Source organism: Hippopotamus amphibius, chromosome 10 (assembly GCF_030028045.1).
Source record: "Hippopotamus amphibius kiboko isolate mHipAmp2 chromosome 10, mHipAmp2.hap2, whole genome shotgun sequence".
NCBI lineage: Eukaryota > Metazoa > Chordata > Mammalia > Artiodactyla > Hippopotamidae > Hippopotamus > Hippopotamus amphibius.
In genome coordinates this window covers 59,186,217-59,306,376 of record NC_080195.1, presented here as the reverse complement: position 1 = coordinate 59,306,376, position 120,160 = coordinate 59,186,217, and the positions used below count along the sequence as shown (strand labels likewise).

Here is a 120,160-nt window from a genome sequence, read left to right as displayed (position 1 = left end):
ATTGGCCTCTTTACCACTTGTCCCAACATACCTGGACCCAAAAGAGTTAAAACAATGAGAAAGTGGCTTGGATTTCAAGGTAAATCCTTCCTGGGTGGACTTGAGCAAGGGTGATTTGAGAAATCCCTGTGGTACCCATGCCTGGGAGTCTTATTCTGTCTTAGATCTCTAGGTGGTAGGGTTAGAGGTCAGGATCTTAAAATGAAGGTATAAAAGCTTTTTGTTTTCAAGTTACTTTTTATTTTATTTATTTATTTATTTTATATTGCAGTATAATTAATTAACAATGTTGTGTTAGTTTCAGGTGGCCTGTAAAACTGACTCAGTTATACTATACATGCGTCTATTCTTTTTCAAATTCTTTTCCCATTTAGTTATTGCACAGTAATGAGCAGAGTTCCCTGTGCTATACAGGAGGTCCTTGTTGTTGCTATTTTAAATATAACAGTGTGTACATGTCAAGTTACTTTTTAAAAGGCCAAATTCGGTCAGCATAGTTTGAGCTCACCTTGATGTGGAATGTGCAAAACTTTCCATGGTGATGGTTACAGGTCCCCAACAGGACCAAAACACCCATCTCTCAGCTTCACACATCTGCTGCCTCAACCCAGGAACCAAAATCAAGTTTCCTCATGATCACAGAAACAAAAAGATTTGCTAAAAGCCATTGACATCTGTAGGCATGTCATCAACAGAGTTGTACCAGGCTGCAGTGTGAATGCAGGTTGCATTTCTGGTTCTCCGATAGGTCAAACAACAGAAAGATGATTTCAGAAAATGTCTAACTCCAGGGACTTCCCTGTTGGTGCAGTGGTTAAGAATCCTCCTGCCAATGCAGGAGGTCCAGGAAGATCCCACATGCCAAGGAGCAACTAAGCCTGTGCGCCACAACTATTGAAGCCCGCGTGCCTAGAGCCTGTGCTCGCAACAAGAGAAGCCACTGCAATGAGAAGCCCACACACCACAACAAAGAGTAGCCCTTGCTCGCCACAAGTAGAGAAAGCCCGCGCACAGCAGTGAACACCCAACACAGCCAATAAATAGATAAATAATAAATAAATAAATAAATTTATTAGAAAAAAAAAGAAAAAAAATGTCTAACTCTAGGCAGACAGACTAGGCTGGAGTTCTCTACTTTTTATATCATCCCTCCCACCGAGAACTGTGACTAAAGCTGCGTCTTCTGTTAATGGAAACACAAAGCTCACTTTTCATAAGGTCTTGTTTTTTGCTTCCAGGCAGGCTGCCATTTTAGTTCACATTTACAGAAAGCTTTAATGACATAATAGGTTGCAGCACTATTGCCGGTAGTAAATTTAATTGCTCTGGTCCCAAATTAGCTTAACTGCTGATTTCATTGTCATTGAAATTGACATAATCCTGTTGACTGTGGATCTTTCACTGCTATGGTAACTGTAAAGCACAAAGATTAAAATGTAAATTGTTGTGTTATTGGCAGAAATGAGCACACTGTTCCTTCAAGTTGTTTTGTAAACCTAGTTCCCTTGAACATTTTGAAGGCGAAATTTCTCCATTTAAATAGCCCAGCTCCTTGAATGGATTCAGGGCCATCTTTCACATGGGCTTGGTAATAGCCTCATGTTGTGCAGATGGTAAGCTTAAGGCTACCACGTGCCCTGAGTAAGATAAGAGTCTCTGCTCCCAAGCAGTGTTCTACCCATTTCAGCTCCATAAAATAATCTAATGGTTTGATTGGATCCAGAGTATGGTCAAGTCCATTTTTTAAAAAGCACAAACTTTTGGGGACTTCCCTGGCAGTCCCTCTGCGCTTCCACTGCAGGGGCACAGTGAGATCCCTGCTCAGGGAACTAAGACCCTGCATGTCACGTGAACGAAAAAAGAAAAAAAGAAAAAGAAAAAAAAAAAAAGAGCAACCTTTCTTCTCTCTCAAATTATAGATCTACTTAGAACGCTATGATTCTTTCTAATTATAAGCAGTGGTGATTTAGGCAGAATAAACTCTAAATGGTCATTATGCAAACCCCGTGTCACCTCAGAACACTGTTGTGCCATTAAAACCACTGGTTAGGGGGCCAGCTGAGTAGTTTTCTTCTAGCCCGCTGGTACTTAATTTTTCTCCATGTGATGTGATATGCTGTAAATTGTCAAAATGGGAATTTCCATGTCAAATAAGTTCTTTGCCATCATGTGCCCCCAACAAAGAAAAGAAAGATAGTTGATTATTTTCTAACATTAATCCTTTCTGAAATACGTGATTAAGTCAAAGTTACCTGGTGTTGCCAGTTGTTATGAATAAGCCATAGTGGATGAGTCTCTGAGGCCATACTCCTTGGAAGCACTCCGTGATTTGAGATGTTGGTTTATAGTTATTTTATTTTCTTGCTGCTGCTTTATTAATAACACAGATCTCAGTTAATGTTCAGCATACTTAATTTACTATCACTCTAGCTTCAAAGTATTTGTGCATTGGGCCAACATAATAATTTTTCTTTTTTAAATTTCAAAGTGGGGGGCTTCCCTAGGGGTGCAGTGGTTTAGAGTCCACCTGCCAATGGAGGGGACACGGGTTTGAGCCCTGGTCCGGGAAGATCCCACATGCTGCAGAGCAGCTAGGTCTGTGCATCATGGCTGCTGAGCCTGCGCTCTGGAGCCCTCGAGCCACAACTACTGAGCCCACATGCCACAACTTCCTAGAGCCTGTGCTCTGCAACAAGAGAGGCCACCACAATGAGAAGCCTGAGCCCCACAATGAAAAGTGGCCCCCACTCGTGGCAACTAGAGGAAGCCCGTGCACAGCAACAAAGACCCAATTCAGCCAAAACAAATAAAATAAAATTTAAAGAAAAATTCAAAATGAATATTTTCCCCTCTTGATAAAACTTTGTAAAATATCTGAGCAATTCAGGGAACATGAACGACAGTCTTTCAGCCCATCATCCAGGATAACCACTGTCCACAATTTAGTGCACATAATCATAGAATATTAAAATACATATGTAACCAGCATAACATTTTTAGAATGTCTCCATCTTCATTATCCTCCATCTTCATTTGCAGGAAACTAGTTCCTCTTGGGTACAATCTGTTCACAGTTAAAGCTTCATAGAAAGGGGAGGGCAGATATCGTTTCAAGAAACAAGAGGATGTGATTCAGGGAGATGTCCCAATAAGATAGGAAGAGGAAGTAATACTTTCTACATTGAAAGCGCTTCTGCATGGAAATGAGCGAATACTTTACCATTTGAAAATCCATTGAATGGATATACCACAATTCACTTAATTGATACTTTATTGTTAAATTTTAGAATGTTTCCAAACTTCACCATTAAAATTGATACTATAAAAATTTTTTAGAGGTGTATCTTTATGATAATTTCCTTAGGATAATTTCCTAGATGCTAAATATCCATTTTTGATTAATATGGTCAAATTATATCCAGAGTACCAGTTTGTACTTACCTGTAATGGATAAATGAGGCCATTTCTCTACACTCCCATCAGCATTACCACTTTAAAAATCTAGTTGTGAATATTCTGAAAGACATCATCTGCCTACCAGGATATTGGTGGAACTTGATGTTCTTCCTCAGCAGCTGCAAAGGAGTTTTATGATTGCTGGGTCCTTGCTCCAAATCCCAGCATTTTTCATTTCTGCCAAAGAGCACATTAAATCCATGAGCTGTTCATGCTTGTTAATGACTCTGAAGTAGACACGGTTGGTAAAAACAGAAGCATCAACTGGAAAAAAAATATTCCAAAATATGGGACCAGAACAGAAATGATTGTTTCCAGAATTCAACTTGAATGTCTTAGGCAGAAGAATTAAAGCAAAATGTGGTTAATTGATTTGTCATTCAGCAAAATTAAAGTTCTGATGTGGCAATGAGCCTATTAAATAGTCTCAAAATAAATATGTCAACTTTCATGGCCCTGAGCTGAGAATGTAAAGCATTTTGAAGGGCAAGGATACAACTCACTATGGTTCACACGTGTTTAGGGTGAATATTGCCCTACTGACTTTTATTTAACGAAACGGATATTGAAGTGGCCTTCTGTTGGATAAAGTTAAAGGGCAATTCTGGTTCCACATTCTTGGAACAATAATTCTTTGGGAGAACAGTGCATTGCTCTTGTGATCGGATGAGCTTGGCTCACATATATTGTAAAATGAGAAATTCCGCCAGAGAAGAAATCCTGCTTCAGAACAATTGAAAGGAAAGATAATGACCCAGGGGAATTTCACTTGAAAGATATTTAGTGAGCACCTACTAAATAGTGGGTAATCTATATAATTCATCTCCTCTAGCGTGTATAAGGATCCTGCAAGGTGCGAATTGACATAATTTTCCAGATCAGGAAAGTAAGGATTAGAGAGGTTAAAGGAGGTCAAAAAATTGTAAAAGAGGAAACTAGAATTTGAACTCTGAACGTTATGGTTCCAAAGCTTTATGAATTCCATCAATATGCTTTCTCTATCCTAAACACACTGCTAGGTTCTAAGGGATACATGAGTGAAGAAGTGGTCCCCATACTCAACTACCACTTCATCTTCCCCCAGTGGGAACTCACAGTGAAGAGCTCACCTGTTTGTAATTCAGGAAAGCACAGATATGGGTGATCGTCTAGATTCTGCTCAAGACGTGCTTAATTCCTTCTTGAATTTGGAGCACCCTTGTGTATACAAGTAACCAACACCTAAGGTAGCTTGTTTTACATATGAAACTTTTTAACCTATGATTTTTCTTTAACCTATGATTCTTGATCAGAATTATTCCTGCAAAGCTGTGTAAATATTATGAAATCTTTCTTTTTCTTTGGAATCTTTTTTAAAGAAATAAATAAATTTATTTATTTATTTATCTATTTATTTATTTATTTACTTATGGCTGTGTTGGGTCTTCTCTTGATGCACATGGGCTTTCTCTAGTTGTGGTGAGTGGGGGCTACTCTTTGTTGTGGTGCACGGGCTTCTCATTGCAGCGGCTTATCTTGCTGTGGAGCATGGGCTCTAGGTGATGGGCTTCAGTAGTTGGGGTGCTCAGGCTTAGTTGCTCCACAGCTTGTAGCATCTTCCTGGACCACAGATCGAACCTGTGTCCCCTGCACTGGCAGGCAGATTCTTAACCACTGTGCCACCAGGGAAGTCCCTGGAATCCTTTAATTAGGGCCAGGATTAAGGTAAGGTGAAAGAGGCATTCTCTTTGGGCACAAAAATTAATTTTGAGAAGCAAACCAGTCTATAATACTCCCCTCTGTGGTAAAAGGAATAAAGATAGAGAAACTAGGTCTTTGGCAATGTTGTATTCATTAATTCATATAAGTTGGTAGACGTTATTAATTAATACGTAATTACTATGTTAGCCAAGATTTACTGAGCACCTGCTATATGTCAGGTCCCGTGCCAACCTCAAGATGTTTGTAAGGAACAGAGACTCCCCCAGCTGATGCGGGTTTATCCTGAGGAGCGTCGGGAAGCAGAGACCCCTACCCGCGTGTTCCTGCCTCATGGCTCTGGATGACTGTGGAGAGAGATGACTTTCCCAGGGTGATACCAGCCCGGTGGAGAGACTCCATCCTTTACTGGTTTGCTAAGATACTCAGGCATTCAATCAGTGAGGCTGAAGAGCCTGAATCCTGAGAAAGGAGATTCAGCAGCTGTGGGTAATTGTCAATTGGTGCTATCAAGGACTTCTAGTGACATTCCACTTGTGAAAGAAGTGCAAAAATACCATTTAAGATAAAATCCTTTCCAGTCCATTGCCGCAAATTGATGCACTGAGTGATCCCTTAGCAGAGACATCCACTTACATGCCCTTCATGCTTGACGAGAAAGTGGGAGGAGGCAGGAACATCTCAATAAGTCAGAAGCACTTAGCCTGTTGGGAAAGGCTATAAAGTCCCCCTGGAGGCTCCTGAGTCCTGATGAACACTGTAGAATCCTCAGATGAGATCAAAAACAATGTGACAGGCAGGAGACATCCTGGCAAATAAACATCTGCCTGATACCCTGAGGTTTTAGGTAGGTCGGCTTAATCAAACTGAGAAAAAAATTGGAATAAAAAATAATTTAGGAGCAATGCTACAGAAACCACACACAGGCATGGTATGTGCTGGCTGGAGCAAAACCTGAACCTACAGTTTGTAATTGAAAAAAAGGAAAACAACAACAACAGCAGCAAAAACAACAACAACAACAACAAAACAAAAAACCCTGCTGTAACACTGTATAACTTCCCTCAGTTAGGGTAGAAAATGTTGGCAAGCCAAACCATTTTTTTGGGAGAACGTGTCTAACTCAATTCAGAAATATTTCTCCCTTGAGGGTGGAAGGGTGGGAAAGGTAGGGTTTTTGTTTTACCACACCACTGATGTTTTCATGTGGATTTTAGCTGTGCTCCCAAGTATCTGATCTTTGACAGAAATAACAAGAATATAAAATGAGGGATTTCTCATTTGCCATTTGTAAATTACGTCAAGGCCATTGGGATCTGAATTGCAAATGACTTAGGACAATGAGCGAATATTTGAACAGTATTTATTTCAGATTTCAGGATATGCGCACAGCCTATGGGGAAGTTGGAATGACAAGGGGCTAAAATCCACAGAAGCTTGGAGCATCGAACAGCATGAGAGAGATGAAACTGGTGGAGAAGCTAACTCTGCAGAAAGCAGTGTAGGACTTGGCTCTGCTAAGAAGGGGGATGCTCTCCAGGCCAACAGAAGCCATAGAATACACATTTAAAATGAGTTAATTGCTCCTGTCCCTTTGTTTTCTTCTCCCTTTGCTTTTATTCCTCCCTTTCCTCCATTCTGCCCTGTGCCACACCCCTTTTTGATCCATCTGTTTTATTTCATTCTTTCTACCCTAATGGTTCTCATTTTTCATCATTCTGTCATTTCCCCAATCTTATCCTTTCAATTTGATTCATCTCATTTTTAAAGTTGGCTTTAAAAAGTATTCCTTTGTATTCTACTGACCTTTGCATCATTTCCAAAATCAATACTTTTTAGTGCAGCTGATTCATTCCTTCATCAAACATTAAGTCAATTCAGAGCCTATAGTGAGCCAGAGCTTTGCCAGCTCTATATGTTCATAGCTTTCTGTGACAGTGCTGTTTACCAGCTGGGGCCAATCTGGCCCTCTAGGGTTTGTCTCATAAGGGATGTATTGTAGAACAACTTCTGGACTAGTTTACCCAAGTGCCCCTTAGCCCAACCACAAGTTTTTACTGAATTGAGGACTCTTTACACTATGCACTTAAAAAGCAAAAGGTCTTTTTAATGTGTCCATTGAACCAGAAAGAAAAGATGCAATAGCCATCCACCCCCTTATGCTTCCATTACTGGTCCAGTGTAAGACCATCTCATCTGAACACTGGTCCCTTGGTGTTGATGTGGCTGATCATGGATGATGTACTGATGGCTCCTCCTAGACCATGACTCAGTCATACTGCACCATCCTTGCCCCTCCTCATCTTTCCTCAGGGAAAAGAAGTCAGAAGAGCATGGTGAGGTTTCAGGATAACATCTAGATAATACAGATAGAAAGCCACCTGCGGCTGCCCCAGACAATGACCAGGCGCTAGAACTTTTGCAATACTGTCCATTTAAAGCGAGTTTACTGTGTTGAGAGTGACTGCCCTCCACGACTCCCTCCCTCTCCTACAGACTTTGCAGGATGTTACAGACTTGTGTCATTTATTCCAGAAGACAAGTTGAAGTTTAAACTCCCACTACCTCAGAACATGACCTTATTTGGAAATAGGGTCGTTGCAGATGTAACTGATTAATATGAGGTAAAAGAGCTTGGAGATAGAGTATACAGATAACAAGCTAAATAACCAACAAGATAACATGAGAGATGCTACAAAGTAGGCTTTGATGGATTTTATAACATTATTTAAGTCTCAAGTACTGGTATGTACAATGATTTTGAGTTGGGGGAAGAAGAGAGTGCCATGGGCTTGGGTGGAAAAGTTGGCAGGAAAGTAGGCTATTGAAAGTGGTTAGGACCTAAATAAGGTGATGTGGATTGGGGGACACAAGATTCAGAGGAGAGGGCTGCTAATATCAGCCTCCTCTATGATTCTATGGCATTTTGTTGACACCTCTTTGATAGCACTTATTTCATAAGGTGGTAATCAGTGGTTTGCCTGTCTGCCCCCTCTGCTGAGAGCTTTTTAAGAGATACTGTTTATTCACTTAAAAAATATTTAGTGTCTGTCTCACAGTAGGCGTGCAATAAGTATTGAGTAAACAGAAGGAAGGGTGAATAAATGGATGAATATAGATTGAAACCGCATGATTTGACAGAGCAGGTTTAGCAGATTGATGGAAGGACACAGAAAGGTAGCCTGGTACCACACTGAGGAAGACCTTGAATTCAGGCTAGGTGGCTAAACAAAAGGAGACTGGGCTGCCATTGTCAAGAATGGAGGTGACACTGGAGAGTTATTTTAGGAAGATGTATTTAGCAGTGATGTGCACATGGGTGGGATGAGCCTAGAGGAGGATAACCTGTTAAGGGGATATGACAACAGTCCAGATCTGGGGGTGCTCTAAGATGTTCCACGTCATTTCATTTTTTGAAAAGATCCATGTGATGTGATGTAAAGGATTAGGATCAAGCTCCCTGTGAGTCAGAAGGAAAAGAGAAGCTAGGATCACTGTCATGTCATTTTATCACAGGACTCTGAGGGTGATAGTGTTAAGTGGCTGGCTGGCTTCCCAGGCTCCTGTGCAACCTTATGTTTCCTCAGATTCACTCCCCTCTGCAGAGAGCTCGGTGGTGAGCGGTGACCAGATGGCGACTTTGCACATGGCTATTGGTCATAACAGAGAGAAGGGGATGGTAAGTAGCGGAAGTGAACTGTATCAGACGCGGGAGAGCTGGCCTCTCTTCTGGTTAGGCAAGGACAAAAGTGTCACCCCTCTCCGCCCCCACCCCCTCTCTTGCTAGGTGCCTTCTGTGCCAGGAACTCTGAACCTTGCTCACGTTAGATGGGTGACTTGGCCCTACCTCCAGGCCTTCAGGTAGGCTGAGCTCATCTTTGGGGCAGAAGGTGGAAGCATGTTAAATATTTTCATGTGAGAGTTGATGTATTGGCTAGGTTACGTGCTCTCAGCCATCACCGCCGGATCCAATGGGGAGATATTTCTCCTCCAATCCAGGTCACTGCACATTATCTGCTCACCAGCCAGTGGGCAGACACTTGCTTCCCTTCCGTCAGCAAGAGCCTTTGTTCCTGGGCAAGGAATAGAAACCTCTTTACTTTCTTTCAAGCTGTTTCTGATGGGAAACACCAACCTACATCTGGCCATTGTGATTGTCTTTGGCCAAGTGTTCTGGGAACTGAGGGGATATTTGCGCCAGAATTTCCATGCCAGTAAAAGCAAAACAAGATGAATGCAAGCTCATTCACTAAGACTTTTTCCTGTACCCCAAGCTGCCTTTGCTATTGCCTCTCAAAACCAGAGGCTTATCTAGAGTTTTGACTCCTGGAGGTGATAATTTTCTCTCTAACATTCTATCAAGAAAAATGTCAAACATATATTTGAAAGAATTCTATAGTGTAAATGCATATATCCACACCTAGATTCCACCACTAACATTTGCTATACTTGCTTTATCATATATCTATCCATCTGCAGGGGATCATTTTTTTAAAAAAATATTTATTTATTTGGCTGCAGGTCTTAGTTGCAGCACATGGGATCTTTGTTGCCACCTGCGGAATCTTTGTTGTGTTGCAACATGTGGGATCTTTAGTTGCAGCATGTGGGATCTTTTAGTTGCAGCACATGGGCTCTTAGTTGTGGCATGCAGGATCTAGTTCCCTGACCAGGGATGGAACCCGGGCCCCTTGTATTGGGAGCTCAGCGTCCTAACCGCTGGACCACCAGGGACGTCCTGGAGGGGATCATTTTTAAATAACCCTGTCTTGATACAATGAACACATTTTCAGTAATAATCATGAAGTAAAATGGATAACAATAATGTCTAGAAAAAACACAGTGAAAAATTTTAGTCGACTTTGTTTGCATAATTTTGCTAGCAAAAATAAAATTAACAAAATAAATATTGCATACAAATATGATATATGAAATATTATACCTTGCAGTTCACATTCTGTATACTTGCTTTACATGTTAAATATTAGTTAATTTAGAATGGTCACATGAAGTAACAGATATGAAATAATTGCCGTTTCATTTCTTCATCTTTACAATTATAGTACAATTATTGCTTATGTTCAATATTCTGTTTAAGTGCAGGAAGGATTCTGCCCCAAGTAAACTCAAATGACCTCAAACTGTTAGAAACTTACTCTCAAAATGAGCATGTGTCATAGAGTCCTCCTGTGTTTGAGACCAAGTGTACGAATGGGAGTTCTTCAAATTAACTTCTATATAATATTTCTCATTTATTAAATGATGAGTAATAAAAATGTGCTCATTTGAGGGTTATGTGTATATTATTAAAACTCAATTGTAATGGCAGCGATTGTTTAGAACTTATACCAAAGATTTTTTTTCAGAGAGGAGTATTTTATCACTGAAATTATTTAGAATTGCTGGCAAATGGAGATTTTAAACAATTAGCCTATAGTTGGTTTTATGATTGTTTTAAAATTTTGAATGTGTAGTTCAGCCTCCTATGATGGGCTGCCCCTTTCCCATTCTTGGGATCGAAGAGAAAGAGATACACACTAGTGAAAGGTTGTAAAGACAAGATTTTGTTCAGTACTAGGGTAATAGGGGAAAGAGTTTTCAGAATAGAACTTAGCTTAATTCCAAATACAGTAAAGACAGCTGGTTATTTATGGCAAATGAGCAGAGTGAGGGGGTCAGTGGATGGGAGATTATGAAGAGGAAACACCAAGTGTAGGGGGGGTTCTTGCTAAAGGCAGGCCAAGGGTTTATACATCAAGGATGCAGAATGAAGAACTTAACCAGATATCAAGGGTAGTCAGATATCACGGTGGGGGGATTCTCATTAAGCTTGAGAGCAAGATTCTTACTACAATTGGGTGGGCAGATGCTGTCAGGACCCTGCTCATAAAGAGGGCTCAGAGGAGCCTGTCTAAAGTTTGACTCTCAAGGAGAGAGTCTTTTCGCCACTGCCCAGGACATATATTTTACTTATATTGGTGAAATGAGTAATTCTAGAAATAAGGGAAATAATACAAAAAGGATGGGCAATTACAGAAATTTTTAAATTTCCCAATCTTATCATTATAAAGCCTAAAGCATTATTAGTCATTTCACTGCCATTATTGATAAATAACAAAGCCAGGAAGCAAATTTGTACAACATGACATAATTTGTTTGTCAGGCTTTCCTTAGTAACTTTCCACCACTTTCAGCAGTCAGTTTCTCACTTGCTTCTTTATGACTGTCCCCTGAATGACGCAGAGTTTGTGTCCAAATCAGCAGAGCAGCTCTTCCCCTTTAAAGGACAATTGATCAGCTTTCCACGGATGCCTGGTGCCCAGAGGGAAGCGTGTCTGTGTTACAGGGACAAGGGGTGCAGTGTGTGAGCCGTGTTCCACCCCTCTGTGCTGGGAAAACCCTGACAGTGCACCTCACGGTTCCTCTCTGCTTCCTCCCACTGAACCTAATCCAGGTTGACGTCGGGAAGAATGGGAGAGATGGAACAGAGGATTTTCACCAGGAAGGGCCTGGGTTTCCTGAGGACTGCAAGAGGAGGGGGAGGAAAAAGGGGGGAAGGAAACACAACCTCTTGGATAGGAATTTTCAGAGAGTGTAGTTGGAAAGCTGAGAGCAGAATGGGAGAGTGAGGCTTCTAGAGTGGGCTTGAGATGCCAGCAACAGAAATGGGTGTGTATGTGTGGGGATTTCGTTTCTTTTTTCCTATTGAGGTAAAACTGGTATGAAACGTTATATAATTTCAGGTATATAACATTATAAATGGATATTTATATACACGACAAGGTGATCGTTACCCTAAGTCTAATCACCGTCCATCACCATAGAGTTTGACCCCTTCACCCATGTCACCCTCCCCGGGGCAGTGTGGGGATTTCTAAGAAGCAATGCTGAGGGTTATACAGTAGACCTCATAATATACTTTAGTAGATGCAGGCAAAAATATAAACGACTTATAAATGTTTGGAGATTGTTTGCATCCTTGCGAGGCAAACTTACCTTGAGGCTGGGCTCTGAGAGGCCTGACTCATATTAGAGTAACATTAAAAAAACCCTTTAGTTTGGCTCTCTGCTTTAGTTTAGCAAGGCTCTCTGCTAGGTCCCTTTAACATTTGCTATATAGCCATGAGGCAGCTTCAGTTTCTGAACTGCACCCGGTGGAGGTAAGTTGATTCCTTTCCTCTGAAAGCTAGCTTGGATGTGGTGACCAGTTCTTCTCAAGCGGGAATGTAAGGGGCTGAAAACTGGCTTTGAGGTACCTTTGGATGTTCACACATGCAGAATACCTGAACATGGACGAAGAAAACAGTGGTATTTCATGCAAACCTGCTGATGTGAATGTAAGTACATTGAGAGAAGCCTTCCCTGTTACTCAAATGCCATTTGTTGTTGGCCCTGTTAGTAAAATGAGACTGAGCTTCTTTACAAAAATAAAGGAAACTAATAAAATACTTAACCTTCCTTTGGAACTTAATGGATTTTTATAAATATGAGCTTGTTTTAAAATGCTGTATTTGGCAATCGATTTGCAGCTGTTTTTCTAAAACTCCAGGGAAATTGTACTGATCTCTACACAAATTCCATTTTAAAATTTAATAAGGGCTAACTGAGACTGCCTATAATGCGTTCGTGCACTTAAAGACCCAACCTTGGCCTTGTCAGTTCTACATGGACTAGTCTTTCTGAGTGTTTTCCTTTTTTACTTCTTGGGGGGAATATTTGAAAGTAGCTTGACACCATAGTCAACTCTTTCAACAATAGAATGTTTTTCTCTTTAGAAACGCCATCCTCAATCCTGCAGGACATCACATTAGATGAGGTCTGGTCTAGCTCAATTTCAACAGGAGGCATATAAGCTACATTTCACTCCAGGGGTTGACAAGAGTGTTTGGCAAAAAGAATGGGAGAGCCATGAATAATTTAGAATGTTCTTGGCCACATATTAATCCATTAATTGGTAGGATTAAAGACCAGAAGACATGTACTTTGTAGGGAACAGTGAGAGAGAGTAAGAGCAAACTCGAGAGCCATCTTAGAGGAGAGCTTGAAAGAGAGATTATTTCTTTGGAATTGGTGTTCCATATTCTTGCCTTTAAAAGAATGTGTGGTTAAAAGTTATTTCGTCACTGAAGTTTAGTTACCCTGACATGTATAAATCTCTCCTTCAAAGAAGCTAAACTCTCACTTACATTATTAAAGAATTCACAGCATCAAATGACAGATGGTAGAGGAGAAAAAAAAAAAGAGGAGGGGAAAGAGTTAAATAGTGTATGTTTTTTCCTGTTGCACATAACACTTTGCACTAAAACCGGTAATTTTCTAATCTGAGTCTGCTATTTCATTCCTTGTTTTTTAATCATTCTTTCATTTGTAATTGAGAAACTGAGTCACTAACCAGTTCAGTGGCTGGCTTCTAAGTGCATGCTTGTGAAGCAATGGTAAAACAAGCTCTTTGATCCCTGTGCCTCATCCCTACACAAACGAGAGCGTCATCCCTCAACTTTTTATTCTTACTGAAGTCAAATCCGGCCTCTGTACTCCAACACTGAATTAATTTTCAGAGACAGAGTTTTGGGTGAAGTAGAAAAGAATAGCTTTATTGCTTTGCCAGGCAAAGAGGGCCATTGCACGCTAATGCCCTCAGAACTGTGTGTCCTCACCTGGAGGCGGTAGTTAGGATTTTTATAGTAATGGTTCAAAGAGGGCGTGGTCAGCTCATGGACCGTCTTCTGATTGGTTGATGGTGAGGTAAATGGGAGTCAGCATCATCAACCTTCTGGTTCAACCTGTCTAGGGTCTACATGCTTATGGGCAGAATGCTGTCAATTTCTCCTGCCTCGTGGGGGTTTCACTATCTGCAAAACAGCTCAAAGATATTGTTATGTATATCCCTTGATGGGAAACCGGGACCTTGCCCCAAGGCTGCCATATTGTTCTTTTGACTGTTCCTCCATCCCCTCCCTTCCCTAATTAGCGACTGTTTGAACCTGCTTGTTGGAACTCAGGGAAGGTCATGGAAGCTGAATGAAGCCTATTTCCTATAATCAAGAAATGGGGGACACAGAAAGGCTTTTATGCCCAGGAGCCCCACAGGGTCCTGCTTGGTGTCATTACCACCAGGTCATGAAGCCATAATTAGGAAATCAATTCATTTCTCTGAGGAACTCACTTCTATTCTTACTTTCAATCCTGCCTCAGCCCAGAAGATACTGATTGTGGGAGAAAAGCTACATAATCCAAACACACCCATGCCCAGAGCTGTGGACAGATGAATAGACCCACATAGAATCCTGTCTGAGCTTCAGGTCCCCTAGTCTACACTCCATAAAATTTAGGCCTATTCTCTGTAATGTCTGTTTAGAGGAGTTGGAGAGATGAGCAGAGGAACTGGGAACCATTTCACTAGAGTTCATATACTATCTGTTTTTTTCTGATTGGTCCTAATTGCATGATTCATTGCAAATTAATGCTTCTGTAAATAATTTGACTTATTTAGGCCTTTCAGCACAAAGAGTCTCCTGACTGGGTGGTTGCATTTAAGCTCTAGACTACTTCTAATTGTTAACATATCTTTCATTCTTTTGAAGATATCCAATATCTCAGTTCAGGTGGTCAGCGTCCAAGCGAATCTGCCAGGGAGACAACCACTGAGAAAACCCATCGGCAAAGCCAAACCCAAGAAGCAACTCAAGAAGAAAGCTCCCTTTTGGAATGTCCAAAACAAAATCATTCTCTTCACCGTATTTTTGTTCATCCTAGCGGTTGTAGCCTGGACACTGCTGTGGCTCTACATCAGTGAGTTGAAATCTGTGTACCTTGGGGGTTAGGGCTAGCCCTGTGGGTTCTACATCAGGAATGCAGGCCTGATCTGCCCCTGGGGGTTTCCGAGAGAATTTTCTTCTTTCTCGGACTGATAGCCATTTTCAAAACTGTTGAGGTCTTAAAGAAGAAGAAGCCAGAATTGTCTTTCCCATTTCTTCTTTTACCACCACTGCTTTCTTTTCAGAGAAGTAGAGGCAAGGGATAGGATGAGAAGAGCTGAGGAGAATTCTCAAGAGCTTTTGACTAGTTCAGAAATGTAATGCATTTTTTTAGCTTTGAAAAATGAATGGAACGCTAGGATGTTTTATTTCCTCATCCACCCACTGCCTGTTTCTAGGCAACCTTATATTTCCAGCTCCCTGAGCTTCATTTTACTTACATGCCTTTCTCTCCTCTGTTATTATATTTTTGTTTATCCAATTGATAATGTTTTTGTCAATCCTATTGATCCTTTTGGATTGGAGTCAGAGCTAAGTTCTTCCTTAGAGTACTTACCCAAGCTGCTAAGTAACTATAGCATTTATTGATTTATGTTGGATTTCCCACCCTACGCATCTTAATATACTTGATACAAAATATGTGTACTCTCAAGGATATTAAATTTTGGTTGGAGAGCCAGATTTAAAGGCAAAGAATTAATGAATATTGTCTTGAATAGTTCAGCTCACTTACATATATAAATTGATCACCTGTGATTTGTGTGGCACCATGTAAGACAGCAGGCACACCAAGATACATCTCCTACCTTCAAGAAGCTCACAGATGCATTTTCTACTTTCAAAAAAACCCTTACAGTTCAGTGCTGGAGAAGGAGTGTGAGTTGATTGCTTTTTTTTTTTTTTTTCTTAAGCAATTATTTTGCAATCACAGAAGGGAGACATCCAACCTGCTCAGGGTTAGAGTCTAGCTAAGGCTTCATGAACTGGTTCCTGAAAATTCCTTTGACACATGTTGGGAGGGCCCACTATTAGCTGGGCCCTGTGATAGGCATCAGACAGAGTGGTAGACAAGAAAGAATCTGTCTTTACAGACGAGTGGGGACAGTCAAGTCAATGAGAAATTAAACACAAAAGACACACAGCCCCAACCCAGAGCAAACCAGTTTATTTCCTTTCAGTTCTCTGCCAGCCCTGAGCTGATATATTTGCATTGCCCTGGCATTTACATATAAAGTTTAGGGACATCATTGTGAAGAGGTAAATTGTTGGTTGTGTGACAATCAGAGAAGGGCATTTCAGAAAGACAGACCAGTAAGAGCAAAGGAAGACTGTTTAAATGATTAGACGAGAATTGTTCAACAAACAACAGAGGTTAGTTTTGATATGTGAAATTTGGGCATGGAGCATGGCCTTGAGAAATGTTAAAAAAACAAAAATCCAACCAAGTAAATCTGATGATCTAATTGGCTTTATTCAATGGCTCATAAATAGAGCAGCATCCCATCTAATAAATAAAAGGGCACCGGGATGGGGTAGGGAGAAAATGGAAGGTTTTTGTAGGCAGAAGGAGGGTGGGGCAAGGAAGCTATTAGCAAAAGAAAAGAAAGGATTGTTTCAGGCCAGGCCATTGAATTTTGGGGGAAAGGAGCAGCAGGGGTCTTTATCATGTAGATTGCCTCACTAGTGTTGATCAGGAAATTTCAGATTGTCTGTTTAAAGGTCACATTCCTGAGAGAGTGAAACTGCAATTAAGTCTTGGTTTGCAGTCATGGAGGCAACAGACTCCATTTGGGGCCTGTGATCCACCCCTCCCCCAACCACCCCACCGCCCCTCTACCGCCTGCATCTTGCACCTTGTGGGATTTTATTTCCTCAACCAGGGACCGAAGCTGGGCCCTCAGCATGAGAGCATGGAGTCCTAACCACTGGACCACCAGGGAATTCCCATGTGGTTTTTTTTTTAACAAAAATGAGGTGGACAGCTCATCAGGAAGACCATTTGTGACTGAACACAAGTTTGTGTGCTCCATGCACAGTGAGACCAGACAAACAAAAACCTCAGAGGTTGGAGCAGAGAAAGGTTTATTGCAGGGCCAAGCAAGGAGAATGGGTGACTTGTACTCAAAAAAACCCTGATCTCCCTGATGGTTTGTGGGAGAAGTTTTTATAGGCAAAATTTGGGGTGAGGACTGTAGGGCGTGTGACTTTCCTCTGGCCGGTTGGTGGTGAGGTCGCAGGATAATGTTCCAAGAATCTTGTGCTCAGCCTGAAGTTACCATCCTCCACCTGTGTGGGGCCTTAGTTCCTGCAGAAGAACTCAAAGATATTGCTATGTATATTCCTTGAGGAGGAACCAGGGTCCTGGACTATAGTTTCTTGTTTGTCCCTTTGTTTCTGCATTTCCTTACTTCCCTGATTAGCAGCTGTTTGAACCTGTTCCTTGATATTCAGGAAGGCCTAAGAGACAGAGGCTTTCTTTCTTCTTTTTTTCCAAATAGGAAAACAGGCAACTCAGAAAGGCTTTATGCCTGGGAAGGCCCCACAGGGTACTGCTCAGTTTTACCTGCAGGGCTTGTATGTTGGGCTGAGCTCAAGAGTTAGACAAACGTAATCTGGTTGAAGGCTAAATTGAGCTCTCTTGCACTGTTTATCCCTTGAGTACTTACTGACAGAAGAAGGATGTGTGAGCTTCTAGGTAGTAGTCATAGCTTTCATTCAAATTTTAAAGAATCTGCAACAGAAAAAAAATCTAAGAAGGACTTTCTTGGTAAAATCAGAGACAAAAACAACTTGCTTTATACAAGAGGCCTAATAAGGCAAGGTGATTTGTCCAAGGTTGCATAACGGTTGCTAACCCAAATTCATGTGCCCGACACACAGAGATACCAAACAAATCGGAAAGTTGAAGTTTGGAACAGAGAATGTTTTATTTTAAGGGCCAAGCAAGAAGAATGGGCAGTTTGTGCTCAAAAGACCCTAACTCCCTGATGGTCTTCATGTTACCGAATCCAAGCTCGGTCTGCTTGCTGCACGACAGGCCGATAAACGGGAGACAAGTTGTTGAGGCAAGGAATAGTCACTGTATTTGGAAAGTGTCTGAGAAGATGGCAGACTAGCATCCCAGGATACCATCTTATGGAGGTCTGGATGCCAGTTTCTTTTATAGAGCAGAGAGGGGGAGGAGGTGAGAAAGTAAAGTAAAAAGGCCATTAATCTTGCAAAATACCTCCTGGCTTGGCCTGTGTTGGGGAGGGGATGTTTTAATTTCTTCTTCTCTCCAGCCATTCACAGGTGGGCGGGGTCAGAATGTGTTCCTGTGAGCTGAACAAAGGCACTTTAGTTTAACATTCAGGCAGAGGGGCCGGGCTCCCTGAAGCAGGCCATTATGTATGCTTACAGTGATAGAGAGCATCCTCTGGTGACTGTAGCAACAAAAGCATTGGAAAGCAAAGGTTAAATAAAAGAAACAGCTCCAACAAGGAGTCGGGTTTTGCTCTTCCCTGCTACATTTAAGGAAGAATTTTTAAAGGCAAATTTTGTGGGGGAGGGCTCTGGGGCATGTATCTTTCTTCTGATGGTTGGTGTTGAGGTAACAGGATGGTAGTTCAGGAATCTCAACCATCAGCCTTCTGGTTCCAACCAGTCTGGAGTCTATGTGTTTGTGCTCAGCCTGAAGTCATCATCTTTCACATGAATGGGGGTCTTAGGTCCTAAAGAAGAACTCAAAGATATGTATCCCATTGTGATGTATATCCCTTGAGGAGGAACTAGGACTCTCCTTGATGGCTCTGCTATTGTTTCTTTTATTTTTTTTTCATTATTTTTTATTTTTTAAATTTATTTTCTGCTATTGTATCTTGACTGCCTTTCCTTCATTTCCACATTTCCTCACTTTTAATCAGTAACTGTTTGAATCTGCCTTTTGGAAGTCAGGGAAGGTCTGGGAAGCTGAAGCCTTTTTCCTACAAACAAGAAGTGGGGAAAACAGCAAGGCTTTTGTACCCAGGAGGGCCCTGCAGGGTCCTCTTCTATTTCAATCCCCTCTTTTCTTTGATACTTCTTCAATCTTGAGGTGAACAAGTGTGGGACAAGAAAGTGAATAAAGTTTTGGACAGAGAGGTTAGTCATAAACTTGGCAGAGAAACTCAGTTTTAGGGGGTTCAATTTCATAAGTTGAAAGAACAAATCTAAGATGGGCACTCAGGCCTGCGGCCCCTTTCCCACCGTCCACAACCTCGTACCCTGCAGGGCTAAGGTGACCCTGGGTCTGTCACCCTGGGAGGCTGCTTCCTGTCCTTCCTTTAGGTTGTAGCTTCTTTTTAATTCAGCCATCACTTACTTAGCACTTCCACACACTGGGCATTGTATTAAGAGAGACTATTCTCTCCTTCTCTTCCTTTCTCCCTTCTTTCCCACAAACATTTATTGAGGTTGAAAGCTAAGTCAGGCACTCGTTACCCTATCTTAGGGGCTGAAGGACAAAAAGAATTTACTGTTCATCTAGGAAGACAGACATGTGGACAAAAGTTCTGACACCATGGGCATGTGTCACAGTAAAGAAATGTACCCCGGCCACAGGAGCCTGGGGTGATGCCTCATAGCAGTAAGACCTTGTACCAAAAAGGGAAGGCTGAAGGGAGAGTCCCGCATCTCCCTAGGCTGTTCTCAGGAGCCTGAAGGCAGCTCAGACACAGCAGTGTCTTTGTCTGTCTTGGCAGCAGTTTCTGGCCTGCCTGATGCCCAGTCCCATGATCCTTCCTGGGCAGAGTATTTGAGCAGCAGTGACCTGACACGGGGCTGAGGACCACACTGGATAAATTCTCCACGCACTGCCCAGAGCTGAAGACTGGCCCAGCACCCTGGGCCAGCCATGCGAGTCAGAAAGGGGCTGAGAGTCCTGGGGCTCGGTGAGGGTCAGCTGGGCTGCTCTTCCGTCTTCTGCCACTATGCTTATGTCACCCCAGAGCCTGGCCGTGCACACTTCTTACCTCCTTACCTTCCACAGACTCGAGATCCGTGAACATTGTCTATGCTCTTTTTGGCCCCTCAGTGACTCTAGGACATGTATAAAGTCAAAGAGGTCTATCTTTTACCTTTTAATCTTGTTCTTAAGTATTTGCCAGAAGGTGATAGAAAGAATAGAGTATAAAGGGATACGGCGATTACTGCTGAAGGAAGAGATGTTATTAACTACATTTAGAGCTTCACAGGCTGTGACCAGTAAAATACAAAGCTGTCTAAAATAAAATCATTTTGGGGGGAGGGATTGACATATACACACTACTATGTATAAAATAAATGACTAATAAAAACCTGCTATATAGCACAGGGAAGTCTATTTAATGCTCTGTAATGACCTACTGATATATGGGAATAGAATCTAAAAAAGAGCGGATATATGTATATGTATAACTGATTCACTTTGCTGTACACCTGAAACTAACACAACATTGTAAATCAACGATATTCCAATAAAAAAAAAAAAAGAAAAGAAAATCATTTTAAGAGCCTGACACTGACATAGATCTGACAATGTCTCACTGCCGCACAGGTGGGAAAGCCTCCTAACCACCCTCTCTCCTGTCTTACAGGTAAGACAGAAAGCAGAGATGCTTTTTACTTTGCTGGGATGTTTCGCATCACCAACATTGAGTTTCTTCCTGAATACCGACAGAAGGAGTCCAGGGAATTTCTCTCAGTGGCCAGGACCGTGCAGCAAGTGGTGAGGTGGTGGGGGGAGCTAGAAAGGCTGGGGAAGGTGAGGTCAGGGGGTAAGGGATGGGGGCTGAGGTTACAGTGTCACAGGTGAGCAGGGTGGACGAAGGAAGAACTCAGAGAAACATGGGAATTAACTCATCATGGTTGTAAGATAAAATTGCTTATTTGATAGAATTGTTTATTTTTTTCTGCTGAAAGTAAAAGGAAATTGCTCTATGATCTTCATTTTTACTTATCTATAAAATAAAGGAATTGAATCAGGTGATCTTTAAAATGCCTTCTAGTACAGATATTACATGCATATTGATTCATTCTGTGACCCATACACATTTATTTCCACCTTCCACTGGCATCTCTTCACTTAAAAACAAAAACAAACAAACAAAAAACCCTTTCCTACTGTAGAACTAATACATATTTATTGTAAAAATTTATAAAATTTAGACAAGTATTTAAAAAATAAAATCTGCTTGACTATCATTTCCAGAGATAGAACCCCTTTTGATTCTGGATCACATAGACATAGCACATAATGCAATACTGGAGTATTAGTAGGTATTCCATTTTATGATCTGACTTTTTCCTTTTAACATTAGGTTGCATGTCTCTATGCAAGTACATATTCTTTAAAAAGCATAAATTTTGATAGCTTCAAAGTTGGCAAGTCCCTTTTTATTGGATATTTGTTTCCAATTTTTGCTATTACAGATAATGCTCTGGGTAACGTGTGTGTATCTCTGATTACTTCCTTAGGTGGGTGATTGCCTAAAAGTGTAATTGGTCAAACAGAAAAATATCTATCATGGCTCTTGGTACCTATTACCAAGAGAAAGTTTCTGCCAGTTTGCATCTGCACAGTAATGGGGAGGGTGGCCTAGCAGTGGCGACTCTCCCGCAATGACAGGAACGCTGCGGTGTAAAATGAAGAAGGGCTGAGAGAGAGAGAGAGAGAGAGAGAGTGAGAGCTCAAAGACGGTAGCCAGCATAGCGACTCTTACTGATTGAAGGCTTCCTTTATACTGGGTAAATTGCAACCCCCTTTACCTTTCCTGCATATCAATCACCCCTCAAATTAGCCCAAAGAGGTAGGCATTCTTTTTAAATTTCCTTACCCTTTTTTCCAATCCCAGGCAGTATTCCTCCTTCCCCACCCAAAGCCATTTCTCTCTTCTCCTGAAATGATTCTTCAAAAATAAAATTTCTCCTTCAGCTTAAGAATAAAATACTGATTCCAGAGTGGGTTCCACGGGTTTAGAGTCGGGAGGTCAAGCCCCTCGGGTTTTGCGGCTTTCCTGCACACGCCTGACTTGCTGCCCTCCTGAGCAGGGGACCCCAGGGTGTGGCTGCCCTGTCTGTACCTAGCTCGGGTCCCAGACAATCAACAAATACAGAAGAAAAAGGATGAAAATGTCCAAGGATAGAGCCCCAGGAAGCAGTAAGTTTAAAAGGCAGTGGCAGATGAATGGAAGCCCACAAAGTCTGAGCAACAATGGCCACAGAGATAAAAGAACTAGGCTATGTGAATTACATAACTGGATGTTTTCTCCTTTCACTCTGACTGCCAAGAAACTCTGAGAAATTTGTGCCTCAGCATTAGTAACTGGAAGGACCCCTGGCCTGCATATCTGTATTCTGTTGGTTTGAAAATTTTCAAAATAAAAAGCTGGGGGAAAATAAAAAAAATAATTTTAAATTAAAAAACAAAAAACAAAACTGATTCCTAAGAATGGCAGGTGAGCACTTTTCTAAATCTGTCATCTGATGGTCCCAGTCTCATTTCTTACCACTTTCTCCCAACAGAAACCTTGTGCTCTAAGGCAGTCATTACTTGTGTTATGAATAATCGGTGCATGTCTGGTGGCCCTGGTTTCTAGTGCTATTCAATCTGGACCTAAGCCTTCTGTCCAATCTCTATGGAGTGAAATTCCATCCACCATTCATAACCCATCCCAAAAGGCTCCTTCTCTGTGAAATCCTCCCTGGCCTCCTGCAGAGTCAGTTCTAGCTTTGTGTAGATCCTGTTTGTACAGTTAGTATTGGTGTCAATGCATTCGATTGTAGTTATTTAATATCCTACCCAAAGAGACAGGCATTTTGATCACCACTTTACCAACTTAAAAAAAGAGAGAGAAAGAAAGGGGAAAAAAGGAAGCTTAGCAGGCCTAGGTAATGTGTTCTGTGTTGCACGGTGAATTTAAACTCCGTGGCCCATATTTTCCACAATGCTATATTATTTCTAAGGTTTTTTGTTTGTTTTTTCTCCTGGGTAATTAGGTAGGTGATTTTGCTGCTATGTAGGAAGGGGAATACAGAAGATTTGACAGAAGAAATTGGTTTTAGAAATGTTAAGTAAGGGCAGTCAGAGTCAATTGAATGAAATATCTCTCTTTTGAGGTGCATTTATGGTGTTTTAAAAGAACTGAGTGCCTCCCTGGAAACTGCAGGATTCTGAAGGGGATGAAAGACCAGACGGTGGGCACCACCTGCCCTCTAGTGGCTAATATAAGAATGTGTCCTCGGGAATATGCATTTTCCATGGTGTGCATTGGTAGAAAAGAGGTCGGGGCAAATACCTTGAAAATGTGCTTAAAGGAGCTTCACTTATTCATTGTGGAGAAAATTAACTTCTGGAGTAGACAGAATGAAGCAGTTAAGCTTGGTTAACTTATTCATAATAAATGAATAAAGGTAGCTGATTAATCTTCACAGACAGCAGAATGACAGTAAGTAACCCTGAGACAGGAATTAGGAATTTATTTGAATTCAAGGACTAATGTCTGGGATTGGCATTAGAGGCCTTTAGTTTGATCTTCGCTTTTCTCCTTGCTGTCAGAGCTTGCACCTACATCACACTGGGTATCAGAGAGGAAGCCAAGTTTGCAGGACTTCAAACACCTTGGTTCTTCTTTTGCAGGTAAACCTGGTTTATACAACATCTGCCTTCTCCAAATTTTACAAGCAGTCTATCGTTGCAGATGTCAGGTAATGAATGTCCCTTGCTTTGGGGCTGCTACGTTCACAAAGGCTGTGGAAGGGCTGAATCGCCCCATTCTCGAGTATCTTCTTGGGGGCGGTTGTGGGTTAATACCCTCTTAGCACAATAGTGACCCAACTCTGTCACATTAGCATGCTGAGTTTTTTTCTTCATTTACCAAAGCCTGCCCTCTCCCCAGAACTGGGACCCTGGACCTCTGTATTAATGCTGCTGGGCAAAATGGCCATAACCATGTCCGCTATGCTGGGTGAGGGCAAAAATAAAACACTGACCAGTCAGTGCCTCTCGAAACATGTTCAGTAAAAAACTGGTCACTAGAGCTCTTTGGAGAAAAAAAAGGATCCCATGGTCAAATAATTTTTAGGAAAATTTGTGTGCTGTGTACTGTATCCCACCCCCCACCCCCCCCCCCCCCAGTACATCCGCAGAGATCCACAATCCGTTTTGGCAGATTGAAGGCACTGAGAAGTCTTGGAGCAAAGAAATTTGTTTCCTTTCCTTCACCTTCCATTTCCCAAATTATGTGCAATCAAACACTATCTTACGTTTCTTTTTCATAAAATATGATACTGTTTGTGCAGTTAAGAACTCCTGCTCCAGGGTCAGACTAAAAACTAAATTAGGCTTGATTCCTGATTTGCTACTCAGTAGCTGTGTGACTTTGAGATGTAGATGACCTTTATTTCCTCATCTGTAAAACTGGAAGCATAACAGGACCTTCCTCAAAACATTAAATGGGATAAAGCAGACTTAGTACTGTGTCTGGACATGGTGAGGTGTCAAACATTCTACCTGTTGTTATTTGTAATAGCAGTGAATACTGGTTGACATCCATAGAAACAGTATATTCTCCATGGAGATGCAAAATATACTAACGGTTCTAGACTTGAACCCAGCACAAGAATACACATACCATGATGCCTTCCTTTCTAAATTCCCATAATAGGAGTCTATGGCTTCCTAAAGAAGGAAGTTATGTTCAGTTAAAGGATGTGCTTGTTGACCTCACCTTGAATTTAACAGCTGGGTCACTGGCTCCTTATGAAAGTCTACTTCCTAAGAGGTATCCCTGAACTTCTTTCCATTCTCACTACAGCAGTAACAACAAAGGTGGCCTCCTTGTCCACTTCTGGCTTGTGTTTGTCATGCCACATGCCAAGGGCCACATCTTCTGTGAGGACTGTGTGGCTGCCATCTTGAAGGACTCCATCCAGACGAGCATCGTAAACCGGACCTCCGTGGGGAGCCTGCAGGGTCTGGCTGTGGACCTGGACTCTGTGGTGCTAAATGGTGATTGTTGGGTAGTTCTCCTTCAAGTCCTCCTTCCTGCAGCACTCCTGATGCTGCAGTTATCGTAGTCAGTGTTGCCATGAAGTACAGTCTTCCCTCTGTATCCATGGACTCAACATTTATGAATTCAGCCAACCATGGATAGAAAATATTCAGGAAAAAAATTCCAGAAAGTTCCAAAAGCCAAAACTTGAAATTGCTACAGGCTGGCAACTATTTACACAGCATTTACACTGTATTAGTATTGAAAGAAATCTAGAGATGATTTGAAGCATACAGGAGGATGTGCATAGGTTTAATGCAAATACTACGTCATTTTACATAAAGGACTTGAGTATTCATGAATTTTGGTATCCTTGGGGTCCTGGATCCGACCCCACGTGGATACTGAGGAATGACTGTATTCTCTTCCACAGTCTCAGTTTAACAGGATTAGCTGAAGACATTGCAGCTACGTTGATAAAGAAAGTTGCTAAATGTTATATACAGTGATTAAGCAATAGAATTGCGGTCAGAATACATGTGAAAATGAATTTATTAAAGTGTACCCTTTTCTCTATTTAATTTGGCTTCATGCATCTTCAAACTAAGGCTGCAAGGAACAAAGTCATGGAGAAGGAAAGTTTTGCAGAGGTTTACCTTCCTTGTTTCTTCCCTTGTTCAAACAGAACTGCACCGATGCTCTGTCGTGTATTCCAGTGCTCCAAAGTGGCCTGCACATAGCACAGTCACAATGCAAATCCCATCATTTGTCTTGACAGTAAAGTGGTTTAATTATTGTTTAACCCCAAATTTATGCAGTTTTCTATTTTGATTTAAATTTTATATATATAGCATATAGTAGGTAGTTCATAAGTATTTGTAATAAGTAATGAATGAAGGAAAAAAATCTCTAGTGGAAAATTCTGTACCACATAACCTATTTCAGATATAGAAGGAATTATTATCATGTTTAGTTGCTTTTTTACCTTTAAAAAATGTTTAAAAGTTGTTACTACAGATAATTTCCAGCATGAAAGTAAAGAGAATAGCTTAATGAACTCTTACACCCTTTACTCAGCTTCAACAACTATCAACTCATAACTGTCCTGTTTGATCTCTAAATACCTAAACAATCTCCTTTACCCTCACAGGATTATTTTAACGCAAACCCCAGATATGTTGGATTGCTTTTAAATGACTGCACGTATTTTTACTAAGCAAAATTCTAACAAAATGAAATGCTTGGACTTATAGTTTTGTTTTTGTTTTTGTTTTTCTATGTGCTTTTCCAATGCAGCTGGGCTTCGGTCAGATTACTCTTCAACCATAGGATCTGGTAAGTTATGTCTGTGGTTTCGTCCTTGCCCTCCAAGCCCTCGTCCCCAAATGATGGGTTTGTTAGTGTTCTTTCAGTTGCAAGTGACAGATATATAGTAAAACTAGCTTAAGCACAAAAGAAACTTGATTGACTCATATAACTGGGATCTACATGGAGTATGGTGGCTGCAGGCATGGTTGGGTCCAGGTTCTAAGATAAAATATGGTCAGGACTCTGCACTTTTATTTTCTTCTGTTGAGACTTCATCAAGTAGGTTCTTCCAATGTGGTGGCATAAATGGCCACCAGCGGATCCAAGCTTATAATTTGTCAGTTTAGCATTCATGGTGAAAAAAAACTCACCTATATTTGGTGACAGATCCTACAGAAGTCCTTGGGTGGAGTCTCATTGTCTCAAATTGGTTGACATGCCCACTCCTGAACCAGCTTCTTTGGCTCTGATTGGTCAGTCTGGGTTGTGTGCCCACCTCTGGCCCTAGGGGTGAGTTTAACCCCAACCAAACCACGTAGACAGGGTAGGAATAGTTTCTCAAAGTGAAATCTAGGTGCTGTTATCAGAAGAGATGAGAGTGGATCCCAGGCTAGCAAAGACAGCGACATTCTCCGTGTGAGCTCTTCTGCTCTTTACTCTTCTGTAAGGATTTCTAGAAAAATCATTCCCGAAACAAAACAAAGCAAAATAAAGTGCTGTCTCCACAGACAAAGGCTGCTCTCAGTACTTCTACGCAGATCACCTGTCTCTCCGCTACCCTCTGGAGATTTCGGCCACCTCAGGGAGGCTGAAGTGCCACTTCAAGCTGGTGGCCATAGTGGGCAATCTGATCCGTCTCTCGATAGAGTCCATCCAGATTGAAGCTGACAACTGCGTCACCGACTCCCTGACCATTTACGACTCCCTCTTGCCAATCCGGAGCACCGTCTTGTACAGGTAATATGCAGGCACGCTGGTTGGCACGTGAAAAGAATTTTTACCATGTCTCTCTTTTGAGGTATCTGGGTTGCCCTTGGATTTTTTTAACCATTTTCGTGTATACTCATGAGGTCAAAGATTGACCCCTGCCCTATTTAGTGTCCCCTGTATTAGCCAGAGCCTATCAGACACACTGTTGCTTTTCATTTGTAGCATAAGTGCGTCAAAATCAGTATACCGGGAACTTCAGTCAATAGTTCTGATATATAACAGATTTTTTTGGGGGGGTCTGATTTTACTTCCATTGCAATCACGATGAAGGCTATCATTTCAACAGAATGTGAGGATAAATATCCTATTATGATTGCATAGGGTTAGTAAAACAAATTTTTTTCCTTATTGTGAGGATAACACAGTGTTCTTTGTGAAAGTGAGGTCAATCAGAGAAAACAATGTCAATTATTTTACATTCCCATTACCCAGAATAAATAAATGTTTGTTACATTTTTGCATACATTCTTTCACTCATACATATACAATTACACCCATGTATACATGTACATATCCTAGTATTTCTTACTTACTAGTGGACATCTTTTTATGAGTACTTAAAATTTTGATAACCTAGTAATGTCAGTTAGGCTTTATTAAGAATTTGCTGTTTTTACTCATTGTGCTAAAAAGCATATGAATTGTCATTTTTAATAGTGTTTATATATGTATATAATAGTATTTTATGTAAGTATTACTTATTTATATTTTGGTGGTGCATGAACATATTAAAAATTCAAATAGTGTCTAAAGATTTGTAGTGAAAAGTAAGTTAAGTTTGTGACTGACTGTCATCCCTCCATCATTGTTATTGGTTTCTTTTCACTATTCCCAGTCATATATAGTTATTATCGCATTTAATCCTCACCACAATGCTATGAGGAGTATACTATTATTATTACCACCATTTCAGAGTTGGGAAACTGGCATTTATGAAGTTACTGATTCACAGAAACTGTGCAGATAGCCCAAGAAATGTGTGGAATTAGTGATGGGTGGAGGTGCAATCCTCAATAACCTTTTATTTCTGTGCTTTTGCTTTGTTATCTGGTTTCAGAATTTGTGAGCCCACAAGAACATTAATGTCATTTGTTTCCACAAATAATCTCATGTTGGTGACATTTAAGTCCCCTCAGATATGGAGGCTATCAGGAATCCGGGCATATTTTGAGGTCATTCCGGAACAAAGTAAGTCTCCCCAGAAAAAAAGTCATGAGAAATACTTATTATGATAGATACTCCAGTCTTATTTCTCCTGAGGCTGTGTTGTAATCCTAGTTGCATTACTCAGGACCCTGAGTCTGGGTCTGGTTGGAAGAGGGAGATCATGTTAGTTATTCTAACAGAGGGAATTTAATGTAAAGAACTGTTAACTCGGTTTAGAGCTATTAAGTGGATAACTCAAAAAGAAAAACAAAAACAAACACAAACAACCAAAACAAACAAACAAACAAAGCCCCCACAAAAACACAAAACAAGGGAACAAAAAACCTGTAAGGTATCATGGATATAACATGTGTAGCAAGCAGCTACCGCTGGTAGGTCTGGAGGAACAAAGAAACGCGATTGAAATTTGCAGTTTAGGACTCGCAGGAAGGGGTCGGTGGAATGAAACTCAGGCCTCTGAGGAGTGGTGTTGCCCGGCTTGTGTTGGTGTCTGGGAATTTGGAGGCAGGTGTTCCTGAAATTTGGATCCCAGACCTTTGAGGAGAGGGTGCCAGACAGCTGAGGTGGCATCTTTGAGGGAGATACGATAAAAAGGAAGTTGGAAAAACTACTAACAGGATTCAACTCTGTTACAGGAAGGACGAGTAGCTGTGAGGGTGGAGCAGCATTGCTGGGGTGGCACTCCCAGGAATAAGAAACAGAAATCCCGTTCTTCCCCCTCCAGGCTTCTAGTCTCCCTTTAGCACCCCCTACTGGCGGAGCCTATCAGATGGTAAAGGTCAGAAGTGGTTTGCAGGGTCCCAACCCGGCCTCGCACAACAGAGTAGAGAGGGGTGGGCTTGGAGCTGAGGACAATAGCTCAGTAACTAGCACACTGGACTGTCTTTTGTGAATTCTCATTTACAGCAATGCCCGTGAGTGCCACCCAAGAAGATGCTTGTGATACAAAACCCAGAGAGTTTAATAGGTTTTTCTAGTGATCAAAAAAGTGACTTTTCTCTTCATTCTCCTCTTTTTGACTTGGGTTGATACAATCGAACAAAACAGAATGAAAAGGGCCTTCACTGAAACTCCTGTGTTTTTGTAATATTTGCTGTCTTGGAAACTGATCAGATCTTACAGGTCATGTCTTGGTAACTTCTCTATGAGCATCAACAAAGCTAAAGGAAGCAGAATGGGAGGTGGGGATTAGGAGGGAAGAGAATTTGGCTTAAGTAGATGATGAGAGCTCCAGGTTCATCAATATTTTAGGGCAGTGTCTCATTTTGATAGGTTTTTTTCTGTCAAATTATTACAAAATCAAATGTAAAATTGATTTGTTGAACTAGATATTTGAGATTGTGGTGGTTTGAAAATTGTCTATAACTCCAAAGGTTAAAAATAGAATTATAACAGAAATATTGTAGTGGAATTTGTCTATTCACTCAATAAATATTTATTGAACATCTGTTGTATGCCAGAAATGGCTCTATGTGTTAGGGAAATAGTAAACAAAATAGACAAAAAAAATCAGTGCTCTTGGGCAGCTTACATTCTAGCAGAAGGATGACCATATCAGTAAGAATAGACATTTAGGATGTCTTATTTAAACAGTATAACATGTTATGAAAACTGGACATCTCTTGAACAACAAATACACACTGATATGAACAAAATTAACTCAGAAGCTTTAAAAATACATATTTGCAATGCTGTATGTCAAAATATATATACAGTGTTAATATGTTAATTATATCTCAATAAAACTGGAAGGAAAAATATATTTAACCTGTGTTTTTTAAAGAAAGGAATAGCATCCTATAGATCTGTAATCAAAATAAGTGATTTGAAAAAAGTATAGACTTTGAACAGTATAATAGCTATATATCCGTAGAGTACTATTTTTTAAAAAAAATAGTTTAAATTTAAAAAAATATGTAAGCTTATTGACCAAGAAAATGTGCATCTGTAGTTAAAAAAAATATGCTGTCTATTTCCTATAATCTCACAACTACAAATCATTGTGTGTTACTGGATATTTTTTTCAGAATGTGAAAACACAGTGTTGGTTAAAGAAATCACTGGCTTTGAAGGGAAAATTTCAAGTCCGTATTACCCAAGCTACTATCCACCAAAATGCAAGTGCACCTGGAAATTTCAGGTAGCCTACTTTTACCACTATTTTAGAAAAATATTGCTATCCTATTTTTAGTAGCAATTTATTTTTGAATTTAATTATACTTTTTTAAGTTACAAAAAGAATGTTAATTTTATAATATTTAAACCTTAATAAAATATATTATCTAGAACATGGAAATTTGTTGTAATTTCAATTGGCTGCCCACAAATTAACTGCTTTTTGCAGACTGGGGCTTATTTGTCTAATTTCTTACTTTGTATTAAAAAATGCAAAGACATTGCTACAGGATCAAACAATTTATTTCATTATGGTCGAGCTCATTTATTAATTTTTACTTGCTTCATCAGCATTATAACAAGAATTATAAAGAAATAATAAATTGAATTAGGCAACATATATTTCAGTTGTATAAGCAAATCGAAGTGTAAATTTATGTGAAATACATACATCCCCCTTTGGTGTTAGGGAGTTCTTGGTTCTTGTTTGTTTTTCAAAATCTCAACCTACAACCTATTTTTCATTTTCCAACTGTAATATTCATGTGAAGGGAGATACAGCAAAGTGTCACCTTTGCACTTTCAGCATAGATGCGTGAAATCATTTTTGTGAGACATAGCAATTAGACATAAGCAGCAAGCAGTATCTAGTTTGTATTCATTCGCACGTTGTTGTTAAATGCCTGCTAGGTGTCAGGCAGCATTGTGAACCTGGGAGCCATGAGATCTGACACACACATGTACAAAACTCTGCTCTCATGGAGTTTCCTATAAAGTGGGGGAGACAGGAGACAAACAAATAAACAAGTGGAACGTATACAGCGTGCTCCACGATGGTACAGTGCTGTGGAGAAGAATGAAGCTAGAGAGGGGCTCTGTAGATGAGTGGGGGCTGTGAAAGGTAGGAAGTCAGGGATTTGTCCTCTCAAACAGGATGGTCAAGGAGGGTCTCACTGACATGGGGCCATTTGCGCAAAGCACTGCGACATGAGGAAACTAACCTGGTGCTTGCCAAGGATAACAGTGTTGCTGGCAAAGGGAACAGCTGAGGCAAAGGCCCTGAGGTAGGAGCATGCTTGCTGTACGTGGGGTTTATGCAGTCATAACAGTTAAATATTGAAATAATCTTATTATACCCACATCTGTACTTGGTGTCAATGCTCTGCTGGCATGCATCCTTCAATTATTTTTTATTATTGTCACAAACATTTAAAATATAAGACATAAAGGTGCTGGACTCTTGTTCACTGCCAGACTCTTGGTGCCTCAGGGCAGCAGAAGCTCAGAGCCTCAGGTGACTGGCAAGTCTGAAGGTGGGGGACGGGGGAGAGGGAAAGAGAAGATGAGAAGGGTTGGGTAAGAGGAGGGAAAGACCTCAAACCTCTGTCTCTTCAATCTCTGCAATGAGCAGGGTTATCTTCTTTATAATATCTAGAACAAGAAAGACCCCATTTCCAGAAGCTCCATCAAATGTTTGAAATTCCTTTCAGACAAAACAAATGCTGATACCACGGTAAGACTTAAAAGGAAAATTCCTAAACGTTGCTGTGATTAAGTTTTAGTCAGGGTATAAATAAAAGAGCAGATCACTTTCTGTTTCACTGGGACGAGGGTTAGAAATGCTGAACACAAGGAAATCTTTATAAGGCAAAGAGCATGGGAGGTGGGGGATGGGAAAGGGGAGACAGGAAACACTGGGGACAGACTTGTGGGATGACACCATTTCCCGGAGGTCAAGGTCGGCTGTTGTCAGTGAGGAAGTTAAATAAAGCTGTTCCTTCATTGGAAGTCTTGGAACAGCCACCAAGAGCTGTGTGAGAGCATGTTTCTGAATGGAAATCATATAAAAAATAATTCATGACCTGTAAAATAGCTTTGCATTGAATAAAAATGACTAAGAACTGGATGCCTTCAGTAACAAAAATATTGACTCAAGTCATGATAAAATCTTTATTACACAAGAGTTGATTCTGTCATCCTCAGTCCTTCTTAGTGCCTGGTTTGATTTCCAAATCTACCGAAGAGCGATCCATTCCCACTGCAGACTCACTTTCAGCTGAATTTTTAAGGCCTATTTCTCTGAGAAGCATCAACTCTTGCTCCAACTTAAAGCCCATCTGATTCTTCTCCCAAGCTCTTCTGTCTATCCAACGAATGTTTGTTGAATGTCTGCTACATGTCCGTCACTGTACAGGGATGCCTAGCAGCAAGGTTAACCAAAGTCCTTGCCCTCACAGAGGTTACAGACCACAGGGGAAAGAGGAGATATTAGACCAGTAAAACCAGAAAAGGACGTTGAGGTTCTAATAGGTTGTCTACATTTGTTTAGTACTGTAGTGTTTTCAATACACATACTTTTATTTGCTCTTCAAAACATACCTCTGATGTAGGAGAGATACTCTAGTCACGTTTTATAGATAAGGAAATAGAAATGGGGGCAAATCATTTGCCAGAAGCCACTCCAATAACAAGTGACCCAGGTAGGATTAAAAGGGTCCATGCCTCCCTCCATAAATAAACTCAACAGCTTCTTCTCTGGGCTCCTAAAGATGTTCAGCTTCCCTGTGTGTCACAACAATCACTTATCTGAACATTCACCTGCCTCTCTCTTCCTCCCTTTTGTTTTCCAAATAACCAGTTTTGTTTTAGAGTCTTAGAAGAAAAAAGGAAAGCAGTCCCTTGAGTTGTTTTATCACAGATGGCATCAGCCCAGCACCATCCAATTAGGTCCTCCAGGTATAAGCAGGGATCACCGTGGGCCATGTGAGTTCACCTCCTCATATGACACAAGACATAGATGGGACTCCCCAGAAGGGAGCCTCTCTTCCATGCTTCTGTGGCAAGCATCTTTGCATCAGAAATTTTCAGTGCTCATCCAAGGTGGGTTCTTGAGTTGTGTGTACACAACCACTGGCAAGTTAGGGGTGACTAAAAGTAAGGCATGTCCTGCATTCTGTCACCATCATTGACTAGAGAAGTATTTAAATATAGCAGGTCCAGATCAGAAGAATTCCTCTCCTTGCTTGGTTAAAGTTCCCAAAGCAAAGGCAGGGGTTGGGCAGTGGGAACAGAGTATGGAACGTAGAAGGAAATAGCATACTAAGGAGTGTCACATTTCTCGTTCATTTGTCGAAATAGCCTGTGATAGTTTGTGAAACTGCACCTCATGCCTCCATTTATCAAGCACGGTAACATCAGTAGTGCCTCTTGGCCAGTCTGAGTGCGAAAGTAGAATGTGTGCAATTTGATGTCCGTGGAATCAGTGTGCGAGGGGACATGTTTCCTTTCACTGTGGAGAAGCTTTGTGCTTGGGGTGCATATAAATCCATTTCGTTTTGGGGCTACGGAACTCAGCGAACGTGCCTAAGCAAGCTTCTTGGTGGACGATTGCACTGGAATATGTTCTGATGTTATAATATTTAATTGATTCCTTAAAGATATTTACTGTCTCTCAGTTTGCATCTATTTTTTTTTTTTACTGTGAAGAAATAACCAGATGACAAGAGTGGAAAAAATATGATGTGTTCTCATGAGCCTTATGAATCTTGCGGTGAATGAAAGACAATCCTGTTCCTCTGGAGTTCCCAGCATGGGTCTCTAGGCAGCGCTGAGAAAAGGGGGGGCTTCAGAGAAATGCAGGACTGGACTGAGTCTGTGGTCTGTGTTTCCTAACCTTGGGAAATTTGCTTGTCTTTGGTTAGTCTAGCTTTCTTCTTCTATAAGATGGGAATCATACTACCTGCCTAACCATGTTGTTACATTTAAATCAGAGTCATGAAGTGCCCAATCCACTCCCTCTCGAAGGTAGGCTAAGTGGGGAGGGCTGCTTTGTTTATTTATTTATTTATTTATTGGCTGCATTGGGTCTTTGCAGCTGCACACGGGCTTTCTCTAGTTGCAGCGAGAGGGGGCTACTCTTCATTGTGGTGCTTGGGCTTCTCACAGCAGTGGCCTCTCCTGCCGCAGAGCATGGGCTCTAGGTGCACAGGCCTCAGTAGCTGTGGCACACAGGCTCAATAGTTGTGGCCCACAGGCTCTAGCGCGCAGGCTCAATAGTTGTGGCACACGGGCTTATGTGCTCCAAGGCATGTGGGATCTTCCTGGAGCAGGGATAGATCCCCTGTCCCCTGCATTGGCAGGTGGATTCCTAACCACCACTGCGCCACCTAGGAAGTTGCCAGGGCTACTATATTTAAACGCACTTTAGAAAGAAGCACAACACACAGCAAAGAAAGTATAACATAAAATATGATGACATGACTGAAAAACCAAATGTCTGTCAGAGCAATAAATGTCAATGGACAGGGCTTCCTAGGTGGTGCAGTGGTAAAGAATCCGCCTAACAATGCAGGGGACATGGGTCCGAGCCCTGCTCCAGGAAGATGCCACATGCCGTGGAGCAGCTAAGCCCATGTGCCACAATTATTGAGCCTGCGCTTTAGAGCCTGTGAGCCACAACTATTGAGCCCATGTGCCGCAACTGTTGAAGCCCACGCAACTGTTGAAGCCCACGCACCTAGAACTCATAGCAATGAGGAGCCTGTGCACCACAACAAAGAGTAGCTCCGACTTGCTGCAACTAGAGAAAGCCTGCATGCAGCAACAAAGACCCAACACAGCCAATAAAAATAAATAAATAAAATAAAAATAAAATAAGTTTTTTTAAAAAAAAGTCAATGGATAAAATTCACCTATTAAAGGAATAAGACAGTGGGACTGAATCGCAAAGTATCACCTAAAACAACTGTATGTTGTTTTTAAAAGACACAATGAATTCAAAAAGTGATTTAATAAAGCCAAAAATAAAAGGATGGGCAACGTTATACCAGACAAAGGTAAACAGTAAGAAAGCAGAGGTCACAACCTTAACACCAGGCAGTGCTGAAATCAGGGCATTCAGTGAGAAGAGGAAGGCAACCTACAGTGATAAAGGGGGTGAAGCACGTAAGGCTCTAATTACTGCAATTATTTATGCACCGAAGGACATAGCGTAATACTCGTAAAACCTGTAGGAAGTACAAAGAGAAACAGAGCCCACTCCAGTAAGAGGTTTTCCTTTCTCTTGGCTCATGACAGAGACAGTGGAGGACAATAAATAAGGCTAGGAAGAGGATCCAATCACACAAAGAATAAGTTTGGTTATATATATATACATATATATATATATATATATACACACATATAAACGGAAATTACCCTTTTTAAAAAATGACCTTGGAGCCTTCATAAATTTGATCACAACAAAATTCTTAGTGAATTAAAAAAAATTAAAAGCTGTACTGCAATAAATCATCTCTTATCTAACTCTGATAGAATGCAAAAACTTGAAAATAGGGAAGCCAACATTTTACTCCCTGGGAATATAAGAACTCTCTCTTAAATAATTCCTGGGCCAAAGTGAAAATTAAAACAGAATCTGTGGCATATCCCTGGTGATGTGTGTGCGTGTCATACAATGGCACAACAAGGTCAGTTGCACTGTGTGTGTTTGTGTGAGTGTGTGTGTGCTCACTTGTGCCTGTACCAAATAGGCAGCTGCTTCTCTTGTTTGATTTCTTCAGAGAAGATGTAGGGATGACCCAGTGACTTCCAAAATACCAAGGTCTAATTTGAAGAGGATGCTGATTCATTCCTCCTTTATCTAAAGAGTCAGAATAGTGCCTTAAATAAACCATGTCATTATGGTCATCTAAGGAGGAAAGTGTCTACACTCGCTAACAAGTGGGTGTTTTCAAAGTGAAGCTCATTTACTAGGAGGAAGCTGAAACCTAGAGGTGATCTAATGCACCTGTCTCATGTCACCTGGCTCACCACACGGGGGCCTCACAGCTGCTCCCTGAGCACCGGGAGGCTCACGTCCCTCTCTGTCATGTTCTCCTCCACAGGTTGGTTTGTTCAGGGGAACTGTTCTATCCCACCAAGGCCCGCAGGGCACAGAGAATAAAATGCCCTTAAAACAGCAAGCCCAGGGAATGAGTTCTGAGTAACAAAACCTTAGTCTGAAACATATTCTTCAATTGAATCTTTTTTCTGACTTATGCTTGTTTTTCATAGACTCCCCTATCAACTCTCGGCATAGCACTGAAATTCCATAACTACTCAATAACCAAGAAGAGTATGAAAGGCTGTGACCATGGATGGTGGGAAATTAATGAACACATGTAAGTGGTTTCCATATGTGAAGAATCTAATGAAAAGCCTTGCCCAGAAGTTCAAAGCCTGAGACTCCTTCCCTCCCAAAGAATTTGCACTTCACTCTTGATAGACTGGGGAACTGAGGTACAGAGGAGTTAAATAACTTGCTCGAGGTGACTCAGCTCCTGAGAGATTAAGCCAGATTCAAGTCCTATGGCTCCCAAGTCCCTGCTTCCATCACTGCTCCGTGCTGCTGGGTTATGGATGTACAGGCTCCACACTTTACAAAAATAATGGGCACATAAACCATTGCAGCCATAGAGGAAAACAGTAAATAGAAGTCCTGGTGATTGCAAAAGCTAGAAACCATTAGCCAATTTTGTGCCGTAGGAGAAAGAAGCTGAGAGAAATCTAGGTGCCTGAGCTTCCTGAACTGACCTAGTAGGTCTTCACTCTCCCCCGTAATTCATCCTTTTGTTATTCTTCTTGTTTATTTGCTTCTAAAGTTATAATAGGTCTTGTATTTAAAAAAAAATACAGACTGCCTGTCTTTGCCAAATAGCTTCTCAATTTACTTGAGATCCCTGTGAGGTTAGCCTGAGGGATTTGTCTGCTAATTCTTTGCTCACTGCTATTCTGTGAATGAAACTTTCCCTTTCTAAATGATTTTCCTAAACAACCTTCTTTGATTTCATTCAGAATCTTAGATGACTTGCTAAATAGTCATTGATCTTATTGGAATAGATTTTACCTGATGTAAAGACTTTCTTGGATCCATCATTAACATGTGACCTGTACTCCTTTTGGGAGTATTTTTGCGTCAAGGGTCTGTTACATAGGAGGCAAAAGACCTAGTTCAAACCGCAGCCCTGTTATTTAGTAGCTACATTAACTAGGACAAATTATTTAATAGCTTTGATAGTCTACAAAATAAGGTAATAAGGTGGAGTTTTTTGGTAAGCATTCAATGAAATGATGCTTACCACATACCAAAATATAATAGCTACAATTAACATGATGAATAAGATTGCTAAGAAAATAACATTGGATGCGTAAACACGTGCCCCAAGGCTTTAAAGATACTGCATTTTGGTATTTAATTAGAGGTCCAGAAAACAAATCTTTACAAATCTTTTGTAAGCTTGTATGCTTAAAATAAAGTAGTGCTTTGAAAATGAGATACTTTGTTCCGCCTAAGTAAGAACCCCTACCACCCACGATGTACTGCAGCCACACTATGAGCAGTTTCTTCCCACAAATACCCGGAAAGCTCTCTGCCCTACATACTTTCTCTGAAGGGCCAGCTCTTCCCTTTGTCTTGCTGGTTGGTTGAAATTCTATCAGCTTCCTTTGATATGAGTTGTACCCATGGAATTTAAAACACCAGCCCTTCCCCTGATCAGTCCTTTTCATCAGATAGACTCTAACTGAACTAATTCCTGGCATCTTGCTGATAAGTTAGCCTAAAGGCTTTGGGTCTGTAATGCAGATGGAAGAAAAAGTAATGCGGACACCGGGAAGCCTAGTGATCCTGAATTGAGAGAACGTGGGGGGTGGAGTGTGAGTGCTCAGGGTAACTAGAGTGCAGTACACAAACCTGAAGACATGAACAGCCTTCCCACAGAGTTTTTGTCCAGCAAAGTTCCTGAGGGGAAGGCTGTTGCTGTGTTAGGAAAAGCTAGGGTTTCGTATTTGGTGAAATGTGTTCTCATCCTGCCTCTACTTACTTGCTATTTGAACTTTAACAAATTACTTCACCTCTTAAGTCTCAGTTTTCTTACCTGTCACATGTCTGTCCATGTAAACTAACACTTGCTGGGTTTCTCCAGTCTCTCACTTTATTTTACTTTCATTCCATAAACCGCCACTACGCCCCATGACATACTGTCCCCCTGTAGACTCCAGCCCAAGCATGGCTTCAAAGACCCCTTTCCTCTTGACGCCTCCTTAACATCCAAGTGAGGCTCATCTTTGCAAGAAAACTTTAATAAATATTAATGGACACCTCGAAAAAAATCACTATGAGCTACAGACAACAATCCCCGTGATTTTAGAATGCAGGATTCTGATCCCAAGACGACCAGCTAAAGTAGACTCTAGCCCCAAAAGCTTGACTCGGCTTTCAGATGCCTCTCAGATGCTGGCTCGCACTGAGCCAGGTGGCCACCTGCCGCTGCTGTCTCTTCCTCGTATCCCAGAAGCTGGGCTATCCGCCCATCAGCTCCTGAACTTTACTCAACGGCAGAAGATTCTTCCTGGAACATACGTGAATGCTTTGAACCGTAAAATGAGAGGTTACCCCCATGCTCTTCCTACTGAAAGCCAACACCTGATCCATGGAACATGTGTGGTTCCCAAATGCTTTGGGGACCTGGAGTGATTGGCATTCACAGATTCCAGTGGAGGATGTGCCCCCTCAAACCTAGTGTCTATTGTTTCCCTTTGAGAACTTGCATGTTTCACCTGGGAAAGTCTTGCTCACACAGGGCAGAAGCCTATCTTACCATGGGCCCCCAGTGTAACTACACTTCATGTTCCACTAACCACAGTGCTCATGTAAGAATTACTAATAAGAGGGACATTGCCTCCTAGATGATGAGAAGAAAAATCGAGGTAGGGGAATATTGCAGATAGACATCACTATTTTAAAATTTTGCCAAGGACAAGCCCTGAAGTGCACATCAGAGTTCAATCTAGATTGAAATATTGTTGTCTTTTGTTTCAAGTGGTGTTGGCATTCTTTGCATGTTTTCAACCTGAGTTCATGGATTCTACTCTGCCCCGTAGAGAGGTTTGTGGCCAAAGTAGGCAATTCTTTTTTGTTAGGCAGTTATTTATGTTGAAAGAAGTGAAAGGACTAGGAACATTAAACCCGTATTTCTCCTGATTATAAGTCTTGGTGAGGAAAACAACAGGTAACAGTTGATAGTACTGCTATTGTTTTATTTAGCAGAGGAGAAAATTGAGAGGACAGGTGACTCAGTCACAGTCACCTAGCATAGGGTGGACAATGACCATCAGCTCCCCCACAAGCACCTCTGCTCATGAAGCTCAAATGAATGTGCTGTCGACAGGCATGCAGTTGACAGACCCTCATGCTGTGTGTCCCCGACCCTTGCGCGCAGGTACTGCGGCTCCTACATGGATCACCAGACGATTTTCCGAGTGCCCAGCCCCCTGGTCCATGTTCAGCTTCAGTGCAGTTCAAGCCTTTCGGACAAGCCGCTTTTGGTGGAATATGGCAGTTATAACATCAGTCAACGTAAGCTGGGGATCAGCTCCTTAGAAAACTGCAATGAAGGGTTAAACAGAGGCTGACGCTTTATGATTGTAAACTTTGAGAATTTAAGCAATGAAAACTGCTTCTTTACTTTTGCTATTGACTAGTATATTTTTATAATATACATATAATATAATGTAAATTATACATAATATGTAATATATTAATATATGTATTTTATAATATTGTATAATATGTATGTTAATATATAAAATAAAATAATATATATTATACATAATATTATATATTATATAATAATAATATAATATACATATAGTATGATAATGCATTGAATTATGAATTTATTCTGCTGAAGTTTAAATTAACGAAGAAATAATATAGTTGTTTGTTACAATTAAAAATATTTTCTTACATTACTCCTGAAATATAGGACAATTTCTTGATGCGTGGTTCTTTTTGCTAGCCATAGTTTTTTTGTAAGTATGAGGTTTCCGCCAGCGTTTGGTGGATTGGAAGGCAACAGTTGCAACTCACTGTGGCCTCTGGTGCACAGGCAGAGCTGGTTGTTCAAGCAAAGTCCAAATATCAGCCCTGAGAATGTTGAACTTCACATTGAGAACCACTGGAACAGTGGCCAGGAAGCGGTCAGCAGGAAAGGCAACGTCTGAGGGAAGTCATCAGTGCTGGAGAAAGTAGATACTGACTCAGGAAATTCTCAACCCATTTTAAAAGGGGGAAAGTAAGGGTTAACCACTTAGGAATCCATGAGGTTAAGCTCTGAGAGATGGCTCAGTTAGATCCGTTCTTCTTTGCCAGTACTAATATACCTGCTTCTGGATTCAGAATATTACACTTCTGAATATCAGAATATTATAATTGCCAGTGAGGATACAGGTAAATAGTAATCTATCTTATTTTTAACTCTTTTTTCAAGCCACAAGTATTTCCTAGGAGCTCATGCTGTCCATCGTGTACCATTGAGATAGTGGTTGACCTGACCATGCCCTCTCCCTATTCAATTGCACAAAGCTTAGGCTAGGTAGCTTATTAAGAACAGGAATTTATTTCTCACAGTCCCAGAGGCTGGAAGTCCAAGATCAGGCACCAGCATGGTCGAGTGAGGGGCATCTTCTGGTCTCAGACTTCTTGCTGTGTCCTCACGTGGCAGAAGGGGTGAGGGTACTCTGTGGGGCCTCTTTTATGAAGACACTCATCCCATTCATGAGACCCTGCCTCAATCATTTATCACCTCCAGAAGGCTCCACTTCCTCCTGCCATCACCATGGGCAGTAGGATTTCAACATATGAATTTGGGGGTGGCAGAGAGAAAGGACTTATTATTTCTATCATGGTTAGCTATAAGCCCAGGTTTAAAGATTCTGGGCCAGGCAGAGAATGGATCTTTGATGAGCAGCCTGGTTGAGGTGCCCTAGGAGTCCCAAGTTTTGAGGTGTGTCATTAATCTCTCTAGGTCCAGCTTTCTAATATCAGTGGTTAATAATGCATTTTGCAATAGAGATCACTTGAAAATGTAATTAAAGACATGGACTCCTCAGACTAATGCATCTGATCATAGGCGATTCAGAAACACCAGGAGGCCATTTAAATTCCCTGGGAGTCTAAAGACTGGACACTGAGCATACTGGACTCGAAGGCATCTTCTGGCTTTCTCTTTCTTTGAGTGTGTGATAAAGCCAGGCTGCTGAGTCAAGGATGGAGGTGTAGGAGTTTGACTGTACATGTGACCTGGATGCAATGTCGACTCAGAGCTTTGGGTGGATTCGTTTGCTTTCTTCTCTTAAATTCTTTTTTGCCTTTCAATTTCCAGCTATAGCTTTGCTTTGATGGAGAAATTGTGTAATTACTACTGCTACGTTGCCACTCAGCCACTTAACAATTCATATTTCTTTGTTAATGTGATCTGCTGACTTTTAGAGACCCATACAAGATTTCCTATTTTTTTTTATTGGCTCTAGCCTGTCCTGTTGGATCTTTTAGATGCTCCTCTGGTTTGTGTGTCCCCCAGGCCCAGCGCTGTGATGGAGTAAATGACTGCTTTGATGAAAGTGATGAGCTCTTCTGTGGTGGGTATTCAAGCTTTTGCTATGCCTTTCTTAGGAATAAATAGCTTGTCAGGATCATTGTTGCTGCTGAAGCACATCCTGGGTCTTTGTAGCAGTTATCTATTGCTGCATAACAAACTAGCCCCAAACTCAGTGGCTTACCACAATAACTTGTTCTGGATCATCCATCTGTGGGTTGTCTGAGATATGACCCATCTAGGCTGGGCTCAGCTGGGTGGCACTGCTTTAAGCTGTGGATCCTCCTGAGCTTGGTTCTTCTCAGGTTGGGGCTGGGTCTACTTCTTATGGTTCTTTTCCTTATTGAGCTAGTGGCCTGGCCATGGCAGTGGTAGAAGCAGAGGAGGGGTGACCAAAAATACAAGATTCCTCTTAAGTCCTGGGCTTGGAGCTAGCACGCCATCACTTGTGTCATAGTCCATCAGTCAAGGAGCCGAGGCCATAGTCAAGGGGCAGGGAAGTTTACTCTGCACACTTTGGGACCATGGCAAAGGTGGGGGTGCATAATACTGTCATAGGGAGTGAGGATCTGTGGCTAATAATTCAATCAATCACAATCTTAAACATAATCCTATTTTAAAGCACAGATCTTTCCTCGGGAAAGAAGCGCAGAATCTGCAGAGAAGTAAACTCTTTTAGCATGTTTGTTTATGGAGCACAGATACTGAGAATAAAAGAATTGTTTTTGTTGCCTGTATAGTTTGCATCAACATCACACTGGTAATGACTAAGCAGTGGGGTACTGAATATTTCTATTTTGGGCAGAGAGTCTCTGTTTTGGTTTTTCATTATTATTTGCACATCATTCCTGAATCTGTCTCCAGTTTGAGGGAACAATATGGGGAGAATAGTTCACCAGACCATATGACACCACTGGTAACACTTTCTCCTAAAGATCCAGAGTTTAATTCCAATATACTTGCAATGGTGAAGCTATTTAATCTTTTTCATATTTTTGGAGAAATATTACAGTTAACATAATTAACTGAAAATTATATTCATGAAAAATAATCTGTGACTCTACACTCGTTTTTTTAATTAACAAAACAAAGTAAAACCCTCTTAACGTAGGCTTCATTGACCATTTAGATCTATAGGGTCTTCTGTTTCTTAAGAAAATAAACACAATTATATAGTGATTGAGGTTGCTTTTGTTTTTTATGTTACTGTTTTTCCCTACTATTATGCTCCAAATGAAAGTGATTATTGTTACTTTGTAACAAGGATTGTTTTTTTTTAGTAACTATCATATCTCATCATGCCATGTTGGGAGCTATTCTCTAGGAGTTGACTAGGTTCTAGGTACTCTCAGAGTAAATAAACAAACTATTTCAGGGCAGCAATGCCCTCCTGCCTGCCCCTTAGAAGACATACCTCTGAAAAAACAGGAGCAGATAACAAAAATAATAACTTTTCAAAAAACCAGAAATATCTAAGGAATTATACCTTCTATGAGTGCTTGCTAATATGTTGTGCCTGTCACTGGTCTAAAGGCAATTCCTGAAATTATTCCAAAGAAGAAAAATTGTAATAGATTTACACTGGTATTTCCTAATTCAGGAAATGAATGTCTCAGGGTAAAATAATTTTAAAGAGAGTTTTCCTTACCAATAGACTACAAGTCTGTTGTTCTGTTAGATCTCACATTCATTAATCTACTCAACAAATTTTAGTGAGCACCTACTATTTGATCAGGTGCTTTGAAGTACAGAAATGAGTAAGACAAAATCCCCAATCTCAGAACATTCCAGTTTGTTCAGGAAGGTAGACAAGATCAACTTAGATAACAGCTTATGATTTTTATTTTCCTTAAAAGCTTATCATGCATTTAATCTTAGTTAAATAAACAAACTGCCCAAGTTTACTGTATTTACCCACAAGAGAAAGTCAGATCTGACAGACTCAAAGTGTTAGGAATTACCCCAAAGTCTGAACATCTGCTTTTCCTCATGGACATGCCAGTTTTGAGAAAACACTCCTTTTGTTTTATTTAAGTCGTATCAACCATTCGTACCTTTCGAGGGGCACTGCTGGTCATCAGGGAGTCCTGATGATGTCTCAGGCTCATGAGCTTTCTGCCTGTTCTCCTTCCAGTGACTCTCAAACCTGCCTGCAATGCCAGCTCCTTCAGGCAGCACGGGCCTCTGGTCTGCGACGGCTTCAGGGACTGTGAGGATGGCTGGGATGAGCAGAACTGCACTCAAAGTGAGGAGGAGCCCTCTGCACTCTGCTGTTCTTCCTATCAGACTCTGCTAAGCCAAAATTGAAATATTTCTGTTGGGTTAGGGCAATTGACTTGTCCAGTTTTCCCATTGAAAATCCTAGGTCCCAGGAATCCTCTTGGGCCCAGACAAAACGGAAGAGTTGAGTCCTCTAATGGGTGGAGTGTGTGTGTATGTGTGTGTGTGTGTGTGTGTGTGTGTGTACTGGGAGATTTTCCTTGCTGACTTGCTTTTAATGCTGTTCATGACTAAAGGATACTGAGGACCTGATATAGAGGGATTTGCCAGATACCGTGACGGGGTGCCTTCTCTTCTAGCCCCTGCAAAAACACACACTGACAGAGTTGTGAACAAATGTGCTGTAATTCACAAAGTCTGTCCATTCCTCCCCACACTCATGGTGTAAAAAGACTGAGTATGGTGTTGATTTTTGCTCAAAAATTTTCTTGGAGGACAAGACAAAGTAATGACAAAGAGGTCATGGCTTAAGCCACTGATATGGCCAACTGCGTGGCATCTCCCCTACAGCACAAGAAACGAGAGGCTGTTGGATTGATTCTCAACAGGTGCGCCTGCTTTTCTGCCTTTCAGTGGCTCTGCTGAGATGCAGGGATGGGGCAGTGTGGGGTTGCGTCATTTCCCTCTGCCGTGCTTCCCAGAACACCGAATACTGATCCCTGTGCCTAAGCCCTCCTTTGTGGACGGATTTCAGTGTCATTCACTCAAATCTGTCTCTGAGTAGGAAAACTTCTTCCTTCTTTTGTTCATTTTTAGGTATTCCGTGCAACAACAGAACTTTTAAGTGTGGCAATGACATTTGCGTTAGGAAACAAAATGCAAAATGCGATGGCACCGTGGATTGCCCAGAGGGAAGCGATGAGGAAGGCTGCAGTGAGTAGAAACATGCTCCTTCTTGTCCTCTGTATTTCTTCCTCAGTCGACGTGTTTTTCATTTTTATTCCCTTCTTGGTGTAATCCCCCGGCAGAAGTTGCCACAGGCCAGGGAAGGATAGTAAACATTGGTGAACTGAATATATAATGGTTTCTCAGAATGAAAATTTCTAGAGTAGACTCTGTCTTCTTTCTTGATAACAAGCATTCATGTACTAGATGTTTATACTGAGAACTTTCACTTTCTAATGACTCTTATCAAGGGGTAAATTCTTAAACAAAAATTCTTGAGAAAAGGAATAAGTCCTGGAATACCGTGGATGACTTTGTTAATTGTGCCTTGTGTTGCGATCAATGTCAAGTGCTGGTTCTTTCTTCAGCTATGACCTGAGAACTGTAATCTGCCATCTGTTATTATTAGTTGTGTGCTCTCTAACTGACCATGTGCCAACATGTTAATTATATATCTTTATCAATACTATTTACACTGGAAAATAATTGCTCTGATAACTAGTTTTTCTTGACTAGGTTTTCATTTGTTTTGGACTTACAAATTCTCTCCCAAATCAGCACAACTTCAAGGACACTCTCAATTCTGTTGCATTTGGAATTAATCTTTTTCTCTACCTAACAACCTGAACTCCGCAACTGCTGTTCTTATCAGGACAGCTGTTACTAATAGGTCCCCACATCCCCTCATGTGTGTTGTTGTACAGAGACTCTGTGTTGAGGCCTGTTTTCAGGAGGGAGGTAGTGGTTTGTTGGTGCTGGTTTCAGACAGACCCCCATATTGCCTCTCTCGATAAGCAGGGGATGACAAATTGCTTACCTGGCTAGTCGGTTCCCACCCCAGCTCAAACCTTGACTGAATTTCCAGTTCTTCTTCCAAGTCTGCCTTTAACTCACATGACCCTTCCTCCCCTAAAGGCTGCAGCAGGAGTTCCTCTACCCTCCACCGCATCATCGGGGGCACCGACAGCCAGGAAGGGGGTTGGCCGTGGCAAGTCAGCCTCCACTTTGTTGGATCTGCCTACTGCGGAGCCTCAGTCATCTCCAGGGAGTGGCTTCTCTCTGCTGCCCACTGTTTCCATGGAAACAGGTGGGGCATCTCAATTCTAACTCTGAAGTGACCACAGACCATACACCTGCCCCCACGTTATGGGAAGAAGCTCCCACACATTCAGTCAATTCAGTTGGTAGTTTTTTAATTTTTTTTGTTCTTGTGACACCAATTGTATGCCAAACATTCTTTTTAGGTATTATTGATATAAAGAGAAGAACACAAAATAATATCAAAAATGAATAGGCTTTTACAAGGCGGAAAAAATAGGATAGGGCTTTCAAGTCAGAAGGAATTCTGTGGGAATATGTGCAGACTGTGTAGTATGGGGACGTGTGGAGAATGGGCACTAAAGGATGACTGGAGTACAGGGAGCCCTTTTTAAAGCATGAGAGTAACGATTCTGCATCCAATTTCCAATGTGTGGTGGGGAGGGTTCCCACATTCCAGAGCAATTCTCTGACACCAGCTGAGTGTTCTATAATGCAACTCAACTCTGACCTTGTCTACCCAGATAGACAGTCAGATTAAACCGTTTAGGGGCTTAGTCCTACAAAACTACCCCTCCCCCCTAATTCAGACACCAATCCAAAATCTAGGTTGTCACCTGAGCTTCTGACTGACCAGCTATAGAGTGGAGGTTCTAATGACCTCCTCCTTGAATTTTATTAATTTGCCAGAGCAGTGCACAGAACTCAGAGAAACATTTCACTTTCTGGCTTACTGGTTTATTATAATAAGATATAACTCAGAAACAGTCCAGTGGAAGGCATGCGTAGGGCAAGGTAGGAGAAAGGATGCAGAATTTTTGCTGCATTCACAGAGTGCATCACTTTCTCTGAATCTCCACATAGTCACCAACCTGGAAGCTCTTCACACCCCATCCTTTTGAGCTTTTATGGAGGCTTTGTTACGTAGGCATGATTAATTAAATCACTGGTCATTGGCTGTGGATTGGACCTCTAGTCCCTCCTTCCTCCCTGGAGGTCAGGGGGTGGAACTGAAAGTTCTAATTAATCACAGACTTAGTTCGCCAGGTGACCAGTCCCCAGCCTTAGTTGTAGGCCCCAAGTAACCTCATTAACATAACAAAAGACACAATTGTCCCTCTCATCACTTAGGAAATTCCAGGAGTCTTAGGAGCTCTGTGCCAGAAATGGAAGGAAGACCAAATATATATTTTTTTATTATAAATCACAATATCACAGAGGGGGATCATGAAAAAGTCCATTAAGGTTGTCTTTGGAAGGGCTCTGTCTGCCTTTACCAATGGGATTATTATGCGGCAGACACTCTCCCAGCTAAGGGTGAAAGAAAAGCTCAGAAAACAACTTCACTCACAAAGTAACCTTATTTGGAATCTATTGGCTCTTAAGTAAAAAAATATATCATTCACTTCTCATTCAGAATTTTTTATAGGGGAGTATTTCAATGAATTTATAGAATTAGAATATTTGTTTCTCCTGGAAATTACAGGATTCATGTTAATAACTAAAATGGCTACACTTCTGTTCCACCATTAGTCTTTTATGCTCTGAAACTGCTCTAAGTAATACGAGACCCTTAATACTCCCCTGGGTCCCCAGTACTGCCCGTGAGATGTCAGCTAAGCAGATAAGGGGCCACACTCTTTGGGATCTGTCCTTATTTTTCTTCCAAAGCGTCCACATTTTCTTCGCCCCACCAGAGCAGGGCTGCTGCACCAGGTGGAGACAGAAATCTCAGGTGGAGATTACAAGACCCTAGGTGACTTCATGCCAGGCCACCAGGGTCAGGATTAGAATTCTTGGAGAGCTCATAGGGAGTGGGGCCCTGTGAATAGTCAACTTGAGCAGTTACGGCAGTGACCTTTAAGGTTCCTGGTAGTTTGCAAGAAGGAATTTCCTTAAATTCCTGCTTGGAACACTTTGATTTCCAATCTCTTCTGGTACTCATATCATTTGAATTTGGTAAAAGGATCCCCAGCCCACTGTCTTATTGGCTCTGTCTGTCTCCATCGAATACCATTGTCAGCATGAAAGGTGAGAAGGTAACAGATGAATTCCAGTCACTAGCAATCTTGACCTGTGTGTGGTTCATGAAATACCGGTGGCAAGAAAATTTCCAGCATGTCTTTAGAATGTCAGTGAGGAAATTTTCTGGAACCTAGCTATCATTTGCCAGCCCTACTCTACCTCACTTCATCTCTGGTTTTACTAAGGAAACAAGGGAGGTTCAGAGAAGTTGTGCTTCTTGCCATGTCCACGGACAGAGGCAGGAACTAGGATAGGGACGGAAAGTCAGACCTCCCTTCCCACAGCCCTCCTCTTTCTGTGGCGTGCTCTTTTCCAAACCATGTATGGTTCTTCAAGCCTCTGACTTCGTGCTTCCTTCCTTTTGTACCAGGCTGTCTGACCCCACGCCATGGACTGCTCACCTTGGCATGTACGTGCAGGGGAATGCCAAGTTCATCTCCCCAGTGAGAAGAATTGTGGTCCACGAGTACTATAACAGCCACACCTTTGACTATGATATTGCCTTGCTACAGCTCAGTGTCGCCTGGCCTGAGACCCTGAAGCAGCTCATTCAGCCAATATGCATCCCTCCTGCTGGCCAGCGAGTGCGCAGTGGAGAGAAGTGCTGGGTGACCGGCTGGGGGCGAAGGCACGAAGCAGGTGTGTGTGTCAGTGAATGCCATGCTCTCCCCTCCAGATCACAATAACAAGTGTTGATGTAGTGCTTTGGGGTTCATGGAGAGGGTTTTTGTATATGATCTCATCGAGTCTTCTAACAACTGTTTTATATATATATATATATATATATATATCTTTATTGGAACATAATTGTTCCATAGTATTGTGTCAGTTTCCACTGTACAACAAAGCGAAAGAGCCACATGTATACATATATCCCCATATCCCCTCCCTCCTGAGCCTCCCCGCTAACCTTCCCGTCCCACCCCTCCAAGTCCTCACAAAGCATCAAGCTGGTCTCCCTGCGGTCTATAGTAGCTTCTCACTAGCCATCTATTTTACATTTGGTAGTGTGTATATGTCGATGCTACTCTCTCACTACGTCCCAGCTTCCCCTTCTCCCAGTGTCCTCAAGTCCGTTCTTTACGTCTGCATCTCTATTCCTACCCTGCCACTAGGTTCATCAGTACCATTTTTCTAGATTCCGTAAATATGTGTTAGCATAAGGTATTTGTTTTTCTCTTTCTGGCTTACTTTACTCTGTATGACAGACTCTAGGTCCATCCACCTCACTACGAATAGCTCAATTTCATCCCTTTTTATGGCTGAGTAGTATTCCATCGCATATATATGCCACATCTTCTTTATCCATTCATCTGTTGATGGACATTTAGGCTGCGTCCATGTCCTAGCTATTGTAAATAGTGCTGCAATGAACATTGTGGTACATGTATCTCTTTGAATTGTGGTTTTCTTATGATGTTCTCCCTTTGCCTCTCAAAGAAGCAGGACCCACTTCTTAAGGGAAGGTGTCTGAGCAAGGCAGATTGGATAGATAGTACAGGCCCTTTTCAAACTCTGAGGGGTTTGCTAGGTTTTCCATTATAGAAGAGCATTTCCTCCTTGGTTTTAGGTTCCCTTTCATCCAAAAAAATGGACTCATTTTCATAAAGAAAAGAAGGATACTCACACACACACACACACACACACACACACACACCCCCCTTACTAGTCAACTCATAGACAGTTGTTGGGAGGATTATGTGAGTATGTCCTTCACAAGGGCAACTGGCCAACTGAATGAGAGAGAGTGAGGGCTGAAATCCAGCCTGCCCTCCCTCTCATTCAGTTGGGACTGCAGATTCAGGCCTAGGGGGTTACATCAGCCTAGAATTGATCCACCCAGAGGGGATGCCTTTTTACAATCCCTGCACCCAGAAGGGCATCTTTTTCATATTCACAAAGGTCAGACTTTATGGTAGGGAAGTCCCTACATCTGTCCTGCTAAGGTTTTTATGGTCTAGGATTCTAAATACACAGTAAGGAGAAGCATCCAAAACTTTGTGAACATCTCCCCAAAGGTTGGAGCTTATGCTTTCCCTTGATCTCCCAGTCATCTTGGATCCCCCTGCAATCATTTCCAAGTGCTTAGGGCAGATACATGTTCTGTAAAGCTTGAAACTTATCTTGGCCTTGCTTTGACACTCTTTGAAGATTCAGTATAGGCAGCTTCTATAGTGTTAACTGCCTACATTTATTTATTTATTTATTTATTTATTTGGCTGTGTTGGGTCTTCGTTGCGCACGGGCTTTCTCTAGTTGCAGAGAGCGGGGCTACTCTTTGTTGCTGTGCGTGGGCTTCTCTGTGGTGGCTTCTCTTGTTGAGGAGCACAGGCTCTAGGCACGCGGGCTTCAGTAGTTGTGGCAAGGGGCTCAGTGGTTGTGGCACACGGGCTTAGTTGCCCTGCGGCATGTGGGATCCTCCCGGACCAGGGCTCGAACCCATGTGCCCTGCATTGGCAGGCAGATTCTCAACCACTGTGCCACCAGGGAAGTCCCTACATTTAGTTATCGAAGTCATGAAATTCACCACCTGTTTGGCCCTGCTGAGGGAAGGCAGATGACTGCTAGAACAGCTGTAAACTATTGGGACTGTGCTCAGGGCTTTAATTACACCATCATATACCACAAGAGGAAAGAGTCTCTTCAACCACCTTATCATGGGACATTTTCTTTACAAGCATGGTTGTGTGAGTGTTTATTTTTCTGAATCATCTTAGCTATACAGGTTAAAAAGGAAGTGAAAGGGCTATATCCACACTGTTACGTTTTTATGCTTCCTAGGATACTCCCATATGTCAGTTATCATGCTCCCCTTACGGGGCCCTCTTGACCAGTGAGTGTTGGTAATAACTGTTGCTGACTCACAGTCCTGAAGGCAGGAGATATGTGGTGAAGGAGCACAGCACAGTAGCTCAGATGGTTGAGTCAGACCTTGGGTCTGAATCCTGCTCTGTTCCTTGCTATTCATGTGCCACTGGATAGTTCTTTGTTCTCCTCAGTCTCTATTTCTTCAACAGAAAAATGGGGATCATAATAGAATTTATCTAAAAAAATTATTATGAGAGTAAAAGGAGAAAATGAGTAAAGTGTCTAATAAAGTAAATGTAATTGTTAGCATGATTTCTACTTCTGTGTGTTTTCCAGACAATAAAGGCTCCCCTGTTTTGCAGCAAGCAGAGGTAGAGCTCATTGACCAAACCCTCTGTGTTTCCACCTATGGGATCATCACCTCGAGGATGCTCTGTGCGGGCGTCATGTCAGGCAAGAAAGATGCTTGCAGAGTAAGTCATCTTACGTTTCCCTTGCTTAACATGTTGTGCTTTCTATAAATGCTGTCATGTTTAATCTACACGACACTGGGCAATAACTCGGGCAGGTGCATGCCTTAATTTAGATATATTAATTGTAATCCAATTGTCTGAGGTCAGGGAAAGGTGATTAAATAATAATTGGATCTGTAAAACTCATTTTCCAGTCTCTATGTATTTTCCTCCAACAATTAGAGAATGAGGTCAGCATTTGTCATTCTGCCATGATTTTCTTATAACCAAAAACTAAAAAACAAAGCAAAATGCACACATACAGTGTTTTAGGATCGCTACCTACTCCTGTAGCAGTGGCCATGTACCTTCTAAAGTAATGTGTTTCATCCACTTACTCCCTTGATGCATAGGCTGGGAGAAAGGAAAGAGGAGTGGGAGTGATGACAGGGACACTCATTTCTATGCTCTGGGTAGGCCTCCTGACAGTGGTGAAGTTGAAGGTCACCTTTGGGGGGACATTTCTATGAGTCTCAGATTCTGATGTATGCAGGCATCTATATGATTGCCAAAAAGTGAACAGATGATTTAGAGGATGAAGAGGGCAGAGGAGCTGTTCCCACATGTTTCTATAGCCTTAGCCACCATGCCACAAAAACTCATCTTATTATAATACAGTAACAACTTCTATCTTCTGAGCTCCTATTTTGTGGCAAGCACTGTGCTAAGTCTTTTACATAAATTCATTCAAATTATTCTTTTGTCTCCGTTTTATAGAAGAGGAAACTGGGATACAGGGAGCCTAAATAAGTTTCCTAAGGTCACACAGCTAGTTGAGCTGGGATTTGAATCTTCATCTCTGTAATGCTAAAGCTACTACATTTTGGGTGTTTCCTGCAGCTAGTTGGTTATATACTCCTATTCCCCATAGCCACCAGGGTTTAGAGGTTAAATTAGACTTTGCAGAGTTGGTGTGGCAACAGTTGAAATAAAAAGATCCCAGTCTCTCTACTAGTTAGAATTTATGTAATCAGGTTTAGAATTGTGGGGGTGGCATCCAAGGACACACTTGGAATGCTTTTTTATCTTTGCCTCTGAGTAAGCTGTAGCTTTAGCTATTCACCAAAATAAGAAAATAAAAATCCAGATATTAGACTTTAACTAATGAGCACTGTAGGAATTCTGTTTAAACAGTGAATTATTTCAGCCTTTGCTTTTGGAGGTAAGATATCAGAAAGGACTCTCAAGCGAGGGCAATTTGTGACAACTATTAGCCAGTGATCTTGGGGGTTGTGTCATTGGACCTGGCCAATTAGACAGGTTCTCCTTTTCTTTCTTCCATGAGCCAACACTGAAGTTGCATGGCCCAGAGGTAGAAGTCAACCCATCTTCCAAGATAACCATGCCTCTAAAGGTTATTGTGAGGATTAAATGACTCAAAGCAGTGCTTGCACATACCAGCACTAAATCAATGTTAGCTATTATTATTACTACCATTATTGACATTTGTTATTTTTTTGGAAGTATGTGAGAGTTGCCTCCTCTGCAAGAATCATCTAATGTTACTCCTGGCCTAAAGAATCAAGTTTCTTATGATGAATGCACCTTTCTGCTTACAGGAAAAATAATTCTAAAATGACATTAGAAGTTTCACATTATTCCTTGACATTGCCCCAAACTGCATAGTAGTTAGCCAAGCAAGCACCTGTCAGAGTGGGAGTCTGAACACAATTCATTAGACACCTTAATGACAAAATTGATGACCATGGGACAAATGTGCTTTTTTATTATACTTACATTATCTTTTTGTGTAGGGAGATTCCGGTGGACCTTTATCCTGTCAAAGAAAAAGTGATGGAAAATGGATTTTGACTGGCATTGTTAGCTGGGGACATGGATGTGGAAGACCAAACTTTCCTGGTGTTTACACAAGGGTGTCAAACTTTGTTCCCTGGATTCATAAATATGTCCCTTCTCTTTTGTAATTGTGCAAGTTTGGGTTTTGACTGTGTTTTATGTGATAGATTCTTTTAAAAAAGAATTCAGTAGTTATCAATAAAATCAGATAATTCTTTTCTTCTGGAAATTTCAGATTGTACACATTTGGTATTTATTGAAAGACAGAAAGATTGATATGTATTTTAGCCCATGAAAAATTGCCTCAAGGATACAGCTGTATTCATTCTTAAGTATCAAAGGGCCATTGATTCAGGAATGGAAGAAAACTAAAGTAATGTCATGAACCACGCCTCTAAAATAAGATAAGAAGTGGGTGATGCCCAGGAATCCACACCTTAATTTATGTTCCTACTCAAGGGCAGATATTTATAAGGATCTAAGCAAATCTGATTTATTGAAATAAGTTCCATTAAAAAAAAACCTACCTAATCTTTAGTGTTCTAATGAAATTAAATGCATAAAAAATGACTCCACAAAATCAAATAAAGCTAAACTCAGTTATTGACAGAGGAAGTACCTATATTGTTATTTTCCAATCCAATTTGTCTAACCATATCATAGGGGACTTTTCTTCAGCCATAACATGGTAATATTGTGTACAGAGAAATCATCAAACAACTAACAAAACTGATTTGTAAATTACTACTTAGTAATCTTCAGTAAAATGATGGAATGAAGCATTGTGGTAGTTGGATTGAAAGCACTTACATGGGATTGAAGAAAATTGTGGCAATGTTGGCCAGCAATTGAAAGACAAAGGAATTTTTGGATGACTGTTCTGAAAGTGAAAATTTTCAGAAATATCATCTGACGTCTGATCCTTTTATAAAACTCCAATGGTCAAGGCTTTCTTTTATTATCAGAGGCATGTAATACCTAGCATAGTTGTAAACCTATAGTACATGCTCAATACTTTACAGTTATTGATTTATTTTGTCTTGATTTAGAGTGTTTCGCACATAATCTCAGAATAAACTTTTCATTAATAGAGGCTGGACTTAACAATATCACCAAAGAGATAAAAACAGTAGAAAGGAGAAGAATGATATTATTTTTCTCCCTGGGACAAAGTCGAAAAAAGTAATAGCAATGCTATTTTTAAGTAGGGCCAAAAATAATCAAAATGGTTTTCATAGGACCTTGGAAAATCTTAGTGTAACAGCAAAAGAAGAGAGAGCAAAATGTGTCATAACGCAGATTAGATAGTAAGACTGAAATCTGGATATGATTTCCCTGAGATAGTGAATGTTCTCCAGCTCACAAAACATATTTTGATTTGCTAAAAGACTGTTTCCCTCAGATAAAGGATAAAATGTTTTAATGATACCCCTCTGAATAGGTCCCTGAGGATTCAGTAAGCTGGCTGTGGCATAGTGCAATTCAGAGGGCCAAGTGTACCACTTAATCCACAAAGGGGAACTTAGCTGCTGAATCCACTGCATAGAGGAGCAAATTAGCCTGACAGTTCTTAAAACCTACGTTTATTTTGCCTGGTATTGCTGTGACCTAGGTACATGCTGAATTGTACTTTTTACTTACGGTAATTTCTAAGGAGGTTTGCTATTCAACAAAATACCTCACAACTTTGCGTAAGTCTGTCATCTCAGTCAGGAGATGGAGGATGGCTAGCATGATCTAACAGATTCATCAAAGGGAGTTTTAAAACCACGCATACATGCTACCACTCTAAGCTCTTGCTGGTGCTAATGTGAGTGTACCATGCTCCTCATCAGTGCAGACATGGGGAAAAGGTTGAGAAACACCAGCTTAACTTACTTGGCAATTTCATGCCAAGATGCCTTTAGAACCTGAATGATGTGGGTATCTAGACTTTATTCTTGCAAAGGTGTGAGTAGAGGCAAATTCCAAGACTGGACTAGTTAACAGAGTGGAATGGTCTCCAAAAACAAAGACAGGAGCATTTCCATGTGCTAGACTACTGGGGAGAATTTGTAGGGACTCATGCCCCCTTCACAGTGTCTTGAAAATTGCAGAATGAAACACCACAAGCCAACCGACTATTTCTCATTTGTTTTCTGCTTGATTATCCTGAGTGGCTGATTCAATTGCTCCAATTGCTGATGTTCAGCATAGTACTGCTTGGCATCGGACAGCACATGGGTACAACATGTGGTGTTTTGAAGAGGCATAGATCTATTTGAAGCTAATGAGATGCTCTGGTGACCTCACTTTAATGATGTTACTTAATTTTTTGTTTTATATGATAATTATTTAGGAACTTATTTGCTCGTCAAGGAGATGAGGAAAGAAGAGCAAGTACTATGACAAGAAAAGAAAAATTGAAAATCTTATACTGGTCAGCAAGTCTTGGCAAGAAGTATGTTTTAATTTTTTAATGTTATTTATACTTGACCCCTTGAATGAACTAAAGTACTTGAGTCAATAATAATTTTAGATTACATTAAAAAGAACTATTTGTACAAGAACAGCATACTTTAAAAAAGCACATTTGAAGAACTATTTGTGAAAGAACAATATCCGTTAAAAACCTACCCCTATAGAATTTGTTTGAAGAAAATGCAAAAACAAATCTAGACAGAATTTGATTCCTCATTCACAAATCCTCAACCTTCAACATGAATTATTTAATCTATACCTGGTTCTACTTCCAGGGAGAAACACTTGTTTCTAACTCATCTGAATCCTTAGTTTAGGATCAGACTGGCAGAATAAAAGAAGTCCTCAAGTAGAAGTTGGTACCTTCATTTACATTCTAGGTCAGCTGTCTGGAGATGAAGAAATTTTCAGTTATCAGAAGTCAGGAACAGGTTGCAAGTAAGAGTTTAAGTAGTTCAGGCAATACTGGGAGGTGTCAGCAAGTGTCAGCAATCCAGAAAATGTGACAGGACAGGAACACAAATCAATATCAAAGGAAAGTATATTGACTCAAAGTTATTTCTGGGTGTAAAGAGTTTGGGGTGGGTGGGTATTAGTTACAGAGATACTCATAGTCATGGAAAGGAAGGGAGTATTTACTGAGATTCTGCTTTTGTCAGACATAGGAATAAATGTTTTACTTTAATTACCTTATTTAACCCGCCTAACCCTACTGGGTAGGAATCATTTTGTAAGGAGGAAAGAAGCTCATAGACTTTAAACAACTTCTCCAAGAACACAGATAGTGAGGGTCTAAATCTGATCCTAACTCTTCTTGTCTTCAAAACTTACACCACCATAGGGATGTCAACAGTGTCCAACGGTTAGGCTTACGGAATTCTGGAGGTGCATTTGAGTCTAGGTAAGAGAATACATAAACCTCCCTTCATGGTACTCAGAAGGCATTGAGAGATCTGGTGTAGAGTGTGCCTGTGACAGGAAACAGTCACTTTTTGGTTCTCTGAGGGAGTGAAGGAGATTTTAGACATCTGTTCATGGAGAAACCAAGTTTGGAAGATAGCTACTATCCATCCCCACACGACAGAGGGAATCCTCCACGGAGACGGAGCTCCTGCAGTCAAATGAGGAAATTATGGGAAAGGTTGTCTGCGGCTGGGTAAGGATAGGGGTCAGGGTTAGAAAGGTCTTAATGGTGCTAGTTGGGGGTCTCAGGCCTTGAGTGTAGCAAATCGTCATTACTGAGAATATTCAATTTAATCAATATTCACAGAGGGCACTGTGCCGGATACAGAGCAAAGTACTGGGAACACATAGATACCCACAGATACCTTGAGGAGTCTACACAAATAGTGGAGACAGACAAGGCAAAAAACATCCCTGCTCATACTCCATCTTAGCCATTCTGGCCTCTTTACTGATTCTCAGACAGTAAAAGTCAAACAGGCTCCAGTCTCAGGTCCTTTGACCTAGAGTTCCTTTTTCTTCCAGAAATCTGCAGAGCTAATTCCCTTATCATCTTTAACTCTGCTCAAATTTCACTTTCTTAATGAAGACTACGTTGGTCACCTTATTTTTAATTGCAACTCCCAACTGTACCGCTCAGCTCTCCAGCCTTCCTTGCTCTGCTTTACCTTGCTTTTTCCACAGCACGCACCACCTCCTAATATTCTAGAAACATTGTGTGCTTCCCCTTAATAAATATTAGCCTCACAATGGCAGTGATTTTGTTTTATTCAGCTATCTCTTCAGACACGTCTCAAGCACCCAGAAGAAAGCCTGACACATAGCAAAGGCTCAGTACTAGTCATTGAATTAAATTAGATTGAATATGTGACATGGTTAGCACAGGAACAACGTGTACTGGGAGCAGAGTGTGGATAACTTTTGGTGGAGGAAGGGAATCAGAGAAGGTTTAGTGGGAAAAGTGTGTTTCAACTAGGATTTAAAGATGAATGGGAGTTGTCTATATAGAAAGTGGGCTGGAGTGGAAGGAAAAACATTTCAAGCAGAGGGAGCATCATATACAAAGATATGGGGGCGGCAGCAGAACAGGAGAGAGGAGGGCCAGCCGGGAAGAGGAATCTGGTCAGGCCAGAGGAGTCTACTGACAACTGAATGTCTGAGAAGGAAGACTGGAAGTTAGTTATTGCAGGGAAAGGTATACATGCAGGTTCTTCTGTCTTTGTACCTCTGATTCATTCTCTGCTCTGAGCCTGGGAGGCTGACCCCCAACCTCCATCACCAGTTTCCAATGGGAGTTACGGGCAGAACCCTGGCAGCTGGGGAGAAAGATCAGAGTATTTTTCTTCTCTGTTGGACCGTAGTCCTGACAGTGGATGCAAATTTGAGACTACAGATCCCATAAGGAGGGCCCAACTTAACTGACTCTAATTTTTAGTCAGGCTCTAGTCCCTTTTAGGCCTCAGGGTTTGGACTGCTTTCTGCTGTTGCTAGTCCTTGGATGCCTTGGTTCCCCTTTTTGATCCCCTTAACCCTTGCTCCTTCATTAAAAAGCCTCTTTCAAAATCCCAGCTGAGAATGCAGCCTGAGTCCTGCAGGATCTACCTTTCAGAGCAGAGAAAGCAGAAGTCAGTGCTGGCCAGCAGCTGACTGGCTGCAGTTAGCACGATTCCATCCAGCAGGCAGATGAAGTCCAAAGTCCAGATGAGCTAGTGGCAGGCAAGAGACAACTAGAGGTCCCATATCTAGGCAGTGTCTGAACAGTAGGCATGGAGGGTGCTGGATTTTTGGACACAAGTCAACATATTCTGAAACGGAACATGTTGTGCCCTGTCCCAACTCAAACTCATCTCAATATGTGTGTTTGTTGGGGGCAGGGGTGAGAAGCAGGGAAGCAAGCCTGCTCTGAGCAGAAGCTTGGGAGGATCGACACACGCTGCTTAGCAAACATAATTCCAGGCTCATAAGACCAGAAGTTCTGAACTATGGATTGTGGATTGTGGGTGGGTGCATCTGCTTTTTCCTCACGGGGTGTGTGTGTGTGTATGATGTGCTTGTGGTGGTGATGGTGGGGTAACTGCGACTCCTCTTCCCAAAGGTAGATAGTAATAGCCAACGTTTATGAATGTTTGCTATATGTCTCAGTGCTTTGCTGACATCAGCTCTTCACTGGGCAACAACTCCATTAGGTGGGTACTAACATTATGTCAACTTTCCAGATGAGGAAATTCAGCACAGAGTGGTGAAGCCCAAGGTCTCGCAGTTAGGAGCTCTGTGAGAGGGGGTTAATCTGGGCAGACTGGCTCGTGAGCCTGCTGTCCCCGCCACCACTCTGTGTCTCTGCCTGACCCTGGACTCTTAAGAGGAAGGAGTGTGCTATTACTCACCTCCATTTGCTCAGAACCTCTCACGATGCCCGGCACGCAGGAGATACATGTTCAAAGTTATACGTTGATTAAATGAATGAAATTTTGCTAGGCAGCTGAAAGCTGGGGCAAGGCCTGGCAACAGACACCTCCTGGGGTGGGGGGTGGGGGGGCGGAATGTCCATTCCTGCCACCGCCCGAAGAAGCCCAATCAGGCCCCCGGCTCAGCTTCTGCTTTGTATCTGTACGAACAGAAAAAGGCAGAGCAGGCAGCGCCCTGAACAAACCAGAAAAACAGCCCTCGTCCGCTGTGCTGGGGAGCTCACAGCAGCGCAAGGCTTCGGCGCCCGGCGGGAGCGAGGGGTGCTTTCCAGGCGCGAAAGTCCGCCGCCTGCCCGGCCCGGCCCGCCGGGACCCGCCCACCTCCCCAGGGCGCCCCGCCCTGCCGGGACACGCCCACCTCCCCAGGGCGCCCCGCCCCGCCGGGACCCGCCCACCTCCCTAGGCCTCCCCGCGCCGTCCGCCGCGGGCGGAGAGTGGGGTGGGAGCCACCTGCGAGGCCACTTCGGACTCTGCACCCTCGGGTGTGTGCGTCCTGCTTCCTGGAGGGCTGTCTACTTCTGCGCCCGTCCATGGAGGGGGCCGGGCCCCCATCGCCAGGAGATGAGCTGGAGCTCTCGGAGATCCAGGAGCAGCCAGAGGAACAAGCGCCTCTCAATGGAGCAGTCCAGGGCATCCATTCCTCAGTCGGGGAGTCCTGCCCAGTCCAGGTAAGGTCTTCATGGCTCTGGCGGCGTTATCCGACGGGCTCTGAGCCAGGCTGCCGGCCAAGACCCGGGCCTGGCGCCGTCCAGATTCGGGTATCCAGCCAGCTCTCCGGGCGCAGCAAACCCCAAGCACCGGTAGCGCGCGCTGGAATATTCAGAATGGGGCAGTCACAGCAGTGCGCTCCAGCCTGAGCCTGCCCGAGGGCCCTCGGATTCCTCAGACTCCAGGAAACTTGAGGAATCTTATCTGGGAGGTGTGCGGCTTCTCTCCTAAGAGAGAGAATCCCCAGAGGTAGAGGTGGTTTTAAAAAGTTCTTTAACTTTTAATTTGGTTTTTCTTTTTCCAGTAGGGAGAACTAGAGAGAGAACTGGAGTCTCCTTTTCTCGAGAATCTCTTTGCCTTCCTTTCCTATACTGCCTTGCCACTGTTTCCACTCTCCCCCAGCCTTCATCCACAGCCCACCATCCCCCCCATCCCAGCTGACCATCCCCTGGGTCTACACTTTCTATCTTCTCTCAATCTGGCCATTTGATTTCACAGGAAGAGATGTAGGGGAGAAGGGAGAAAAGAGCAAGTACAAAAGGACTGGAGGGTGAACTTGCCCTGCTCAACTGAGGGAAATTATTTCCAAGTTCTTGTCTTAAAGAACTAAGACTATGCCTCATTTGCTTTGGCTTCATCTTAGTTTCTAAGTCAGTCCCTGGTGATGTTTAGGCTGACCTCTTTTCTCATTCAGCCCTAGAAGGGACAGGGAAGTTATTCATTCTCATTAGATGCTTGTAAAACAGCAGAGACTTTGAATTCTGCTTTCTGATTAACCCTTCAAACTGGCTTGATGTTTACTTGGTACATGGAACTCCCATATATATATACATATGGTTCCAACCTGATTTTTCTAGGGCCCTCTCCTCCACTCCCATCCCTTTGGCTGCTCAGTTGTTGATTTCAGGGATAAGCAGGAAGTTCAGAAGTTGAAAACATTGCTTTTGTTTTCTCCTCGATTCTTGGTAATACTGTAAAGTCTGCTTTTATAGGTACCCTGGAGAGTAATTTGGTACCTCATATTTGAATGAAAGATGAATAACTTGGAAGAATGAAAGTTGGAGGAAGGTGGTTTGATCTCTGTGCAAGTGGCCGTAACTGTGGACTTGCTGTGTGACTCCTCCAAGGCAATGTCTAGGAATGGGAACTGGGAGTACTTGCCTTATGTTAGACACCCCACGAACCCCATGGTTTGGGACTGAATCCAGAGATCTGAATTCTGGTGACAACTTCCCCATTAGAATGTGTGTCCTAAGGCAAGGCACCAAGGTCTATATTTTCCCAGCCGTCAACTGGTGGTAATATAATGTGGCCAACCAGTCTTCTCTGTGAAGCCTGGGAATGCACGTTGAAGACAGCGGAGAAGACCGGGCAGGACACATACAGGGTGTCTGTATTTTATTATCGTTTAGTACCTACCTGGTAGAGATTGCTCTTTCATTTGGTAATGACTTCCTTGTTAGCCAGGTGTATACAGATATCTGAGACTTCTTGTGAACTAGCTTTGTAGGTCACCGAATAGGAAAGCTGTGTGAGGGACAGAATGGCGTGGAGATGAAGGGTTATATCAGCACTTGGAGAACATTCTAGATATGCTTGAAGAGGAAAAACTTTTTAAAAAGAGGAAAAAAAAATCCTCATCTAATGTGTTAATCGTTCTCTTTGGTTCCATAGGATCAGTTGAAGTGTATTTTAAATTCAAAAGTCAGCTAATGTAGCAACAAGCACAAGATCCAGACTCTTAAGACTTTTGCATGTAGTTTTCTTTAAACTGTATGTTAAGATTTCCAGTTTTGAAATGTAGCATAAGTCCATGTGTTTTTATTAACCGTATGTTTTGTATCTACCATGTACCAAACACTTCTGCTACGTAAGTGCATTTAATTAACACAACAAACTTCAGAAAAAGGGGACTGCATTCTGATTTGACAGAAGAAGAAACGGAGTAAAGAACTTGAGGCTCAGAGAAGTTACCAAAATACTTGAATTCACCCAGTGGTGGCTCTGAGATTGAACTTAGGCTTTTTTTCGTACCTATGCTGCTTTTGTTGGTTTATTTTATATGTGTATATATATATGTACAAAGTTTATTCATTTATGTATAATTGCCTAAGTTATATATTATTACTAATTTCTGTATGTTACAGAACGTAGGTGAGATATGAGGAATTGAGTAGTGTATCTGGATCGATGAGGGAGTCGTGGGCAGGTGGGTAGATGCGTTAGGAGCAAGGGAACAGTTTGGAGATCACTGAGAAGAAGACATACCATATCATGGGTATCTTCCTGCTTGAAAGGGCTAATCTGGGAGAGTATTCAAAGGCAGTGGAAAGAATCCATTTCCTTTTTTTAAAAAAATATTTATTTATTTACTTTATTTTTGGCGGTGTTGGGTCTTTGTTGCTGTGTGTGGGCTTTCTCTAGTTGTGGTGAGCAGGGGCTACTCTTCGTTGTGGTGCGCAGGCTTCTCAGTGCATTGGCTTCTCTTGTTACAGAGCACGGGCTCTAGGTGTGTGGGCTTCAGTAGTTGTGGCACTCAGGCTCAGTAGTTGTGGTGCACAGGCTTCGTTGCTCCACAGCATGTGGGAATCTTCCTGGACCAGGGATCGAACCCGTGTCCCCTGCATTGGCAGGCGGATTCTTAACCACTGCACCGCCAGGAAAGTCCCAAGAATCCATTTCTTAATTTGGGTTTGGGGCTTGAGGGAAAGGATTGTAAAACACTGAACTTCACTTTGTCTGCCATCACTGTAAACGTGGCGGTACAGTTGGGTCAAAACTGGAAAAGGCATTAGGAAAAATTGAGTAAGACTAGTTTTCTTTTATGGCTCATCCCATGGATTCTGACCTCGGTTTCCAAATAGAAGTCCGGGAGACATTTTAAGGGGTGGCAGAATCATTATAATAATAACAGTAATAATCCATGGGTAGTTTTGAGGCAGGCAAGACATACATGAACGGGCTAGCTAAAACTCAGCCCATTGCCACGTGTTGTTCAGAATTTAGGACTAGAATCAACTGGCTCTTTTGTGCTTGAGTCAACAAGTGGATTAAATCCCACAATGAAGATTACAAAGTATGGATTTTACTGTGTGCTAAGAAAATTTCCGCTTGATCTATATAATACCTGCTCCTAATTGAGCCAAATAGAAGAAAAGCTTTTTGCATCCAAGAGATATGTAGTCTTGCTATTGTTGCAGGACCTTATGTCATGCATTTGGACCTTATCTGAAGAGGGATGTGAATATCTGGGGGAAGAGTCAGAGGAAAGTCACAAAAGTTCTTGGGCCATAGGCTACAATCATAGAGTGTAAGATGGGCTTTGCAAAAACCTTTGGAAGCCACTCTAGGGAAGAACCTGCCTGCGGCCTCTCCTCCTGACCTAGAATTTGGGCAAGAGAGACTAAGAAGGCACTGAAGGAGGCAGTGTGTTTTCATGTCCCAGTGCGCACAGGTAACACACATCTGCTGTATCAGAGGCTCTCCACCCTCAAGGCATGGTGGAATCTCCTGGGGGCACTTCTAAAAAATAGAATTCCTGGGTTGATTCGAGTGTGCAAACAGCTGAGAAGCGCTGTGCTCTGTTGTTGGGTTGGGTGTGGCTGACAGACCATTTTATGACAAAGTATGTTGAAGATTAGTCATTCAGAGGGTAGTGGCAGGCTGATGGCAGGATGGAGAAGGGGGCAAGCCTGTAGGATGGCAGTGATGGGCTGGCCAGGAAGAGGCATTTCCTACAGAGGAGGGCTGTGTAATTCTGAGCTAAGTTCTTCCAGGAAGTCAGAATATTGGTCTCCTCACACCACCAGGGTCCTCGTTTGTGATCTCTAGGAGACACCATACGTGAAGGCACAAAGGCCCAAAGAGGTGCATTGACCCTCATTCTCTGGCTCATCTGAGACTCCAGACCATTTCACTTTGTACTAATCTTTTGGTCCCTGCTGTCTCTTGTAGAAGGACCGAAAATGGCACGTGTCTCAGGAGCTCTGTAAATAAGATGTGTTTCTGTCCTCTGAGAAGTTCAAGGCTTCTGGTACTGGGACTCCTCTTTCCCCTCTGCCTGGTTAGCCCCAGCTTTGGTGGCTGTGGCGCAATGCTCAGTCTGTGGGGAGGGATGAGAAGGGGTGCTATCCCTGGACTCCAGACACACCTACCTCAAGAGGGTTTCCCTCTGTCCAGATACTGCCGGTGCCTTAACTGCACCCCTCACACCCCACCCGAAGCGCCAGTGCACGCAGGGGCTCCAAAGTGTGACTCTATTCTAGAACTTCTCACAGTGCATTCTCAACATTTTGGGCGCCCACTGTAACTAAGCAACACACATTTATTAAGTGCCTCTTTCCCATAAGAGGCAGAGGTGTGGGCTATAAGAACGGGGAATTTAAGAGCCGCCCCTCCGTCTATGTGGTTTCACTTATCCTAGGAAGACAAGGCCAGTATCTGTTTATATTCGGACCTGAAGGCACACAGGGCAGGCAGATGAGCTGTGTGTGCTGGGAGATCTCTCCGCGGGTGGGCTGGTAGGGAGGCCTCCGCGGAAGGAGAGATTTGACCCGGTTCCTGAAGAGCAGGGAGGCTCCAGAGCAGGGGCCCACCTCTGGTAAAGCAGTTGATTTACCTTGGGAGGTTTACATGTACAAGCTGGGGCTGCCCCCACCTCCCGTACAATCTGATCCCCTGGGTCTAGGTAGGGCCAAGGTGTTTGTTGTTGAACTTCTTCTGCAGGGGATTCTGATGTGCAGGCTTGGGACCCGCTCATTGAGAAAGATGAACTATAGTCCTTACGTGGACAGTTTCCTTTTCTGATGGCTGCCACTAAAATCACGACGGGAGAGAAAGTGAACAAGGCATAGATTCGGGTGGGACAGGTGAACACTCCCTGTCGCCACTGGCTCTTGTGTGTCACGTGTGCTCAGGGGCTCCAGTGTGTGACTTCCACACTACCCTTGTTTAGCAAGCGCTTCATGTGATGATCTCTAGTTTTTATAACAGCCCTGTGAGCTAGATTTGTTACTTATATGCTTTACAGTGGAGGACCTTGGTGCTGGTGAGTTTCAGTAAGTAGTTTGCTGACAGTCATCTCTTAATTGTCTATTCAGCTTTCGTATGGCAAAAACCTTCTGTGGGTTCCCAGTACACACCAAATTAAGTCCAAACTGCTCTGGCAGCACTCAGGACCCTCTCAGATATGCTCCAGGCTTTCACTCTGTCTAATCTGAACTCTCATTACTTGCCTCTGAAACCCGCATTCCCAACAGATGCATCTCTCGGCCAATTTTGTTAGGAGTCGACACCGAGGATATTCTTTCCTGGGCTTGGCATGCCTTTCTCTGTCCATCCTTCAAAATCCTGCCTGCCCTTCCCACCGCAGAGTCCCCAGGGCGTTTTCTTGCTAACTTCTTCATGCGATTCCATTCTGTCCTTTTATAAACTTGGCTCAGTAGAGCGGAGCCCTTGAGGTCAGAATCCTGTTGCCTTCATTTCTGTGTCACTGGCCCATGGTGAGTATTAAAAAATATTTCTTGAAACCAGATGACTGCCTCACAGTCTCCCTCTGCTTTCCAGGCTGACAAGGAAAGCCCTTGGAGCTCCTGTAATAAGAACTTGATTGGAAAGTGCAAGCTGTGGATGGTCCTCGCCTCTGTTCTCCTAGGTCTCATTATGGTCATAAGCATAAGCTTATGTCTTACTGGAGGTAAGAGGATTTAAACATGACTAAGTTGAGGCATTTTAAGAACTTGTGTGATGCTTATGACAAATGCTGAAATTGAAAATGTACTCACTGCTACTTCATCGTTTATAAGATGAATTTAAAATGGGTTTGGGATATGTTCTATTGATGGGCGATATATATGATGTTTGCTTTTCTTTTTTCTTTTCTTTTCTTTTTTGTTTGTTTTATAAGCTTGGAAGAAGTATGCGATCACTGTTTTACCTTAAACTCTATCCACTGGATGTTGAAGATTTCTTAAATTTTTAATTTACCTAAACACTAATTTATATTTTATTATATGTTACACATGTGAGTTAAAAATTTTTTTTAAATAATCTGTTTAGTAAAGATAATTATTGCAAAAGGGTAATTATTGTGTAAAGACAACTTTATCTGATATACCTGGTATATCATTGTAATGATAAAATGGTGAATAATGTAGTTGAAAGCATTTTAAAAACTTTAGGGAATTCCCTGTTGGCGCAGTGGTTAGGAATCTGCCTGCCAATGCAGGGGACATGGGTTCGATCCCTGGTCTGGGAAGATCCCACATGCTGCAGAGCAACTAAGCCCGTGCACTGCAAATACTGAGCCTGTGCTCTAGAGCCTGCGAGCCACAACTACTGGAGCCCAAGTGCCTAAAGCCCATGCTCCGCCACAAGAGAAGCCACTGCAATGAGAAGCCTGTGCACCACAACAAAGAGTAGCCCCCACTCACCACAACTAGAGAAGACCCAATGCAGCCAAAAAAAATTTTAAAATAAATAAAAATTAAAAAATAAAATTCACATGCATAAAAAACAAAACAAAACAAAACTCTATAGAACCATGTATCTGTAAGCTGTCATTATTTTAACTTATTTTATTTTATTATTTTTAAAAGTATTTATTTATTTATGGCTGTGTCGGATCTTAGTTGTGGCACATGGGCTCTCTGTTGCAGCTTGAGGGCTTCTCTTTAGTTGTGGTGCACAGGCTCAGTAGTTGTGGTACAAAGGTTTAGTTGCCCCACCAGGGACTGAACCCGCATCCCCTGCATTGGAAGGCAGATTCTTAATCACTGGACCACCAGGGAAGTCCCTTAGCTTATTTTAGAAATCACTATTATATTTGTGTTGTATGTGTGTACAAAAAAATTCATGTGGTACTGGTGCTAACTATATTTTACATACATTATCTCATTTTACTTTTTATTATGAATATGATAATAGTGCATGTTCAGTTACCCATGAAGCCCATCCACATTATTAATGTTTTGTTATATTTTTCTCTAGTCTTTTTCTTGCTTGCATTTTAAAAATAATTTTTTTTTTAAATCATCTTGTGGCTTACCTTTGGGATTATAATGTTACATTGAGGTAATTTTGCCAATTCATTAAAAATTGTTTGTGAATATATATATATATATTTTTTTTTTTTAATGACTGCATGATGTATTCTTCCACACGATTTTAAAGCCTTTTAGGTAGTTGCTAATTGTTTTATGATTATCAGTATTAAGGTTCTCATGATGCTTAAATATAGTGCCCCCTAGTGGGCAATGGTTTCAGTTTCCAAATAGGAAAGGAAAAGAATGCTTTCCTTTGTATGTGGGGGTGATTGCAGGGTGCCAGAGCGTGAGGGGGCTCTTCTGGGGCTGGGATTCTGGTGAGGGTGATCCGGGCACCACAGGATGGGGTTGAGCCAGGATCTCCACGGCAAACCAGGTCACAGGATGAGATCAAGGATGGCGGCCCCGTGTTTCTCCACAGGGGGCCTGGGAATTCTCACAAGGAGCCGCACTTGTCATTCACCTCTTGTTCTTCCTCGTCCCAGCCCTTCCGCCTCCTGCCTCAAGGCTTCACAGTCCCTGAAGGAACAGGAAGACTCTGATGAGGTGTGCCAGCCTCCAGCGTGTGGGCTTCTCAGGCAGGCACCATGTTTACTTCGTCACACAGGGCAGTGTTGAGGTGGGATGGCTGCGTCTTTGCGGCCATAGGCTGGTCCCAACGTAGGGAGAAGTTGATCAGAGGTGCTGCCCCTCCTCCATCATGCTGAGGACCATAGCTTTGGTGTGGGTGCTGATACTCCCTCTTCCCATCAACTCCCACATACGGATGTTGAAACTGAAGTTGAGACACACAGCCTTGTCCTATCACAGCCAGCCCGTACTGTCCTGAAAGTTGGCTGATCCATCTGCTGGCATCTGGGGCCTGTAACAGAGGATGATGCCACAGATCTGATTAGTTTGAAATTCTAAAGCTCAGGACCCAGGGACTTCCCTGGTGGTCCATTGGTTAAGACTCCATGCTTCCACTGAAGGGGCCACAGGTTCAATCCCAGGTCAGGGAACTGAGATCCCCGCAAGCCGCATGCCCCACCCTCACCCCCCGCCCCCAAAAAAGAAGCTTGAGACCCAAGAGCTGTCTTCCATTCTCAGAAAGTCATTTGATCTCTTCGAATCATGAAGAGCAACCTGCAGAGGAAGCGGTTCCATTTCCCTCCACGGTTTCTCTCGGGTGGGGGTGGGGGTGGGGGGATGTGAGAGTTCACAGGATCACGTTCAGGGAAGAACTTTTTTAACGTTTGTGATGCACACTTTGTTCTCAATTTGGTTATAAAACTGTGTTTAAAAATGTTAAGGCTGTAAGAGAGATTTTCAAACTTTTACTTTTTTTAAATCAGGGAAATACTGTTATTTTACGTGGCACCTCAACTTTCAAGAGTTTGGGCTTGTGGGAGCGTGACAGTAGACAGTGGGGAATGTAACGGGTAAGAAGGAGGAACAGGACTCCCTCCATGCCAGTCCCAGCCTCACCCAGAGCAGCTCCGTGGGCGCTTCTGGAATGACAGTTTACAATAATCAGCCAGCGTCCAGTTGCCAAGCCCGTTGATACGAATCCAATATTGGTAGAACTTCTGGGCGCTGTGTGGAAAATGCTGCTGTCTGGGAAAAGGGCAGTTGGGAGAGTCAAAAACTATGCACTCGTTAGTGAGGGTAGGAGGGTGATGTGTGGGTAGGCAGAAAGAAATCCAAACTATTAGGTATAAAATAAGCTACAAGGGTGTATTGTACAGCACGGAGAACACAGCCAATATTTTACAATGGCTGTAAATGGAGTATGACCTTTAAAAACTGTGAATCACTATATTATACAGCTGTAACTTATAATATTGTACAGCAACTATACTTCAATTAAAAGGAAAAAAAAGAACGAACATACGATCGTTAAGTAGTGATGCTGTCTGGTTCGTAAAGAAGTGAAGTTTTTCAGGACCCACGTGTGCCGTTTTCCTCCCCTTTCCCTTTTCCCCACCTCCTAACTCTCCTGTCTCGGGCTCTGCAGTCCGCCTCTGACTGAGTCCCAGAAGTGGAGGTGATAATAAATGTGGCGCTGGAGTGGACACAGAGGGGACACGAAATGCATCCCAGTGTGGAAGGATATCCAGTCTGGGGAGGGGACCATAGGGTACCCAGAATGAGGTGCCTGGTGAGGAGCTGTATCCTGTCACTGACATTGGTAGGAATGGCCGTCGTGTTGTGATACTACAAGCAGACCAACCCGTGGTCAGTTTCATTATTATTAATTCTCTACAGACCGTGCACCCCTTCTTGCTTGCACCTGGAGTGGGTTCTCCCCCCGCTCTGCCCCTGGTGTGCTACTGAAGTGATGGCAAGTTCACGATCACAGCTCGACTTAAGGCATTGAGCCTGGGCTGTGTCCAGAATGTGGGGAACAAGCTAGTACTCCACCAGGCTCCCAAGAGACAATGAAACCTTCTTAAAATGGACAATTTGGGGTGGGGGTGGGCGGGTGGCGGGCAGAGCCCAGGGAATCCTTCCCGTTAAATTTAGAGGCCTGGTTTTGTCCCAGCTTTTTTAGAAAAAAAGGATTAATGGATTCTCTCTTTCTCCCTGAGGAATTATAAATTCCTTGGAGTGAAGGGTAAAGGAAAAAAACAGGCTCCCCCCCAAAGTCATTTCCTGTCTGGATAATTTGGAGACTCAGTTAAGCGTCTTCAAGGATTCTGCTTCCTTTACTAATTAGTTCCAACCGGGGCTGGGGGGTGGGGAGAGCCCAGGAACGCCTTAACTGGTGAAAACTTTCCTTGGTTTGGGTAAAATATTTTAAATGTTACAGAAACAAAACTGTGACAAGTAGGTGGATGCTTAGACATATGGTTTAAAGGTGACCAGTTTTAACAGTCTAGGAGCCCTTATGTGATGTTCCCCAGCTCTCTTACCATACGGGCTTTTCTGTGAGTAGGGGAGGCTCTGGTACTGAGATGCAAGCAGGGGCTTCCTACGTGATGCCGTAGTGGATGAGTTTGCTTTGCCTTGAGTTGGGAATAAGAACCACATCTTATGACATCACACGGTTCTGGCAGACAAACAGGTTACACAGGTTGCTCCCTGGTATCGGGTGACTCATGAGAAAATCCTACGCAGAGAGCAAGGTCCTTGGGGGCAGGAACTTAGCCCAGTACCGTGAAATTTCTTTGCATCTTCACCTGCTTCTTTTTCCCTCATGTCTCATATGTTCCCCTGCCTTCTCAAGACTGACCTCTTCACCTGTGCTGTCCATAGAATCCTCTCCAGCTTCTTCTGACCCATGGACCTTCAGATAGCGCCCTCTCTAAGCATCCTTGGGCCTCTTCAAATATATTCACATAGTCTCTCCTTCAGAGCAGTCTTCATCAGCATCTTGCTACTTCATTTAGATCTCTCTCTCTCTTTTTTCATTGGCAGACTTCTAGAAAGAGAGGTCTGTATTTGGATCTCGCCTCCTGCTTACTCCTAAACCACTGTATCCATTGATCCCAAATTGTTCTTCCCAGGGTCAACAGCAAGCGTCTGATGGGAAAGCCCAATGGCCTTTCTCCCTTCCCCTGCCCTGTTTGCAGATTTCAACTCTTGTCAACTATATTGTACTCTTTCAGGCCTTCAGAACTCTGGACTTTAGGACTTTATTTCTGTCTTTGACCTCCATATGTGGTTGCAGAAAGCATGTCTTCAGCCTTCTTATTTTTCTCATTCTTCATTCTTTCCCTTAAGGAGCTCATTTAGTCCCAAGACACAGCCATCCTTTCTCGGAGGTGACTCCTAGAAGACTTTTCCTGAGTTTTAGTCATAGTCTTTGCTGGAGTTCTCTACCTGGAAATAACTATCATCGTCTTAGTCATTATCCATGTGAAACTACTATTCACGTGTATCCCCTTCCCCAGTGTGAATCATGAGGCCAGGTTTATATCATCCAGTTGTGTAACTTTAGGCAAATTCTTCAATGCTCTTGGCCTCAGTTTCCACATTTGTAAAATATAAATGATTTCCGAATCTGTGTCTATAAATGTACCTTGACTCTGCTACTTACTAGCTCAGTTGCCCTAAGCAAATTATGCATTTTTTTCTAAGCCTCGAGGTCTTCATTTTAAAATGAAAACTTTAATATGTAATTAATAGGATTGATTTGAGGATTACGTAAGGTAAAAACTACAAGTGCATAGCAGGGTGTCTGTGTATAACGCTTAATGCAGTAGCTATTCTTCTTCTTCTTATCTAGGCTTGATTCTTTGGAACATTTTTGATTTCTTCCTCTCTGCCATAACTAGATAATAACCAGGTCTTATCAATCATTCCTTGGTAGTGTCTTGATAGTAACTTTCAACAGTGACTACCCGCCTACGGCAAGACTCTGTGCTGGATACTTTATATGTGTAGGCATTTCTGCTGAGGGAACTGCTTCAGAGATTTAAGTGACTTGCTTAGGTCACATGACCAATGACTAACTGAGCTGGAATTCAAACTAAGTCTGGCTGCCTTTACATCAAGCTCTGTTTCCACCTTCCTGGTCTTTCTCCTCCCTCCTTTCCTTCCTTCCCACTGCTGGCAATCGAAATCTGTCTTTCCTATTCTTGTCCAGTGGCCTCTCTGCCTCCACTCTCTCCCAGTTCCATTTCATCCTGTCTGTCACCAGCAGATTCACCCTTATCTCCTTCCTGGGAGGCATTTAACAACCTCCGTTATCTCTCTCTTTTTTTAAAAATAAATTTATTTATTTAGTTAGTTATTGGCTGTGTTGGGTCTTTGTTGCTGAGTGTGGGCTTTCTCAAGTTGTGACGAGTGGGGGCTACTCTTCGTTGCAGTGTGTAGGCTTCTCGTTGCAGTGGCTTCACTTGTTGCAAAGCCCAGGCTCTAGGCACATGGGCTTCAGTAGTTGTGACACACGGGCTCAATAGTTGTGGCTTGCAGGCTCTAGAGCGCAGGCTCAGTAGTTGTGGTACATGGGCTTAGTTGCTCTGTGGCATGTGGGATCTTCCCGGCCCAGGGATTGAACCATGTTCCCTGAATTGGCAGGCGGATTCTTAACCACTGCGCCACCAGGGAAGCCCTCCATTATCTCTTGAAGACATCCTTAAGGCCTGCCTCTCCAGCCTCATTTCTTATATTCCAAAGACATCCTTAAGGCCTGCCTCTCCAGCCTCATTTCTTATATTCCAGCCTAAGAGATGTTTCTGTGTACCTCTAATGTACTTTGTGTATGTACTGTGATTTTTTAAAACACATTTTCTCTACATGGAAATACTGACTAGATTAAATTTCATTAGGAATATAAAAATTTTGCTGATTGGATAAGCCTGTTGTTGTCATTGTTATTCTAACAAACACAACTATTTAGCCAGATCTTGTACAGATTCATTACTCAGATAATACAAACTAAGTATATGTCATTAGAGCTATTATTGGAGACCTATTTTTGAACTTGGCATTTTTAAAAAAAATTATTTATTTATTTATTTATTTATTTATTTATTTATTTATTATGGTTATACCAGCTCCTTAGTTGTGACTTGTTGGCTTCTTAGTTGTGGCATGCAAACTCTTACTTGGGGCATGCATGTGGGATCTAGTTCCCTGACTAGGGATCAAGCCCATGCCCCCTGCATTGGGAGCACAGAGTCTTAACCACAGAACCACCAGGAACTTGGCAAAAGAGATCCAAATTGGAAAAGAAGTAAAACTGTCACTGTTTGCAGATGACATGATACAACACATAGAAAATCTTCAAGACACTACCAGAAAACTACTAGAGGTCATCAATGAATTTGGTAAATTTGCAGGATACAAAATTAATACACAGAGATTTCTTGCATTCCTATACACATTTCCTAACAGTGAAAGATCAGAAAGAGAAATTAAGAAAACAATCACATTTACCACCTCATCAAAAAAAAAAAAAAGCATTAAATACCTAGGAATAACCTACCTAAGGAGGCAGAAGACCTGTACTCTGAAAACTATAAGGTGCTGATGAAAGAAATTGAAGACATAAACAGATGGAAAGATATATACCATGTTCTTGGATTGGAAGAATTAATATTGTCAAAATGACCATACTATGCAAAGCAATCTACAGATTCACTGCAATCCCTATCAAATCACCAATGGCATTTTTCACAGAACTAGAACAAAAATATTTTAAAATTTGTATGGAAACACAAAAGACCCTGAATAGCTAAAACAATCTTGGGAAAGAGAACTGGAGCTTGAGGAATCAGGTTCCTTGACTTCAAACTATACTTCAAAGCTACAGTCATCAAAACAGTATGGTTCTGACACAAAAACAGAAATATATATCAATGGAACAGGATAGAAAGCCCAGAAATAAATCCATGCACTTACGGTCAATTAATCTATGGCAAAGAAGGCAAGAATATACTAGGGAAAACTTGGTGTTTCTTAGTGCCCTTGAGTTCAGCAGTTCTGTGACTCCTGTATTCATTCTCTGGCATCCCTGTTCCTTTCTGAGGCAATGATATCCACTCTGGAAATGCATGTGGTGGGTGTAGAGCTCAAAGATACGCACTGCAGCATTATTTATAACATTGGAAAGCTAAAAACACTAAATGATTGTAGAACATTAAAGCATCCATTAAATAATCTTTGGAAGGAATTTCAAACACATGGGGAATGGCTTTTGGTATGTTAAAAACAGCAACAAAAGAATCAAGACAGATAAGCAATGATGACAGCAAACAACCGAAAGCAGAATACAAATTCCCTTCTCATTAAAACCTCAAATATATAATATAAAATATGGGGGGGGCCTTTGATTAAAGAACTATTAGTCATTTTTTTCTTGCTTTGCTACAATTTCTTATACTTTGCAAGTTTTCTGCTTTAAGGGCATAACTTTATTCTCAGACAAAATAACATGATGACTTATAACAAATAAGGATGCAGGGATAATTCCCTGTGTTGGGGTGCCCAAGATCACCCCCAGATTCAGTGATTTGCTGGTAAGATTCATAGAACCCAGTGTATAGTCATAAAGATGACTGATTTATTACAGCTAAAGGATGTAAAACAAAATATGGAGGAAACCAGGTGCAAGCTTCCAAGAGTTCTCGCCCAGCACAATCACACAGAGTGCACTTAATTCCTCCAATAAGTTGTGACAACATGTGTGAAGTGTTGTCCACCAGGGAAGCTCATTAGAGATTCAGTTTTTACTGGGGTTGGTTGCTTAAGCAGGCTCTGCCTGGCACCTACTAGAACTCCAGACTCCCAGAAGGAAAGGAGAGGCTCAGCACAAGCCCCGCTGTTTCTGCAAACAGTTGAGGCACAGCCAGCCACTCTTACCAGGGAAATGGGAACCCTCCAGAAATCCAAGTTCCAGACTCCAGCCAGGGGCCACCATTGTGCTGGCCTTGCTAAGGCTGGCAGCCTCCGGCCTGCCCTGTTAACCCTTCTGCACATTCCCTTGCTCCTCGTGCCTCACACTTCAGACTTCCTTGGGGAGTAAGGACCAGGACTCTTACTTCCAAGCGTAAACCCGGAATGGATGCCACTGTGGCCTTTTCAAAGTCCAGTAAAAGAGGCTGATAATGATATGTTTGAGGCGTGGGAATAGGAAAAAAAATCCACAACAAACACCTGGTTGCACTCACCCACGCCTTTCTCAGGGCCGGAGAGGTGGTCCCGTCCCTGAGTGGCCCCGGCAGGCAGCCAGGGGAGCATAATTAGTGCCAGGGTGCCAGCTTTGACCTCGTGGCTCCCAACTTTGTGTGTTTTTCCTTTGGCTCCAGCTGCTTAAAAAATCAATTAGCTCACAGTCCTTTGAACACACAGAACTGTTGTCCCAGGAATGTAAGTCCTATGGGCCCTGGGGCTCTGAGTGCAGTTTGGGTTCCTTCTGCAAACAGAGTGTGTCAACATTCCTCCTGTGGGACATCCTGGAGAGTGATGACTTCACGCTTACTCACTCAGATGCTAATCCCGGAGCTGTTCTGCTTGATGCTGTCTCTTCCTCAGCGTGTACACAGAACCGAAGGGGATTCAGCAAAGTTCCTTGCTCTGCTCCCTGTCTGTTTTTTGGCCCCCCCAGACCATCTCTAGCACCTGCCTTGACACCTGGGCACGTAACTAAGCTGCAGGGTCAGTTTGACAGAGAAATGCCTGTTCTTCCCACTTCTTCCCGCCACCCTTCTCCCAGCCTGTGTTCAGTGGAATCTGAGCCCCTTATGGCATCAAATAAGAAAGTAAAATTTTTATCATGATAGAGGCAAGCCCCTGTCTTTTACTATGCCTTACTGAGAAGAGAAAGCATTTTTGCTTGCTCTTGCTTACTGTGTCCAGGCTTTATCTTTGATGAATGTTCATTGCTTGTTTGTTTTTTAAGTATAGCAGCCAATGGAATAAATGTTTTATTATTTATGCGTTTACTTTTACTTTTTATCTCCCCCATTCTCTTTAGTAACTTATGTCGATGAAGATGAAAATGAAATACTTGAATTGTTGTCAAATAAAACATTCTTGGTCATGCTAAAGATTCCAGAGGAGTGTGTTACTGAAGAGAAATTGCCTGACCTGCTCACGAAAAGGGTAAGATACCATCTGCATGGTTACCGAGTTCTTAGCATTAGAGTGTGACTTCTCCTGGAACAGCTGGCTTAGAGCTAGCCAGTAAGTAGCTTCAAGCTTGGAGTCTTTGTCTGGATAGTGGCAGAAACCAGTGCTTAGCAGTGGATTTTCTGTAGTGCAAAGCTAGAGGAAGGAGCGTTGGCCTCCAGCTAAATGCAACCTGGAGGACAGTGTTCTGTTTCTCACTGTGTTACATTTGATTCAAACTGAAGTTTCATTGAGCGTCTGTGGTGTGCTAGACAACATGCTTTCTGCCAGGGCCACAAAGTCTGTGCCCTCATGGGGGCTCACAGTTCAAGTAGAGGAAGCAATTAAATAGTTATAAACAGTGTGGTATGTTCCATCAGTGAGATATGTACAGTGTGTTTTATAACCACAGAGGTGGGGATGGAGGCTTGGAGGGCCTCCAGGAGGAGGTGACACTCAGGATGAGTCTTGAAATATGAAGTAGGGGTGTTCCAGATTGGAGAGCAGAGAACGCTAGGGGATCTGCCCAGCAGTGTGCTATGGCCTGTGCATACTGTGTAGCAGACTTGCAGAGGTGAGGCTGAACAGGAAGGGACAGGTCAGATCATGAAGATTTCTGTGTTCTTTGGTGAGTCCCTGAAAGATTTTAATCTGCAGGCTGACATGGTCAGTTTCTCACTTCAGTCTTTTGGTGTGATCATGAAAAAACACTGGAGGTAGAGCATTTAATTATAAGGTGTTGCAATAATCCAGGTAATAAATGAGGGAGGCTTCAACTAGGGCAATGCTGGGGGAGTAAGTAAGGTACAAGTGAGATTTCAGAGGTCTTCTCCCTCAACAGGACTTCATGGCTGGTTGGATGTGGGGCTGAGGGAGAGCATGGCTCCAGGCTTCTGGTGGGATGGCCATGTGGGTGGACAGTGACATCATTCATGGAGCAGGAAATGCAGGAGAATGAGGGCTCTGCAGCTAGACCACGAGGGTTGGTGGGCAGTCCTGATCACCCTGTCAAAGACAGGGTGGTTCACAGCCAGACCCAGAAAAGCTGTTGATGAGAAAATCTAAGCAAGACCAGCCTGCCGTCCGTTACCCTCTTCCCTGCAGTTGCTAGTGAGCCTGCTTTATTTGGCTTCCATCTGATTCCATCTGGGTCACCCCAGAGTCAGTTTCTGGGCAGCCAGGTGCATGCCCTTTGATTGCCCCTTTGATGTCAGGAGTTTGTACCCTGCGAGGATTATTGCGGGTTTCTCATCCTCCTTCGTTTCCTTGTTTATATCTTATCTGCAGTTCCCTTTGCTGCCTTTCCTTCCATCCACTTCCAGAGCAAGTTGCTGAGTGAATAGCCTCTTGCTACTTTCCTCTTGGTTGCCCTCTCCCGCCTTTTTTTAAAAAAATTTTTTGGCCTTGCTGCATGGCACGCAGGATCCTAGTTCCCCAACCAGGGATTGAACCCGCGCCCCCTGCAGTGGGAGCTCAGAATCTTAACCACTGGACCGCCAGGGAAGTCCCTTGATTGCTTTTTTGATTGAGGGGTTTTGCCCTGGCCGAGCAGAAACCAAGGGAGTCAGCGTCCGTAAGTGTCTGTCACCTGTTACAGACTGGACTCTATGTCAAAGGAAATGGATAGTAATCCCTCAGCTGAAACCGTATCTCTTGCACAGAAGCAGATGTGAGCAGATTCTACAGGTGTTTTAGTTTATCACTGTGTAGAGGCTGAGGAGCAGGGACTGGCAGATCTCTGGGGCAAGTTCACAGGCCTCTTTGAGCAAGTTCCTGCTCTGATAAATGGAAATCACCGCACTTTCCCTGTATACTCCAGGTGCATATAGAGAACTTTGTAAACCTCTTTAAAAAGAATTATCTGATTTACAGATGATAAACGTAAGGTTCAGTGAGCTGAAATGACTCCTGTCCCTGGCTTCCCAATCAAATATGTTCAGGAACAAAAATGAGCAACTTAGAGAGATTACTGTCTAATTGTCAGGTCAAGAATCCCTTTCTTCCACTTAGGCAAGTTTCCAGAAGTTTCTGGATATGGAAGGTAAATATGGAAGTGGATATTGAAACACTGTGCCCTTTCTTCTGCTTTTTTGTTTTGCTTTCTAAACAGTTTTCCTGGCCCCTCTCGTATGTCATTTCCCTCTTCCTCTGCTGAAGCCAGCCTGTTAGCCGTGTGGTGGTGTCATAGCTCAGCCCACGGGCTCGATGCAGGAGGCAGCGGTGGCCCCTCTGGTGATGCAGGGAAGGCAGTTTTGTTTCGTTTTTTTAACATTATCACTTTAAGAAAAATCTAGGTATACTTGATATACAGTATTACATGTTGCAGGCGTACAACATAGGGATTCACAGTTTTTAAAGGTCACACTCCATTTATAGTTGTCATAAAATACTGGCTATATTCCCTGTGCTGCACAATATATCCTTGTAGCTTATTTATTTTAAACATAATAGTTTGTACCTCTTAATCCCCTACCCTTATTTTGCCCCTCCCACCTTCCCTCTCCCCACTGGTAACCATTAGTTTGTTCTCTATATCTGTGAGTCTGTTTTTTTTTTGAAATTACATTCACTAGTTTATTTCTTAGATTCCACATATAATTGATAACATACAGTGTTTGTCCGACATTTCACTTTGCATCATACCCTCCATGTCCATCCATGTTGTTGCAAATGGCAAAATTTCATTCTTTTTTGTGGCCAGGTAGTATTCCATTGTCTCTATGTACCACATCTTCTTTATCCATTCATCTGTGGAAGGACTCTTAGGATGCTCCCATATCTTGGCTACTCTACATAGTCGGAAGCTGGTTTCTGATGAGCCGCTGTGTATGACTCTGGTGATCAGCTCACTGGGCTCTGAGCTCAGTTTGCACCCAGCCTCCTAGGCACAGTGTGGGAGACACCAGAGCAAGGGGTGAGGAGCCCGTCTTTTCACGTTTTTGGCCCCAAAGTGGGTAGTATGGCTAATAGCTCCTAAATATGTAAATATGTCCTAATTATAACAGGGGACCATGCCACCAAAAACAACGTTAGAGTGGACACTGAAAGTCATCTAGTATATCACTCCATCTCTGAACATAAAATTTTAACTTAAAACTTTTTCTAAGGACCTTCTATGTGCAAAACACAGTGCTCAGGGCCCTAAGGATTAGTAAATTAATAAATTACATAATTCCTGACATCAGAAGATCAATCTAAAAGGAAGAGAGCGACATGATTGTTATTATTATTATTTTCAGCGCTTCAAAGAAAAATCCCCTCTAGCATCCTCATCCTCTTCGCCGTCTTTCTGAGCATCCCCGGGAGAGCCGCTTTCCAACCTCCCGGGTTTTCTAAATGACTGTCAGCCTGTTGGCAGCATTCTTTTCTCTTGTGCTCAAAAACTGTAGGGTGACCCAAGTCGTTTTCCCCCAAAGTTAACACTTTATGCTACTTTCCTCCTTGCTATTCAGAAGGAGACACTTTCCTCCTTGTTTCATCTCCACTGGGTGGTGTGGTAAAACGTGAGGAAGTGGGGCGCTAGGCTTGGTGTCTGTAACACCTAGGACTGAGTTCGTTACTAGTAGAGTGGCCTGGGGCGTGTTTTGTAACCCCCCCAAATGCCTAGAATGCTTTTTTTTTTTTTAATCAGTGTACAGGGGAGAGATAGCAATGCCTCTCATGTCAGATCCTTATGCAGATCACAGGGTAGTGACGGATCCTCTCTGCTGCGCCTTGGAGAGATTGAATTGTCATCAGTGAGTTAAGTGGGAGCAAACTATGGACACAGCCTCCGCGAGATTCCGCTCGGAATGGGTGGGAGACAGGTGGGCAGGTTTTCCTCTGGGCCCTGCTGTTGGGGTAGTTCTGCTGCTTGCTGCTGGATGAAGCAGTGAGGCACTGAGCCGCCATGGGTACAGCCGGGTGCACCAGGCTCAGCACGGAGTAAACGGTGGGTGTGAAATTTCCAGAACAATGTCAGGGGCGGGGTGGGGGGGGGTACCCAGATCCAAACACTGTCTGCCTGCCTGCTAAGAACAAGACATTTAACCTTCAGAGTAAATTTTAAAGAGATGCAACATAAATACATTCAGCCACGAGTTCTTGGGTACGATAGGTTAGGATTCACGTGTCTGAAACACGATGAAAAGACTAATCGAAGACGGTTAGAAGATATTTGTGACATAAAACCAACAGCTAGCGTCCAGAATGTAGCACCAATCAGTTCAGGTAAGAAAAAGACAACCCAAGAGAAAGGCAGGGCACTAAACGGCAATTCAAAGGTGAGAAATCCCAGAGTTAATAAACACCCGAATAGATATTCAACCTCACTAGAAAGTGAGACATAAATTAAAACAATGTAAAACACAATGCTATACTCATCAGATTGGCAAAAGTGGAAACATCTGTAACATTAAATGCTGGCAAGGCTGTGGGAAACAGAGCATGTATACACTCCTGGGAGAGGAGTGAAATGGAGAGCAGTTCTGCAAGACTTAGTTGAGGTGGAGATGTGTTACCTCTTGGACCCAAGTCCATCTCTTGGTATATGGCCCAGGGAAACTCTTACCTACCGAAGGGAGGCTCAGAGATGTTCAGGCATGAGCATCTCAGCATAGTCTGTAGCAGGAGAAAATCGGAAACAAAGCAGGTGCCCACCAGCAGGGGAAGGGGTGAAGTGGAGCAGTCATTTCATGGAGTTTCTGCAAAGTTAGGAGTCAGACTGAATGACCTCCATCTACATGTACCATTACAGGTAAACCTCGAATGTGATTTTGAGTGGAAAAAAAAGTCAGAGAAGATTATGTAGAATATGGTCTGTTTTATTTGAATAAAAAGACATTAAATTCATGTATAGTTATGATTACACAGGGGAGTGTCACATTTATAAAAACGTGCATGGAAAGGATAGATGCCAGCTTCGGGACAATGGTTAGTAGCGGGGAAGGAGGGAGGAAAATCGGAACAGCGTGTAGGAATAGCTTTAGCTGTGTTGTTTCTTCACGTAAAGGGCCCAACTACATATGGTAAAATATGAAGGCGTGAAACCTGGGTATTGGGAACACAGGTGTCCTTATTTTTTATGGTCATAACACTTCCCGGAGAAAATAAGAGCTCTATATCTTTGCAGTTTGTACCCACACTTGGTCCCATTATCCAGAAACAGTGTGGTTGTTTCTCCTTGGGGTGAAGCTCTGGAGAAAGGAGAGAAGAGCTCCTTGTTGGGTGACATGCAGGGCCCTGAGAGGCCTGTTCTGGAGTCTTCCCAGCCCCACAGGGGTTTTCCTTTCCGTGGTGCTTGGGGTCTGTGTGGGCTCTGGCTGCTGCCCAGTAAGGCCACAGATCTCAGTGCAACATATGAGATGCTGAAGATCCCAGCCTGGTCCCTTGGTCCTTACAAGTGAGGCCCCTTTAAATGAGTGCTAACCTGAATTTTGGTTGGTGGGGGGCCCTCTCCTTCCTGTTTGTTCATTCAGAGCCTCTAGGTAAGTTGATTCCTCCCTAGAGTGGAGTCTCCTTTGCCTGGGAGTAGTTTTGCTTTGTCAGGGGATTTGCAGTACGATCTGGCAGTCACGCGTGTGGTTGTTAACTTGTCCCTGTTTGTTTTAGCTCACGGATGTGTACCGTTCATCACCGGCTCTGAGCCGTTTTTTCACTTCAGTTGAAATCTTGGACTTCAGGTAAGAACGTGCAGCATTATATGATGGTCTCTCTCTGGAAAACCACACCCATCACTCATTACTGAAAAGGACTTTGCTAATCTCAAAGCACAAAGGGGACCCATGGTAGATGGGACCATAGTGCTGGTGTCAGGAGGGTCTTTGGAGGCCAGATAGCTCAATGCCCTTATTTTACAAAGGAGGAAAATGAAACCTCCTGTTGAGTATATGACTCCACAAGGTCACAGGAAATAGAGGAAAAGCCCAGATAAACCGTTCCTCTTTCCCAACAGATGTTCGAATAAGGTAAGAGTGGAAATAGAAATAGACTTCAGATAGCGATGTGATGTAAATGATAGAATCCATATATTGGCTTTTGCTTTTGAGGAACATGAGTCATACATGAGTTCATGCTCCTTGTATAATATTGAAAAATAAAGATACCTGCTACAGGAAACGTCCACCTCCTACCTTCCCCTGCCCCACTGCCCCTGGACACTTCATGTCTAATCAATTCCATAGTGAATTCCACTCCCTTCTACAAAGTGAACAACCATCAGTACTTTGTGTGATTTCTACATATGTATTTACCATATATACTTATTTATTATACATGTGTAACATATACACACACATATTTTTTCTTTTTTAGTTTCCCCCTAATCTCTAATATGTCTATAGACACGTAGATAAAAGTGTATATGTATGTAGAGGAGTCATTTTATTATCCCTTTGTATTGTTATGACTATTAGAGTCATTTGATAAGCCTTTTGCACTGTTAGGACAAGATGTACATGGCAAAGCTTTATTACCCACTGTTCCTAAGATATCCCTGGAATGGGACCATCAAAGGCAATTGTATATTGAGGTTCCTCCTCTCAAACCATACATTTCCCAAACCTGGGAGGGGAAGCATGTGAAGTGGTTGGTGCACATGGGTGGGGTAAGACCAAAGGGACCCAGATTCTGAAAACAGTGGCAGGTTGCCTTGACAACAACACTGTTTCTTCTTCTTTATGGGCCCCCAATGTGCATGCTACCTTATGGTGACACCTTTGACCTTGCCTATTCATAAATTACTGTTATCAAAATGCCAGTAGAAAAGGGAGAAATGCATAATCAGACCCAACTTTCCTGTGTATGCTTGCCCTAACTTACCATTCAAAGACACAGTTGAAGGAGGAAGGATGCTCAGAGTCTAAAAGGTCTTTCCAAGAACCCAGCCCATATTATGGGTCTAGAGGAGGTGGGACTGCATAACAGGTTGGGGTAGACATTGGGAAAAACCCGTCAGAAAACTGAGTAAAGCAAAATCTGAAGACAATGTGAGAGAATCTATTTTTAAAAGGTATTTGAAAGAAAAACACGAGGCTTTTAGGATTTTTGGGTAAAGAAATTCTGTCTGGGAAACATTTTTGTTTCATTTTTTGAAATCCAGATAGAATTTTAACAATGTTGAATTGAGAAACAAAAGCATTGCCTCCAAGGGCTGCTGCTGTGTGTGGATGGGAAGTGGCTGAATCCCTGGCAGACGGGCTTATATCCGTGGTGCATCTGGCAGTCCTGAACCTGCCAGCAGCAACTTGGGAAAATGTCCTTTGGTTCTTCAGCAGCTGAGGCAAAGCCCACAGGGGTCTCTGCTTCCCTGAAAAATCCCGCCTCTCCCCTCAAAATTCAGCCTTATGTCAGTTCATCCAGTACCCTGACTTGGAGGGACTAGGAGGGGCTGGCCAGGCCAGGTTAGGCAGCGCCAGCCTCTTAGTCAACTTCTGGCCTGGTCTTTTGAAAGTCAGCCTCTGGCCCTTTCCATTAGCAAACCCCGGTCCTAGCCCGTGGGCGTGCAGGGTGGCTGCCTGTCAAGACGTTGACCATCATTAGCTGTAATTCGAAGGTGGAGCACAGGGAACAAGCAATGACACCTGCAAACCAGATTAGCTGGCTTAGAGTTTGAAATCACCTTTTCACCTGTCTGTAGAGGCATACTTGAAACTGTGCGTTTCTCCAGAGTCCCGACTGTATGTTATTTGTGTGAACCGCAGGATTTGGCACACCTCTTGGCTATAGCAGAGTTTATAAACTCAACTGTCAGCACATCAGTGTGAGAGTATTGGCCTATGTGACCTCTGGCCACAAGAAGGAGCTCTTTGCCAGTTGTGGGCAGGGACAGTGTCCTGATTCACGACTGGCACTGGCTTGTCGGCAAAACTTGCCTGTGGGTGAGAGTCTCAGCTGTGGCCACTCTTCAATATTTTATTGCTGGCTCTTAGTCTGGATCTTTTAAAAAAACATCTAGGGCTTCTTGAAGCAAAGGATACTGTGAGAAATCCAAATGTTAAGGTAGCATTTAACAAGGTGCATAGATACTGATTAGCCAAGGACAGCCTTATGATTATTTTTATTTTAGAAATTGGAAACTATGTTTGAGGAAGATGAAAACTCCCTTTCCTTAGATCCTCTTACTGAGAGTTGCAAAACCTTGGGAAGTGCAAGTGGGACAGGAAAAGTTTCTCACTTTGGGGACAAACCAGGGAGGTATGATTTGCTGCTGGTACCCAGGGCCATCTATGGGAGTTGAGGAGTCTGCCTCCAGCCGATGGCAGGGAGCTTTGGGCCCTACGTTGAACATTTTATAGGTTAGGTAATGAACTGGTTAAACTAAGTAGCTGTGACACTCATTTGTGGGGGCAGGGAGAGGGTGTGGTGTGAAAACAGGGAGAAAAGGGCTTCCCTGGGCTGCCTCAGGGGTAAAGCCTGGTGCTGGGCAGCTCTTGGAGCCTCCTTGACAAAAGCTGAGTCAGTCTCTTGACCCTGCATGGTCTCTCCCGGCTGCCCTCTAGGGGATGGGGTTCTAGGTGGAAGGAAGAGGTTAGGATCACCGAACTTTGTGTGATGGATGCATTGATGAGGGAACTTCTAGGACAGCACCCTCCTTGCTCTTTTGTACTGGGTGAGCATGTAGAACTAAGGTGTTTGGCTAAAATCAGTTTCCTGAGTTGCAATGTGATTCTGTTGATATGTTTAACTGTCTCTGTTTGGTGTGCCTTTCAGTGGTGAAAACGCCACAATAACCTACCACCTGCAGTTTGGTGTCCCGTCGGAAGACCACAGTTTTATGAAGTACGTAATGAATGAGGAGTTGGTGCTGGGTGTTTTGCGACAGGATTTCCATGACCAGAACGTGTCTGGTTGTGAGACTCTGGGGCGTGACCCGGCGTCCCTTTGGCTATATGGTAAGTGGAGCATGTCAGAAGGCAGAGCTGTGACAGTAAACAGCTGAACCAGACGCGGCGGACGGCGTGCTTTGATTTCTGAGCAGGTGGTGTTCCGCGCTCCATGGGGGTCACCCAGTCCCTGCCCTCCGTGAGCAGACAGAGCAGCTGGGGAGAAAAGGTCACGGAAACAAATAAACTATGAAGATGAGGGTTGCTGCGTGTTTCCTCGCTGTGGTTCACCCACGTTCTAAGCCCCGCATCCGACATCACAGTATCATTAGAAACCTGCATGGAAATTCCGTGGTCTCACAAGAGAAGCAAGTGCTGAAGGATTTGAAGTAAACGATGTGGTTTAGTTGTTGAAAGATGATCTTAGTCTGGGGAATCTCTCTCTTTTTCTGTTGAAGGCCACTGAGTCCATTAAGTATTAATAGAAGAACATAAAAAGGCAGATTCATCTCTTTCCTTAGATAATAATAAATGTACTTAGCTATCGATACTTTTAAAACTGAGAACAGGACAAGGAAATGGAAGTGGTAGTTAATAAGCACAGAAGATAACCCACTTGTCAGAATCTGAGGACGTTGTACAAAACCCGTCAGAGAGGAAGGTGAAAAGGTGCGATGACTGCCAGCCTTGAGGACTTCCTTCCCTCACGTCTGTCTGCTCTGAGCTTTGGCCTTACTTCCCATCCTTCTCGTTTCCCACTTCTGATTGCTCCCTTGGAGAGGTTTTGGCTCCTGTTTAATGCCAACGATCTGGGGTGGTTTCTCATCCACAACCAATCAGAAACACTCTGCACATCAGCAGTGGTAAATACTAGTCGAATGAATGAAAAAGGCGAACGAGAAGGCGGTGTGGTGAGCGGCAGGCGCGGGCCGGCAGCTGAGAGTGGAACAGATTGTAAAGCACACGCGTCACCACTCGGTGTGAGAAGAGGCGTTGACTGTGATGACGCTTGATTCTTGGGGATGGAAGGTGGAAGTGGATTAATCTCGGCCCGGGAAGGCAAAGAGTTTTATAAAGCAGTTCTTAAAGCTTTCCTTTTCCCAAATGAATAAAGGGAATGACATTCAGAGGGCCAACCTTTAGCTCACTGGGAAAGTCTCATAAATGAATAATTTTCCCACTGAGCATGTAAATAAATGAAGTCTGTCTGTGGGTCAGGCAGATGACATACGGCGTGGAGTGAAGAAGTTCTGCCCCCTGTACAGGAGAAAGAAAGAAAGGAAGGATGGAAGGAAGGGAGGGAGGGAAGGAGGGAGATGGGAGGGAGGGATGGAGGAAAGAAGGAAGGAGGGAGGGAGGGAGGGAGGAAGGAAGGTGGGAGGGAGAAAGGGAGATGGGAGGGAGAAAGGGAGATGGGAGGGAGGGAGGCAGGGAGGACCTCCAGCCCCTTCCTGTGTACAGTGCAGAGGGAGGGGTGGCCCACCCTGCCTGCTGTGTTGTGACGGGCCTTGACTTTCCGAGCCTCCTCTCTAAAGCTGTGGTCACCAGCAGTTTCCAAATGGAGGCCGGGGGTGGGAGGAGAGTGAGACGGGGTTGAGGAGGATGTGAGGCTGGCAGGAGCACAGAGTGTGATGAGGGCAGCTTGCCTGTGAGGCCTGAGCTGGATCTCAGACTCCGCGTCAGCCCTGGGGATGCAGCCCTGAGCAGCACCGTTTGCACTCCTCAGGAGGCCGTCCTCTTTGCCTTAGGCATTTCTCCTTGGGAGGGGGTGTCTGTGACCCACACCCACTTTGTAGGGCGTGGGCAGTGTTTGCTATTTTCAGGAGTGTGAGTATCAGTCCCCTCTCCAATGGAAGGGTAGACAGTGACCATCTGGGAAGCGAGGAAGGAAGGAGAGAGACGCAGAGAAGGCAGGGAGGCAGAGGGAGGGGCCGCTCCGAGCAACGTCCAGCGGGAGGGAAGAGAGGGATGGGAGGCCCCCGGGAGGGACCACTGAGGCCCGGGGGTTCTGAGGGCAGCGCCCCGTGCTCACAGGCACCGCGGGCTTGGCAGGGCACCCCCACCTGCTGTGATGAGCTGGGCAGCTAGTTTCCCACAAAGATGATCTAATTCTGCAAAGAGCAAAGTTTTTTTTTTTTACATTTCCCTGTTTTTTTAAAAAAATTTTATTTTATTGAAGTATAGTTGATTTACAATGTTGTATTAATTCCTGCTGTACAGCAAAGTGATTCAGTTATACATATACATACTTTCTTTCATATTCTTTTCCGTTATGATTTATCACAGGATATTGAATATAGTTCCCTGTGCTATACAGTAGGACCCTGTTTATCCATGCTGTATGTAATAGTTTGCATCTGCTAATCCCATACTCTCAATCCATCCCTCCCCCACCCCCACCCTCCCTTAGCATCCACAAGTCTGCTCTGCAAAGAGCGAAGATTCTTAAAGTTATTTGGTTCATATGCCCCTTAGAGAAGTTGGAGACAGCCATGTACCTTCTCCCAGGAAAAAATGCACACATTCTTCCCTCTAGACAGGATTGTACAATTTCAGAAATTCTAGGGATTCCCTGGAGCCAGGCCGCAGTTCCTTTGGGAATCCTATCTATGTGCTAAAGAGTAAGACCCTTAAATTAGCTTGTAATTTGGATTCCCAGGGGATTTTGTGTGTATTTCCCATTCTCTAATTTGGAAATATGGTGACTCTTTGGCCTAACTGCAGGCACATTGATGCCGTCTACAAATAAAAACTTCCCTTAATGTTATAGTCATAAGGGAACTTTTAAATTTATATTCTCTTCCGACTTTATTGAGATGTAATTAACCAATAGCGCTGTGTTCGTGTAAGGGCACAGCGTAATGACACACGCACTGTGAAATGACTGCCCTGGGAGGTATCCTTAACATCTGTCACCATCACCTCGTATAGTTAGGAACTTTTTTTTTCCCCGTTATGAGAGCTTTCGGGATCTGCTCTCTTGGCAGCTTCCGAAGGGACCACACAGCAGTGCTGACGAGCGTCAGCGTGGCCGTGCACTGCGTCCCCAGGACTGGTTTATCTCATCGCAGGACGTTTGTACCTTTTGACCACCTTCATCCAATTCCCCCCCTTCCACACCCTGCCTCTGGCAACCGCCCGTCTGACCTCTTTTTCTATGTCTGGTTTTTTAAGAGTCCACGTATCAGTGTGATCATGCAGTGTTTGTCTTTCTCTGTCTGACTTATTTCACTCATTTTAATGTCCTCAAGGTTAAGGGAATTTTTTTAATGGAACACTGCCCCCACCCCCACCCTGTCTTCTGTCTTTGTGCTTCTTCACCTAGTGGAGGGCGGGGTCCAGGGATAAGGAGGGGAAAGCTGTTTTACATTGTAAAACAGCTGTGTGAGTTATTTTGGACGTGGGGTAGTTATTTTGTACTGTTTTCTGACATGTGAAGGAGTCAACCGGCAGACCGAGTAAGGAACAAAAGCAAAAACTGATTAATGTGAGAGAGACGAGGAAAGAGCTCTAGGCAGTGAGAACAGTGAATCTTGTTTGCACAAATTTGGGGTAAACCGATGGGCTGTCTGCTGGCAGAGAGGCCAGGGTGCGCATTCTGCCTGTAAAAGGGGGGCCTGGGGTGTCAAGGGAAACCACTTAGGTAAGTTGTTTATAGATTCCCCAGGAAACGCAGAGTTTAGCCAAAGAGCACGGCCGCTCAACTGGGGCAGTGTTACTCTCCCCGGGGGTATTTGGCAAAGTCCAGAGCCGTTTAAGTTGTCACAACTGGGAGTGTGTGGGGGATCCTAGCATCTAGTGGTAAGAGGCCAGAAAGAGTCTTCTAAACCTCTTACGAGGCACAGGACAGCTCCCAATGACAAAGAATGATCCGGCCCAGACCTCAACCACTGGAACCCTGCTGTGGGGCACGTGGGCTCCCTGTGTCCTGTCTCCAGTCACTGATCAGGCACTGCCGCCTTCCTCAGGCCAGCTCTGCACCGCTTCCCTCACCAGAATTTCTCATTGTATGTTGTGCTATATTAAAAACCTGAAAATTCAGAAGTATTTTTATGGTTAGATTATGAAAAAAGACTGAAAGTTAAAATGTCCTCTACATCCAAAAGGCCTCATCAAAATGTTATTTATCATGAATTATACCAGAGCAAATAAGCAAACGATGTGTTATTTGCCTTTTGAAAGGAATTCAGAGGGGTGTGTGTGTGTGTGTGTGTTGCCTGAAGAGTAAACCTCCTCTGCTGGGCATTTACAAATATTCCAATTTTACATTAGAGTTTATAATCAAACCCAATGAAAAAAAATAAAAACGTAGATGTTTAAAATAATCATGATTTTTATAAAGTGGTGACTTTTTTTGTATTTTCTTTTCAGGATGATGTGGTGGAGGTCGATCTGTGTCTGAAAGCAGCACTCCCCCGAACTTTGGGATGAGGAGAATTCATTCCCTTTCACAGAAGGGATCCTGCGAATTAACTCAGAAGGACTCACAATGGCCAGAGCGGTGGTCTTCTTCCTCCTGATTCTGTACAGTTACAGAGTCTGGCTCTATGTCCAGCAAAATAGCACCCGGCGCTGCCCCAGCTGGGTCTAGATGGGGCGGGGTGACGGGGCGGCGGGCAGACCTGCAGTGTGAGGTCGCTGCTGTTCCGGAAGCAGTGACTGCCTCCACCCACAAGGGGCACTTTCTCTTCATGGCAAGGGTGGCCTTTCAGGCAGGATCCCGCCACCGTGAGCTGGTGGAGAGAGAACAGGGAGAGGTGGGGAGAGGCGAGGAGAGGGAGAGTTGAGCCAGTTGCTCCCTGCATCCTCCTCCCACTCCCCTCCCTCCCACCCCTACCTCGGATCTACCTCTAAGCAAGACTGTGAGGGAAAGGCGGGCACTTCACCAGACGTAAGCAGCATCGCCTGTGTCCGCTTCCGTGACCCGTAGCCGCACATCTCCGCAAACCAGCCCTGGCACACCCTCCAGTGTCATGCAGAGCTACAGAAATGGGATCTGTGTTTCCTAATTATTTCCATTCTCTTCATAGTTCCTGTGACTCCTGAACACTTCTTTTGGAAACAGGGGTCCCTGCGGACTTTGAACACACAACTCTCGTTTTGGATAGTTTCTCCATTTATATTTTCATCAGCTTCCATCAGAGAATCATTAAGACTGTTTCCCATCTGCTATAGGTAGTACATGTTTGCTTCCTGTTGTTGGGAGTCACTAGCCTTCCTGTAGGATTCGGTGTCTTCAGGCATTGATTGTGTATCTTTTTGAAAATGGTTGTGAAACAGGAAGAACCACTCGGAAATAACCTGCTGAAAGTTTAATGTCAGATCCTTTTTCGGGGGTGAGGGTAGCGGGAACAAGAGCGCCTGAATTGGTCTTCTATAGATATAGAATTACCTGTCATGAGGGAACAAAGTGTCTTGTCAGGAACATGGCTTTGCTGCAAATTTTCAGGGGCGTTTTGTGGTCATGTGATGAGAGGTTCTCAGCCTCCGTGTCTCAGTTAAATTGGCTCTGGGTGGACGTCAGGGTGGGGGCAGCTGTGTACAGGGTTGTGTCGGAGCATGTGTCTCAGGCTAGGTTTGCCTTCTGCTCTTTATGACCCACGACTCTGAATAATGTGAATGTGCTTTGTTATTTAACCAGAAGATACATTTATTGTAACAGGGTGTCTCATCTGAGGAAGTTCCTCAAACTAGTGAGACACGTGAATTTCCCTTCTTCCTCTTTATATTTTATATGTCAAACCTAAACCTTCATGTTTGTACTTTTAAGAAAATAATGAAGAACTTCACTGTAGAAGGATTTAAAATATTGACAATAAATTATTTTTGCCTCCGTGTTGCCATGTGGACCACTGCTTCGTAGGGGTTGACTCTTCAAGGCCAGGATTTGGGCTGACATGTTCTCGTAGTAAATGGTGTCGGCAGTGACCTTTTCATTTCCCCTAGGGCAGCTCTCCTTTCTGAGTGAATAAGATTGAACTGGCCTGGGTCCTCCTCTCCCTGTTCCTGTTGCAGGGGGAGCAGGGGGGCCGTATCTCCTCTCCACTTCCCCTCCGGGGCCCTGTGGGCAAGACCAGGTATTTGAAGAGCCTGGGACTGGAAGGAAGGGCTGGTTCCTGTCTGGAGGCAGGACTGGGTTTAGTTCTGCTCTTACCTTCTCTTTTGGAAACCACCAAGATGCAACAAGCATCTTCTCTTGGGTTTTGACCACTTGAAAGTCATGGAGAGGATTTTCCGTTAGTTTGACACCTCTGGCCGAATGGTGCGGAAAGAACTGAACTTTGTGACTGGAGCATTTTGAGGTGTTTGGGGGGAAAGTGGCACTTATACACTGTTGTGCTATAGGAGATGAATTGATTGGCCATCACACATCTTCATAATGAGCTTAACACATGGTGCATTAGAAGGTTTCAACAAATGTCTGTGATATCGCTGAAAGTTTTTTTGTTTGTTTTATTTTTGGGGGTTTTTTTTGTTTTTTGTTTTGGCCATGCGGCTTGTGGGATCCTGGTTTTCTGACCAGAGATCAAATCCAGGCCCTCAGCAGTGAAAACTCTGAGTCCCAACCACTGGACCGCCAGGGAATTCCCCAGTGAACTTTTTTTTTTTTTTCCGGCTGCTCCCTACAGCATGCAGGATCTTAGTTCCACAACCAGGGATCGAACCCACACCCCCTGCAGTGGAAGCGCAGAGTCTTAACCACAAAACCACCAGAGAAGTCCCTCACTGAAAGATATGAAAAGAAAAAGTGTTCTTTTCTGGGAGTCACTTAGGTACAGGCAGAAAGCATACAGCCAGGTCAGTGGAACCCGCCCCTCCTCCCATCCCCAACAAAAATTCTAGCCATGTGTCCCATTCTCTTCCGCCTTTCAATTTAACTTAGTTCTGCCGATTATTTAATGATGTGTGTTGCAGAAGGCTACAGACTATACCAATGAGGAAGAGGATGATAAGGGAAAAAGCTGCTGGTCTTATCAGGGAGTCAGTCTCTGCACAGATGAAACAGGAAACAGCAGGAAAAAATAGGTGTTAAAAATAAATAAAGACAAACTGTAGGGTTGTGTGATGGTAAAAGAAAAGGGTGAAAAGGATAGTTTAATTGGAGAAGGGTTTGCCTAGGAAGTAGGACTGGAGCGGAACCTTGAAGCAATGGTGGGATTTGAATAAACAGATTTGCTTTCCTTTACACATATTTGTGTCTTAGCATGAGCTGCATGTTTTCTTCTTTCCCCTTTAGATGTGCACTCTGGACATAGACTCTTGCCCTGTTTAGAGTCTGATTCGTGCTGAAAAACATGGGAGAAATCTCCATGTCTTCCCTTCTCTGCTCCCATTATTGTTGCACTGTTTTAAAATAAGCGAATTCACACTATTTCTGTATTGCTAGCAACACTTTATGATCAGAGTTTCTTTATTGTCTTAGCAGAAGGCAGCCCTCTCATCTTACAGTTAGGAAACCAAGGTCTGGAGAGGTGGAAGGACCAGCCTAGAATTCCACAGTTTTTGGGGAACAAAGTCCAGCCTACTGGGCAACCACACATGATCAGTGGCCTCAACTGGTGGGCATGCCAGGGTCACGTTCAATCCAGGCTTGGCTGCCATCTGGGAATCCGGGAGGGGCACAGGTGGTGAGGGGGAAGGGATGGGTTGAGAGGTGTGATTATCAGACTGTACAAGACTCTCAACCACTCACCAAGTGTCTCGCAAAGGGACCCTCTGTTAGGAAAGCGGGAGGGGCTTACACAAAACCATTTAACAGCTGGCAGAACCGAGGCACACTCAGATCAAGTGGCTTTCTGAACTCAGTAGGTTGGCTTGGAAAAGAACAGCGTCAGACAAATATAAGTAGAATCTCCTTTTTCTCTGAAGGATCCTCAACTTCCCTGTTCTACCTATGCCCTTCCGTTCCTGGGCATATTTGAAGCACCTGTCACCCAAGGTTGTCTTAAAAACATCAGCATTTGAATTTATTTGTTGTTACCGGTAGGTTTTCTTGACCTATCTTTGTCCTTTTCTTGTACCTCTGTTCTGTTCTATGTAAGAATTTATTCACAGGTTAAGAGATTATTTATAGCTACTAGTATGAACACAAAGCAAAAACCACAAAGCCTGCAGATACTGCATAAAATACGCCTCTGTGAACTTTGGCTACGTATAGTTTCAGATCAGCATGGGGGAGGGGAATTTTCTGATTATATGTATGACTTAAGGGAGCATTTTAAACCCTTAGCTTCAGTTTCTTATCAAGAACAGGAATTCTTTAACTTAGGGGTTGCATCCCCAATCCCTTGAAATTGTGTACAAATATTTATGCGTGTGTGTGTGTGTGTGAGAATGTACATTTTCTGTAAAGAGGGTACACTGCTTTCATCAGAAATCCTGAAATCTGTGGAAAAGAGATCAGCATTATATACAGCCCTAGTAGGTCTTTCAAAGCACTCCCAAAGGCTCTCCTGCTCAAAAATAACTCCCTTTCGTAATCCCTCTAAATTTCATCATAAGAACAATTTTCTTTGTTTAAGCATTTATACTTAACATGTTTCCTATAAAACATATTTGGGACAAGCAATACTTTGACAGGGTAAGACTCAAACAACCACAGCTTATCATGTTGTACTGAGAATATTTAAACCAATCAACTTGCACAGTGGTCCAATGTCCAATTGAAAAATCCCAGGGTAAAGCCTAGCAATTTTGTGTGTCTGCCTTGCTGGAAGGCTACCAGGTAGCCCTGCCTCACCAGGCATATCAGCACATGTTTTTGTCTCTACATCATAAAGATTTTTGTATCCCTTTACTCTTTGATATCATTTGTTAGAATCTGTGATAGGTGATGTACATACATTGGCTCTAATCCTCCTGCTTATGGGTGATGGAGCTGAGCCTCTGAGCTAATGCTCAAGTTCACGGAGAGAGGAAGAGCTCGTACCGGGATTCGAATCACTTGATTATCTGGCTCCACTATCCACATTATTTGCCCTAAGCCATGTTAGAGCTTGAACAGTATTCCCTGCTACTGTGCATGCCTCCTTTTGAACTTGAGGGAATCCCAGTCAAGGGTCAAAGTTAAGATTCCATGTGGAAGAATTTTGCTAAAAATAAAAAGTGAGTGGAGGACAAGATACTAAGATGTGATTGGCTCTTAGATCAAGACCATCAACTGGCTGAAATCTCAGCAGACCTGTGTTGACACATCCAACCTCAAGCCACTGGATTGATGGATTGATTGATTCCCACTGGGCACTTAGCACACTTTAAATAGCAAAATTATTTAACTTTGGTTCAGTTGGGGAACAAAACAGTAATTAAACATAATGCATCTCCTGCTTGTCTCAACAAACTTCTTACTATTTTCACATCCCTAAAATTAGGATAATAGCTATGGGTTAAATAAAACAGGAAGTTGAGAACACAGGTGTGCATATAAAAATAGTCTAATTTGCTAATTGTTTTTGCTCTCATCCTAATTTGTGGTTTAATATTTTCATACCATTTTATTGGTACTAGCTCTTATAGGTTACACCAATCCCAAAACACATTTTTGTTTTGTTTGTCTACAGTTATGATTATTTAAGGAAGGGGTCTGCAAATTTTTGTTTTTCTGATAGGGCCCCCAAATAAATATTTTTGGCTTTGCAGGACCTACAGTGTGTATCACAACATTTCAACTCTCCTGAGGTTAAGAAGCCACAGACAGTACCGAGACAAATGAGCGGGCGGGCTGTGGGCCAATGACATTTTATTTACCAGAACAGCGAGTCGGCCAGATTTAGCCTGTGGGCCAGAGTGTGCTGACCCCTGTTTTAGGGGATAAGCATAATTGTAGAACCACTAAAAGAAAATAATAGGGAAATAAATAATCGGGCCATAGGGAGAAGTGCTCGTTAGAGAAGGGTGTGTGTGCATGTGTGTGATTTTTCCAATGTGGGCACTATTCATAGTTTATACATGACATGTTATTTAACACATACCTATACCATATAGTAGAGGCCCTTCAATGCAGTATATTGGAAGAGCACTGAATTGGAAGGAAATCAGGCTCTAGGTAAAGTTCAGCCACTCACTTGCAATGTTGCATTGAGCTAGTTATCCTCTCTGAGCCAAGAAAAAGATAATGGGATTAAAGGATTTCCAATGATCTTTCTATTCTATCCTTCTCTGATGCTATGATTTTCCTAAGATTTCTAGGGAGAAATACAAAGTTGAAAAATATGGATTAAAAATATATAAAAAATACATAAAAACCTGGCCTGGAACTTACTAATTCGACCCATGTAACCAACCGAGCCACCAGAGCCAATGAGTCAAAGGATGCCCTGTGAAGGACACTGCTTAGTGGTGTGGAGTGAGAGCAACGCCACGGGTGCCCACCCGGAAGCCTACGAGTGAGAAGCTGGGTCTCCACACATGTGTGGAACAAGGACTCCCCTTTGGGTGCACTGAATATGATGTAAGCTTCCCTGTGACTTCAGAGGACAGTCATGTGGGCATTTTATAAGAAGAACCTTAACAGAGGAGCAGGGGATCAGGGAGTCCTTCCCACCACTGAGTAGAATGGCCCATTTCCAAAGCCACTCAGAATCAGAGATAGTCACTTCCTTCTCCAAGAGAGTTTGAGACAGCTGGTTGACCTTTGGATGTTGGACACTGAGGAGGATCTAAGAGGCCCTGAGGCTTGCAAACCACATTCTGCAGAGACCCCTAAAGAAAGGGCCGTTGTGTGTGTGCTGCGGGGGAGATAAGCTCAGAGTGCTTTGTGCCCCACGCCTGCTTCAACCAGAGCTCCCCACCCCCGGCTTTTACTTGCTGGTATTAAGTGCTGGTTCAATCACTTCATTAAAAATGGGAAAATTGAGCCTGAGAACAGGGCATAGGTGGATGTGGCTATTTCAGGGAGTGAGAGAAAATTCTACTGGGCATGAGAAGTTCATATTCATCTTCTGGGGAGGCTGGATACCTAGGGGCAGAAGGCACACGAATAAGTGAATACTCAGTCTCAGTTCCTCCTGGAGACTCTCTGGGCCTCTCAGCCTTGAGGGAAACGTTCTCATAGTACTCCTCAGCAGAGTTCCCCGGTGGCTTTTTCCCGTGGACGCTGTGATTGATAAGGGTGTAGCACAGATCCTCGGAGGAGCCCTGGTCAACATTCTCCTGCTGGTCAAAGAAGAGCCATCATCAAGACCTGACATCTTGCCATTCTCTTTATACGTCATCTCAACAGAGGTTCAGCCTTGGGCAAAATCTGTCTTGCATGACCACGTCCCTTCCACTTCTTGTCTGGTTTTCCTAAATGGCTGCCCCCACCCCAACCACTAGCCCACGCCGCCAGAGTCCTCACATTGCTCAGAGAATTTAGCCTACTTAGGCATGTGCTCTCTGCCCCATATCCCAGAGTGGCCCCTGACCACCTTATATAATTCCCAAAGTCTCAGGACCCCGAGGGCAGCCTATTCTAATATAAGAGAAGAATCTGAAGACACCTTAAAGGGCTGGGTTATGATATTTACCCAGTCTAGAGATATTTGCATTATTAAAAAGATAATCTGCTTAAGAGAAGTTCTAATCCAGTGAAATCTCAGGAGATAAAGAGCAGAACAGCAAGGCACAGGAGAAAGAGCATGGATTCCTGCCCCTGCTGTCTTGTCAGCTGTTGGGCTTTGAGGGAATATCACTTAATCTCTCAGTTTTCTCATCTGTAAAATGGGTGGGAGAATAATAGTACAAGTCTTGTTGGGTTGCTGTGACATTTACATGAGATGATGCATGTGGATTGCTCATCCACTGCATGGCACAAACTAAGTGCTCAATAAATATTAGTTTCTGTCAATAAATTACGCAGCAGAGGTGGCTGTTGCTTCTGCTACCAGGCTCTGCACATGTTCCTGGGCTCGCAAGCAATGGCATCTATAGTATTCAATTGCAATGTCAGAGGGGTCTTGGAGGTCTTCTCCTGCTATCTGAGGTGTCTGCATTTCTACTATCATCTCAGAAAAAGTCTCAGAGACGTTTGCATTACCTGGATGGGAGCAGATGGTGTTTCTTCATCTGGAGAAAGAAAATACACGTAATGAATTTCAGGTCATGTGGAGATTTCTGGGAGGAGAGGAGAGGAGCACTGAAAGAGCAACCAGAGAGCCAAGGAAGAGCTGAGGTAGCCCTTAGCAGGCTATCCTGATCTTCAACACATCCCTGGGGGTGACAGGGCCATCTAAACAAGAAGTAGCCAGAGCTGTGCTGAGTGGAGGGGAGCATATTCAGTGGGTCTTTGTTTTGGATAGGAAATCACACTTCCCTTCCCTCCCTTCCACACTCTTTTTCTTCTCTGTCCTTCCTTATCTAAAATTTGTCACATGCCTACTCTGTACTGTGAACTGGGGAGACAAAGAAGAATCAGACAGTCCCTATCCTCAAGGGACTCACAGGCAAACGTAGGAGGCAGACAAGGACCTAAGAGAGACCCACAAGGCAGAGGAAGGCTATTGCTCCTACTGTAGGTGACAGGGGATGATGGCAGTGTGGAAGCTGGTGCTCAAGGAAAGCTTTACAGAGAAAGAAACTCTTAAACTGAACACTCCCATTTTTGATACTGCTGGCAGAAACAAACATAAACAGGCCAATGTTTCAAAAGCCAGTGTATTTAAAACCAGCTGGTCTGGCCACTCAGCAAAGAGGCAAACACAGCAGCTCAGCAGGCAAAGATGGGCTTTCACATGGAAGCCTCATGCTATCACCCGACACAGGAGGTGGATGTACCCATGCAGGCCACCTTGTCATATAAGGATTTACATTCCCTCAGGACTGACATTTCAGATTCTCACGTCTCCATAAATTCCCCTGGCTATCTAGGACTTCCTTGATTATCACTGCAAGAAAAGGGTCTGTGGGGGTCCAAATGGTGGCATAGGAAGACCCTACATGCAGCACCTCCCATGGATACACCAAATCTACACCTAAATATAGAGCAATTCCTTCTGAAGAATAACTGAGGACTGACTGAACAGCTTTGCACAATAAATGACAGAAGGATCACATCGAGATGGGTAGGAGAGACGAAGACATGGTGTGGACGGAAACCGTATCCTTCACACAGCAACATGCGGTAAGGAGGGGCCCATGTGCACACTCACCCACTCCCCGGGGCACAGCAATAAAAATGGTGGTTTAAAATGCACCTAGACTATATGTGAAGAAATCCATTTACTACCCCCACAGCATCTGCCAAATGAGCAGGTAACTGCTGGAACACTCCTCAGGGTCAAAGGTCCTGGAGAGCACCATTTTTTGCATTCCTCCTTCACCTTGATAGCACAGATGGGAACACAGCCCAGGTTCTCCAGCCAGCCTGACCAGGCTGCCCCTGTACCCCCCAGGCCCGCAGAAGCTCCAGCCATCCCCCAAAAGCAACACCAGGGTAGTGACCCCCTGCCCCCCCACCCAGCTCTTACCCCAGCTCCAGCCATCCCGCCAAAGGTGCCCGGCACATACCGTCTACACAGAGGCTACTCCTACACAAGGCCATGACTTCAAGACTGGAAGAGGTAGCTGTTTTGACTAATTCATAGAAACAAACACAGAAAAGCAAACAAAATGAGACAGAGGAATGTTCCAAATGAAAGAACAAAATAACCCCCAGATGAAATCCCTAATGAAATGCAAATAAGTAATTTACCTGATAGAGTTCAAAATAATGATCATAAAGATGCTGACCAAACTCAGCAGAAGAATGGAGGAACACGGCAAGAACCTCAACAAAGGTTGGGAAACGTAAGAAAGGAAACCAATCAGTGGTAAAGAATGCTATAACTGAAATGAAAAATACATTAGAGGGAATCAACAACAGTTTAGATGATACAGAGAGAAGGATCAGTGATCGGAAGACAGAAGAGTGGAAATCACTCAACAGAACAGCAAAAGGACAGAAGAATTTTAGAAAATGAGGATAGTTTAAGGAAACTCTGAGACAAACATCAAGCAAACTAATATTCACATTATAGGGGTCCCTGAAGGAGAAGAGTGAGAGAAAGAGGCAGAAGATGTATTTAAAGAAATAGTGGCTGAAAACTTCTTTAATCTGGGGAAGGACAAAGACATCCAGGTCCAGGAGGCAATCATAAGATGAACCCCAATCATAATTAAAATGGCAAAAGTGAAAGATAAAGAGACAATTTCAAGGCTGCAAGAGAAAAACAGCAAGTCACATCAAGGGAACTCCTATAAGACTATCAGCTGATTTTTTAGCAGAAACTTTGCAGGCCAGAGGGGAGTAGCATGATATACTTGAAGTGCTGAAAGGAGAAACCTTACAACCCAAGAAAACTCTACCCAGCAAGGTTATTATTCAGAATTGAAGAAGAGGTAAAATTTCCCAGACAAGGAAAAACTAAGAGTTTATCACCACCAGACTGACCTTACAGGAAATGTTTAAGGGTCTTCTTTAAGCAGAAAAGAAAAGATTATAACTAGAAATAAGATAATATGCAAAAGAAAATATCTCACTGGCAAAGGCAAATATATATTAAAGCCAGTGGACTGGCCACTTAAAAAGCTAGAAGGTTAAAAGACCAAAGTAGTAAAATCAACTATAACTACAATAAGAGGTTAAGGGATACACAGAATAAAAATGTAAAATATGAGGACAAAAACATAAATGTGGGGGTGGTAAAAACGTAGTGCTTTTAGAATGCATTCAAACTTAAGTGACTGTCAGCTTGAAACTAACTGATATATATATACAAACAATCACAAGAGACAACTACAAATAAGCCAACAAAGTGGACAATCTAGAAGAAATGGATAAATTCCTAGAAACGCCCAATCTTCCAAGACCGATTCAGAAAGAAATAGAAAATATGAACAGACCAATTACTAGCAATGAAATTGACAGTAATCAAACAACTCCCAACAAACAAAAACTTAGGACCAGGTGGTTTTACAGGTGAATTCTACCAAACATTTAAAGAAGAGTTAATACCTAGTCTTCTCAAATTATTCCAAAATATTGAAGATGAAGGAATGCTTCCACACTCATTTTACAAGGCCTGCATTACCCTGATACCAAAGACACCACAGAAAAAAAATTACAGGCCAGTATCCCTGATGAATATAGATGCAAAAATCCTCAACAAAATATTATCAAACCAAATTCAACAGTACATTAAAAGGATCATATACCATGGTCAAGTGGAATTTGCTCCAGGGATGCAAGGGTGATACCATATCCACAAATCAGTCAATGTGATACACCACATTAACAAAATGAAGGATAAAAGACATGTGATCCCTTCAATAGATGCAGACAAAGCATCTGACAAAATTTAACGTCCAACGTGTATGTGTGTGGCTGAGTCGCTTTGCTGTGCACCTGAAACTACCACAATATTGTTAATTGGCTATACTCCAACATAAAATAAAAAGTTTAAAAAGAATGTAACATCCATTTATGATAAAGACTCTTAACAAACTGAATATAGAGGGACCATACCTCAGCATAATAAAGGCCATGTACATCAAGCCCACAGCTAACATCATGCACAATGATGAGAAGCTGAAATCTTTCCCTTTAAGATCAGAAACAAGACAAGTGTGCCAACACTCACCACTTTTATTCAACACAATACTGGAAGTCTAGCCACAGCAACCAGATGAGAAAAAGAGATAACACTCATGCATATTAGAAGGGAAAAGGTAAAACTATCACTCTTTGCAGATGATATAATACTATATATAGAAAATCCTAAAGACGCCACCAAAAAACTATTAGAGCTAATAAATTCAGCAAAATTTCAGGATACAAAATTAACATACAGAAAACTGTTGCATTTCTATACATTAATAACAAACTATCAGAAAGAGAAATTAAGAAAACAATCCTATTTACAATTGTATCAAGGAATAAACATCTAGGAATAAATCTAACCCAGGAGGTAAAATACGTGTACTCTGAAAACTATAAGACATAGATGAAAGCAATTGAAGACGACATACAAAACATGGAAAGATATACTGTGTTCATGGTTTGGAAAAACTAATATTGTTTTTCACAGAACTAGAATAAATGACCCTAAAGTTTGTGTGAAATCACAAAAGATACAGAATAGCCAAGCAGTCTTGAGAAAGAAAATAAAAGCTGGCGGTATCATGCTTTGTGATTTCAAACTATACTATACTACTATAGTATGCTATTAGTGTAGTAGTACTATGGTGCTAACACTATACTACTATACTGGATATTATTAAAAAGACAAGAAATAACGACTGTTGTCAAGGATGGGGAGAAATAGGAATCTTTTTGCACTGTTGGTGGGATTGTAAATTGCTGCAGCCTCTATGGGAAACAGCATGGAGTTTCCTCAAAAAATTAAATTTATAACTACCATACAATCCAGTAATTCCACTTCTGAGTATTGATCTGAAGAAAACAAAAGCACTAATTCAAAAAGATATATGCACCCCAATGTTCACTGCAGCATTATTTACAGTAGCCAAGATAGGGAAGCAACCTAAGTGTCCCTCGATAGATGAATGGATTAAGAAGACATGGTATATGTATATACGATGAAATATTACTCAGCCATAAAAAGAATGAAATCTTGCCATCTGCAACAATGTGGTTGAATCTAGAGTGTATTATGCTGAGTGAAATAAGTCACAGAGAGAAAAAATATTGTATGATTTCACTTATACATAGAATCTAAAAAACAAAACAAACGAACAAACATAACAAAATAGAAACAAACTCATAGATACAGAGAACACCCTGGTGGTTACCAGAGGGGAAGGGGTTAGGGTATGAGTTAATAGGTGATAGAGATTAAGAGGTACAAACATCCAGTTATAACATAAATAAGTCACAAGGACATAATATAGAGTACCAAGAATATTGTGAATAGTACTACAGTAATTTTGTATGGTGACAGAGGGTAACTAGACCTCTCATGGTGATCATTTTGTTGTATTGATATAAGAATAGCAATGCACTGTGTTGTGCACCTGAAACTAATATAAATGCTGTAAGTCAATAACTTCAATAAAATTTTAAAGAAAGAAAAGTGTATGAGTTTCATCATTAGAGGTCTATTTCTATTTCTATTTTGCTCTGTGGAGACTGGGGTTTCCTGACACCCACAACTTCCTTGGGTGAAATGGCTAAGGGTGGGAGGCCTGTAATATTTTTTTACACACTTATAGGGCTAGTTTTTAAGATTCAGAGTGAATGAACCAGGCTCTCCTTTTTGAACCTAGGAAGGCAAAGGCAAACTCATTTGCTTTTATTCTTTAGAAATGCTGTGGCCTGTCCTCAGGCCTGTACTTCCTTTGTTCCCTCCCCCCATACATGTGACACTACTCACCACCCTCTCCTTCAAATGCTTTGCTTTCCTTAACTTCAGCCCTATTCCGTCACCAGAGACTGCTGCATCAGCCTCCTAAGTGGTCTTCCAGCATCTGCTCTTGCCATTCCCTATTAAAACCTGTTCTCCACACAGCAAACTGGGTGATGTCTTTAATGCAAATGCCCCTTGTTTAAAGCCTTTCAGTGCCTCCTATAGGTCTCAAGACAAAAACCCTAACCCTAAACTTGACCGCATGGCCCTGCCCCTTCTCGGTGGTCTCTGTGCCCACACTGGCCTCTTTGCAGTCCTTACAAGTGCCCACGCCTCCATCTTTTGCTTTTGTTGTTCCCATTTAATTCCTTCAGCCTGCAGACCTCAGGAAATAACGAAAGGCTATGGAGATAGATAAGCCAGTTCTTTCCTCAGTGAGCTCTCAGTTTAGTGGAGAAAAAGCGATGTGCAACCGGACAAATTGCAGCAAATGTGCAAGTATTATACTAGGAATACGCCCAAGGAGCTTTGGGAGCGGAGGGAAGGGGCAGCTTGGAAACCTAACTCTGTCAAAAGTGAAAATGATGTGAAAGCAATAACTCACTTTGCTGTGGGGAATCTTGTCTTGCTTTAAAAATGTGCATTTTTTTCCTGTAAAAGAAAAGGAAAGTAATTTGGTTGTTTTAATATTTTAGAAACTCTCAAAGGGAGTTACACTCAACTATAAAAAATTATGCTTAACTCATTTGTTAAAGTTATAAGCCTTTTATAATACCTCCTTCAGCCAGAGAGATAAGGGGATAGGAAAAAGAAAAAATGAAAGAGAAGACCAAGTAGAAATCTACTCCTTTGTGTTTCTCTCCCTTTTTCTCCTTCCTACTCCCTTTTCTGAGGTTGGTATGGAATTGATTTATAGATGGAGAACTATGGTTATGTTATACATAACTTTCTTGGAGATTTTTTTTCTGACAAAATATCAATTTCTTTTATATCAAGCAGCCATTGTTACATCCAATCCCAACTTCAGTCCCAATCTATGATATCCAAACAAGCAAGCAAGCAAACAAGCAAGCAAACACCTCCCATAGGAACGCAGAGGTGACTACACTGTATCGGTGACCCTCGGAAAAACACAGTATAACAGCAGCCAGTTATCATCTCAGGAAACAAGGACAACATCTGCTCTAAGGAGAATGACCATATGTCCTACTTTGCACAGACAGTTTAGTTTATGTCGTTATCAATCACTTAGTGACCCTTAACTGTTTTTAGCCTCCTTTGCACTTGCAAAAGTTTCCCCGTTTGGACAATGAATTATACGATCACCCTGGCTATATGCTCTCTGCGCAAGGGACAGAAATGCATGCTTCTGTTCTAAGGAGACACTGGAATTTGCAGTGTGATTAAGGGGCCTTTCTCTACATCGACAGCCAGTTTCATCCTTGCTTCTGAAGCTTTCCTATTTGAAAAGTATGTAACCACCCATGAGACTATCGTTCCTGTTTCTCACCAAACTTGAAGCATCGCTTCCCTGACTGACTCTCAGATGACGGTGCCTGGGTTAGTGCTGGGCTTCCACTGTGGCTACAGACAGTGGGCAATTCAGGTAACTTACAGCAAATACCACATTGAAACTACACGTATAGGGAAATTACCCCTGCAGACAGTTCTCCACTCACCACGGAAGGCAGAAACACCCATCAGCGATGTGGCAGTCCCAGCATCTAAAATACCCAAGAGATGACACAAATCATAAGTTTAGTTTCTACAGCTTTGTTAGGGTGACTCCCTTCCTTTCATCATTTTTGTGAAAAACCTTTTCTTTTTTCTCTTCCCGAGAGAATATTCATTCTAGGTGACTTGGACACATCTATCATACTAGAACAGCTTCGTCCTCCCAGGACATTAACTGGACCTTTGGAAATATGACATTATCAACTCCTAATCAGAGAAGGAATGTTCTGTTGTGTTCCCACTGAATGAAAAAGGCTTGCTCATCCCCAATTTCAGTGATTTATGTGGGCTCTTGTGATGAAGGACACACAGAGTTATCTCCAGGAAATCAGAGTAGAAGTGTGTGGACATCTGAGAAATTTCTTCTAGGCACAGATTAAGCAGTATTTACATAGGATCCGGCTGTACTCTGAATTTCTCCTGTTCATACTCTATTATAATTGCCTGCTCACTTGTCTATGTCCTACACTAAAAGGTGACCTTCACAAGGTCAGGGACCATATTTGTCTGTTGGTTATGGTATAGACCACCAGCCTGTGCCACCGTGTCTGGCACATAGTAAATATATTTGCAACAAGTATTTGATAAATGAAGGAGTGGCTAAGAACAGAGCAACTCTAACTGGCTCAACTCATCAGATCTGCCTTATTGACCTCAAGGTATAGCTATATAAACAGGACATGTTATCTTTTTAATGTTATCTCTTTAAAGGCTCAGGCTCTCTCTGCAGTCAGACATGGAGGCTAAATCTGGGCATCTTGCTGAAATGAGGCATAGTTAACAACCTACACGGTTGACTGGAAAAGGCCTTTATAAAGTACTGCATGTACCAATAATACTATGAAAAAATATTTGGAAAATACCATCCAAAAATATCTCCCCCAGTGAGCTTTTTCAGGGAGTTCCCTTGGAAAGGAGAGTGGAAGGGGCTGCTGCACGTGAGCTTGGCCATGGGCGGCTACGTGTTGAGTCTTCTGACAGCCTCTGGGGCTTATGCACCGTGAGAGCCTTTGGGGCTGAGAAGCACGGCTGTAGTTCTTCCCCCTCTTCAGGCTACATTCGGGGTTCTTGAGCCCATTTGCTTATATCTCCTCTTTCTGCCGCTAAAGAAACACCAGAAGGAAACCACTGAATCAACTCATGCTAAGAAATCAGGTTCGCTGAGCAGGCATGGGAGTGAGATGAAAGGAGATGATGAATTTTGCATAACCGGATCACTCTCTCTGGACTCCTTGAGCCACAGTTTCTTTAGGTATAAAATGAGGATACTTATACCGCTTCCTTCATGGAGTTGTAAGGGTTCAATACAGTTAAACATGGGCAGAAGCTATTTTTAGACTGGTTATTTCCCCAAGTCAACTCTTCTGTAATATATTCTTGCATTTCACTTTGGAGTTTTGGTCTGGGGTAGGTTCGGACATCCTCCACGAAGGAGGCCAGATGAATCTCTATGACAGTGGGCTACGTGCCAGCGATTCCAGTTTCTTGTGTCTTATACAAAGCTTCCCTGGCTCCCCAGTCTGCCCAGTCTCTCCCTTCTTATAATGGCCATGACCCTTCCAGTCTGTTTCATCATTTAGACTGTATACTTTAACATATGTCCAATGATACACCCCAAATATATGATCCTTAGTTGGCACCAAAGAAAAGCACCTCGTTGAGGGGAGGTCTGTTTAGGCTTTGGCTGTGTAGCAGCTTTTTAACTGATACGCTTTCAAAAGCGTCTCCTGAAACCACAGGGAAAGTGTACATAACTCTTCAAGCCATACTACTGGCTTTGCCACCCTTTGGGATCCTTGGATTCAGGGACACTTGTTTCATATTTTAGCGATTCCCTGACACTCAAAAGACCTGGTCAGAAAGCATTGATGAGGAAGACATAAAGAGCTTCAGGATAATGACAAAAGTCTCTCTCCACAAACCTTTCAACAGTGGTAGCCATGTGGGGGGTGTGGTTACCTCGGAAACAGAAACTCAGAGCTTAAAGTGAAATGGCCAGGAGGGAGCTGGAGCAGAAAGGTACGTGAAATTGACAGACAAAGAGACAACAGGAAATAAGGGTCTTCTTTCCAGTTGCTAAGAGTTACACTAGGTTCCTAGCAAAGTAGCACATTTTCTGTGCAAAGGTTCAGAGTGGTTTTGTCTTTTGTCTTGTATCATTACATTGATTACATTTCGTATCATTACAGTCGTATCATTACTGCTGCTGTGCCTAAGCAGGGACCTCTGTTGTGAGGTACGTGAAGTCCAGGGCCTGACAGACTTCATTCCTCACAGGCAAAGCCTGGGAGAAGTTTTGTTGGATTTGCTCTCACCTGGGTGTTCTCTGTTTGAGGCTCTGATTTCTCACATTCCAGGGTGTCTCTTGAGTGTTCTGCTGCCACCTAAAACTCAACATATCAAGAATGAGCTAAGTCTTTCCTCTCCAGGCTTCCCACCTTGCTTGGTAATTTTTCCAACTTTCTTCATTTCTGCTGTTTGTGTGTAACCTCAGAATTGCCTTGGCTTCCTCTTGCTGCCCTCCCATCTGTTAATATGCCCTTCTAAAGCGTACACCTCAATCTGTCCTTGATTTGACCTTCTCTCCATTGCCACAGCAACAGCCCCCCAATGTTCTCCAACAACTGCCATACACAACCAGGCCCCAATCATTTGTTCCCAAATGTCCAGGAATCCTCACGGTGACTGCGAGAGTATTGCTGTACAGAGAGGCCCATCTGCTGGTGCAGTTTCAGGGACTGTACACAGGAACTGAGAATGGCACTGGCTTTGTCTCATGTAAATTGCAATTTTCACAGAAAACACCAAGGCAGAGAACGTGGGGTAAAAGGGGAGGAGAGAACTAAATAAAGAAAATAAATCAGCTCATTGTTTGGGTTGGGTTTCTGTATAACTGGGGGGAGTTTAGGGTATAGAGAAAAAGAAACTAAAAATTAAACACAAGTTACTATGTGCTTACTATATATATATGTATTTATATTTATATTTACTATATATATTTATACTATGTGCTTACTATATATATATTTATTTTATATATATAAACACAATTTACTATGTGCTTACTATATATATAAGTATACACATTTATATATATTTACTATGTGCTTACTATATATATATTTATATACATAAATTTATATATAAATTTATATATTTATATATACATATTACTATGTGCTTACTATATATGTGTATATATTTATATTTATTTATATATATATGCATACACACTATAAATACTACTTACTATTATATATATATTACTCACTACACATACTACTTACTAAATGTAGATAACACATACATTTGCTATGTTATATTTCATTTAATCCCAGAATAAATCCATGAAGTAGATATTATGATTCTATGTCTTACCCATGAAGAAATTGAGGTTAAAAAATTCATGCAACTTATCTGGGGGCAAGTAAGTGGGAATAAGTGGGAGAAGCTGAGTTTGCTTCTGGTAGATTCATCCTCTGAGGCTCTGAACTCCTCTCATGAAGCGAATCAGTGACATTCTGCCTGATAGTGGGAATTTCCCTGGTTTTTGTAACAAACTTGATCTGGAGAGACATGGTGGAGTGTGCTGACTGGATGATAACCAGGTGGTAGGGGTGAAGTTGAAAATCAGATCCAAGTAAATATACAACTTTTGAGTATATTAAGGAAGACATTTTAAGTCAGCATAGAAATGAAGATGCTGGACCAACTGAGTAACTATGTGGAAAAATATGTATTTCTGTCTGACACCATGTAGTGAATGTATGATGCTAAATGTAAAGCAATAAAACCATGAAAACTATACTGTGGATTTGTCTTATCTTGGGATGGGGAAATAATTTTAAGCATAAATTGGTAGAAACCAAAAGGCTTTCTAGATATAACTCAATTATGTTTGAATATATAAGAAAAACATGAAAATTCTGTATGGCACAAGACACACAGATTGGAAAATATTATTTTGGTAATATTTATGAGAAAGGGCTATTCTCTTCAAAGTAAAAATAGCTTTTACAATCAATAAAACAAAATAGACTGAAATCTAAAGTGAAAGTGGGCAAAAGAAATACAAATCTGTGATATAGACAGTAAAATAAAGATAATGCTTCTAATATTGTAAGAAGTTATAACTGTGATTTCCCAGTTTATTTTCTTGTTTATACTTTATATATTCTCCAATTTCTTTTACAACTCCAATTTCATGTATTAATTTCATAATCCTTCACCCTCTCATCAAACTTCTCACAAAAAAATTACAAATGTTAGTAACAACAATCGTAACTTTCTCAGTCACATCATATCTGTTATATTTTTCTTTTCAAGACAGGACTTATTTAGGTTTCCAATCATTCATTCAGCATTTACTGAGTGCCTACTGTATGACAGAAACAATGTTAGGAAAACAGAAATTCAAAAGATGAATCAGAAACATTCTCTACTTTTGGCCCTCACATCTAGGCATAAAAATAGGGATTTATAATCTGATAGAAGAATGCTAGAGTTGCAGACTGACAAAGGGCTGTGAGTATCTGGGGAGGAGACATCCAAGACAACACTGACCCTCAGGGAGGGCCAGGAGACATTCCACAGGCTAGCCATGCCTCCTTTTGGCAGGTGGCTTTTTGGATCCTATGTCCTAGCTCTCAGCGGCATGAACTGAGCTCTGGAACGCCAAACATAATCCTGAAAAGACCACCCCTCCAACTGCCCAGCTAGCTCATTCTCCCTAGACCCCCTCACTTTGTACCGTAAGGATTCCCTTGTTTTGGGTGGTACTAATTTTTACAATGGCTGCTTTGACATTAATGAAGATGACGGTCAAAAAAAAAAATCTTCTAATTACTGAACCCTACTCTGTATAGGTACTATGCTAGCATCATACACACTAGAACCCTCCAACATAGGTATTGTGTTCTTATTTCCATTTATGATGAGGAAACTGAGATCCAGAAAAGTTAAGCCGAGTTCTCTCCCGGTTTCAATGACCTGCTTACCAGTTTCTGGGAGTGTACACTAGCTAAGGTCTTATGCTATCAAGAAGATTGCTGTTTATTTTGAACTTTAAGAGTGACTAAAATGATGGTGGTGTCTTTAAGCTCTTTGTGGGGCATTAAGAGCTCAGGAGGTCATCCCCTCCTTGTCCCCAGAAAGTTGCTCCATTTCTTAGGGGCTAGTCTATTGCACAGAACTTCCTTGATGAAGTCCTGCCTTTCAGCCGTCCACCACCAGCTGCTCACTGTGATTCTGGGGAGAAGGCCAACCTATAAGCAATTGAACGTGTCCTCTGGCATGCAGCAGGTACTTCATTCTTGTCCGTCCCTTATCCAGTTGCCTTCTCCCCAGGAGCAGACTTCTTTTCCTCTTTCTGGCTACATTGCCCAGACCCATCTCCTCGGCTCCCCTTTAGGGAGTCTGGACTCACCTGTTTTCCCTCAGCAGAGAGTTCCCCATCCTCTCAGTCCTCTTGGTGCCTTCCCCTCAGCTTGCCCTGTGTTCGGACAAGGGCTGCTCCTGACTTAGAGATGGAGCTGCGTTGCTCTGGCCGCCAGGGCAGAGAGAGCTGAGAGGAGAGTATGCCTCTGCAGAGGGTAGGAGGAGTCCAAGGGGAGGAGATTCAGAAGTGCACACATGCACAACTTCCTAAAATGTCAGAGGGTGAACGAACTGGGTTATTGCCCTTAACCAGAAGCCATTAGTCAGTGAGAGTTTTAAGCAAATGGGGAAGCCCCGTCTGCAATTATAAACAGGCCATGGGGATTTTTCACCTCAGATGCCTACATTTATTAAACCACTTTGTAGTCCTAGAAATATTAGAGGGGGGAACTTTATTTTAAAACAAAAAAGCTTAAAAATCAGGCTGTAGACCAGTAGAAAATATTAGCAAAACATACATCTGATAAAAAGATTTTTCTTCAAAGTGTGTAAATAACTCTCAAAACTCACTAAGAATAAAAAAAATCAAATAACAGAATCAACAAAATGTTTGAGCAAATATTTCAACAAAGAAAATACACAGATGGCAAACAAATTCATGAAAAGATGCTCAGCACCATAGTCATCAGGGCTGTAATGATGTAAATCAAAGCCAAAATGCAATACTTTTGCACACCTATTAGAATGGCTCACATTGAAAACAAAAACAAAAACTGATAATACCAAGTGCTCACAAGGGAAGCAGAGCATCTGGAAATCTCATGTACTGCTGATGCGAATGCAAAATGATTCAGCCTCTTTGGAAAAAAGTATGGCAGTTTCTTATAAAGTTAAACATACCCTTATCACACAACATAGCAACCCTACTCCTAAGCATTTAGCCAAGTGAAATAAAAGATTAAGACCCCTAAGAACCTCTGTGCATATGCTTATAGCTGCTTTACTCATAATTGCCAAAAAAAAAAAAAAAAAAATCCTGGAAATAATGCAAATCATCTCAAGCTGTGAATGGCTAAACAAACTATGTCACATCCACACGATGGGATTCTGCCCAGTAATAAAAAGGAATGGACTAATAATATATGCAACAACATGGATGAATCTCAAGTGCATTATGCTGAGTGGAAGAATCCAGACTTGATGCCTACCTTTTGTGACATTCAGGATAAGGCAGAACAGTAGGGACAGAAAACACATCAGTGGCAGCCAGGAGAGGGGGTGGGGAACGTTTGATCTTCAATGGTCAGGAGGGAATTTTTTTGTTATTGTTCTGTATCTTGTGGTGGGGGTGACATACATGACTGTGTGCATTTCTCATGATTCATAGAGCTGTATACCAAAAAGGGCACATTCTACTATATGTAAGTTATATCTCAATAGAAAGAAAGGTTAAAAATGAAAGGTTAATTAACTTCGGGACAGGAATTATGAATATTTAAAATACTTCTTATAATTGATGGTTGGTTCCAGTTTGGTCACTCACTTGTTCCTTCATTCCTTCAACAAGTATACGTTGAGCACCTACTAAAGGTTGGAAACTGTGGCCCCAGTGGTGAACAAAGCAGATACGGGCCTGCCCTCGTGGAGCTCCTTGAAATGAAATGAAACAAAGTGCAAAAGACTTTACTTTTGCTTGTCCTGGAGTAATGTAGAGGTCATACGTGCAACAGGCAGGGCAGCGTGGGGAGACAGCTTAGAAGAAACCATGTTAGAGAAATCAGGGTATTAGCTGTGCAACACCAGACCCATCCCACATCACCCTTCCCCTGCTGCTGCTCTCCAGATGTCACGCTGTCTCTGTGGGGGATCTCCAGGAGCACTTTAGGATAAACGGGCTGAGAGGTGGACAATCTTTGCCTAGGAAGGGAAAATATTCTGGAGTGAGGAGGGCTTGTGAGAGGTAAAGGAAGGTTAATGTCAGTCTAGGAGGGCTCAATGCATGAAGTAAAATATATTATGATTTATAACATTTTAGTCCTATAAGGGCAAATACAAATGAAAGATAAGCCTAATTCTCTCTGTTGAAAATAAGGGCAGAGAATTTCTCCCCTCCCTTTTCTTAGAGCATTAATTTTAAACAACTTGTAAGTTCTTTCTCTCCATCTTTAAAATACATGTACATCTGTTAAAAACTGAATAAGCAATCCAGGAACATTTTCTCTAGGACCTGGGGGCCATCTTTTTGAAATGCAATCACAAGGAAGGTAAGGCCCTGGGAGGACAGGAACCAAACTTCTGCTGGCCCCTGGCTCCAAATCAAAAACCTACCTCCAGGCAAAATGATAAGCGGAAAATTTCTCTTTTAAGGACAATTAGCAAACATATTACCAAATGAATTTAGGATGAACAACGCATGACAATAGTGCAGTCAAGTCCTCTTATTTGAGGACTATAGGTTGTTTACCTTGAATAATGTATACAATGGATTGTAACTGTTTGGCTATTTATAAAAGGGCAAGATTTCTCTGTTTTTGTAATCTCATTAGTGGATTACCTATGCTTCTCATTACATTCTGATTTAATGCTTATTCAATAATAAAACTTTCTCTTCCTTCTTTTGTGGAGAGATTTTCTGGGGCGGCAGGAGATTGTGTTTTAATTATGTTTCTCCAACAGAAACTCCATTCAATTTTTCATTAATCCCTCAGGTAATTTATTCTAGGAAAGATGTTAGGGTAGTACATTTTCTTATCTTGTGAATATCTAAAAGTCAGGAAACCATGTCCTTAGTAAGTTAGTTAAAGTAGTGAAGAAAGAAAATTCTTAACAAAGCATATATAAAAATTAGGGATGTCCACTGCATATAGATCTGAGAAATCTGGGGCTGCCCTAACCTGTTTCTCCCATTCTCCTCCGTCAAAACCACTTGGCTGGATAATTACAATAAATTTTAAGGAATTTCTTCCAAGTCATCTAAAGCTTTCTATTCTGTTGTGGGGAGGAAACAAAACAAAAGAAAACAAAACACAAAACAAAACAAAACTACCTTTCTAGGTTCTTCTGCCCAGTCGAAGAATTAAATCCACAGGAGACAAGATTAACAGGGAAAAACCACAAGTTTAATTACATGTGTTTGAGGGTTTCGTAAGAATATGAGGCCCAAGGACAAGTTATGCGGTGAGGACTAATATGCCATCTGAGAGAAGAAGGGGGTGGGCTTGAGACTTCAAAGGGGAGGAAGGCAATTCACATGGAGATGGAGGCATAAATGTTGGCTAAACAAATGTTTGCTGGGCCGTGAAGAGACAACGGAGACACAGACAGGACTCTGGGCTCCAGGCTCTGCAAGCTCTCCATGTCACAGTAGCCTGTATTCTTTTCAGGCATCTCTGGTGGTGGTGCTCCTCCTGGACCAGGCGCTTTGTCTAAATTCCTTTAGGCAGTTAATGGGGCAGCGTGGCGGGGGGTGGGGGGTGGGGGGAGTGGGGGGTGGGGGGTGGGGGGAGTGGGGGGAGTGGGGGGTTGGAGAGGTGGGGGGGCGGGGTATAAAAAGAAAGAGTCCTTGAGCCTTTTGTTTAAAAAAAAACAAATCCAAATAATTCTCAAGCCAAAGGGATATTCTAGGGTGGCAAGTTTTGTTTGCCTACACTGTACGTAGGAAATCTGACATAACAGTGAATGGTCTGCCATTTTGTGTGTGAAGAAAGTTGTATGTGTGTGTGGATGTGGGTGTGTGTGAGAGAGAGAGAGAGAGTGAGTATGAAGGTATCTCAACACACTGTTATAACTAACCTTTCTCTTCCCATTACTTTCAGGAAAAAATTAAAAATTCACTTTAAAGTCCCTCTCCTCAATTACCTCTGTACCTGTTGCACCACCTAGAGGTCAGCAGCAGGGAACCAGAGTTTTCCAGCATCATGGAGGAAAGATAAAATGGCCAAGGGAGTTAGCCAGTGAGTAGGGCAATTGTTGACTCCTCACCAGTATTCATTAAGGCATCCCAGACCCTGGGTAGGGCAGCTTGAGCAAGCTGCCCCAGGGGTGGCTTAATTAGTTCCAGTGTTGAGCAAAGGCTTCTTTGAGTTCAAAGAGTCAACACCATGGGGGTAAGGATTAGAAATCAACCTTCCACACGTGCACTCCAATGTTCATTGCAGCACTTTTTACCATTGTCAGGACATGGACACAACCTAAATGTCCATCAACAGATGAATGGATAAAAAAGATGTGGTACATATATGCAATGGAATATTACTCAACTCTAAAAATGAATGAAACTGGGATATTTGTAGAGACATGGTTGGACCTAGAGACTGTCATACAGAGTGAAGTGAGTCAGAAAGAGAAAAACAAATATCATATATTAACACATATATGCAGAATATAGAAAAATGGTGCAAACCAACTGGTGTGCAAGGCAGAAACAGAGACACAGATGTAGAGAACAAACATATGGACACCAAGTGGGGAAAGCGGGGAGGTTTCAAGGGGAATGAATTGGGAGATTGGGATTGCCATCTATATATTAATAATAAGAAAAAAAGTACCAAATTGTACACTCTAAATACATGCAGTTTATTGTCTGTTAACTGCATCTCAATAAAAGTTCTTTAAAAAATTGTATACTCTAAATATATACAGTTTATTGTCTGTTAACTGTATCTCAATAAAAGTTCTTAAAAAAACTTTAAAAAAAATCAACCTTCCATTATAATTTCAGAAAAGACTGGGGATTGCTCCCTAACTTTCAACTTTCAGTTTTACTCAGGCCATTAGATGGAGAAGCTGAGCTGTGGAAGCTTTCGCTACTGATCATAAAAATTTCTTATGATTGTGTAAGGTAGCTGGAAGGAGCAGGACACATAATATGCACATTTATTGCTGTGAAAACAACTCTGGACTAAATAATCTACCTCTGCCCCACAAATGAAAGTCCAGAAATACACACACCCACACGAAGAAGCCAAAATAACAAATCTTCGAATCACCCCTTCTCTATCCTTCTTGGTGTTTACTCCAGTGCCTAATACATTGAGAAATTATATGAATTAAATTATCAATAAAAGCCTGGATGTTTGTAAGCAGATGATGGTGAAATCAGTGGAAGGTGAAGTTGGAGTCTTTAAATTTACTTTCCTATCCCTAGGCTTTCCTGTAAGAGAATTAATGACCAATGCAAAGCCTGTTTTGCCATATCTCCAAGATCATAGGATAATATAATCAGAATAATCATTTGTTGAGAGCTTACTATAATCCACGCACTGTGTTAAATGCTTTAGGTAAAATTTCTTATTAGTTCATGCAAGAATTCTATAAGATAAATAGCATTCCTTCTATTGTTATGGATGAGGACACTAGGCTCATAGACGGCAAGGGACTTGCTTGAGACACCCCATAGTAACCTTGGATATAAGTTCAAACAGGACATGCACTGTATTCATTGTTCTATTCAATAAGTACTTGTAGAAAAATGGCCTTAGCTTTGAACTTAGGTCTATATCACTCCAATGTGTCCAGAAAGGCTGAAACATATTTACATGTCTGAAGTGTGTTATGTCTTCCCAGTTCTTGTGTGGCTTTTGTCGACTGGGGGGAAGAAAAAAGCACAACATGAGAGCTGTGAGTTCAGTTTTATTTGGGGATTTATTGAGGACTATACCCTGGGGATAGCTCTGAGGAGCTGCTCTGAAGAGGTAAGAGTGGGGGTCAGCACATACGTGATTTTTGGAGAAAGGGTACGTGCAGTCAGGCACACATCTCAGTGGGAGGTTGCTGCTAGTCACAGAGAAAAAATATCTCAGTTAATGACTTTTCTAAGTATGGGAAGATGCAAGGAATTAGGTTTATAAAATTTTCTCCTGAAAATATCTAACTATCAAAAGGTTTGTTATGTCAATTTTCCCAGAGTTCAGAGTGCCTCATTCCTGATCTCCACCCCGAACTCCCTGAAGTTGAAGGTCAGCGACTGCAGTGGCCAATGACAACGCTTGTAGAACCAGATGGCCAGTGACATGTAGTTGGCACCTTCAACTCCAGACTGACTTCAGCTGCCAAGGCAGGTTAGAGACCTTTTGGATAAGAGTCATTCTTTGTACTTTCTTGGTCTCAAAACACCAGATGGTATAAATCTAGCTCTAGATAGTCCTTTTTAGACTTTTTTGATTAGAGATGGGAGTTGGGAGAGCTATTTATGCTAAGGAAACTCGTTTTGGAGCATTTTATGACAGGAAAAGAAATGGTTTATTTAAGAATTCTTATAGAGTCAGGAATATAATGTCTTAGTTAAGACCTCACCATTCTACTTTCCCTGCAAAGAAGTGTCATAGAAAGGATGAAGGCTGCATGATGAGATAATACTTGAAAGATCTTCCTGAGTATAATTTTCTAACTATTTACTTTTTGGTACAAAATACGAGTTGATTGGGAGTCCTGGCTAATGTCAGAGAGTTGTGTGTTTGAAAACTACGACTGTTAATTGCTAATATTCCTCATTAAGGAGTATTTGGTTTTATTTTTTATTTTCATTTTTATTTTTTAAAATTTTACTGAAGTATAGTGGATTTACAATGTTGCGTTAATTTCTGCATAGCAAAGTGACTCAGTTATGCACAGATATGTTCTTTTTCATATTCTTTTCCATTCTGGTTTACCGCAGGATATTGAATAAAGGTCCCCGTGCTATATAGTAAGACTTTGTTGTTTACCCATCCCATATATAATAGTTTGTATCTAATCCCAAACTCCCAATACTTTCCCCTTGCCCCCGCTTTCCCCGGCAACCACTAGTCTGTTCTCTATGTTTGTGAGTCTGGTTCTGTTTCGTAGATATGCTCATCTGTGTCGTATTTTAGATTCCACATATAAGTGATATCATATGGTATTTGTCTTTCTGTTTCTGATTTAGTTTGCTTAGCATGATAATCTCTAGGTCTATGCAAATGGCATTACTTCATTCTTTTTAATGGTGAGTAATATTCCATTGTGTATATACACCACATCTTCTTTACCCATTCATCTGTCCATGGACATTTAGGTTGTTTCCACATCTTGGTTATTATAAATAGTGCTGTTATGAACATAGGGGTGCATGTATCATTTCAAATTACAGTTTTGTGTGGGTATATGCCCAAGAGTGGAGTTACTGGATTATATGGCAATTCCATTTTTCACTTTTTAAAATTAATTAATTAGTTAATTTATTTATTGGCTGCTGTTGGGTCTGTTGCTGCACATGGGCTTTCTCTAGTTGTGGAGAGTGGGGGCTACTCTTCGTTGCGGTGTGCGGGCTTCTCATTGCGGTGGCTTCTCTTGTGGAGCACGGGCTCTAGGAGTGTGGGCTTCAGTAGTTGTGGTGCACAGGCTCAGTAGTTGTGGCTCACAGGCTCTAGAGCACAGGCTCAATAATTGCAGTGAACGGTTTTAGTTGCTCCATGGCATGTGGAATCTTCCCAGACCAGGGATCGAACCTGTGTCCCCTGCATTGGCAGGCAGATTCTTAACCACTGAGCCACCTGAGAAGTCCCGATTTTCAATTTTTTTGAGGAGCCTCCATACCGTTTTCCATAGTGGCTGCACCAATTTACATTCCCACCAACAGTGTAAGAAGGTTCCCTTGTCTGCACACTCTCTCCAGCATTTAGACTTTTTAATGATGGCCATTCTGATCAGAATGAGGTGGTACCTCACTGTAGTTTTGATTTGCATTTCTCTAATAATTAGCGATGATGAGCGTTTTTCATGTACCTGTTGGCCATCTGTATGTCTTCTCTGGAGAAAAATTTCTATTTGGGTCTTCTGCCCATTTTTCGATTGGATTGTTTCTGTTGTTGTTGTTATTGAATTGTATGAGCCTTTTGTATATTTTGGAAATTAAGCCCTTATTGTTCACATCATTTGAAAATATTTTCTCCCAGTTTGTAGGTTGTCTTTTCATTTTTTTTCTGGTTTCCTTTGCTGTGCAAAACTTGATTAGGTCCCATTTGTTAATTTTTGCTTTTATTTCTATTGCCTTAGGAGACTGACCTAAGAAAACATTGGTACGGTTTATGTCAGAGAATGTTTTACCAATGTTCCCTTCTAGGAGTTTTATGATGTCTTGCCTTATGTTCAAGTCTTTAAGCCATCTTGAGTTTATTTTTGTGTATAGTATCGGGGTGTGTTCTAGCTTCATTGATTTACATGTGGCTGTGCAACTTTCCCAACACGACTTGTCTTTTCCCCATTGTATATTCCTGTCTCCTTTGGCAAAGATTAATTGTCCATAGGTGTGTGGGTTTATTTCTGGGCTCTCTATTCTGTTCCATTGATCTGTCTGTCTTTGTGCCGTACCACACTCTTTTGATTACCAAAGCTTTGTAGTAGTATTGTCTGAAGTCTGGGAGGGTTATGCCTCCCACTTTGTTCTTTTTCCTCAGGACTGCTTTGGCAATTCTGGGTCTTTTATGATTCTATATAAATTTTAAGGTTATTTGTTCTAGTTCTAAAAAATGTCATGGGTAATTTGGTAGGGATCACATAAAAGCTGTAGATTGCTTTGGGTAGTATGGCCATTTTAGCAATATTAATTCTCCTAGTCCAAGAGCATGGAATATCTTTCCATTTCTTTGAATTATCTTCAAGTTCCTTTGTTAAGGTGTTGTAGTTCTCAGTATTGTCTTTCACTTCCTTGGTGAGGTTTACTCCTAAGTTATTTATTTATTTTGATGCAATTTCAAGAGGGATTTTTTGTTTACATAAGGAGTATGTGGTTTCAAAAAGGAGTAGCAACACAGTTCCAGTATCTCCCTAAGTGAAATTTGAGGGGAGGATGTTAGCATATGACTTGCTGGGGGCAATAATAAAACAGGATTATTTTTAATGGTCAGGGGACTATTTGAAACAAAATGGGAATTTGTTCAGCTCACTGAGAGGGCTCTTACAATGGACCTTGGGAGGTGGATGGTATAGCACTCTTGCCTGTCATTGTTGTGACTATTGTTTGAGAATGAATGACCCTTGGGAAGAATGTTCCTTCATCGGCAAAGTTTCCTGTTTTTCATTGATAAGACTGACATAGCATATAGAAAATTAAGTTACGTATTTGGAGGGAAAAAAAAATACAAACTAGATTTAAGCACTGTAAAAGTTTAAATCTAAGTTAAAAATAAAATTCCCAGGGTCAAAAGACCAAGGAAAGCCCTTATCTAAAAATATTAAAGGCAGACAATGTTCTGGGCCTTGTAAGCAAATAAGTAGGCTTCCTCTGAAGAGTCAAGTGGAAATGAGCTCTAAGCACCCTCCTCAGGCCAAAATCTGCATTACATTCTTTCTGGTGAAGGAGGAATCCTGGGCACACAATCACCATACCCTGCTGAGGAGGGTGAGTATATACCTTGCAAGGTGCTGCGATTATTTCCTATCTCAGTGCCTTATTCGGGCTTCTTTCCCCACATGGAAATGTTTACACTTGAGGACCCGGACCTAGTCAGACACTGACAGTGACTCATATTTGTAGTGTATCCTTCTCTTCTCCAACGGCTTAGATTTCAAAAAAAACAAAACAAAAACAAAACGGAACAAAACAAAAAACTCTAGAGAACTTAAAAAGCATTGTAAATTATTCTGAATGTGTTTGGGGGGATTGAGTACCAGTTTCATCATGTCTAGCTGTGACTTTGAGTAATTTTCTGAATTCTTTAAGCTCCATTACTTTCTCTTTAAAATGGGATGATGATAGAACCTACCGTCTAAGGTTTGTGTAGTGACTGCCCAAACTGAAATGAGGGCAAGACCCTCAGAGAGTGTCTGATGCACACTAAGCTCGCTGGTGGAGAGCACTCTTCTCCCTCCCGGTGTCTGGTTCCGGATTGAGGGCTTCACTCTCCATTGCCTTAACCATCCTGGGCTGTCACCACCTCCTCATTCATTCTGCTGAGGTGGAGTGGCTTATCGGGTTGATGAATTTGGAAGCTGAATCTGGATGTTCTTTGTCCAGCCCCTTCTTCCTGACTTCTTTTGGGAGTGAACTTACCCTGAGAAATCTTATTTTCTACTGTTCTCAGCTATGCAGTAAGCTTAATGATAAATGCCTACAGTGGTAAATCTGTCCAAACCTGGGGGTCAAAAGGCAACCAGGTATTCTATGTCAGCTCAGTCACTAATAAAGGTGTGTTGTGTTGGGGGAGGGTGGGATGTGTGTGTTTTTAGGTTCTAACTGCCTTAATCCTTTGTCTTAATTTTCACTTGGTTCAGAACTCAGGAGAGAAAGGGTATGCATTAAAAAGATCCCTCGGGTATTATGCTAAGTGAAATAAGTCAGACAGAGAAAGACAAATACATATCACTTATATGTGGAATCTAAAAAATAAAGCAAGCTAGTGAATATAACAAAAAGGAAGCAGACTCACAGATACAGAGAAGGAAGGAGTGGTTACCAGTGGCACTCTAGGGGTAGGAGGTTAAGAAGTACAAACTATTATCTGTAAAATAAATAAGCTGCAAGGATATATTTTACAATACAGGGAATGTAGCCAATATTTTATAACAACTATAAATATAACCTTTAAAAATTGTGAATCACTGTGTTATACACCTGTAACTTATATAGTATTGTACATCAACTATATCTCAGTAATAAAAAAAATCCTTCAGACATTAAAACAGCTGTCCTGTAACTATCACTGGGAAATAAAAAACCGATTGAGATTAGTTTTAGAGATAAGTGATAGCAGTTTGATTTGACTTTCCCAATAGCAGCAAACCAAACTGTCTTCTCCACAAGCACATTTTGTGAATGGAGTCTCTACACTTGGCTGCTGAAAAAATGTGCCCACCACCAGTTGTAGCAAGAACAAAGTTTGGAATAGCATTTCCCACCCCCTGGGTGGAAGCATGATCCTGAAGGCATGTATTTAAATTTTTACTAATTCCTCAGATACTTATTTAGGACTTACCATACTTGAGGCATATATGGTAAAATATATGCTAATCACAGACTTGTTTTCAAATCTCTGCTCTGCCTCTTACTAGCTCTGAGGTTTCCGGCAAATTACTCACACTAACTCTTTGAATTTACTCATTTGGAAATTGGAAATAATAGTACCTACCTTAAATGGTTGCTGGGAAGATTACATAAGTTCATAACTGTAGAACATTTGTTATATACCAGCATACAGAAAGCATGCAATATCGCCTCACTGTTAAGATTATTTTTTAAAATTATGCGCCAGGAATTATGTTCACTGTTGTAAATATAATGGTGAATAAAATGGACACCAGAAGCTTCATTTAGGACTGAGTTACATGGTTCAGTCTAAATCCATTTTCATTCTTGGCTATTTTAACTCACTGAATGCTTCCAAGATGAGTGAAATGCAATGAATGACAAAAATCAATACATGGTTCAAGAGCAACATTTAAAATACATTTTAATAGCATTTAATTTGCATAAAGTGAATCAAATCATTTTTGCTCTAAGACTAATTGCAAACTTTCTAAGTGGCATAAGCATTTTTTCTGGTTCTTAAACTAAAA

The 120,160-nt window shown here is 42.3% G+C and overlaps 3 protein-coding genes across 7 annotated transcripts; 2 read left to right on the top strand and 1 right to left on the bottom strand.

Moving 5' to 3' along the window:
• The first annotated feature begins 12,443 nt into the window (after positions 1-12,443).
• Positions 12,444-53,468, top strand: TMPRSS7 (transmembrane serine protease 7). 2 transcript variants are annotated; one of them, XM_057697465.1, is made up of 18 exons: positions 12,444-12,491; positions 14,739-14,946; positions 20,504-20,634; positions 23,545-23,612; positions 24,722-24,915; positions 26,195-26,233; positions 26,935-27,163; positions 28,254-28,384; positions 30,391-30,503; positions 36,533-36,639; positions 39,739-39,875; positions 41,831-41,938; positions 44,030-44,140; positions 44,932-45,048; positions 45,976-46,147; positions 48,494-48,762; positions 51,268-51,404; positions 53,198-53,368. In XM_057697465.1, exons 1-18 carry the CDS (start codon positions 12,444-12,446, stop codon positions 53,366-53,368), a joined length of 2,490 nt encoding a protein of 829 aa, XP_057553448.1. The 2 variants fall into 2 exon arrangements, with proteins under 2 accessions (XP_057553448.1, XP_057553449.1); XM_057697466.1 differs by lacking the exons at positions 12,444-12,491; positions 14,739-14,946; positions 26,195-26,233 and having other exon boundaries at positions 20,542-20,634; positions 24,725-24,915; positions 53,198-53,468.
• Positions 53,469-59,550: 6,082 nt separating this feature from the next.
• C10H3orf52 (chromosome 10 C3orf52 homolog) lies at positions 59,551-90,048 on the top strand. Of its 3 annotated transcripts, none has more exons than XM_057697874.1 (6): positions 59,551-59,796; positions 65,402-65,531; positions 75,284-75,411; positions 81,007-81,077; positions 84,106-84,174; positions 88,590-90,048. In XM_057697874.1, exons 1-6 carry the CDS (start codon positions 59,659-59,661, stop codon positions 88,618-88,620), a joined length of 567 nt encoding a protein of 188 aa, XP_057553857.1. In that variant the 5' UTR covers positions 59,551-59,658; the 3' UTR covers positions 88,621-90,048. The 3 variants fall into 3 exon arrangements, with proteins under 3 accessions (XP_057553857.1, XP_057553856.1, XP_057553855.1); XM_057697873.1 differs by having other exon boundaries at positions 84,106-84,287; XM_057697872.1 differs by lacking the exon at positions 88,590-90,048 and having other exon boundaries at positions 84,106-85,496.
• Positions 90,049-94,342: 4,294 nt separating this feature from the next.
• GCSAM (germinal center associated signaling and motility) lies at positions 94,343-108,817 on the bottom strand. 2 transcript variants are annotated; one of them, XM_057697548.1, is made up of 6 exons: positions 108,699-108,817; positions 105,589-105,657; positions 103,219-103,263; positions 102,144-102,190; positions 96,235-96,263; positions 94,343-95,369 (listed from the first exon to the last, which is right to left on the bottom strand). In XM_057697548.1, the coding sequence occupies exons 1-6, from the start codon at positions 108,725-108,727 to the stop codon at positions 95,103-95,105; spliced, it is 486 nt and encodes a 161-aa protein (XP_057553531.1). In that variant the 5' UTR covers positions 108,728-108,817; the 3' UTR covers positions 94,343-95,102. The 2 variants fall into 2 exon arrangements, with proteins under 2 accessions (XP_057553531.1, XP_057553532.1); XM_057697549.1 differs by having other exon boundaries at positions 105,589-105,663; positions 108,699-108,727.
• Between the last annotated feature and the right edge of the window lie 11,343 nt (positions 108,818-120,160).

Excerpts from the sequence above, each read along its gene's own strand:
- TMPRSS7 (XM_057697465.1), top strand. The coding sequence starts at position 12,444 with ATGGACGAAGAAAACAGTGGTATTTCATGCAAACCTGCTGATGTGAAT. Across the intron at positions 30,504-36,532 it reads AGTGCACCTGGAAATTTCAG|ACTCCCCTATCAACTCTCGG; the intron begins GTAGCCTACTTT and ends TGTTTTTCATAG. Across the intron at positions 44,141-44,931 it reads TGAGCAGAACTGCACTCAAA|GTATTCCGTGCAACAACAGA; the intron begins GTGAGGAGGAGC and ends GTTCATTTTTAG.
- C10H3orf52 (XM_057697872.1), top strand. The coding sequence starts at position 59,659 with ATGGAGGGGGCCGGGCCCCCATCGCCAGGAGATGAGCTGGAGCTCTCG. Across the intron at positions 59,797-65,401 it reads GGGAGTCCTGCCCAGTCCAG|GCTGACAAGGAAAGCCCTTG; the intron begins GTAAGGTCTTCA and ends TCTGCTTTCCAG. Across the intron at positions 65,532-75,283 it reads AAGCTTATGTCTTACTGGAG|TAACTTATGTCGATGAAGAT; the intron begins GTAAGAGGATTT and ends CATTCTCTTTAG.
- GCSAM (XM_057697549.1), bottom strand. The coding sequence starts at position 108,727 with ATGGGGAACTCTCTGCTGAGGGAAAACAG. Across the intron at positions 105,664-108,698 it reads TCTCTGCTGAGGGAAAACAG|TTTTAGGTGGCAGCAGAACA; the intron begins GTGAGTCCAGAC and ends TGATATGTTGAG. Across the intron at positions 96,264-102,143 it reads ACAAGATTCCCCACAGCAAA|ATGAAGAAACACCATCTGCT; the intron begins GTGAGTTATTGC and ends TTCTTTCTCCAG.